General features: G+C 40.5%; 1 protein-coding gene across 1 annotated transcript; it reads left to right on the forward strand.

Annotated features, from left to right (window-relative positions):
- The first annotated feature begins 13,682 nt into the window (after positions 1-13,682).
- RYK (receptor like tyrosine kinase) lies at positions 13,683-114,656 on the forward strand. The gene is made up of 15 exons (XM_036267417.1): positions 13,683-14,120; positions 43,973-44,094; positions 53,919-54,018; positions 56,037-56,171; positions 58,122-58,175; positions 61,856-62,000; positions 66,864-66,964; positions 70,620-70,745; positions 71,964-72,050; positions 77,267-77,336; positions 78,893-79,025; positions 80,695-80,804; positions 80,970-81,129; positions 112,478-112,614; positions 113,532-114,656. The coding sequence occupies exons 1-15, from the start codon at positions 13,889-13,891 to the stop codon at positions 113,641-113,643; spliced, it is 1,824 nt and encodes a 607-aa protein (XP_036123310.1). The 5' UTR covers positions 13,683-13,888; the 3' UTR covers positions 113,644-114,656.
- The last annotated feature ends 29,523 nt before the right edge of the window (positions 114,657-144,179 follow it).

Genomic DNA, 144,179 nt, shown 5'->3' on the forward strand with positions numbered 1-144,179 from the left:
CAGCCAATCGATGTTCTCGCTCATCGATGTTTCCATCTCTCTCTCCCTCTCCCTCTGGGATCAATGAAGAAAATAATAATAATAATAAAGACTAAATGCCATAGAATTTTGGAGGAAGAAGAAATCACTTCTGGAGGTAAAGGATGGCTTTCCTGGAGAAAGTGAGTCTTGAAAGGTAGGTAGGCTTTCTGAAAGACGTCACATAGACAACAGTAGCAAATCCAAAGAATGAAGGGTAGATAAGAACTGTGGGTGGAATCTGTTGAAAACACTCATTTTTCAAGATTCAGTGCAAGGGTGCCCTCTCCCAGGCACAGATAGCCACTGCCTGCCCCTTTCTTCCGTTTGCCTGTTTTCCGCCCTATCTAAACCGATTTTTCCACTTTTGTCATAGCACAGGAATACTTTGGCTACTCTTTTTTTTTTAAAAAAAAAGTTCCTGTTATGGTTAGAGTAGACATAAGTGTCTATAACAAAGAGTTCCCAAAATACAGTGGCTTAAATTATGTAGACATTTATTTTTCTCTCTCATATAACAGTTATGAGATGAGACCTGCCCCTCATGGTCATTCAAAAACCCAGGTCCTTCCTTCTAAGTCATTGCTCTGCCATCCCCTTGGGCAATGTCATTAACTGCATGATAGAGACTTGGTTCCCATTAGATCCAGCCTCTAGCCAATCTGGAAGATGGAAGAGAAGTGGAGGAGGCAGGCCTCATATCCTGGACCTAGAAGTGACACACATCGCTTTCGCACATGCCTTTGTCAAGAACTTGATCACATGGCCTCACCTAAGCCCAAGAGAGGTAAGGAGAGGTAGTCCAGCTGGGTAGTTATAGAGAACAGTAATTCTTTTGCTAGGGAAGAACGGCATTAGGGGCGGCCAGTGGTACTCATCTTCTCCTGACTCTGGGAGCTCCTTGGTGCAGGAACCACATTTTCTTCATCTCTGGTCCCAGTACTGAGTTTGCTTCCTGACACAGAACAGTGTTCAATCCACACCTGCTGAACGGATGAAGCTGTTGCAGTGGCCTAGACTGGGTGTGATAAAGGTATAAGCCAGCGCTGGGACCTGAGAAAGGAGAGAGAGGACAGATGTGGAAGAATTTAATAGGCAAATGCACAGGGCTTGATGAATCTTGCCAGAAGAGAGAGCTTTTAATGTTATGATCTTTTGTGATCTAAGTTGACAGCTCTTTGGCACAAGTTTAAAGAACTTGAACTGAATACCTCACTTAACAGAAATTTATTGAACACATTCCAAAGTTAAGAAATTCCTCAACTGTTTCAAAATCACTTTAGGAAAAAAGCATTCCTCAAGCTGGAAGACTTGCAGGGTTCTTGTTCAATACTTGCCTCTGCTACTGTTAACAGGTTAGAGCACCTCACCGCACATCTGGGCTTTCACCTGGCGGCCATTCCACACCATGGGCCACACCCTCCTGCTCTGATACCTTTCTGGAGTGCTAGACGCCCCCCCCCCCCCGCCCCGAGAAAGAGAAAGTGTGTGCTCAGTCACTGATGTTCAGACACTATCTACTTTCTAGAAGTTTGGCTCTGTGGCTAAGCACAGTTTGGACACGTCATCCTTCAATGTCAACCCAGGTTTCAGTACAGACTGAGTCTGAATTCTGGCTCTGCCACTTACTACCTATTTTGGTCAAGTTACTTAATTTGTTTAAATCCCAATTCTTTCACTTGTGAAGTGGGGGTTGTAATGGGGCTCTATCACTTGGTATGTGAGGGTTTAATGAGGTTTTGGGTGTAAAGCCCTCGGCCCTTAGTAGGTACCCAATAACAATAGCTCTTAAACTATTATGACAACTAGGTTTTCAGACCTCCGTGGCCTCTTGAGCCAAAAGATATTAGCAAGTACAACAGAAATAATAGCCAGTAATGGCCATTCACAAAACTCAAGTGTGCAAATTGGAACGTTAGCCATCTCTTGAGTTGGCCTTCGTTTCTGACCCTGTGGTTCTGGCCTGGCTTCTGGAGGACATCTGATCCTGGTGTGTGCAGTCCCACCCCATGACGTCTTGGCCAAATTTGGGATGAGACTCAAACTGGAGCTCAGAGTTTTGTTTCTTCTTCCTCTGCTCCTCCCTGGTCTGGCATAATCTAACTTTGATCATCAGCATAGTCACCATGTAGAGGGAGAAGTGGGTCCCTTTTTGGTCTCCTATGCTTCTGGGCCCCATGCTCTTGTCAGCCACTGATGTCCTACAGTCTGTGGTGCTCTCTCAGAGATGACAGTGTGGCAGCTCTGGTTAGTGGCACATTCTGTTCCGTTTCAAGGAGCCCACCCTCGTCCTTCCCTCACTCTAAGGAACAGGCCTGTCCCTCCCTTACATCCTGGAATAGGCCAAGCTCATTCCCCAACCAGACCAGCTAAGCCGTGGCTCTCTGTGAGCTCACAGAAGCCTTCCGAGTCACGCTTGGGCCTGTGAAAAACTGGAGCCCACTCATGCCTACATGAACCATGCCACCATCCTTCTTGCTTCCTTTGTCAGAAGATGCAAGACCCATATGAGAAACTGCAGCTGGGAAACTGAGCCCAGAACCCACCTGTCTTCCGGTCTCTTAGATCCCCCTGTCCTTCCCAGCAATGCTTTTCCCCTCCCCTTTCTCTTCACATCACAACTAATGTTGAGGGGGAGGAGTTATTCTTCCTCTAGAGTTCTGTCTCCTCTTTCTCCCTCCTCCCCCTGCACAAAGCTCTTTTTATGTAGGTGGAGGGGACACACACACACACACACACACACACACTTATACACGGTGGAAACCAGTTCTCCGAGTTTGTGCATGCTTTCCAGACTGTTTTGTCTCCCCTCCACCAGAGAACAGAACGTCTTTGAAATGATAAGCTCACCAGTCTGCCATTCTTGTTGTTGGCAGCCTTTGTGTGGTGGTTGAGGAGAGCGAACATGCTATTTGATGTCTCAGCTATTATTCTGCTGCAAACTAATACTTCATGTTCAATCCTGTCTCTGGAGGTACATGGCTTTTACTAAGTCAGTGTAGCTGGAAAGAGGTCTACCAGGCTGCTCAATTCCTGCAGTGGGCAGAACCCCTTTTATTGTGCTCCAGCTGACCCCTCCATATCCCATTCCAATCTTTTAATTTAATTTTTATGAAAGTTGTAGATACATATAGTGTTAAAAGCCAAACAATTCTTTAATATGCTAGAAAACAGTGGTCTTCTGGTTCCCTCCCCTTTCCTCCACTCCCGGTCTCACTTTAGCTGATTATTTTGATATTTCTATATTGCTAGAGAGCGGAGTTATATGCTACTTCTTGATTTTTTAGGCACTATTTACTGATTTCCAAGTAGGGGAGATAAAGATTTAGCTCTTTTTAAAGACGCCCACACATGCTAACCTTCCCTTCGTCCATCAATATTGAGGGTTTACATTGGTTTGGCAAGGTAAACGCGAGTCACAGGTGAGCCCGAGAGTATACTTTAATTTTAATTGCCTGTCATTTCTCTTGAATAACTTTTTGTTTTCCTCAGAGTTAATAATTGTCCCTTTCTCCCTCTGCTTAATTTTCTTTGTATTTATTTCTAAACATTGCCCCTCCTTGGGAGCTGCTCCTAGATTCGTCCATCTAATGTCAGACTATTGCTTTCTTGGTCTTCAGTACGGCTACCATTTCATATCAGTTCTCTCCTCTCTCCTATTTTCTTTTTCTTTTCTTTTTTTTTTTATCCTCACCCGAAGACACTTTTTCCCATTTTTTGTTTAGATAGAGTGGGAGGGAGAGAGAGGGAGAGAAACATCGACGTGAAAGGGACACATCGAGTGCTTGCCACCCTCACGACCCAACCAGGACTGGGGACAAACTGCAACCGAGGTACGTGCCCTTAGCGGGAACCGAACCCGGGTGTCTCTGGACTGCAGGCCAACGCTCTAACCGCTGAGCCAAACCGGCCAGGGCTCTCTTTCCTATTTTCTAGCTCTATATTTTTGTTTTACTTTCTGGGATATTTCTTTAACTTGTTATTTCAACTTTTATATTGGCTTTTAAATTTTTATTGTCACAGTTTATTTTCTAAATGTGGTCCTTGTTATTTTATCTTTTTTTTTTTAAGCAATCCTTTTTATTTTACGAATACTATATTATCTCCAATTTCTCTAGGAATATTATTATCATCAAATTTTAAATATTTTCATCTATTCCCAATTTGTCTATTTACACAGATTTCTTTTTCTTTGCCTTTTTTTTTTTTGAAAGAGAGAGAGAGGAAGGAAGAGCGGAACATCGGTTTGTTGTTTCACTTATTTATGCATTCATTCATTCGACCAGGGATGGAACTAGCAACGTTGGCATATGAGGACAAAGCTTTAACCAAATGAGCTACCCAGCCAGGGCAGTCCTTGGCTTTTATGTTTAAGAATGACCTCAAATGCCTAGTGACCTTTGATGTCTGTTGCCTTTCCTTTCATATTTAGGAGTGAAGCTTAAAATCTGATTCTTCACTAGTAACCTTTACCTAGAGTAATAAAGGTGGAAGGGATACCAAGTGTTAGTATCTTTAGTGTTTTTTTTTTTTTTGGACTGATCAGATTCCCTGGAGAAATCTTCCAATCTCCCACCTGGCTGCCAGCCTCCTGGGCGGTAAGTGTAGGAAGAGGGCTGAAGATAACGGGGTGGAGGGCTCTTCTCTATTCAGTGTGCAGACTTTCACTCTGTCCTCTATTTTTAGTTCGGTACCTTGGCTCCCATCAGTGCCTGACATCCTCTAGTCCACAGACCTCTGTTGTATCCTCTCCAGATAATAAACGTTTAGCTTTGTGTTGAGTTTGGGGAGAAGACCTAGGGATCTATACACCTCTCCAAGAGACACTCAGTCAACCCTCTTATTCCCAGCCCTTCCTGCCTTCCCCTTTCGGAGATGCTGGTGCCTCAGTTCCTGACTTACGTTTTAGCTAAGTCAGTGACCACTGTTCATCTGCTTTCAGCTCCCCAAATATAGTTACTGTTGTCTTTATTCCTATTTCCCTTTGTCATTTGGGGTTATGTCCTTAAAAAAAAAAAAAAACCACAATCCCTTTCCTGCCATTTTCGTAGGGTTCAGGGAAATCACAAGTTGTGTTCAACCTGCCATCTTTAAGCAGAATTGTCTCATTCAATTTTAACCCCCTTTCCTGGTTTCACTTGGGAACTATCTAAACTAGATGCCATGCTATATCCTCTACAACCTTGCTCCTTTTTCTTTTCACTGCTCTGGAAAATTAGCATTAATATTGCCATTATTCTTTACCCTTCATAAAGGCACCACCATGTGCTGGTCCTACTTCAAACACTTGGGATTCATCCTTGACCTCTGCTTCCTCCGCCCCAATCTTACTTAATCTATCATCAACCCTACCGATCCTACCCCATACATACCCCTCCGGTCAGGTTCCCCATTCCCATCCCACTGCCCTGTCCTGTGTAGTCCCAATCCTCTCTCACCTGGTTTATTGGGGAAATCATGCTGTCTGGTTTCCCAGCCTCTGGTCTTACCATTTCACTTCTAGTCCATCCTCTAAATCTTCACCGAAATTATCCATCTAACATGCTTGTCTGTCCGTCATGCCTCTCCTAGGCATATTTAAGCAATAATTCTAATTGCAGCAGAGAGGGAGGAAAGCTAATATTTAAAATCATAACAGACTGCAGCTGCGTCTTTCCCTCAGGCACGCATTCCTCCTGAGCATAAGGCTCTTTGTTCGACAGAACACCTGGGTGGATGTGGAAGGTGAACAGTTGAGAATATAAAACAAAGAGATAGTTAAACTCCTCTGCAGAGGACATAAACCAGAATTGGGGAATTTAAAGGCATCCTGAAAGGGTAGAGAACAGAGTAAGACCTTGGGAGGTAGGGGGAGAGATACCGTCTCACCATCTCGGTTACTGCAGAGAAGTGGGCGACTGTCATGTGGAGATTAGAGGTGTCTAGTTTGTCCTCTCAAGATTTGGACCCATCTGTGCTGGTCTAGAACCCCTCCCACTCTGCCCTCCCCCTTACTTCCCTTTGCCCTACATCTTTATTAGGTTTACTACGTAAACACTGCCCCACATGATCATGCAAATGGAGGAAAGGAGTTGTGTTCTGTCTGAATCTGCTCTGCACAGAGAACTAAGAACAGAGGTGGAGGGTATCCCTAGTGTTGCTGGAAATTCTGTGTAGGGTGAAATTGGAGCTTGCAGATCCTAGGAACAAAAGGGCTGTGTGTGTGTGTGTCTGTGTGTGTCTGTGCATGTATGGTAAACCTATTGAAAGCAAAGGTGGGGTTTCAAATCAATTATGTTTACATTTCTAAGAGTGTTGCCATTTCTCCTCTGTGCTGTATCATCACTATGGTAGTAATTTCACAGCTACATTTCCTGTGGGCCAGGCAACCGATTGGGTGCTTTGTATGCACAATCTCTTGACCTCTTCCCTGAATCCCAGCTGCAGAGTTGGTGTTAACTCCATTTACAACCAAGGACCTATAAGTTGCCTGGGGTCACAGAGCTGGAGGGGGTTAGGGAATTGGGGTCTTAGCCTTGATCTGTCTCACTGCCATTCACTGCTCTCTCCTTGCTCCCGGATAAACTTTCAGCTACTCATATAGGCCCCGATTTTCTAATTGTGGTCAGGTTCGCTCTCAAGTCTGAATAAAAATATCAAGTCTATCCACCTATTTTGCAAACTGGATGAGTTTACTCCAAAGAAGCACAGTGTTCCTGTCAAGGGGCCCAGTAGACTAGGCTAACATCCCCTTCACTGTAAGCCCAGTGCTCCTTCCATGGCATCAAACTTGTAGAACTGGTGATGCCAATAAGTGTGACATGAGAAAAGTGTACTGTGATTAAATAAATATGGAAATTACTGAGTTAGGTAAAGTTCAACAGGATTTCTCACAATCTTCAATATGCCCATGTGCATTTGATTCTCCCAAACCAGGCACTGGAATGCCATGTTTCCCAAACTTACTGGTTAGACAGTTTGGTGGAACAATTCTCAACCTCTTACCAACCTGGTGTGTCATGGAATGGAGTCTGGGGACTCTGGCTTCCTTTACAGAAAAGCACTTTGAGAAAATGCAGGCATTGCACTTAGCAGGGGGTTTTGTTAATGCAAACTAACCACGTTGGAAGGGTGGGAAGGACAGTATTGACGGTATTTTCTACAGGAAGAATGAGGACACCTAGAGTTCTGCAGGATCTCATATCTTCCCACTGACAGTGTTGGGTGGAGACATATGCTGAAGAGCAGGGATATTGCGAGTCAAGGGACAGACTCCACAGACCTTGAGAGAAAGGACAGAATCTAGCAGAAGGAATCTGAGGAGAATGAAGCCAGATATAAAAGAACACGTACCTAACAGGTAAGGACAACTCCAGAGTATCTCTTAAAAAAGATTTTTTTCCTTTATTGATTTTTAGAAAGAGAGGAAGAGCAAGAGAGAGAGAGAGATGGAAACATCGATGAAACAGAACATCCACTGGCCGCCTCCTGCATGCCCCCCACAGGGGATTGGGCCCACAACCTGGGCATGTGCCCTGACTGCAAATCAAACCACTGACCTCTTGGTGCATGGGTCAATGCTCAACCACTGAGCCACACCGGACGGGCAGTCCAGAGTATTTAAATTACATGTATGACATATACCTTTATTTTTCTCAGTCAAACAAAACCTGGCTCTGAGGCTCACCCATACTGGTCAGCAAGAAATCTTGTACCAGTTGTTTTCTGTTCCCTTGAGTAATGGCAGAATCCCAGGCTTGTCTAGCCCAGAACAATGGTTAAAGATAAGCTTTTGGTCATAGTTGACCACTAGGAGGATCGCCAGTGTTACTCCCGCTATGCAGATTTGGACTTCAGCTTGGACCAGCACTGTCATTCTAGGCAGAACTCTGAAATGGCCCTCCCAGGCCCTTCATCACAGACAGGGCTTAGTTACAGGGGCCCCCATGGAAATCAGGCCACCACTCAGTGTCCACAGACATTCAGCCTCCTCACAGAACCTGAAACACTTCCCTTTTGCAGCCTCCACAAACTTTTATTGGCAGCTATATACACCCCTCCTTCTCTGGAAGCCCTAACCTAGTCCCCAGCCCCACTCCCAATTCATCCAATTTAGCTTCTTAACTAAGCTCCTGAGAGCACAGGTCTGGTAACTCTCTCCTGGGGGGGAGGAGAGCCAGGCGAACCTTAAGCATTTAAGGATACCATGAGCTAAAGATCCTCTTGAGCAGGGAGAAAACAATGCTTTTTCTTTCTTCAGCTGATGAATTCATAGCAGACACCCCGAACAGCACCATTAAAAAAAGATGTTTTTCAAGAATGCATTGTGTCCCAACTATACCCTTTATTTGTTAGGATTATATTTGTAGTAAAAGAAAGGAAAAGGTTAGAGACAGCGTCAGTAAAACAACGAAGCCCAGGAAGGGAAATTCAGCCCAGTGAAATCCTAGTCCCAGCAGAACTTCCCCCATGTGGGGCTGGGAAAACCGCTGAGTGATCCTGACCACTTGAGTGGAAAGAACACTCTACGATCTCTACTCTCTGCGTTGGCACCAAAGCCTGGAGTGCTGTGTGCCTGAGCACACGAGTCAACTTGTCATGAACACATGCTGCGCAACATCAACAGCAATAAATGACACTAAACGGCCATGCGCAGTGAAAAGCAAAAGAATAGGAAGGCTGGCAGCAACAGTTCGTGTATGTATTAACTTGTGCCCAGTTGTTTGGTCAAACACCGGCCTAGATGCTGCCGTGGAAGTGCTTTTTAGATGTGATTAACATTTAAATCAGTAGATTGGAAATACCTTCTGTAATGTGGGTGGACCCCAATCTAATCTGTTGAAGGCTTTGAGAGCAAAGACTGAGGTTCCCTGAAGAAGGAATTTGGCCTCCAGACTGCAACCTGGAAATCCTGCCTCAGTTTCTAGCCTGCAGATTTTGGACTCAAGACCACAACATCAACTCTTCCCTGAATTTCCAGCCTGCCAGCCTGTTGTACAAATTTCAGACTTGCCAGCCCCCACAATTACATAAGTCCATTCCTTAAAATCAATCTACCTCTACCTCTCTCTCTTATCGGTTCTGTTTCTCTGGAGATCCCCAACTAAGTAGGTTACAATTACTAAGAGTGGACTATTCAATAAACACAATAAATAGAGTTTGAAAAAAATGTCTCCCCATATGGATAAATAAAATCATGCCATATACCACATACAGACATAAATTCCACATGGACTGAGGAGCTCATTTTTAAGAAGAGAAAAGTACAAAAGCATTAGAAAAATATAAAAATTATTCATTGTGGAATCTTTCTTAAGAAAGACACAAAATCCAGAAAACATAAAGAAAAAGATTGTAAGATTTATCTAAAATAAAAACCCCAAATTTAAATTGAGCAACAGACATCAGGACATCATAACCAAAGTTAAACGAGAAGAGATATAGTAAAAGAAATTATCTACAAATCGATAAGCCAGAAACAAGCAACGAGAAAAGAGTTAAAAGATGTGGACAGGTACTTCACAAAGTAAATCGAACGGGCAATAAATCTAAATATGAGAAGATGCTCAACTTCACTAGTGAGGGAAATGCAGATTGAACAACAAGTTATTTTTTCCCCCAGACTGTCAAAAGCAAAATGAAAAACAATGATGTACTGTATTACCATGGCTCTCTCATTTATGCCATTGATGGTAGTAAATATTGGTGAAGTCTTTCGAAGCACAATTAAGCGGAATCTATCAACAGGAAAAGGTAACTCCCTTTGACTCAGCAATTCCACTTCTGAGAATCTACCCTTCTGAATATCTACATATGTGCACAAAGAAGCATGTGCAAGGATGTGCAGTCTATCACCAGAACTGTGAAGTCTATCATGGTACATCCCAACCAAGTCTATCACTGTACCACTGTATGCTCTGTCATGCAAGCATCCTCAAGACCTTAACTTATTTTGATCAGTGAAAAAAGCAAATTGTGCAGACCATTACCTTTTGTCTGATTCCATTTATGTAAAACTGAAAAAAAAAAAAAAAAGCAACTATACACACACATGTATAGTTGCATGTCTAAACACCTTTTTTTTTTTTTTTTTGGAGGTAAATGTTTGGAGAAAGGGCTAAAGAACATATACCAAACTGGGAGGTGGGGGAGAGCAAGGATGGTTTGTATCAAGGAGGTTGTTCATATTTCACTCCGTGTACTCCTGCTGCTTGACTCCTTTACAACACAATGGGTTAATATATTCCTTGTGGAGGGAGAAGCTTTAAAAAGTAAACTGCCCTATAGCACACAGGGTAGCATCCCCAACTGCTCCTAGAGAAGAAAGGGACTGTTTCTGGAACTTAGAGCCACCCCTTTCTAAATCCCTTCCCCAGCTAAATAAGCACAGTCCAGGTTGGGGGTTTGTTCCCAGGGCTCTGAGCTGGGTGTCTATCCATGTGGACATGAGCTGAGACTCGTAAGTGGGGCATCAGACCCAAAGCATTGAACACCTCAGTCATTTCTATTATCACAAAGGCCTCCCCCTGCAACCCCTGTTCCCAAACACTCCAACCCACACATCCTGCTGTACCTCAGGCCCAAGTCAGTCCTTTTTAAAAGAGTAGTGAAAATCCCGATGATAGTATTTTCCAGTTTTCTGAAATTCGACTCCTGGAGATGCAGAATAAGGTCAACCACAGTGAAAAGCAAAACCAAGAGCAGGGGCAGTGCGTAGAGTATGGTGGTGAGTGCAGCCTTCATTTCCTCTCGGCAAAGAAACCTCAGGAGGCTGAGGTCAGGGCTTCCCAGCATTTTCACGCTGAGGCTTATTGGGAAATGTCAAAAGTTGCCACCCACACTTTGGCTGGGGAGTGAGAGGAGACTCCTTCTCCAGGGATGGGTTAGGGGTTGTGGGAAGACCTTTGTGTGAAACCAAGTACCCTGCAGAGTCAGGAAAGACTGGGAACTGGCTCCTTCTCCGGGGAGTTAAAGTGTTGGGGAGTTCACAATTTTAATCTGATTCAGAAGTTAACATTTAAGTATAGATTTGAAGAGGTGAGAGATGAAGCCATGTGGATGTCAGAAGGACGAGCATTCCAGGGTCAGGGAACAGCAGTGCAAAGGATTATGTCTGGTGTGTTGGAAGTACAGCAAGGAAGCCATTGTGGCTGGAGCTAAGTGAGTAGGGGGAGATCAGGGGAGATAAGATCAGAAGGGAAGAGAAAAAGGTGGAGCATGAGCATTGCCTTGATATTTTTTAAAAAAATAATTGGTGACTTATTAAATGCATTGATATCTTATGAGGACTTTGCCTTTTATTCTAGATGAGTTAGGGAGCCATTGGCAATCTAAGAGCCAGGAGCAACATGATCTGGCTGACGGTTGACAGGATGACTGGCTGCTGTGTTGAGAACAGACTAAAGGAGTAAGGGGAAAGCAGGGAGGCCAGTGAGGTGACAACTGCAATAGACCAAAGGACAGCAGAGCTGAGTTTTCCTTGACAGAGTGGTCAGTATCACCTGGAGGACCCATGATGCTCTTTGGGGGACAACGACTCCTTAGAACAAATGATAAAATGTGTATGCCAGTTCTCCGTGCGTTGCTAACAGAAGCTGTTACTTCTATTAGTCTAGGAGGGGGCCTAGGAGTTTGCATTTCTACAAGGTTCCAGGTGAGAATTCTGCTTGCCTGGCAACCACGATTTGAGAACCACTTTTTCTTCATAGCACCGATGATAACGTGCCACAAATATTTGTTTATGGTACATCCTTAAGGAAGTACCTTGCTCACCTCTGTGTCCCAGTGCCAAGCACAATGCTTGGCACAAATGTATTGAGCTTGGCTCTGGGCCAGGTATGGTGCTATCTCGAATGAAGTTCTTGAGGACCCCTGGTTTGAACCGTTTGGCGGTCATTGGTGATGAAACTGTCCAGAAAGCGGTCATTAGAGGGAAGGGATTAATTATAATAGCAATAACAATGGGTGTGACTGACATGTAGCCCTGAGTCTGCCTAGGTATTTTACTCACATCTTCTCCAATTAAATCTTGTAAAAACCCTGTGAATCTGGCATCATCATCCCAATTATATGAATGAGAAAACCAAGGCTTAGAGAGTTTAAGTAATTTTTCCCAAGGATACACCATTAACAAGTACTAGACAGACCCCAGCCAGGCCCTACTGACAGCTCTGCCCTGTTGATATCACAGACTACCTCAAGGAGTCACTGATAAGAAGAGATTGTTTCGGAGACAGGAGGTTCCTTACTTGGGCACTGTGAGCCATTTAAAAAAATTCAGGGAATATGCCATCCTTTATAAAAACTCCTCCTGTCTGAATGAGCCCTGTTCACACAGCACATTCCCAGCCATTCCTGATAGGCAGCAGTGCCTGCTCCAACAGCATTTTTGCTAACCTGTGTGGTTTTAATCAGTCTCTGGTGGAGCACTTTTCTCAGCCCTCACGCTCTACCCAACCTCCTTCTGCAGGATGATGGGTGCAGTATTATGCTGGGGGGCTGAGGCTTGACATGTCTAGGCCAGCTTATCTCTAAATGGAACCCATCCCTCTCACTCCAGAAGGAGAAAATCAAGTTCCAGGACTTCCGGCCTGATCAGCTCTCTCTTCCCCCAGCCTTCCCAGAGGATAAAAATAGCCGCCTCTCTGGGCCTCACTGCGGTGGAGCAACTGCTCCTGGAAGCTGCTTGGCCCAGGAGCAGCTGCTCCCTCAGCCGCAGGCCTGCTGGAGGCTTGGGGGTCAGGCCCCGGACCTGCCCATAGAGGCGAGGTGACCCTGGCAGGGCAAGGACACTTGTAAGTCTCACGGAGAGAGGGGGCACCTGGAGCAAATTTGACCGCGATGGTGGGTGGCTCGCATAAACACATCAGGAGGCCTAGAGATCCTCGCATGGCTTCGCTGGGCTGCCTCTAAAAAAGACCACATACCCGTGATTCTTAACCTCCTTGGGGGATAAGGACTCCTTACAACAAATGATGAGATGCACATACCCCTTCTCTGTGTGTGCTCAAGCATACACACAGCTCACAGACACAAGCACACACTCAAGACGCACACACTTTTGCACACAATGTTACATTCTTGGGAGAGGGGGCTGTCAAAGCCTGGAGTGAACCATAGGTTAACAACCTAGATGCGGGTTGATAATAGGGACGAAGAACAACTATGAAAAATAAAAATTTGCTACATTTAACAGTAGGTTACTAAAGTTTGCCAAGCTCTTTTTGGAGAATAAATATATAGAGTATATATGCATCAGAACAAACACAGAAATGTTAATGTTGACCTCCGATGGTGGGATACAAGGTGATTTCTATTTTGCTCTATTTTCTCACTAAACAAAAAAAGCAAGTTTCTCTTTGCAACCAGAGTGGCCACATCCAGGCATTTCCCTGGATCTGGGGAGCCCACTCGGTTGCAGGCGCGGCTCCGGCCGGCCTGCCCGCACTCCCCGCTGCGGTGAGGGTGTTGCAGACAATAGACAAGCAAACATCAGGCTGGTGACAACGTGGGGCAGGGGCAGGGGCGGGCTCCCTGAGAGTGACCAGAGAGCCCTTCGCGGGCGATTGCACTTTAAAATCAAAGCGGTCCGCGCCGAGCCCGGGCCCGCACGGAGCGGACGATGCATGCGCGCGCGCTCTCGGGGCGGCGGCGACGCGCACGGGCGCGCCCCCGCGGCCAGCCCCTCGCCGTGGACGATGCCGCCGAGGAGGCGGCGGCGGCGGCGGCGCGCTCCGGCGGTCTAAAGCGGCGGCCGGCTGCCACGGGCCGGCGGCGCGATGAGCTGGGCGGCCGCCCCCGGCTCGGGGCTGTGAGGGGCTCGGGGCCGGGGGTGGGCGGCGGCGGCTCGGCGGGCGGCCAACACTCTTTCCTGGCGGCGGCGGCGGTGGCCATGTGCGGGACGGAGCGGCCGGGGCCGCCGCGCCGGGGACGCCTCCCGGGGGCCCGCGGCCTGAGGGCCCCGCCGCCGCCGCTGCTGCTCCTGCTCGCGCTGCTGCTGCCGCTGCTGCCTGCGCCCGGCGCCGCCGCCGCCCCGGCCCCGCGACCCCCGGCGCTGCTGCCCGCGGCCGCGGGGCCCAGCGTGAGCCTCTACCTGAGCGAGGACGAGGTGCGCCGGCTCATCGGTGAGTGGGGCCGCCTGCGCGGGGAGGGCGGGTCGGGCCGGGGCCGGGCCCGGGCTGCTTCCGGCCGTCGGCGGCCCAGTCCGCGCGCCGTGGACCGCGGCCGGTCCCCTCCTTGTACCCCGGGGCTCCCCATCCCGTCCCAGCGCCCGGGGTCGCCTCCGGGCCCTGGCCTCTGCCTGCCGTGCTGGCTGGGAGGTGTGGTGCCCGCCTGGCCCCCGCCCCAGGTCAGCCTCGGCTTCCCCCTCCGCCCCCGCTGCTCCGCCACGAAAAGACGGGGGGATACCTTGGCCGCCGCGGAAGAGCCGGGATGCACCCCAGTCGGTCCTGCACACAGCCTCTTCAGCCCTCACCCGAGTCCCTCGAGGAAAGCGCCCTTACAACTGTTCTTTCCTGCCGCACCAGGCTTCGTGTCACTTTAGGGCCCTGGGTTTTGGATACCTCGAAATCCCCGTTTTATATGTAGAGACTAGATTTGTAAACGCTTGGCGGTGGTTTTGATGCCCCAGTGGAGGCCACACTACTGAGCTCATACTTTCTGGTTATAGTGCTTTAAAAAAATAATGAGAAAGAGAGAGAGGTTATAAGCATTACCCGTTCGTGGCAGTCTCCAAATCTTGCAACGCATAAGCATACTTTTAAATAGTGAATGAATCTCCAGGTAGCCTGCCCCTTTTAGCTTCTTGTCTGGAATGTGTTGGAATTTGGACTGATCCTGTATTTCTGGGCCACTTTCCTACTTTGAATACTTAATAGGGAAAGGAGAACTTGGCTTTGGGTCAGTTGGTTCTATTCTGCATAGTTAGCTTTGTCGTTTGGGAATTAATTAAAAAAAAAAAATAATGGTGTTCTCGTGTTGGGACTTTGTGGATTCTGGAAATGACCCTTTAGAGGAAGGTTTGATAGAAATGGCCCCAAAAGGGAAGTCTTTGGTAGTTGCAGACACCTAGATACTTACTTTCTTTTGTGTATTATGTCAGTCCCTTTATTTCATCTCAGGTTTGTGGTGCATCTGAGCGAAGGGGGAAAGTTATTTCTCTTAAGCATTGATCGGTCAGTTTTATTTTTTGTAAATTAAAAGACTTCCTTGAGGTCTTTTGAGGAATTTCTATTAGCAGACTGTTTAGATATTGTTACATATATGAGTTTGCAGTCTTTAACCAAAAAAGAATGCTGTGTTTTTATAATGTCTTGCATTCTTAATCCTTTTTACTCCAGCTGAATCAGCTGAAGTTAGTTTAACTGAATTAAAACTGCAAATTGGGTTAGTACTGTACTTGGAACCTAAAACTAAGGTTTAGAAAAAATAATGAATGCTTATAAATTGACTCATCTCACATTAATTTTTTAAAAAATTTAATATATTCATGGTTTTGTAAAATTTTTTCTGTTGTTAAAAGCTTATATATAATTTGTGACTTTGTTTACATGTAAGAAACCACTCTGGAGGGGGTAGGGGACAGGGGACAACCAGAGGCTGACATTGATTGAGTGCCTGCCATATACCTGCCCCTACTTGTTTTATACACATCATTCCTTGTGACCCAGAGAGGTAGGTATCATTATTCCCATTTTAAAGATGAGTAAAGTAAGGCTTAAGTAATTTGCTCAAGGTCACACAATTTAGAAATATTTCGAAAATATCGAACATAGTGTTGACAAAGGCTGCAAAGTTTTATTGAATGAAATGAAGATATTGCTTTTTCTGTAGAAGTTTGATTTATGGCATGGTGGAAAATAATGATTGCAAGTTAATACTTGAAATGATTATTTGTTACCTGATTGATGAGCAGGCTATTGGGAACAGAGAGGGAGGATTACCTTACTGATCAACCTCGGCCACCTCTGGAGTGAGAGGGACCTTTAGCAGTATTTTCTCTAATGCAAATAGAGTTGATCTGTTACAGTGGGTCTCTTGACTGTCTGCCCTGCCAGATCCAGGGCTTCTCCTTCCATCCCCTTCCCATGTCCCTTAAACATTCTACCTTTAAAGTGTTCCTTGACTGCATCTGGGTGCAGAAGAGCAAGTGGGTAGGACTCAGGTGTATACTAGGCATCCTGAGTTCTCAGAATGCAGTTTCCCACAGAAGATCTAATAGTATTTATGACTACATGAAATACTACTTTGTACCATATTTTTGTATCCTTATGGATTAAGTGTCTTCTGAAAGCTGACTTGGGAAACTAACAATTATTTTATAATATTTCTAAGACAATGAGTTTGGAATTCCAAGTAAGAAACTTATAAATGAAGTTGATAGTGACAGCTTTATAGATTGAGTCAATTGCTTTTGATATGAGAATAAGTTGTTGTTTTAATCAATTAATACATGCACATAATTTATAAAAAATCAAATAGTGTTAAAAGGCTCAAAGTGTAAAACAACAGTCTCCTGCTTTAGGCCTTTTAATCCTCCAGGCTCTATTTTCCATTGGAAGCTAGTCTTAAACTAGTTCTGCTTATTTTTCTCCTGGTTTTTATTTTCATGTTTCTAAATCATTGTATAATAAGCATTTGACTTTGTAGTATCATAACTGAGTACTTTCTCTCTTCTCTCCCCCAACTCCCTCAATATAGTTACATAACAGTTTTTGGTAAAATCAGCAGTCAGTATTTACATTATTGTGTACATATTTATTGCTCACTTAATGAGTTAAATAGTGACTCATGAATATGTTTTCCTTCCCTATATGTTTTTGTTTTTTTCTGGAGCAAGTAATTAATTGCCTTTTAAACTCTTTGATTTTTTTTTTTGTAATGTATCTATGGCTACATTCTCTCAAATACTCCAAAAAATATGTTAAATGCGTTTTGATTTTTTTTTCCCTCCAGGTAAGCACATCAGATCTTCTATCAGTTCCACTTGGTTTCCCCCTAGAGACTTGCACCTCCAAAACTTCCCAACATCTTATTCCAGTCTGGACAGTAGGATGGTTTTTTCTGCGCTTCTGTTTCCGTCTTTTTTGTCTTGGAGCCTGTGTTTCCTAGAGCTCCTGTCTTTCTTTTTCTTGGTTTGCTTTGTGTTGTTAAAGTGTATCCTCTTTAGAAGGGGTGTGGGAGGTAAATTATTTGAGGCCTTCATGTCTGATCTTTATGCTTTATAGATAATTTGACTGAATTTAGTATATTAGGTTGAAAATAACTTTTTTCTCAAGTTTTGATGTCATTTTGGTCTCTGATGAAAATCCAAAGCTGCTCTGATTTCCTTTTTTTCTTTTTTAAGTCTTTTTCTTTGGTGTTCTGAAATTTTATAAGCTTTTGTGTGGGTCCTTCCTTCTGTTTGTCCATCCATCATCCATTCTGGGCCCTTTGAATTTAGAGATTCATATCCTTCAGTTTTCAAAAATATCCGTTACTTTGTTAATAATTTTCTTAAATATATTTTTATTGATTTTTTTTTTAGAGAGAGAGGAAGGGAGAGGGAGAGAGAGAAACATTGATGAGAGAGAGACATCAACATCCATCGGCTGCCTCCTGCATGCCCCCTGCTGGGGATTGAGCCTATAACCTGGGCATGTGCCCTCACCGGAAATCGAACCCAGACCTCTCAATCCATAGGATTACGCTCAATTTGCTGAGCCACACTGGCTGGGCTCTGATAATTTTCTACCCTCCATTTTTTGTTCTTTCTTTCTGAGATGTCTATTTGTTTGGTTATTGAATTTCTTGGAATTGATCTTCAGATATTCTTAACTTACATGGCCTCTTATTTATCTTTTTTTTTAATCCTCACCCGAGGACATTTTTGCATTTATCTTCAGATAGAGCAGGAGGGAGAGGGGGGGGAAGCAAGAGAGAGAGAGAGAGAGAAACACTGATGTGAGAGAGACACATCCACTGGTTGCCACCCACACGACCCCAACCAGGACCAGAGACAAACTGCAACCAAGGTACGTGCCCTTGGTGGGAACCAAACCCGGGACTTTCTGGTCTGTGCTCTAACCACTGAGAAAACTGGCCAGGGCTCTTATTTATATCTTGTATTAGAGGTAGGAAGAGGGGAAGAATTTCTTTTTTTCTTAAAATAAATTCCTATGTTTTAAAAAAAATTTTTTTTTTATTGATTTTAGAGAGAGAGGAAGGGAAAGAGAGCGATACAAACAGCGATGAGAGAGAATGATTGGCTGCCTCCTGCATGCCCACCAGTGGGGGGATCAGGCCCACAACCTGGGCATGTGTCCTGACTGGGAATCAAACCAGCAACCTCTTGGTGCATGGATCGACACTCAACCACTGAGCCACACGGGCCGGGCAAGGGAAAGAATTTCTTTCTTTCTTTATTTTATTTATTTATTGTTTTTTATCCTCACCCAAGGACATTTTTCCATTTTTTGTTCAGATAGAGCGGGAGGGAGAGAGAGGAAGAGAGAGAGAGAGAAACATCGATGTGAAGGGACACATCGAGTGGCTGCCACCCACACGACCGACCAGGGCCGGGGACAAACTGCAACCGAGGTACGTGCCCTTAGCGGAAACCGAACCCGGGTCTCTCTGTACCGCAGGCCAACGCTCCAACCGCTGAGCCAAACCGGCCAGGGCAGAATTTCTTAATTTTGTCTTCCAAATTTTTATTTTGAACATTTTAATGATGATGTTTTTAAATTTTAGAAGCTTTTTGTTGTGTATTCATTTCCATTTTATTTCATTTTGTGTTTTCATCTTATTCTTATAAATGTATTATCCTCCCTTGAGATGTGTGTGCATGTTGTTTTTAATTTTTCTATATATTTAATATGTTTTTAATATTCTGCTTCTTCCAGTGTGCCTGTTAATTTCAGGGTTCTTTTTATGTTTGTTTATATCACAAATGTCTGGTGATCCTTGGCTGTCTGTAATTAAGAGTGAGATGCTGAAAAGTTGATTATGGGAGAGAAAACCTGTGTGTGTGTGTGTGTGTGTGTGTGTGTGTGTGTGCACACACGCGTGTGTGCACTCTTGCATTCATGCTGCTGGTGTAATGTGACTACTCCTGGGGTGCAAGTGGAGTCTACCCCACATATCAGCACTTTCACATCTTCTTTGGGACTAGTCAGTGTCTACAGAGAAGACACCTCCAATTTCCTGCCTCTAGTATGTTTGGTGATACACCAGTGGCCTGGGTTTGGGTTCGATTTTTACTTTTTTTTTGTTACAGATGTTTCTCCTTTTCCTCCCACTAATTCCCCTCTTCCCCTCCCTCCCCGCCCTGTCCCCAGCTTTGTTGTCCATGTCCATTGTTCATGCATACATGCATATAAAGTTCTGTGGTTTATCTCCCCCAACCCCCTCTTTTGGGGATTGTCAGTCTGTACCCCACTTTCACATCTCTGGGACTACCCCATTCCTCAGACTGTTATGTTCATTATATTCCACAAATAAGTGAGATCATATGATACTTGTCTTTCTCTGTTTGGCTTGTTTTGCTTAGGATAATACTTTCCAGGTTCTTCCATGTCGTCTCAAAGGATAAGAGGTCTTTCTTTTTTACAGCTGTATAGTACTCCATTGTGTATACGTACCACGGCTTTTTTATCCATTCGTCTACTGATGGACATTTTGGCTGTTTCCAGATCTTAGCTATTGTAAATAGTGCTGCTACAAACATGGGGGTACATATATTCTTTCTGATTGGTGTTTCAGGCTTCTTAGGGTATATTCCTAGAAGTGTGATCACTGGGTCAAATGAAAGTTCAATTTTTAATTTTTTGAGGTAACACCATATTGTTTTCCATAGTGGCTGCACCAGTCTGCATTCCAGCAGTGCACTGGAGTCCCCTTTTCTCCACACCCTCGCCAACACTTGTTGTTTGATGATTTGTTGATGGTGGCCATTCTGACAGGTGTGAGGTGATACCTCATTGTTGTTTTAATTTGCATCTCTCTGATGATTAGTGATGATGAGCATTTCTTCATATGTTTCTTAGCCATTTGTATGTCCTGTTTGGAGAGGTGTCTGTTTAGTTCCTCTGCCCATTTTTTAATTGGGTTCTTTGTCTTCCTTTTGTTGAGTTGTATGAGCACTCTATATGTATTGGAAATTAACCCCTTATCTGATGTATCATTGGCAAAGATGCCCTCCCATAGAGTGGGTTGCCTTTCCATTTTGGTGGTTGGTTATTTTGCTGTGCAGAAGCTTTTGAGTGATGTAGTCCCATGTGTTCATTTTCTCCTTTGTTTCTGTTGCCTTAGGTGATGTATCAGTGAAAATTCTGCTGCGTATGATGTCTGAAATTTTGTTGCCTACATTATCTTCTAGAATTTTGTTTTTGTTTTTTGTTTTTTACCCTTACCCGAGGACATTTTTCCATTTTTTGTTCAGGTAGAGTGGGAGGGAGAGAGAGGAACAGAGAGAGAGAGAGAAACATCGATGTGAAAGGAACACATCGAGTGGCTGCCACCCGCACGACCGACCAGGGCCGGGGACAAACTGCAACCGAGGTACGCGCCGTTAGTGGGAACCGAACCCGGGTCTCTCAGGACCGCAGGCCGACGCTCTAACCGCTGAACCAAACCGGCCAGGGCTCTTCTAGAATTTTTATGGATTCATGAGTCACATTTAAGTCCTTTATCCATTTTGTGTTTATTCTTGTGTATGGTGTAAGTTGGTGGTCTAGTTTCATTTTTTTGCATGTAACTGTCCAATTTTCCCAGCACCATTTATTAAAGAGGCTATCTTACTCCACTGTATGCTCTTGCCACCTTTGTCAAATATTAATTGAACATGTTGCCTTGGGTCCATTTCTGGGTTCTCTATTCTGTTCCATTGATCTATCTGCCTGTTCTTGTGCCAGTACTAGGCTGTTTTGATTACAGTGGCTTTGTTGTATAATCTGAAATCTGGTAATGTGATCCCTCCAACTTTGTTCTTTTTCAAGATTGCTGTGGCTGATTTTTACTTTTTTTTTTACAGTGATCCTGACAGTGTGGTTCAGTTTCTTCAGAAACGACTTTGGTTTCCTGCTGAACCTGGGGGGCCCAACTGCTTTGAATACCTTCTTCAGAAGCTCCCCCTTTGTCAGGCCTGAACGTAAGCCTGAGCCCAGGCTGGTTTTGGTGGCTTCTGAGGGGCAGTGACCACTCCACTTCTTCAGCTGCTTCCCATCTTGCAAAAGTTGAAATGTATGATGTGTTGTTGTCTTCTTTTCCTGTTTGTCTTTGTGGTTTGGTGTCTTTATGATTTCATTGCTATCATTTTAGGGGAGTTTTGGAAGGAAATGGAGATAAAGGCTAGTGGTCATTCTGCAATGTGTAAATGGCATTTAGGGTTGGGCTTTGACTATTGAAGAGCTGGTACCATGTAGCAGTTTTTTTTATAATGACAATATTAAGAAGACTAGTACATAGTGGTAGTTGCAGGTAGCAGTCAACACCTTTTAGAAGGTGCTGACATGTGGAATCTTTTGCCTGTGTCAGGTCCAGAGGTAGTCCCCGTGTTAGGTATATACTGTTATTTCCATTTTACAGATGAGGAAACAGACTTGGAAGTTTGAAACCAGTCCAGTTCCTAGGTAGTGGGCATGCAGTCCTGATGGAAGTCCATTGGTACGGAGACTTTCATCAGATGTGGCATCCCTGTGTCCCTGGGCCCTGCTTCATTGTTCTCATTGCCTCTTCTTCTCAAGCTGCATTATAGGCATCCATTTCCTTATTTTACTGATGAGGACTCTGATTCTAGGCCCTTGGGTAGTGAAGAGAGTGTCAGGTGTTGACTCAGTCCTGCCTGAGTTCGGAATCCACACTGGTTCTTTGTCAGCTCTGGAGGAGCGATTAACCAAAATACTCAAGGAGTAGAACCTGTAAGCCTGCTGCCACATGCATATGCTGTGGTCTGTATCCTTATCTGCATCCTCCCATGTTCTCTAATTGACGTTCCTGAAGTCCAGAGCTTGTGGTATATGGCTGGGCAGTGCTAGGGGTTTGGGAAAACAGTGCTGGTGAGTGGGAGCTGGGGGGATATAAACTGGTCATGGCAGCAGTGTTGGTGGTGATAGGGAATCTGTAGGGGTCAGAGAGACTTCTGAGAATAAACTATGTCTCCCACTAATTCAAAATTTGCTTTGGACAACTTGCTTCTCTGTTATAATAAATACCCCCTGGGAGAATTAAGCCTTCATTGTTCACATCTTATTTAAAATCAGGTCAATTCTAGATGAGATCATTTCCCCCCAAATCAACCCAGTCAGCATTTTGAAGCCCATATTGTGTTAGAAAATGGTGATTCAAAATTATTAAACTTTTCTTGAGGAACTTAGAATTTTGTAGGGAAGACTGTCATATCTATGACTATAACACTGAGATAAGAGTTATGTTGCCGATTGATATAAGCTATTATAGGAGTGATGACTTTTGACTATAGAAGAGGGAAGGGAAGAGAGACTGAGAGAGTTTTAGGAAAGGTGTTCCAGAAAAGGAGACATTTGAGTTTGATAGGCAGAAAAGAGAAACAGTTCTTGCTAGACAGAGAAAATACTATGACCAAAGCCATAGTTTTGTGGAAACAGATGAATGTGAAATCAAGGAGTAGGAAACATCTAATGTGACGAAGATGAGAAAAATTGGCTAAGTTAGGGAGTGGTAAAATATAAAACTGGGAGGTAAGTTGAGATTGGATTAGGAATTTGAATTTTATCTTATAGATAATGAGAAGCTGTTGAAGAATTTAAGAAAAGAGAGGTACAGTCAGGACTGAGTTATAGAAAAGATAGGTTTGGCCCCAGTGAGAATGGTGGCTTGTAGACTGTTAAAAGCTGCATCTGGGAACTGGGACAAAACCAGCCTTGTGATAAGAGGGATCAACTAGGGCAGTTGAAGGGGTGGGATGGATTTGTGGGGAATTTACAGGGAGTTTGCAGGAGACTTGGTGGAGACCTGAGGGTTAAAGAAAAGGGAGGAGTCCAGGGTTTCAGATTTGGACAGCTGAATCCAAGGGCTCTTTCCTTTTGGGAAGTGGTTGAGGGAAAGAAAAATGAGATGAGCCATGTGTTCCTCTTCTCCCTGCATCTTTCTTTCCTCTTCAACCTCAGGCCAAGTGCTTGGTGGGGGAGGGTGGGAGGGTGGGATGTGTTTGGCATAACCTACCACTGCTGAAACCCTGAGGAAGTGGGGTGCTGGTGGAGGAGGTGGGTTAGCACCCTGCAGCCAACTCTTAACCCTGGGCGTTCTGGGTGGGGTTGGTGGCATTGATGCAGCATCAATTTGAATCCATGTGTTCTTCATTGGGAGAGCAAGGCTGAGTGAGACATTGTGCAATTGTGGGTTTTGAGTTATTTTTTCCTTTTTCATGGTACACATGTGGGAGAACTCTATCCAATTATAGCTAAACCTGTCCCCTGTGAGTCACATCCTGAGTTGACTAGTCAGTTCTGAAGGTGCTGCCTAAAATACTGTTTGGATTTTAGAAACAAATGAAAGCATGGAGGTATTTTTTGAGCACTGTAAACTGAGAAGTTCCACAGCATTACTTTTGGGGTTTTAAGCAGTTATGCTACTATTCTGAAAAAACTTGCCAGTTATACAAATTAAAACTAAACAAAACAAACACTTGGGCATGAAACAGAGCTATTAGGTATTCTGAAATTATATCACACTTAAAAGTATGCTTTTTTGTGTTATCCTTGTTGATGTAAATTAGGTATAATATTTCTAGTCAAAATGTTATTAAGCAGCTTTCATTTATGTAGGGCCTCTTAAAATGTGATGTGCACCCCCCTCAAGATGCATGTGTATTGCTGAGTTCCGAAATACTTAACGGAAGATTCTTTTTACTGTGCCTAGCAAGTGACAGTGTTCAGTGGTAGAATATTTCTGAAAAGTAATTTTCTAGGTTTCATTCTTACTCATAAGATAAATATGTCTTCATAACTAATATGTTCCTATATAAATATGTGTTTTAGTACACCTCTGCTAGGTGGCGAGTACTTCACGTGTCCTCTTTTATTTTATCAACCAGAGGAAGTAGGTGACATTGACATTTTTTTACAGATAAAGCTGAGGCTCTGGGAAATTACAGAATTTGCTGGAGGTCACAGAGATGTCTGGGACTGTGTGACTCCAAAGTACATGCTTCCTCTACTTTGCTGCCTCTGAAGGTTAGCAGTTTGGTCTTTATCTAACCAGAATCATCTGAGGGATGTAAACAAAACAGATTCCTAGACCTGCTCTGAGCAGTTTATTTAGGAGATCTGAGGTGGGCCACAGATAATGAACCGTTTGAATGCCGTGTTTCGTTGATTATGAGATGTATAGCTTTTCTACATTTGAACATCTCTGAAATTGGAACCATTTTACAGTCAGTGGAGAGTCATCCTTTAATTGACAGTTTGTTATTCATTCTTAGTGGCACAAAAAATAATGGTGCACTTTAGATTAAAGGAAATTTACACATAATTTTCCACCTTTTTCTTTTCTTTTTTTTTTGGTGCCTGTCACAACTTTCAGAGCTGTAAAATGCACTGGTGGTATTTATTATTGCTTGTGGTAATGCCTGTATAGCAGTGTCCTTGCCTGGAACCCAAATGATTGCAGTGAGAGATTAGGTTACGAGCAAAAGTAGTTCAGTTTTTAGCTAGGAAGTTGCTGGCAAGAGAAATGTCAGTGGTTCTCAGCCTTTTTTGGTGAAGGCCTTAGGGCCTTTCACTAGACAGAGGGATGGATACCCACACATACTAAGTTTTGCATACAGTACCAGGGATTTTTGGACTTTGGGGGCCTTGCAGGGACCCCTGATGAAAGCTTATGGGTGCATCTGAGTCCCACAAAAGGTGGTGCTGGAAGGGGGCATCTATTACATTCTGTATTTCATCCTGGGATTCCCTGACCTCCTACAGAACTTTAAAAAATCTGTATACATCAAGGTGCATTCTGTTTTATGGATTTTGACAAATGCGGTGTCATGTATCCACCAGAATATCATACAGAATAGTTTTACCACCCTAAAAAAATTCCCTGAGGATGGGGCATTTATATTTATAAATACCCCCCCTTATATTTTAAATTTGTTTGCTTTTTAAAAAATACATTCATTGTGGAAAATTTCAGACATTCAAAAGTACACAGAATAATATAATGAACCTCTGTATCCATTGTCCAGCTCCACAATTAATAACTCATGGCCAGTTTTGTTTCATCTGTACCACTCCACTCCCCAATCCACTCCCTTGGCCTCACTTCCCCCATCCTTCATTTCATTGATTTTGAAGCAAACCCAGACATAAACTTTTGTGAAACTTTTTATTATGTATCTAAAAGATAGGGACTCCTTAAAAATTTATAGCTATTATTATACCTAAGAAATTAACAGTAATTAGTAAATACCAAATATCTTGGCTGTTCAGATCTTCCTGATTTATAAATGGATGTTTATATTGAGGCTCTTGCCTGCCACCGGTTTCCTCTCTTAACCCTGCCCCCACTATACCATGCATTGAGTTCTCTGGTGCCAAGCTCTTTCTCACCCTGGGGTCTGCATTAGATAATGCTCTGCCTCACATACTTCCCCAGATCTTTACTTGGCTGGACGCTTCTAGATCTCAACTTAAAATGCCACTTTCTCAGAGTCTTGCTATTCTGGGGTTGTGCCACTCTGTTCTGTCACCCTGTTTTATTTTAAGCATATGATACTTTTGTTGTTTCTATACCCCAGCCCTCCCTTAGGAAAGTTTCTTCTGGGTAGAGACCTTTTTGGTCGTTCCACTCTATATCCCTAGCACCTAGAACAATATTTAGTGTGTAGTAGATGGTCAGTAGAAGTTCAGTGAAGGCCCTGGCTGGTGTGACTCAATTGATTGAGCATGGTACCATGCATTGAGGGGTTGTGGTTCGATTCCCCATCAGGGCACATGCCTGGGTTACAGGTTCCATCTCCCATCAGGGTGTGTGTGGGAGGCAGCTAACCGATGTTTCTCTCACATCGATGTTTCTCTCTCTCTCCTTCTTCCTTCCTCTCTCTCTGAAGTAAAACAAAAATAAAAACTCATTAAAAATAAGTTCAGTGAATGAATCAGACTTTTTCTTGAATTCACTATCTTACACCTTACTGGGGTCATCATTCTCTTTATCATTTCTCATTATCTGCTAAGTTATTATCCAAAAGGGGAATTGGACTGAACTTATGCTTATGAATGGAAGTTTAAATAAATTCTATTTTTAATAGCTTATCTTCTTTGAAGTTGCCTAATTTCCCTGAGTCTCTGTCCCTTGTACCCCTCTCTCTGGGTAAGGTCCCCCCCATCTTGGCTTCTATTACTCTCTATACCCACTACAAGCAAATTTGTGTTTCTGTGTCCATCACATTCTGTCTTTCCTCTACTGCCCTAAGGCCCCCTCCTTCTTGGCACACAGCAGTCTCTCAGGAGACTCTTGGTGCACACTACAGTTAAATGGTGTGAAGTATTCAAGAGAGATTTTGGCCTTTCCCAATATTTAAATGCTGAGAAATAGAATTTCTAATCTTTTCATCTGAAATGCCTAACCTGCTATTAATTCTATCCAGTGTAATTTTTCATCTCATACATCTCATAAGTTTGATTTAGGTCTTTTTACATCTTCTGTGTCTCTACTTAACTTTGATCATGTGGATTATGATTATAATAGTTGTTTCCAGTTGTTTAAAAGTCCTTGTCTGCTAATACTAACATCTGTGCCAGTTTTGGGTTGGTTTCAATTGATCTGTCATCTATCTGTCTCACATGCCTGCTAGTTTTTGACTAGATGAGAGGCATTGTGAATTTTCCCCAGTGGGTGCTGGATATTTTTGTATTTGTATAAATATTCTTGACTTTTGTTCTAGGACTCAGTTAAGTTACTTGTAAACAGTTTGTTCCTTTCAGGTCTTACTTTTAAGATTTTTTTAGATAGGACAGGAGCAATGGTCAGTGTAGGCTAACTATTCCCCACTACTGGTTCATGACTATTCTGTGTCCTTTCTCCAGCAACCTGTGAATCATGAGTCCAGCTGGTGGGACTAGGCAATATTCCAGATCCTGTGCAGATGCTAGACTTTCTCTGTGCTTGCTCTGATCAGCACTCAGCTGGAGACGAGAGGATAAACCTCTGCAGATCTTGCAAGTTCTCTCTGTACAGCTGTCTCCTCTCTGGTTCTTTGCCCTGCTTACTCTAGCTGTCCTTGTCTTTCTGAACTCTCACATATTGTGTTTGTTCTTCAGTTATTTCAGATGAGAGGGTTAATCTGGTCCTGTTACTCTATCACATCCAGAAGCGGAAATGGCCAAGGACTATCTTTTTGATTGTTTGCATCTTTTCTACTCCTTAAATTAACTCCTTAAATTGTTTAACTCCTTAAATTATTTGTTCAAGGAGAGAATTTAGTACAATTTAAAGAAAAAAATTATTAGGTTTGTGTATGTGTGCATGCACAGGTACACAAATAGAGAGAGGTGTATAGTAGATAACATGGTGTGGGACAGGACTGGATTTGAAATCTGCTTATTGAGTTTTAATTCCATCTTCTCCTGCTATATGTGATTAGGCAAGTAATTAATGTTTCTGAGTATGGGTTTCTTCATATATAAGATAAGATGCTTTTCAGCCAACAATAGGATGTCTGTTACCGCAGTTGCTATAATGTATATGAAAATGCTACATAATTCTCAAAATAATTTATTTGAGTTATTGGTGGGGGATTTGCATGTTTTTGGATGAAAATTAAAACCATAGACTGTTACAAAGAGAAGTCATTTAGATATCACATGGTTGGTTGATTGATTGCCTTCATTTGCAACATTTATCATTCAGTCACTGAACGATTATTTGAGTGTATACTAGGCCGTATTATAGGAGTTTGGGATATATCCATGTGAATAAAACAAATAGAGACTGTTGCCTTCATGGAACTGACTTCCAACAGAGTGCTAAATGACTTGCCTGAGAAAAGAATTCAGGTAGCTTTGGAACTGGACTCCAGGTTAACCCTTTGCAATGCTTCCTGTTGCTGGCAGGGAGAAGTGATTGTGAGTTTTCCATTGTGCTTTGAGATCATGGACACAACAGCCAGTTCTCTGTTACCAGTGGCCTCCGCAGCTGACTGGGGAGCATGCTCCTGTTAGGAGTTGCCTATGAAAGAAGTTGAATGGTGATTATGTCAGCCTACGAGTAAATTACTCCATCTCTGACATAGGGCAGGAACCAGTGACAAATTATTTCCCAGAGTCTTTTTTATCAGATTCTGGAACATACTGGCACTCTGGCAGGGCATGCTTTATATTTTATGTTACAGTGCTGGAGATCATAGATTCTGGGGTTTTTTTTCCTTATTATCCTTGGATCGGGAATCACCTCTAACATCTCTGCAGTTTTGGTACAGATCACATCTTTGGGGGCATTCTTTTATGGATTTAAAAAAATGGCAAATATATTAATTGGAGGTGAAGTCTTGTTCCCTGATCCTGTATTTTAGTGTCTGGCTCTCTCTCCCTCATTCCTTCTTCGTTCCCTGATCCTGTATTTTAGTGTCTGGCTCTCTCTCTCTCATTCCTTCTTCATCTGCTGTAGTATTTTCATTTTTAATTTTTTTTTTCTTTATTAATTTTAGAGAAAGAGGAAGGGAGAGGGAGAGAGAGATAGAAACATTGCTTGATGAGAGAGAATATCATGCATGCCCCCCACTGGGGATTTGGCCCACAACCTGGGCATGTGCCCTGACTAGGAATCAAACTGGCAACCTCTTGGTGCATGGGTTGATGCTCAACCACTGAGCCACACCAGTGGGGCTGCTGTAGTATTTCTTTTTTTAAAAATCCTCACCTGAGGACATTTTTGCATTCATCTTCAGATAGAATGGGAGGGAGAGAGGGAGGAAGAGAGAGAGAGAAACATCAATGTGAGAGAGACACATCGAGTGGTTGCCACTCACACGACCCCAACTGGGGATGGGGACAAGCTGCACCTGAGGTACATGTCCTTAGTGGGAACCGAACCTGGATCTCTCTGGTCTGTGGGCCAATGCTCTGACTGCTGAGCAAAACCAGCCAGAGCTGCTATAGTATTTTCAGATGGGGAAGGTGACAGTGCATCATCTGAGTCATCCATTTGAAATCAAAAGTGACCATACTTTCCCTCTGATTTCATAACTTTTCCCAAAGGTGATGTCATCACAGGTATTAGAGAGGCAAACCTGAGCACAGCATTGGTGGTGGACAGCTTTGGGCTTCCATTTTCAGGGATCTGAAATGTAATCTCTGGAGAATAAGAGGAGATGCTAAGTGGATCATTGCACCCTGGAGCTTGATTTGTTAATGCAGTGGTAACTAAGAGCCACTCCAGTGGATTGTTTTTAAGTGAACTATTGATTTTAACCTCATATCATGTTTTCTTCCTGAAGTGGCAAGTGAGGAAAGGGGATCAGTGGCTACAGATGCCTGGCTTTTGAGAGGCTCAGGAGATTCCTTTCCTTGAAGTTGACTCCCTCTGTTACCTCTCCAGGACTAAAAGGGGATGGATACTCTTGCCTTTCCTTTGAGGAGGCCATTCTTAGGTAGATGTTGGAGGCATCCTGGAGGAAGGGCGTGGAGGGTGGTGGTATATTCACCTGATCTTCTGTTGTCACTCATGCATATCACCTTTCTCTTAGAAACTCCCTTTACTTCTTTTTATGCTCTCTGTGTGTACACCTTAGCCCAGCTCTCTCAAGACACTTTAGGTTGCATGAGAAGGATAGGAGGCATAAGCTGAATGGACAGGGGATTACAGGAAAAATCTTATTTAATCTATTATTGTTTAAACAGCAATGGGGATTGAAGTTTTGTGTTTTTTTTTTATCCTCACCCGAGGACATTTTTCCATTTTTTGTTCAGGTAGAGTGGGAGGGAGAGAGAGGAACAGAGAGAGAGAGAGAAACATCGATGTGAAAGGAACACATCGAGTGGCTGCCACCCGCACGACCGACCAGGGCCGGGGACAAACTGCAACCGAGGTACGCACCCTTAGCGGGAACCGAACCCGGGTCTCTCAGGACCGCAGGCCGACACTCTAACCGTTGAGCCAAACCGGCCAGGGGGGGATTGAAGATTTATGTGCCTTTTCTTTACGAAGAAATGCCCTTTCCTATAGTTGACATTTCTAAATTCCCTGTCTTAAGATGTAGTTAAATATTAGGTCTCAGCTAATTTTCTTGGTGTAAGTTGACTATAGATTTATTAGATTCTGATGGACAAATTATTTTATTATATCTATTTTAGCTTGTTAGTTTCCATAATCTAGGAAAATTTGAAATAAGAGCTCCCTATTTATTATCTTTTAGTGTTGGTTAAAATAGAGAGTATATAATGATTTCTTTTCATACATGGTAAGTGATTTTGGCTTTTTTCCCTCTGGCTCATATACCACACTGTCCTCAGAACCTCAGAAGATTATCTTCACTAAATACATTTTTTTACTCAAGTTTGACTAGCATTTGTAAACTGTGGATGATATCACAGAATAATAGAGTTTTGGCTGACATTTGGAAACCATGGATGATATCATAGAATAATAGGATTTTGTGGTTGAGGAGGGACATTAACATCATCTGGTTTGCCTCCCTTGTTTTATAGTTGAGAAAATTGATGCCTGGAGAAGGTGGTTGAATAATGGATTGCCAAAGGTCACTCAGCTACTCATTAGCAAAAACTGCTTTAGTTCTCTTTTTATGACATCACTTTTATTTTCTTGCCTTAACTGATTTCTGACTTAAAGAAAAAAAAAAAGTCATTTCATTCCAGTTCGTCAAAATCCATCTTTGATGTAGTTGATTTTTATCAACAGCTAGCCATTCGTGCATCTAACATTTGAGTAGCTACCAATTCTAAGACTGAACCCTGTTTGTGAGGTATTGGGGAAGACAGACTTGTGAACAATTCCCTGGAATGTATTTCGTCAAGTGCTGTAAGGTGGCTCTTTTGATAAAGGGAAGTTAGTTGTTTGCTCATTGACACTAATCAACCATTGTAGCTTTGAGAAACCAGTAGTTTTAAAATCATTTGGAAAATTTTATGAACTATTAAATTAGTTCATCTAGACAAGCCAAATCATGTAGAATGCAGGCCTGTATTAAGTTTGAACTTAAGATTGTCAAGGGAAAAAATATTTTTCTTAATGGGTGTTGAGTTTTGCAAGCATAACTTTGGTTTTTCAGCTTGGATTTTGGGTGTTTGAAATTATGCACAAATGTCATATTTTCTAACAAGAGAACAACATTCCTACTTTGCTGGAATTGGCAGTCTGGTAATGGTAATTGAACAAGTAGGTTAGAAGAGAAAGGTTCTGTGCTTCCTAATAACAAAATGCTACCTCTTCAGGCCACAGCTGTCCACTCTTGTTCCTGTCTGCCTTCTAGCAGGGCCCCTTTCCACCTTCTATTCGCTCTGCTTCACTGGTTCTGTCCTCTTTTCTGCAGGCCTCTCACCTTTATCTGTGGAGCTCCAGTTCTGTTTTGAGGTCTCTGACTCTTCTTAGTGCTTCTTTATCTCTTCAGCTTAACTGAAACCTGATTTTCTTTTGTAAGTGATAGTTTCCTCATAATCCTTTTACGTCACTGGAAGCTGGTTTTTTTACACTCCCTCCCCGTTTATGGGTCAGAGGCCAGCTCTTTTCTTTTTAAAAAATAATTTGTTGCCCTGGCTGGTGTGGCACAGTGGTGAGAGTGTCGGCCCCTGCACCAAAGGATGGTGGGTTCGATTCCGGGTCAAGGGCACATACTTTGGTTGCAGGTTCTATCCTTAGCCCTAGTTGGAGCGTGTGCAGGAGGCAAACAATGAATGTGTCTCTCACATTGATGTCTCTTTCTCTCTCTCTCTCTTCCTCCCTCCCTCTTCCCCTTTACCCCTTCCAATCTCTCTGAAAATCAATGGAAAAATATCCTTGGGAGAGGGTTAACAACAACAGCAAAAAATAATAAAATAAGAAATAATTTGTTGAAGTGAAATTCACATAATATAAAATTAATCATTTTAAAGAAAATAATTCAGTAACATTTAGTATGTATGTGTGTAGTTGTACAACCACCATCTCTGTCTAGTTCCAAAACATTTCCATTGCTCAAAGTAAAACCCATTTAGTGGTTTCTTTTCATCCCCTTTTCCCTCAGCCCCTGGCAATGACCAGTTTGCATTCTATCTCTGTGGACTTATCTATTCTGGATATTTCATATAAATTGAATCATACAGGATGAGACCTTTTGTGTCTGGCTTTTATTTAGCGTAATGTTTTGGAGGTTCATCCATACTGTAGCATGTATCAGTACTTCATTCCTTTCTATGGCTGAATAATATTTCATTCTATGTATATGCCACAGTTTATTTATTTATCTATTGATGGACATTAGGGCTAGTTCCACATTTTCACTATTATGAATAATGCTGCCATGAACATGTGTATAGATGTACTTGATTGAGTACCTGTTTTCAATTTTGGATAGATACCTAGGAGTAGAACTGTGGGTCATATGGTAGTTCCTTGTTTAACTTGAGGAACCATCAAACTTTTTCACAGTGGCTGAATCATTTTGCATTTCATCAGCAGTGTACAAAAGCATTTCATCCACATCCTCACTTACACTTGCTATTTTCTGTTGTTTTTTAAAATTAATGCGATCCTCATGGGTGTGAAGTTATACCTCATTATGATTTTGATATGCATTTTCCTAATGACTAATGATGTTGAGCATCTTTTCCTGTGTTTGTTGGCCATTTCTGTATCTTCATTGGAGAAATGTCTATTCAAGTTCCTTGCCCATAATCAAGTTGTCTTTTTGTTGTTGAGTTGTAAGAGTTCTTTATATATTATAGATACTGGGCCTTTATCAAATACATAATTTGCAAACACTTTCCTCCATTCAATAGGTTTTCTTCACCTTCTTCTTTTTTTTTAATCCTCACCTGAGGATATTTTTTCATTTACCTTCAGATAGAGTGGAAGAGAGGGAGGGGAAGAAAGAAACATTGATGCAAGAGAAACACAGATTGGTTGCCTCCTGTATGACCCCAACCAGGGTCAGGGACTGAACCACAACCAAGGTACGTGCCCTTGACCGGAATTGAACCCTAAATTCTTTGTTCTGCGGGTCGACACCCCACCATTGAGCCAAACTGGCCAGAGCTGTCCTCACTTTCTTGATAATGTCTTTTGATGCACAGAAGCTTCTAATTTTTATGAAGTCCAATTTATCTACTTCTGTTGCTCATGCTTTTAATGCCATATCTGAGAATCCATTGCTAAATCTAAAGTCATGAAGCCCTATGTTCTCTTCTAAGAGTTTTATTGTTTAATATCTTATATTTAGATTGTTGATTTTGATTAGCTTTTATTTATGGTGTGAGGTAACGGTCTAATTTTATTATTTTGCCTATGGATATCTGCTTCTCCCAGCACCATTTGTTGAAGAGGTTTTTCTTTCCCCGTTACATGGTCATGGCATCCTTGCCAAAAATCAATTGGCTAGATATATATCCGTTTATTTCTGGGCTTGGCCTACATGTCTGTAGTTATGTCAGCACCACACTCTTGGTTTCTGTGGCTTTGTGGTGAGTCTTGAAATGGGGAAGTTGAATCCTTCAACTGTGTTCTTTTTCATGATTGTTTGGCTCTTGGTGGCCACTTGCAACACCAGATTAATTTGAGAATCTGCTTTTCCATTTCTTCAGAAAAGGATGATTAGTATTCTGATAGGTCCCTTTGGGTAGTATTGTCACCTTAACAGTAACAAGTCTTCCAATCCACAAAGATGGGATGTTTTTCCATTTATTTAGGTCTTCTTTCCCATGTTACTTTCATTTGGATTGTGAGTGTGGGTAGTGGGTAGTCCAAGAATTTTCGTCTCATTTCAGTCCTACTGTCAATGTTGCATATGGAAATTCTTTCTGAGGTTTGATCTTTTCTTGCTTTGCCAGATTTTACCTTTCAGTATATTTGGGTATTTTAAGGGAAAGTTGGAGGAAAGTGTTTCGTCATTAGTAATTTATCATTACTAGTGTTAATAACCTTGATATATCAGAGATACAATTGTGATTTTTTTTATTGAGTTTTGTTGTTTGAGGGCTTTCTCTGTAGTTCTCACTGGCCTTATGTATTATTTTAGGCAGTAATTGGATTTTTGTTCAGTGAATTTCTGCAGCTGTGTACTTCTTTAAACATTTTTGAAAATTAAATTTTTCAGTTCATTTAACTTTCATAGAAAATTTAAGAGGAGATAGAAAACAAAAACATGCAATAAAAAATAACCCATAATTCACCATTCGTAATCAACTACTGTTAATTTTTTTTTTTTTGGTGTTTCTTTTCTGTGAAATGGAGCACACACATTGTACATATACATATACTTTTAACTTCAGTTCACTGGACATTTATTATTACTTACTATATGCAAGAACTATTCTAGGTGCCGGACATTATTAAAAATTAACTGTATATAGTTTGTATCCTACCTGTTTTTATTTAATGTTACATCTTAAACAAAACCCGGTTCATTAAAATTTATTTGTGACAGTCCTATTCATGGCTTCTTACTCTTTTTCAGTGTGTTTTGGTCCTTAATACCTGTCTTCATAGGGGAAGCTCATATGTCACACAGATGAACAGGGAGCAGTTTGATCGAAGGGGTATAGTGGCTTGGGGTACCACCTCATCTCCTCCAAAGAAAGAGAAACTGTGAAAACTATGGTTCTCTGTTATGGATTTGTTATAGTTAATCAAAGCTCGTCAGTCATGTATGTTCTTTCTTTTCTTCAATTTTAAATATTACTTTGATTAATACCTTTTCCATAAAAATTTGTATCTATATTTCATTTCCTTAGGATGGATTTTTAGAAGTGGAATTACTAGATCAAAAAAGTATAAATATTTATAAAGCTTTAATATATATTCACAAATTGCTTGCTTGCCATACCCTGCCTAACACTTAGTATTATATTTAAAGAATATAAGTGTTTCTGTTACTACATCAAATATATTCCTTAAAAAACAAAAAACCTTTAAGATCACCTATTCACTAAAAATAATAGGCTTTATGGGAAAAATAAGGTTAAAGGCAAACTACTCAAGACCTCTGCAATTTTCAAACCAAGTACTAACAAAAGCTTAATTGGTACCTTATGAGATAACTTGGACAGCCCAGTCAAACCACTTATAATGGCTGAGACTACCTCATAGGAGAGTTAAAGATATTAAAACATAATACGATGGAAATTACTGGCTTGCACGGTCTTGAGATAGTGTAGCTGAAAGTAGCTTTCAAAGCCATAGAGATAGCATACGAGGAAGTACAGCTTGCTGAGATCCAGGACTGTCCCATGCAGAGGCTGGCAATGCTTCTCTGAGGAGGGAGCTCTGGGTTCAGGTGCTCATATTTAGTTTTCTTAAGAGGGCCGAGAGGGCTCCTGCCTGGTAGTTACTGAGCTGACTGAGGGTCTTTTCCTTTTCCACTAAAAGTTATAATTTTTTAATATTTTTTTAAAATTGATTTTTGGCTCAGCAGTTGGAGCATCGGCCTGCAGTCCAGAGAGACCCAGGTTCGGTTCCTGCTAAGGGCGCGTACCTCAGTTGCAGTTTGTCCCCGGCCCTGGTAGGTCGTGCAGGTGGCAGCCACTCGATGTGTCCCTTTCCTCTCTCTCCCTCCCACTCTGTCTGAACAAAAAATGGAAAAATGTCCTCGGGTGAGGATTAAAAAAAAAATTTTGATTTTTAGAGAGGAAGAGGGAAGGAGGGAGAGAAACATCAATCAGCTACACGCCCCCAACTGGGGATTGAGCCTGCAACCTAGAGATTGAGCCTGCAATGTGCCCTGATTGGGAATTGAACAAGCAACCTCTTGGCACATAGGTCAGCGCTCAACTACTGAGCCATACCAGCCAGGCAAAAGTTGTAGTGCTTTACCTGCTTTTCTAGTTCCCCTTGCCTGGGAAAATTCAAAGGGTAACCAACACAATTGCTATGTTATATGGGTATTTTTATATTATTTACTAACCACTTACTTATAAGTTAATCGATGTTGCAGGAACCTGTCTTATGACAGAACAGACTGTATTTGCTAATTTGATGGGCAAAACTTTGAACCTGATTTTAATGGTTTCTTTGAAAAAATTAAAACCCTTTCTAACTAGGAATTAACTTATTTTCGTTAATAAAGAGTATCTGTTTCAAGACAAATGTTTTCAAAATCTGTAGTCATAAAACAGCAACTCTGTTTACTGATTGTATTACAATGTCAACACCTCAATCTAGAGTAGTGAATTCAAATTTTCAGTTTATTGTGGTGGATCACAGGGCTCCAAACTGTCAGCAGCTTATGAATATTAATTTATTTATTGAGGACAGTAGTTATGGTTTGTAATGACTCTCATTTATGGGAATGGCTTCATCCAGGATTATGCAGGATTCATTTGTAACCAGAGAAGACAGGGAGTAGGGGAGTCAAGTCAGTTCAAGATTGGGTGTTTTCATAGTGGTATATACATATCTGGCATAGGCTGGTGGGAAAAAGTTGAGGGTACTGATAAGTAACTAATTGAAGTAATTGGTATTGAGACCCGTAAGAAGAAAATGAGAAATAACTGGTATAATAGAATGGGAGAACTAGAGGATATTATGGATACTGGAGATAGGAGCCTAGAGAATAGCTATTGTAACAACAAAGGGAAGAAGCTAAAGCTACTAGCTATTGAGTTAAACAGTTCAAAATTTTGGAGATAGAGCAATTTACGTATTGCTACTGTCCATAGAAATGGATTGCTTTGGTTTGGATGTAAGTTTTTGGAGTTGAATAAAAGGACCATTTAAGGACAGGTTCCGAATGGGTCGGTCTCAAGGACATTTGAGTCTGCCATAATAAGTCACAGGAGAAGGATGTGTAGAAACCTTATAAACTGGTTCCAGAATCCTCAGTGACTGAGGTAGCTAAGATATTGGGGAGGAAAGGAGGTGGCATAGTTTGATGACATGCCTAAATGTAAACAGGACTTTTAATAAGGATACTCAAGTAATCATCTGAAGTGGTCATAGGATCCATGGCAGTGCCCTGAGGGTGGGGAGATGGGTCCTTTGGGCTCTACAGGGCCAGCTATGCTTCAAGAATGTGAGGAGCTTATAGAAGTCACAGTGGCCTTAGGGGATGACAGTATACAAAAGGGTCATTGACAAGAAGGGGTCATGGATGGATGACCAGGTAGTAAGCACGGCAACAAAAATTGAAGTCCAGCCCTGCCAGTGTGGCTCAGTGGACTGAGCGTTATCCTCTGGACCGAGAGGTCCCAGTTTGATTCTCAGTCAGGGCACATGCCTGGGTTGCGGGCTTGATCCCCAGTAGAGGGGGCGTGCCAGGAAGTAGCTGATCCATGTTTCTCTCATATCGATGTTTCTATCTCTCTTTCCCTTCCTCTCTCTTTAAGAAATCAATAAAAACACATTTAAAAAAACCACCTAAGATCTCTAAAAAACGTTGAAGTCTAAATAGGTTTTAGAAGGTTGAGAAAGTTACAGACTCCAATCTTTGCCTAGCCATCAATAGAATGTTGTGAAGTTGCTCATGTGTGTTCCAACATATTTACTAGTTAGGAGCTATGGTTACTATCTAGAGTTTGAGTTGGTAGAGCAGGAGAGACCTTGAGCAGTTTAGGGAGAACAGATGTCCCAAGAGTGTTAGAAAGGAAATTGGCTGTATCCTTCAGTTTTATGAGAGGTAAGAATTTAGAGAATTTCAAGTAGGACTTAAACTACAAATTATTAAAATGACTGTGTGAATGGCTTGAGGATGTGCTTGCCTTTTGTTCTTTATTTCTTTTCTACTTACAGCTCTTTTTTAGTCTAGCTATTTAAGGGAGTTAAATTTATAGAATCCCTAGATGTTCTTGATATTTTGAACCGTATCTGGAAAACTTAAATATTTACACATTGTTGTTATTACCAGTAATAATATTATAACTGTTATTTATTAGGACCAGAGTTCTTTATTTCCCTGTGAGAAAATGTTTGAAGTTTAAATTTGGAAGTTGTTGATTACTTAAGGTAAATTAGTTTTTTTCTAAAACTTTTTATGTTAATCCAGTAAACATTCTATGGTATGCAAGCTTTTTTTTTTTTTTAATCCTCACCCAAGGATATTTTTCCGTTGATTTTTCAGATAGAGTGAGAGGGAGGGAGAGAGAGAGAAACATTAATATGAGAGAGACACGTCGATTGGTTGCCTCCCACACTACCCCAACCAGGGCCGAGGATTAAACTGCAACTAAGGTACATGCCCTTGACCAGAATCAAACCTGTGACTCTTTGGTCCTCAGGCAGACGCTCTAATCACTGAGCAAAACCGGCCAGGGCGAGTTTTTTAAGATTAGAACAAAGAGGTAAGAACTGTTATTGACTCTATTTTTTCCCCCTCTTTAAAAAATTTTAGCCCTACTCCGTGTGGCTACGTTGGTTGGGTATCATCTGGTGCACCAGGAAGTTGCTGGTTTGATTTCCTGTAGGGGGCCTGCCCGAGGCAGCCAGTCAGTGTTGTGTTTTCACGGCAGTGTTTCTCTTTCTCTGCCTCCCCCTCTCTCTAAAATTCAATAAACTATTAAAAACTTCTTTTTCTATAAACTTTACATATAATGAAATATACAGATTTAAAATGTATCGTAGTTTGTGTTTTGGAAAATGTATACACTACCCTAACTAGAAATGGAGCATTTCTGTCACTCCAGAAAGTTTCCTGGTGCCCCTTTGCAATTAGTTCACCAGTCTTCCTCCCATCCCCCTTCCCGGGCAACCACACTGATCTGATTTCTATCAGCATAAATTAGTTTTGCCAGTTCTAGAACTTTATCCTCACCTGAGGACATTTTTTTCCATTTTTTGTTCAGATAGAGTGGGGGGGGGGGGGAGAGAGAGAGAGAGAGAGAGAAACATCGACGTGAAAGGGACACGTTGAGTGGTTGTCACCCACAGGACCCAACCAGGGCCGGGGACACACTGCAGCCGAGGTACATGCCCTTAGCGGGAACCGAACCCGGGTCTCTCAGGACCGCAGGCCAACGCTCTAACCACTGAGCAAAACCGGCCAGGGCTCTAGAACTTTATATAAATTCAATTATATAGTATGTACTCTTGTGTATAGCTTCTTTCACTCACACAGCCTTTGAGGTTCATCCCTTTTGTTACCAAGTCTCACCAATTCATTTTCATTGCTGAATAGTATTCCATTGTGCACATATACCATGATTGATTATCCATTTGTTGATGGACATTTGTATTGTTTTCAGTTTGGACTATTGTGAATAAAAGTATGGTCAACATTCATGTACAAGTATTTTTTTTGGTGGACATATGTTTTCATTTCTTTTGGATAACTACGTAGGAGTGAAATTACTGGGTCATAGAATAGTTGTATGTTTAACTTTTTTTTTTTTTTTATCCTCATCCGAGGACATTTTTCCATTTTTTGTACAGACAGAGTGGGAGGGAGAGAGAGGAAGAGAGAGAGAGGGAAACATCGATGTGAAAGGGACACATCGAGTGGCTGCCACCCGCACGACCAACCAGGGCCGGGGACAAACTGCAACCGAGGTACATGCCCTTAGCGGGAACCGAACCCGGGTCTCTCTGGACCGCAGGCAGACGCTCTAACCGCTGAGCCAAACCGGCCAGGGCTATTTTTTAAAATGCCAGTAGTTGAACATTTTTTCCACTCCCAGCAATGTATGAGAATTGCTGTTGCTCCACATGCTTGCCAACATTTAGTCGTTCTTGTGAGTGGTAATTGTATATCATTGTGGTTTTAATTAGTATTGCTCTGATGACTGGTGATGTTTAGTACCTTTTCATATACTTATTGTTCATTTACATATCTTTCTTTATAAAATGTATGTTCACATCTTTTGCCCATTTTATTTAATTGATTTGACTTATTTTGTAGTAGATCTTTATATATATTCTAGAAACAAATCTTTTTAAAAAAAAGAAGTATTGTGAATATTTTCTCATGGTTTGTTACTTGAATTTGAATTTTCTTTTTTTTTTAAATTTTTTTCTTTATTGATTTTAGAGAGCGAGGAAGGAAGAGAGCGAGAGAGAGAGATATCGATGAGAGAGAACATCAATTGGCTGCCTCCTGCGTGCCCCCCACTGGGGATTTGGCCCACAACCTGGGCATGTGCCCTGACTGGGAATCAAACTGGTGACCTCCTGGTGCATGGGTTGATGCTCAACCACTGAGCCACACTGGCTGGGCAGAATTTTATTTGTTAAGATGCCTTTTGAGGAGCAGACATTTTTAATTTTGATGACAATCAGTTCATCAGTCTTTTATCTTTTGGTTCATATTGTGTAACCAATCCAAGAAATCTTTGCTTACCCCAGGTCATGAAGATAGTCACCTACATTTTTTTCCAGAAGCTTTATAGCTTTAGCTTTTACATTTAGATTTATAAATCTATTTCTAATTAGTTTTTGTGTGATATGCAACCCCCGTCCACCCATATACTTTTATCTAGTTGCTTTAGCATCACTATAATTGAACTACCTTGGTGTCTTTGTTGAAATTTGTTTGCTCTTGTATTTGCTGGTTTATTTTTGGATTCTGTTCATTGATGTGTCTATCCTTACACCAATACCACCTCTTTTGATGACTGTAGTTCTTCATTATGTTGTGAAATCAGGTAATGTGAGTCTTCCAGCATTGTCGTTTTTTTTCTTCTTCTTCAAGATTGTTTTGGCAGTCTGGCTGGTGTGGCTCAGTGGTTGAGCATCGACCCATGCACCAAGAGGTTGCCGGTTCGATTCCCAGTCTCGGGACACATGCCCGGGTTGTGGGACAGATCCCCATAGGGGGGCATGCAAGAGGCAGCCAGTCAATGTTCTCTCTCATCGATGTTTCTATCTCTCTCTCTCTCTCACTTCCTTTCTCTCTAAAATCAATAAAGAAAAACATTTAAAAAAAAACAAACACGATTGTTTTGACCTTTAAATTTCATTTTAGAAATAATTTGTTTATTCGAAAAAATCTGTTGGGATTTTGATTAGGATTACTTTAAATCTATAGATCAATTTAAGAGACTCGACATCTTAATATCAAGGCTTATCTAAGAGAATGGAATCTTTCCACTTACTAATAATTTTTTTAGCCCCATTTTGTAATTTTCACTATAGAGGCCTTTCATATTTTCAATTAGATTTATTTCTAGGTATGGGTATTTTTTAATGTTATGGTATTGATTTGTAAATGTTACTTTGCAATTGTTGAGAATATGGAAATACAGTTGTTTTTTATTAAAAAATTTTTTTTCTTTATTGATTTTAGAGAGGAAGGGAGAGAGAGATAGAAACATCAATGAGCCGCCTCCTGAATGCAATCCCACTGGGGATTGGGCCCTCAGCCTGGGCATGTGCCCTGACTAGGAATCGAACTGGTGACCTCTTGGTGCATGGATTGATGCTCAACCACTGAGCCACACTGGCTGGGCCACACTAAGTTTTTATCCGTTGATATTTTGTATTCTGAGAACATGTTAGTTTCCAACTATTATAGATTTATTTGTTTCTTTTTGATTTTTTTTTTCTATCGGTTTTTGCTCTCTATATTTGAAATTCTTGTTAGTTGCACTACTATTTCTTCTTGTTTTTTTATTAATAAAAATTTCCTTATTAATAATTGTGATATTAATGGATTATTAATGTAAAATCTTTTGCCTTGAGTTCTAGTTTGTCTCATGTTAATTAATAGTCCCTCATCTACTGTTTTGTTTTTCTTCTTTTGTTTTGCCTGGCAAATTTATGCTATTTGCAATTATTGTGATTGCTGATGTTTTCTTTGTTCCTAGCTTTCTTGTTGCTTTTCCTCCTTTCTCCTATCTTATTACCTTCTTTCTCCTCCTTTTCCCCATTTCTCCAGCACCACCACTCCTCCCTCCAGATGTTTGCTTGCACTTCCTGTCCTGCCATCTGGGAGAGCCTTTTGCAGAAGACCTCTAACCTCCCATTTCATTTGATACCCTCTATAGGATAAATAAAACTGCCCAGCCAGTGCAGCAACTTTTCCCTCCAGAACCCTCTAATCTTATATCTGAATTGATGATTGTATTAGATTTAGTTCAGAAATGAGATGACTAATTTTACAAGAGAAGTGCCTATAGCAGTTATTTGTTTTTATATTTGCATTGTTAGGAGGCGTGAGATCCCCATCTTGACTCCTCTGCATATCTGGAAGTATGAGACCCATGTATAGGCCCAGTAAATATGAAATTTACATTTCAATTGGGCTCCCCTGTGCCTTTTTCCCTCCAACATGTGGAATACTTATGTCATACATTACTAGAGGGACACCTGAACACAACTTTAAACAACAGTAAATTAGCTAAGAGAAAGTTGCTCCCTGCTTTTATTCTTTCAGTTCTTTTGGGTTATGGAGAAAGTCTCTGTTTGATTCTTTACTCTCTCAAACACTTGCTAATACCTACCCCACCCCGCCAACCTCCCTTTTTGTAAGGGCTCAAGCTCACTTCCTTGATGGATACATTAGTATTTACCTAGAATTTAATAATATTGTTTTATTTTTCTTTTAATTGATTTTTTGAGGTTACCTTTTTTTTTCACAGTAATTACTGGTTTTCTACTCACGATAGTGACAAAATTTTGCCTTTAAGATTTTTGTTTTAAAAATTGAATCAGGCCCTGGCCAGTTTTCACGGTGGTTAGAGCATCAGCCCATGGACCAATGAGTCACGGGTTTGATTCCAGTCAAGGGCACCTTGGTTGTGGTTGGGGTTGTGTGGGAGGCGACCAGTCAATGTATCCCTGTCATATTGATGTTTCTCTCTCTCTCTCTCTTTCCCCCTCCTGCTCTATCTGAAGATAAATGGAAAAATATCCTCAGTTAAGGATTAAAAAAAAATTTGAATCAGAAAAATACATGTAGGATGAAGGGTATGACAAAATTGGAGAACCTGGGCTGGCTTCCTTCCTTCCTTCCTCCCTCCCTCCCTCTATCCATCCATCCATCTATCCATCCATCCATCCATCCATCCAATGAGGCATCCATGCCTCATTGACACACAGATTTTTAATAGCATTTTACTATTTCTATCTTTCCATCCTTCCTTCCTCCTTTCCTTTCTATGCATTTTAAAACATCGAAAAAAAAATTGGAGAACATGGTATGTGTTGGAAGTTGGATGTGGCCCTGGTCAAGAAGGTGGTGTGGGAACGAGTGAAATTTGAGTTTCTTCTCCAACATTTCTCAGGCATCCCGATTATTTCTCCTTTGTCTGCAGTACTAACTTGTTTAACAAGTATTTATTGAGCATCTGCTTTGTGCAGAAAACTGTGAGAAGACAAGGAGAAACATGGTTTACTCCACCTTGTAGTCCAGGTAGGAGAGAGGACATGTGTTGTGCAATGGCTGTTGCGTGGTCAGTGCTGTTAGGGCGACCAGGCATCATGCAAACAGCAGGCAGAGGTATCTCTGGCTGGGGGCTTGAGGCCTTGGCTCACACCAGTGTTTTTACCCAGGTGCCTTTCTTCCTTCCATTTGACTCTCTCTTCCTAAATCTCCATCAGTTTTGCAGGGAGAAGGGTCTTTTGTTTGTAGGCGTTACTCTGAGAAGCTCTTTATCCAAAGGGAAGAGTGTCACATTGGCCCTCAGAAGACAAGGTGGCCACCAGAGTTCTGTTCCAGTATCCTGTGTTTAGCTGGATAACTACTTAATTGTTTTGAACCCCAGTTTCTTCTTCTTTGTTGGTGTTGATGAAACCCGGTGTCTTTCCTGCCCAATAAGGCAGCACAGTGGGAGACATTTGTGATGTATGTTTGTACATCAATTTTATTTTAACTCTATTATTTGTACTTGAAATACTGATGGTTAATTATTTTGAGAGTATTTTAGGAGTTTAATTCTTTTTTCTCAATTTTTTTTTCTAGGTCTCGATGCAGAACTTTATTATGTGAGAAATGACCTTATTAGTCACTACGCTCTATCCTTTAACCTGTTAGTACCCAGTGAGACAAATTTTCTGCACTTCACTTGGCATGCAAAGTCCAAGGTAAGAGAGTGATGCCAAGCCAGGACCACCCAGGCCCAGAGGCTGAGGCACAGGCTATAACTGAGGGGGGTTGCCACCTCCTGCACGAAGGTTCAGTGGTTGGAGGGCTGTAGCAGTACTGGGTCTTTTCAGATTTTTATTTTAAATCTTTAAGCCCATTCCTCTAGACTTTCTCAAATCTCTTGAAATGAAGGTAGCCATCTTGTATGTGCCTAGCTTATGACAGAACACTTACATCCTTCAGACTTTTCAAACAGGGATGGAAGTCTAACTTGAAGAGGGGACTTTCGGACCTGCTCTAATGACTGTGCCATTATGGTGAAGTGATATGAGGGGTAGGTGGGGGAATTGGTGAGATAGGCGTTTTAGACATGTTTGATATAATGGATATAGTTCTCCCACCTATGGAGAGATGGTGAGAGTGAGGTGCAGCTGACTCAGACACCCATGTGTGCTGTGGCTGAGCTCCTTTAACCATAAGGAACCTCTTGCCTGGTTTTCTTGTCTCTGAATTCTTCACATTTCCTGACTGTGTGGGCTCCTTGGACATACGTTTCTCTTGGTCAGAGAATGAGAGGCTGAGTGTAGAGCCCACCTCCTCCAATCAGCTTTATATATCGGCTTCTGAGTAGGATTTTATTTGGGAAATAAAAATAATTTTGCTACTAAAAACAAATAAGAATACCGATTGTAGAGTGTTTTTTTAATAAAGTGGTGTCTGTCCTGTATTTTTGCAAAGTTGTTTAAATTTGACCACTTTAATATAGATTTTTATTTCTACTTGTAAAGCAATAATGGTTATTGGGAAAATTCGAATATTATAGAATTGTTTTAAGAACTTTTAAGACTTTGTAGATCTATACCCAGAAGTAATCATTGTTTATAGTTTGGTATACTTCTAGGCTCTTTTTTTTTTTCTTTTTAAACAAAAAGGGGATTTTATGACACATGTGTTGTACAGTATTCCCCCCCTACCTAATACTGTATCTTGGCATCTTTCCATTTCTCTACTTGTGGATTTACTTCATTCTCTTGAGTGGCTTTGTAATAGGATATTATGTGGAAGTATGATGGTTATTTAAGTGCCTCATTGACACACAGATTTTTAATAGCATTTTACTATTTCTAGCAGTGCTTCCTTTCACTCCTACACATAGTTTCTTTCACTTCATTTGGCAGGCAGAATCCATGGTAACGGGATGATGAAAACAATTGGTAGTTCATTTTTTGTTGCTATTTCTACCTTTGTTACTGATGAATATAGAAACACAGGAATATGTGTGTGTGAATGTGTACGTGTGTGTGTGTGTGTGTGTGTGTGTGTGTGTGTATTATGATCATCTTTGTTTAGAAACTTGTGCATTTGTGGCATTATTTCTGAATAGTAAATTATCACTAAGAAGTGAAATGATTGGGTCAAAGAATGTATATGTTTGTTGCTCAGTGGTTAGAGTGTCAGCCCTCGTACTGAAGCGTTGCGAGTTCTGTCCCTGGTTAAGGGCACGTAACTGGGCTGCAGGTTTGATCCCTGCCCCAGTTGGGATGCGTGCAGGAGACAACCAATCAATGTTTCTCTCTCATGTTGATGTTTCTCCTCCCCACCCCCCTTCCCTTCTACTCTCTTTAATGTGTATGTTTAAAAAATTTTGATTGAGTGCCAAATTGTTTTTCCTTTCCCTCTCCCAAGATGGTACCAATGAACCAACATTCCTTACTACGTGAGTAAGGGTGCTTATTTCTTTTATTCACTCCCTAACATGAAATCTTTAAAGTATAAGTAAAAATGATTTTAAAAATATGCATATATTCATATTATTATTATATATACTCATGCATACTTTATAGAAATAGTATACACACACATACAGACAGATACATGCATTAAAACATAGCTACAGGGATGTTGTGGTTCAAGTTGAATTAGGTTGGGTCCTGGGTAAAGCATGTGTGCCTTGCCATCTGGAGCACCCCAGCTGTCCGACATTGTTGCCGTGGGGTATTCTAATATGGAGGTGCTCTTTTAGGAGTGGCTAAATCTCTTTAGGGTAAAAATATTCAAAAATAAAGGTGAAAAGAGAAAACTTCAGGTGAAATAATTAAGGACATTTAGTGCATGGTAACCTGGATATGCTGAAGTGGCAAAATTGGTGGTATGGATAATTCAGGAAAAGATTCACCTAAGACATTTTAATCTGAAATATGTCAGTTTCAGTGAGTGCGCACCTGAACTCTTCAAGGAAATTGGGATAACACATTTTTCAGTAATTCTTGCATAAGCATTGTGTGACATTATTTGGAGAGGGCTGGTAAACTTAATTTTGATATAATTTCAAACATGAAGAAAAATTATAAGAATAGTACAAAGAATTCTCATATATTCAGCCAGATTCACCAGTTGTTATCAGTTGCTCCATTTGCTTTCTTCACCATTCATTCTTTCTCCCCACCCTCCTGTGCACACACTTTTTTTCCCCTTGAGCTATGTGAACGTGAATTGCGAGTATCGCATCCCTTCATCCCTAAATACATCAGTGTATATTTTCTGAGAACAAGGGCATTCTTTACACAACAAAGCACAGTGTCAAAGTCAGGAAACTTAACACTGATACAATATTATTGCACCATAGTACTCACATTTTGTCAATTATCCCAATCTTAAAACTCTTTTTTCCTCCTGATTTAGGATTATGCATGCAGTTGGTTGATGTCCTTTTAGTCCCCTCTTAATCTGGAACATATCTGTGGCCTTTGTTTTGTTTCTTGACCTTGACATTTTGGAAACATATGGGCCAGTTATTTTGTAAAAGTCCCACAATTTGAATTGTCTGATGTTTCCTCTTGATTGGACTCAGGGATGTCTTTGGCTGTAAACACCACGGACGTGCTGCCCTTCACAGTGCACATGGCACAGCTTGTCCCATTGGTGATGTTGACTCTCATCACCCAGTTCACCAGGTTTTTCCACTGCACAGTTTTCTTCTTTGTGATGGATAAGTAATTGTGGAGAGATCATTTGAAATTGTATTAAAAAATCCCATTCCTCCTCAAACTTTCAGTCACTGGTTTCTGCATCTGTGTTAAGAATAGGTTTCACTGTCCAGCCAGTGCTGTAGTGGAGAGTAGCATGTTCCCTCTCATGGGAAGAGGTCAGATCTGCACTGGGCAGCTGTGTGGTGGACGTGTTGTAGAAGGAATTCAAGCCATGTGGAGTGGCGGGTCTTGAATTTTAAGTTCTCCTGCAATCTGAGATCCATTCTGTGCACAGCTTTCTAGCAAAGAAACTTCTTATGTTCTCCAAGAAACTGATAGGCAATCAATCCTTTGTTTCATTTCCTACCTTTAATGTTAATGAATATAAAAACAAATAATAGATGTATTTTAAAATAGACAAAAATCTAATGAGATATTCTATTCCAGGTATTCTACTGACCTTGAACACGATGTGATTATTCCTGGGCCCACTTAGGAGAAAAGAATGCTGATAATAGTATGAGAGTGTTTCCTGGGCAGGTGTATGGGTAGGGAGGGACCTGTGACTAAAAAGACAATGTGGGTTGCGGCAGTTAAAATCGAATCAAACTGAACCTATTTATTTCTTTTAAAAAATACACATGTGCCGATGACTTTATTTGGAATGAGTTTCAGGGATCTGACATCACTGTTAGAGGGTGCTTGAGGAGGTTTAGAAACCTGTCACAGGAGGAAGTTGGAGTGGAGGAGAGTAGAAAGGGCTCAGGTGAACACACACATTTGAATAGGAAGCAGTGTTGGCCTGGGTACATGTTGTGTAGCTCTATTGTACATTCGTTTTCTTCACATTACCTTGTGCAGCATAATTTCCAAACTACTGTGGCAGGTATTAAATACTGTCATTAGTGCACGTCTGGGCTGCTGTTGCTGATACAACAGTCCTGGTAAGGCAGAAGTTCCCTGGCTTGTTGGAAGGTGTCACCATCTAGTTACATGGCTAGGCCAGAGGCCTAGATGGGATCCTAGACTCTCTCTTACACTTTGCAAGTCTAGTTGCTTCTCATAATTACACTCTAAATTCATCTCTGACCTCTCTCAGGACCTAATAATGCCTCATCCTTAGTTTGAACCTTCATTGTTCTTACCTAGATATGAAAATGATTTTATAAATGGTCTCCTTGCCTCTGGGCTGGCCTCTTGGTGCACCCAGCACAAAGCTGCTCTAGGGCGCTCAGTTGCCACCAGAATAAAGTTAGGGTTCTTTAGAAAGCCTTCATGGTCTCGTCCCTGCCTTTTTCTTCTATGTCCTCTCCAGCTGACAGTTTAGTGGCATTTTGTCTGTCTGGCAATCTCTTGAATACCCTGTGCTCTATTACATTGCTGCTGTTTGCTCGGCCAGAGATGTACTTTTCTCCTTCTTTATCCCATTAACTCCTCTTCATCTCATAAAATCAGACCCAGTGTCAACTCTCCTCGGCTGTGTCAGTGCCCTTTTCTGTACCCACAATGCCTTGCTCTTTCCTCCCTCAGAGCCCTCTTCATGCTCTAAGAATATTGCAGTGGTGGTTTTCTTTTCTTCATCCCTCCTAGATGCTCAGCACCTCCAAAGTGGGAACCCCTTTCATCTTTCTCTGTGTCCCCTGTGCCTGGTGTAGCAACTGGTACTTAGTTCCGGCGCTCCTTCACTGGCTGCAGAAGAGCTGCAGGTAGAAGCCACAGGCACAGCTTATCACAGAGAGCTGAACAGCAGAGCTTTGCAGAGTTGTGTGTGCTGCTTTAGGAGCTGTGAATTTCCTGGTTCTAGGAGCATGAAAACAAGCTGGTACATTTGACACAAGTTGTACACATGGGTTCTTTCAGGTATTTTATTCTAATATATAGTTGTAAATGTGGAAAAAAATGAATGGAATCATAGATTGACTATGTAAACTAATTTCACAAATTCATCTGTAAACAGGTATAAAAATGACTGTAGAAGGAAGGAATCATCTTGTATCTTAAAACATTTTATAGTAAAAAACCAAGGAATATGTGCATGTTAATCTAGTTTCAGGCTTCGGCCACCATTAGCAGCTCATCATTTCAGTGTTAGGTCATAATCTCTGGTAATTTTTGCACAGTTGACTTATTGAAGTTTTTTATTTTAAAAATCAATCATTTGACTAGTCAATATATGCACATGGTACAAAATTCAAAAGGCAAAGGGGGTTACAGTGAAAAACAAGTCTCTTACACCTTCCTAGGACCAGCCCCAAGCAATGCAACGACCTAGTTCCCTTCCCTGAGGCAACCACTGTTACCTGATTCTAGCCTCGCCTTTAGTGATGGTCTGTGCATGGATAAGCATCTGTGTGTGTATGTGTGTTTGGACAAGTAATCACTGCATATCTTTCACTGTATCCTGGTAAAATTTCTCATTGATTATAAAGTGGATTTTTTTTCCTTCAAATGACTGAATCAGGTATTATTATATGGTTGTACTTTGGTTTATTGGTCAGTTATTATAAGAGAAAACTAAGGCCCATATTTGGGGAGAAGCACGAAGTAGAGTTGACTAGAAATGGGAAAGTCATGGAAGGGGGCAGGAGGGATGTGGAGAAGGGTCCTTCACCTGATCACATTGTCTCTGGGATGCAGCCATGAGCTTTCAGAAGGAGGGTCATGGTTCCCAAGCTCTAACACTTTATTAGAAACTCTTGGTTCTTGCTTTTAAAGATTGTGCCAGAAGATGGAATATTTGCTTCCAAAGATCTTGGGGCTCCTTGGTATGTCAGCTCACGTAGACATTTTAACATTCATTTTCACACATCAAAGCTTTTGCTCATAGTGCTGTTCCTCAGTGTTTACACAGCTCTGTTTTGTCTTGCCTAACAGACTGTGGTCTCTTCGGAAGCTGGAGCTGCGTCTTATTTTCTATATGTGTGTTACAGTGCCATAGTGAGTGGTGGATAAATACCATTGGCTAATTGCATTTCCAGATGGGATGAGAACTCTGACATTGCTTCTCTTTCACAGGGCCATACACTTTTAAAAAAGCAAAAGCTACTGGGTTGTCTTTAACAAATATTTAGTTTCTTCTGTATTCCAGAACATTCTGCAATATTCAGGAGAAAAGACCTGCATTTGTTAAGTGTCGGTATCTATTTTAGGTAGCTGAAAGGCAAAAATATATCAGAGGGAAGGAGAATACTTGCCCTACACATCCCCACCCCATAGCTGTTCTCTGGTTTCAGGAATTTTCATCATTGCCAGAAGGATCCGCAGGGAACTTGTCCAGAGCTGCAGCAGCCGCCCCGGAAGCGGCCTGCTGTACCCTCTCAGAGTGGGCTCTGTGACAAAGGCCGCACGTCTGGTCATTTCAGAGAAACTGAAAGGCTGTTTGACTGTAGGCCAGTGTGTTCACTTTAAATCTGTGCTGTGTTTCAGAAGGAAATGGCTTTGCTCATCAATTGCCTATTTGCAATTGCCATTTGTTTCCAAGTAAGGGAAGATTACCAGAAATGTTTATTTTTTAGCTTCTTCAAATATTTATATTTTTTCTAGTTTCTTTTCTGAAGTATTTTGGCTCATTCTTTTTTTCTGACAAACAACTGCTGTTCAGAGTTCCTTTGTTCCAGTAGATTATACATGTTAGCTATAGGAAGATCTGTTTCTTCAAAGGATAATTGGCAAGTGAGATTCCATATACATCGATACATGCCAAAGTACAGAAAATGGGACTTTAATAATGGGCCATTTTCTTCTCTGACCCCAGAAACTGCAGTTTAAAATTTTTTATATCTTAAAGATCCCAGAGAGAAAAGAGAATTGCCCTGTGAATGCCTCACATGTTTTGACAGTCCCTCAGAAAGGAGCCAGCAAAAGGCAGGCTTCCACACTTTCAGACTTACTCCTCCAGGCTGCTGTTCTGGCTACAGGGTTGTCCTTCTTAAACCTCTTAGTGAGCCCCTTCGCCGCCTCTCCTCATGCCCCTCACTCTACCCAGTTCCACTCAAAAGCCCACTTCCCTCCGTCTTGCCCTTCTCCCCACTTGCCATGCTGGGATGCTCTGCTGCTAGTCTTTTTCCCTGTCCTCAGCACTGCAGTTAGGGCCCTTGACCCTGTGTGCTGTTCTCTGCTTCTCTGGGGGCTCTGGTTCCTGCTGAGCTGTGTCTCTGTTTATAATAACTGAGACTACAATAAAGGAGAAAGTAAGTGTGAGCAAACATAATGAGTTTGGCTTTGAATCTGTTTAATTTGAGGGCTGCAAGATTATTAAGTAGATGTGTCTAGTAGGTCATTGGGCATATGGGAGAGATTGAAGATTTAGGAGAGTAAGAAAGACCAGTTAATAATATGAGATCCTAATGGGCTAGAACCTAGTGTACTAGAGAGAAGGATGTATCATTTGGAAAGGAGAATAGATCTTTGCTTGGGACTGGGTGCAAAGGATGCGTGTTCTAACAGATTTTCCTCGTACTGAAAAGAAAGACAGAAAGAGGGGGTCCCTGTGTGCTCACCGAAGGGGACAAGAGTGTTGTTGTTGAGTGAGGAAGTGGGCAGAGCTGCAGGTGGTGAAGCAGTGAGGTGCTGTGAGGTTTGGAATGAGAAAATTAGGGAGAGAGAGTTGATGAGGAAAGATAGCTGAGCAGAATTAAGGGCCTACCCTGAGCCTGGGGTCAACATTGTGTCTTGGAATGTGATCTCTTCTGGTGATGCTGGGCAGCAGGAGCAGAGTGATGGGCGTCTGGAACTGGGGCTGTCCTCTAAGGGAGAAGGAAGTGAACCAGTTAAGGGTGTTGATATGACAGTGTCAATAACATTGTCTTCTTTGGTGCACAGACTGTGGGGAAAGTGAAAACAGGCTTCTGGCTGGGCTGGAGAGGAGGGAAATAGCTTAATTGGCCATTGCATCTCAGCTGTGAGCATAGCCCTTGCTTATTAATGTGCTTCATAAACGTTAGCTGAAGTAGTGGAAACAGAACTGGATTTGTAGGAATCAGAGGTAGTGATGGGATCTTTACTAGACTGGGATTTTTGTGTTGGTTTTGGTTATGGACAGGTTCTTCGGTGTGCAGGAATACTGGATATTGAAGCCACCAGGAAGATGGCAGGAGACAAAGTGAGCCAGCGGCCAAGGCCTCTGCAAAGACCTGTGTCTGTCATATACGATGGCATGAGAAATAGCTGTTATGAGTAGCTTGTGAGCTTCAGAATGTAGGTGAGTTTGCATGAGGAAGGGATGTCTAGAAAGGACCTAATGATCCAAAAAGAATGCTGCCTCTACTGTCTAGTCCCTGAGGGTCAGGTGTTGTAGGAACTGAATGATAAGCAAGGGAGGACATGACTTCTGAGGAAAGACAGGTTGGGGAACAAGGTGGGGAAGGCACTTGTAAAGAGGTCAAGAGTGTGGGAGACTGTTCTATTAGAATAGTGGGGTTCTGAGGGTGGGGAGCAAAACAGAAGGGCTGAGGCAGTGTTCTTGGCAGGCACAGTCAGTCTGTGTCAGGATCTCTAGGGTTAGGAGTAGGCTGGTGCTGTGGGAAGTGTTGCAGGACGATAGGGTAGCTACTCAGGAATGACTGCTGATGCAGCTGGAATCTGCATTCATCAGAGGGTACCTGTGCCAGACTGAGAGATGTGTTGCATTAATTATCCTATTTGATTTTCATAACAGGTTCCATTATCTTCATTTTACAACTGAAACTTGGGAAAGTTAATAATTTACCTAAGGATCACATAGTCTAATAGTTCCAAACCCAGTTCTTGCTGACGGCCAATTTTTTTTTGTGCACTTGCTCTCCATGTATGGTCCTATTCAGAGATAACATGGATACGGGGATAACAGGCAATGCATTCTCTTACCATTCGTTAGTCAATGAGAATTGCTGAGAAGCCTGCTAGTTCTTGGTCCAGACTTGCTGCTGTAGCTCTCTCGCACCCCCTGGTGGCAATGACAGTATTTTGGCATGCTAAGGTGAGAGAGAACACTTGCTTAGCCAAGGTACCACTAAGTCACTGATGTGCAGCAGCAAGAACATTTCCTTTGTTGAGAACATTGCAGTTACCAAATACAGCCATTAACAGTTGTTTGTATACTCATCATAACTGCAAAGCAAATTTAACATTGGCATATCCCTACAGCGTTCAGGGCCTTGCAGGTAGAATGTAAAAGGAAAAACACAGAGGGAGTTAAATTCACTGGATTGAACCCTTCTTATCCATGGGTAGACACCCCCTTCCCCAGCCATGCCCAAGGCCAATCCTTTCTCTTACAGTCTGGGATGATGCTCTTTCCCAGTTTCCTTTCATCTTTATGAAGTCCCATTTCATTGGTTTGTTTCATTAGCAAGCATATAAACACATTTGAGTGTCTCCCATTGATAAAAGAGAAAGCTTTGGAATCAACTCTTAATGGTGAAAGTTGAACTAGAGAACGTGCTTTAGATAATCTGTGAGAAATCTGTGCCTTGGAATCTGCTAGGGGGAATGGGGAACCTGGCTTGGGAGCAGCCAGAGAAAGCATTGATGGCTAGTCTCCGTCTGTGAATTCCATAGCTCAACAGCTCTCCAGCCATTCTTTGTCAGTGGCCATATAGTTCTCAGCAGGATTTCTGAAATCTAGGTGGCAGATTTTACAGAAAAGTGGTGGTACTATTCTGGACATGAAGTAGAGGGTAGCTTACTGGGTTAATTTTTATCCAATTGAAAAGTCCTAAAACAGTTTCTGACTATTTGGATTTTTTAATAGTTAGATTATTTGTACATATGAAAGGCTCATGTGTTCATTAGTTAATGAGCTAATCAGTAAAGTCAGGTTATTAATGTCCTTTCTGTTATCACAGTTCCAGTTTGTTTACTTCTCCATTTTACAGGTAGAATATAAGCTGGGATTCCAAGTAGACAACTTTGTGGCAATGGACATGCCCCAGGTCAACATTTCTGCTCAGGGGGAAGTTCCACGCACTTTATCAGGTGAGTCTCAAAGACAGTTTTCAACTGTGTCCCCTGTATCCCAAAAAGAATAGTTTATATACTATACTAATGTGTATGTACTACATATTACTTGATAGGCATAAGAGATATAAGTACTTTGAAAAGTAGTTTTTATAAATATTGATTATTTGCACTGTGTTTTAAACCATTCCCTCTTTTCCATCGCCCCTAGAACTGTCTGTACCCAGCTCTTATCTCCTTTTCTGCATTGTTGGCATTGGCCTCCGTATGGGTCCCTATGTCTGGTCTTGTTCCTCTTGGAGTAATTCCCACACTGTGCCCCCCACCTACATCAACTGAATACATTCCAGACTCTCCAGCCAGTGTGCTGTTTGTTGACCGTCTGCCCCTGCCTGCCTGTCTGGCCTCGTTGTTGCACTTGCCCCAGCGTTCCAGCAGCTCCACGCTTAAGTGCAGTTCTGATATCCATGCGTTTGATGCACTGGTCTTTGTATGTGGAACCCTCCCTTTCTGCTTGTGAACTCTTATTCACACGGAATATTCTGCAGGTCTCAAAATCTGCACTGTCCTTTTCCCGCCTCCATCTCTTCCTCCAATTGTTAATTCTCTTCTGTTCTTCCTTTCTCTAGAATCTTTATGTAACTATTTTTTTTAACAGATCACATTATCTTGTAATTCTTTGTCTTTGTCTCTCCCTGCTAGCCTATGGCCACCTGAAGAGCAGGAGCTGCCTTTTTCAGCTCTCTACCCTTGGCTGCTAGCATAGCATCTGGCCTGGACAGGCACTCAGGGCTTGTCTGAGTAAATGATTGAAGTGTCCTATTTACATATTTACATCAGTTTTACTATTTGAACCAGCCTTTTTTAAAAAAAATCTGTATTGTTGAAACTATTACAGATGTTCCTTCTTTATTTCCCTGTGAACCGGCCATTTGAGAAAGGCTCCTGAAGATGTGAAATTTTAAGAAAATGGAAAATTTTTAAACTTGGAAGTATAAGCCACAGCAGTGCTGTGGAAGTCTTTCTGGCAGTTTTAGTTACTGTTATTGGTGACTTACATTAATCTAAGCTTTGAGAAAGCATGGGATAGCTGATTAGTTTTTGTGGGTCAGTAAAGATATTCACAAATGCCCATGTCTGTCATGTGCTCATACAGATGGTAGAAGGACATAGTCTAAATTTGTAGAAAAAGAATCTTAAACTGAAAGGTTGAAAAAAAATGGTGTGCACCAAACTCTCTTATCCCATTGCTATAATAGTTGATTAAAGCCACCTTCTATTTAGAAGGTAATTTTTTCATTCTGAATTGATACTTTATCAGATTCATTTGCAGCTTTGTATTTAATCCCTTTATTACAAACAATGCATATTGCATTTGGTGGTAAATTATCTTCCCTTTTTATCAGGCAATTGTTGTTGTTGATGTGACTGGTAAGGTAACAGGGTTTGCCTTATTATATTATAGTAAAGGAACTTAGGAGACATAGTGATATTAAAAACCATGAGCAAGCCCTGGCTGGTTTGGCTCAGCAGTTAGAGCATCGGCCCATGGACCAATGAGTCGCAGGTTTGATTCCAGTCAAGGGCATTTACCTTGGTTGCTGTTTGTCCCTGGCCCTGGTTGGGGTCATGCAGGAGGCAGGCACCCAATGTGTCCTTTTCACGTCTATGTTTTTCTCTCTCTCTCTTTTCGTCTCTCTCCCTCCCACTCTATCTGAACAAAAATGGAAAAAAGTCCTCGGGTGAGGATATAAACACAAACAAAAAACCATGAGCAAAAGCTGAAAATAATTATCTCTTCATTTATTTCTTGGTTTGTTTTTTAACACTAACTTTTCCATCTATAATGAATGAAATACTTAATGTCTCAAACTGTGTAGTCTGAAGATAAGTACTCTGGAAGTTTCTGCTTAGTATTTTATGTAAATGTATTTTTAATTTTATTGCAACAAAAATCAAATCATTTAAAAATATTTCATGGGCATTAATGTTGATTTTTTGAAAATTGAAATAATTTTTCTTATTTTTTCAAACAGTGTTCCGGGTCGAGCTTTCCTGTACTGGCAAAGTAGATTCTGAGGTTATGATACTGATGCAGCTCAACTTGACAGTCAACTCTTCAAAAAACTTTACAGTCTTAAATTTTAAACGAAGGAAAATGTGCTACAAAAGTAAGGCCTTTGTTTACAAACCTATGTGTTCTATATAGATTGTAAGAAGGTCAAAAATAGGGTTTGTAGTCTTTTTTACAGATTTATAACCAAATCTTGATTATAATTGCAAATGAGGAAAGAAAGAGAACCAACAGATGAAATTCCAAGATAATCGCCAGATAATCTCATAGCCAGAAATCCCATCCAGGCCCTGCTCAGTCCCTGCTTTCTCAAAATCTTTTGTCTGAAGTGCTAGGGAATTTTATGTTAAGAGTGTGAAATAGTACCGCAGTAGCTGAAGAAATCAGGTAATTCTGATAGGGGCCCCTGAGTGTTACTGTTATGCAGAAGCATTGCCCTGAGGCCAGATAGACCTGGGTTAGAATTATGGCTCTGCTCTTAGCAGGAGATTGGAACAAATTACAACCTAAGTCTCAAGAGTTTTTTAAATCTGCAAAATGAGTATACTAATAACATGTTTCACAGGTTTTTTTGAAGATTAAATCTAGCCTAAAACTTAGAATATCATTTGTGGATATTTAATAAATGTTAGTAGTTTTGCTTTTGAATAATTTCTTACTCCTGAAATTACAGTGGATATGAAAAAGGAAAAAACCCTCTAAATTTCTCTAGTGCTTACTGTGTTCCAAGTGCTTTACATGCAATAAACTCATTTAATCCTTACAACAACTCTAGGCAGTAGGTTCTCTCATTTTCCCCATTTTCTGAAGAGGAAGCTATGGCTCAGAGAATCTGACCAACTTCCAGGTCACACAGCTAAGTGGTACAGCTGGGATTCAAACCCATGCTCTTAGTCTCGTTGTTAAACTGTCCCTTAACACATTTCCTAATGGAAGTGAGTACCAAGTGTTATGAAAACACTCCAACCAGCATGTGAGTTATAATGGCTGATGGTCAGGTACATGTCAATAAAAAGGCTGTAGTGCAGTAGAAGGGACATTTTTTAAATGAAGAGTTAGATTTGGTGTTTCCTTACATTTTTCTGTTATAGTGTATTCACTGTGTTATCTACTTTCATGTAATTTTAAAGCCAAAGTGGACTTCAGAGACTGTCTAGTTCAGCCAGTCATTATTTAATTAATATGAGGGGACTGGGCCTGGAGAGGCCACCTAAGCTTGCACACCAGTCAGGGAGGGGTGTGAAACACTGGTTCCTGACTCCTAGGGGAGGTGGGTGGTGACTGACCACAGCGCGTCATCTTTTAATGCTTAAAGAATGATGGCCAAATGTGGAGCCAACCAATTCACTAAGGTTAATGATTACCTGATATTTAGGCCTTCTCCATTTTCTTTAATGTGCACATGAAAATTAACATCAAAATTAGCAGTTGGTGTAATTTTCTATTCTTTTTTAGACGTAAGCTAATATAGTACCACTGCTTTTATTTGGTGATCATACTAACGCCCACTCCAATCATAAGTCTTAGTTTAATATATGATGCTAATATGCTTATTTACCTGGTTTTCCATTCTATAACATTTTAAAAACTGTCTACAACAGAAAACATATCTATACTATATCAAATGTTAATGGATGTTACTGGCCAGAAATGCTTCCTTTATCCCATGAGGGTGGAAATTACTGGGTCAGACCAATTGGTTACTGAATTCCTTAGAGCCTTCACACCTTTGCACTCTGCTAACGTGCACTGTGAGCATCCACGCCGCTTGTCATATGTGCTTTCCTTAAATTCTTTACCACAGAAACCCTTTTCCTTGAGCATCTATAAGGAACACCCTTTGGTTAATGATAATTACAGGGATGATTATCAGAATAATAACCTATCATTTATTATCTTGCAACAAACACCTTGTTACTTAGTTCAGGCAGTATTCTGATATAACATATAACTATGTTAGAGAATATTTAGAAAATGTAATTATAATATTTAAGGATTTACGTGGAGAATAATTTCTAAATCATCTTCTATCTCCTTTTTAATTCAGAACTTGAAGAAGTAAAAACTTCAGCCTTGGACAAAAACACTAGCAGAACTATTTGTAAGTGTGTCTGCGTTACCCTCCGTCATCAGGGCTGAAAATGGTTGATTGCACATGAACATGACTGCATGAAGCTTGGAAACCTTGTGGTTCCCAGGGTGTCAAGAGACAAATGACGCCATGCCATTTAATTTGCTGATATTTTGTGTGTGTGTGTGTGTGCGTGTGTGTGTGAAAAATCAGATAAAACTATTAGAATATTAAACATTTTCTGATGTACAATTGATACATATTTCATAACAAGTGATATAAAAATCTTTTATAAGCAAACAGTCATATCACAACCTTTCAAACGGTCATAATTGAAGTGTGAACTTGAAATATGTGTAAAAGCGTCATCTATTTAGAATAAGGTTAGAAAATCTGATTAAGACCTGGACCTCATGAGATTTCATCCTGGTGAAAATGTAAGCTTAAAAATAGATACCAAGTTATTTAAACCTGCAGAGCGGAAACCCAAAGTAGGTTGTTTTTGTTTTTATGGTAATGGTTGTGTTTAGATACTAACTTAGATTTTTGTTTTCCTTTTCTGGCATGGATATATCATTGAGATTCACTGTAGTTTACAGCAGTATCTTTAAACTCTTACTAGATTTTCCTTGTGAAGTAAACGTAAAAAAAAGGGGAGGTGAATTTCAAGTATGCAAAAGTTGAGAGAATGCTCTGATGGAACCCCCATGTGCCCACCACCCCACTTGAGTAAATCCGCGTTTTGCCAGTGTTGTTCTGTTGATTGTCTCCTCCTCTTTCAGACTTGTAGGTGGTTGGGGATGGGCAGAATATATGTTAAAGTACATTCTGTCATTTTACCCATAGATATTTCAACATGGATCTCTTTTTTTAAAAGCCATTAAAAAACCCACAATCATCTAACACCTATTCAGTTGTATTTGATGTATTACATATGACAGGATTAACAAAAATTCCTTAATACCTTCTAATATCTAGTCCATGTTCAAATTAACCTGTCTCAAAATTGTCTTTTTTAGTTTCTCCCCTGTGTTAGGATCCAAATGAAGTCTGTACACACTGTATTTGGTTGACATGTATTTTATATTCTTCATAAATCACCTCCCCATATCACTTATTTGTTGAAGAAAGTGATTTGTTTGTCCTATAGAGTTTTTCACATATGCATACTTGTGGTATCAGTTAACATGTTTTTCCTCTCTCTTATAAACTGGTTAGATTTAGTACTTGATTAGATTTAGGACCAACTCTTTTGGCAAGGATAGTTTGGAGGTGGTAGTATGTGCTTCCTGTTCTATCTTCATCACTCAGAAGGCAAAAAGGATCTGATTTCCCAAAGCAGACTCTTTTTGAAAGTAAAATAATGTGAGATGTCTGCTTTTTAAGAATATTTTATTTGGATTTATCTCTGAGGGAAAAAAGAAAAACTATTTTAAAAAATATCACTGCCTCTCCAGGTTTACTTTTAAAATTCTGGTGATTTTACCTATTTCTTGTGTGCTAGTAAGATGTTATTCCTCACAAAGAGAAAGAATATTGCATATTCTTGGTCTCTCTATTTTCCCCTTCCCTTTCTATCTGTCTGTCCATCCAGCATTTGAGAGTCTGTGATACCAGATGGTATGCTTGAGGCAGAGGATTCAACTCTGAGCAAAGCAGATCCTGCCCTCAAGGGCCTAAACATAGTGGAGGAGATGGACAAGGTCATAGGCAATGGTGACAGTGTCCTGTGGCAAGCTGTGATAACGCCAGGTACTCGGGGGCCCTGAGGAAGGCGTGCATTCTCCTCCGAAGTGAGGGACAGCTTTCTGAGGAAAGGGACATCTCATCTGAGACCTGAAGGGTGGCAGGTGAAATGTCAAAGTAAGGAATGAGAACAGTGCATATGTAGGCCTGGGATTTGAAAGCAGTCAAGCAGGGTTCATTTGGGGGATTTGCCCCGCAGAGCAGTGTCCTCTTCTGTGCCCTGGAGTGTAATTGGATAGGTGCCGCCATTATCAACCTTTGGGATCTTCCTTCCCACCCCTCCCAAGATTGAACAGCCTGTGGTGGGCTTATGAAAGTCATGCCTTCGTTCGGGCTGCAGTCAAGTCTAGGTGCCCTAGAAGCCATTCGGCCTCTTCGTGTGCATCTGTTCTGATTTATCGTTTGTTGACTCAAAGTTTACATTTTAGAAGCAATGTTATTTCCAAGCTTTTGAAAGCTGTGACTTTTACCTTTTGTTCTAACTTATCCCCAGAACTCCAAGCTTGTACTTCTGTCAGCTTGGTACCTTCACATAGATGGGCACAAAGTATTCTTGGACAGAACAAAACTCCTGAGTCTCCTTTCCTAAAGTGTTCCCTTCTTGTCTTTGTAAAGGTGACATTCTGCACTTCTTTTTTTTTTTTTTAAACTGATTTGAGAGGGAGAAACATCGATTTGTTGCTCCACCCATTTTATGCATTCATTGGTTGCTTCCTGAGCGTGCCCTGACCAGAGATCAAACCCACAACCTTGGCATACTGGGACTACGCTCTGACCAACTGAACTGCCCAGCCAGGGCTTTATCACCCAGTTATTTAAACCAAACCTTTGATTCCTCATTTTCTTTCTGTTTCAGTACAGTCCATTAGCAGGGTCTGTGGTTCTGCTTCCTAGTCCGTGGTTCTCCCTCCGCTCTAGCACCCTTGCGGAAGCCACTGCGCTCTCGTACCTCGCGCTGGTTTCCTGCGCCGCTGGCGCTGCCCTCCAGCGTTCTCTACCCCGCGTGCAGTTGGTCCCTTTGTTTTCTCTTCAACTACAATAATGTGTGTCATTCCTTTACTTGAAACCTTGCAATGATTTCCCACGTCTTTCAGGATAAAACCCAAATTCCTTGGGTTTTATTCAGTAAAATTATGATGTATGTACTCGTCAAAACTTACTTAAATCTCCAACCACACCAGTTCTCTGTCTTCCACTCTGCTCACTCATTTTTCTCTGTACCTTTGTCTCTGTGTGTCTTCTTTCTCAGTTTACGTCTGTGTGTGTCTGTCTTCTGAGTTTTCTCTGTTGCTGAGGCTTTCTTTCTCTTTTTTGAATAATATAAATCCAAATATTATTTAATGAATAGCTTGTTTTTCTGCTTTTATTTTAAAAAACAGATAAGCAAAATAACTTCTGTTACTCTAACAGAAAACAAGGTCACATGTTGTTATTGTTTTTAAACTTTTGGGTTGCTGTGCTGTCTATTCCTTCGCCTGGGAGTCAGTGGTGGTTGGCAGCAAAGGCATCTGATCTTTCTACTTCAGCATCATGCTGTGCAGCATGGCAGCTACTAGTCACATGTGTCTGGTTAACTTTAATTATGATGAAATAAAAGTAAATCTTCAGTTGCTCAGTTGTACTAGCTACATTTCAAGTGGCCAGTGGCTGCTGTATTGGCCAGCACACTCTAGAAAATTCCATCACCACAGAACATCTGTGGACGGCACTGCTTGTGACTTCCTTACTTATTAACCAAAAGTTCTATGTAAAACTCTTTCTAAAACACTACAATAAAACATTGAAAAAATTGTGTGAGCTTACATGTACACACTACTGGTACCTGGTCTTAACAAAGAATGGATACTTGAAATGAAAATCTTTTTTCTACAAAGAGCAAGATGATACGCATTGTGTATATTGGGTCACAAAGCAATAAAATAATTTGTTTAAAAAGCTGAATGTGCTTTTCATTTTTATTTCAGATGATCCTGTACATGCAGCTCCAACCACGTCTACGCGTGTGTTTTATATCAGCGTAGGGGTTTGCTGTGCAGTGATATTTCTCGTAGCAATAATATTAGCTGTTTTGCACCTTCATAGTATGAAAAGGATTGAACTGGATGACAGGTATCGTACATAATTTGGAAAACGAACATAAAAGCAGTGATCTGCATTTGCCTGGGAGCCCACAGACACCCACACACGCTGGTGCACAGTGGTGCAGGGGAAGGAGGGAGGAGGATCAAGCCCTAGCCAAAGGGAAAAACTACTGCTTTTGTGATGGCCATTATTGTGTTTCTTGAATTTTATTTTTCAAAGTTTGTGAAGTCAGAAATTACAGTTTATTAGTTGGTGGAGAAGTAGAGATCAAAAATTTTTTCCCATCCCCTTTGATATGACCCTATTTCAGACTCCTAGTACCTTTTAAAAACAGCGCTGTTTCTTCCTCCTACTTTGGTCCTCCACCATTATCCATCCGTCCGTCCGTCCATCCATCCATCCAGTAAACATTTATTGAGAACCTGCAATGATTTAAACCATTAGTTCTCAACCTGGTTGCAAGTTAGAATCATGGGTAAGCTTTTGAAACCTATTCATACTTGGTCGCACCTTCCAGAGATTCTGATATAATTGGTCTGGGGTAGTGCTTGGGCATCATTATTTTTCTTAAAACTTCCTGGATGATTCTAATGTGTAGCCTTTGAGATACAGCAGGTTAGATATGCTAAGTGCTGGGAATAATAAAATTAATGATATACCTCATGGCTTCAGGTATTTAATCTTAACATTAACCCATAATTATAAAAGTTTGTAAAGTTACTGATTATGGTATGTGCATATAGTGTGGGATACAAAAGGTGCAAGTCCCAGCCTGGGTGAGGCAGAGATAACAAGGAGGAATTGCAGCCAGGATGGGGTGAGAGGTAAAGATGGAATGATAGACAGGTTTATTTCCCCAATACACGATTCTCGTTTCCCTTCTCAGTGATTCCAAGCTGCTGGCTGAAGACATTCCAGCTGCTTGCTTGGCTTGGCTTTCGAAGCCCTCCTTTCTGTGGAGATGTATTCCCATGTTCTTTGAACCTGTCTCCCTTTCTTACCATATCCTTTCTTAATGCTCCATTCAGGTGACTACCTGTCCTTTACTTTTGCCCTACACTTTGCCCTTCAGGACTTCTGTTCATGCTTTCTTTTTGTCCACAAGACCCCCTACATTTTCCACCCGTCCAAACTGTTCATTCTTCACATTTCAGCTCTATTGCCATCTCTTTCATGAAGTCTTTTCAAGCCTCCCAACTACTCATTTCTCTCTCCTCTCTTTGTCTCTCTCACCCTTCCTCTCAGTCTCTCTCTTTTGAATAGCAATTATTATACCTATTCCTCCTGAAATCATTTTTCTGTGTCCTTGTGTCTCCTACTAGAATGTAAGCTTTTGTCAATTAGAGAGCAGTGTGTGTTACTTCTGAACCCCCAGTCCTAACACAGTGTCATTCATACTGTGGGTAAGCACATTTGTAGTATAAACAAAAACCCAAGGAGACAGAGAGTCTGGTTGAATTAAATATCTGCCCTTAAGTTCTATCTGTTCCCACCTTTTTACTTTCCTTACCTGTATAGAGAAAAGAGAAAGGAGATAAGAATGAAAAAAATACGTGGGTAACATGTTTCAGAATATGTTTGGTGTATATGGTGGTGTTGAAGTTAGATTTGGGTTTTGTAGAGGAAGAAATGGTCTTTGGAAACACTGAGGGAGAAATGAGGTAACAGGAACTTTTTGATAGGACTCAGGGGGATGCAGGTAGAGTTAGAGGGGTCATTGAAGAGCGTGGCATTTAGAAATCAGTCTTGATGCACACGTTTTCCTTGAATGCTTTCATGTGTGCAGGGCTGGGAACCCATGTAGGCCAGAGTTGTGTAAGAACTTTGATTCCTTGGGGCCTATACCTCTTCCTGCGGAGATCATCTGTTACCACCCATGAGTCGGTTCTAATTCTCTCTAGTTTTCAGGCGAAGATTTCCAGACATTGTCAGAATAAAATCATCGTACACTATAACTTGTCTTCAGAGCATAGCTCAGTGGTTAGACGTATGGACTCTGGAACCAGAGCATCTCAGAATTCTGCTTGTTCCACTTACTAGCTTTCTGGCCCCAAGCACATATGTAGCCTCTTTGACTCAGTTGTCCTCATCTGTAAAGCAGAGATGATAATGGCACATACTTATGATGCACCTGTAAGCTCTGAGGACACAGCCCTGCATATTGTAAGTGCCATTATGATTTTTTTTGTTTTCAGGAAGTACAATGTGCTAGTAGTGATGGATTAATTTCTCCTTCAGTTCTTTTCTCTTCTACTAGCTACTATTTATTATGTGCCAACCAAGCTAACCGTGGTGACCAGAAAGTTCTCATCCAGTCATCTAATAGCATTTAAGGAACACTTGCTCCTTCTCTCTGCACAGGGGCCACTGAGATAACAATGGCTGCCATTTTAGTGAGCGTTTTGTGTTTACCAGCACGGTACCAAGCACCTGACATGTATTATCTGCTTTGACACTCACATCACCTATGGGTAGGATACTGTCCTTATTTTAGAGATGAAGAAACAGGCTTAAAGAGATGAACTGTTCCAGGATTGCACTGCTAGGACCAGGGCAGAGTAGCAGAAAGACTCATTATCGAACAGTTCAGTACTGTACAAAGCACTTGCTGTGTGCCAGGCACTGTTACACATGCTTTACGCCCCTTAAATTCCCTAATCCTCACAGCAGCCTGTGAGGTTTGATGGCACACAAGGCTCCATGGAATTCCTTGGACAGGGATGGTAGAGAGTTCTTCCATTCCACGCACTCAGGAACCAGAGTCCTGTTATGCACAGAGTGTCTTTAGAGGCAGAGAATAAAACTTCTGAGCTGTGCTCCTGCCAGGGACACCTGGGTCCCATGTGTGTGTGGCTGTCCCTCTCCTGACACCATAAGGTGGTCTTTTCAGTCTCAATGTTATGCCAGGTGAGTCTGTCCTAGAGAGGCTGCGCTTCTCTCCACATTCACTCTGCAGTCCTCCCTCAGGGGGACTGATCCGCACCCTGTACACACTGTACTCTCTCCCTATTAGTTCATGACTGTAGGGAAATTCATTTCTCTTTTGTGGGATACTTGAACTTGTTATTTTGCAACATCTTATGATCTTCACTACCCCACTACCCTCACCATTACTAGTGACAAGGTCCCCTTATTTTTTGTTTCTATATCCAGTGCCTAACAGGTATTAGTTGATTGAATGTTGAATGAAGAATTTGTTGCTTGAAGAATGAGTAGAGAGAGGCAAAAACCATTGTATTATACCAATAATCCTTTGCCTCTTTCAGTATATATCACCAGCTTGTGTCAGAAGCAGTTATCCTGCCTGGTTTATGCCTTTTTGTCCCAATGAAGTATCGTTTTCTCTGCTCAGTGGCTGATTCAGTAATTGTTAACTGAGCTCTCACTGAGGCCCAGTTGGGCCCACTGGGGCCTGTTATGCCAGGTGCCGGCTTCAGTGCTGGGGAGGAGGGAGTGAACAAGCAGGCACTTTCCCAGCCCGCATGGACATCCCTGCTGGACTGTGGGCTTCACGGCGGTGGGGATCTTTGGGTATTGTGTTCACTGCTGGATCCCAGCACCCAGCACAGTATCTGGTATGCAGTAGACACTTAATAAATATTTGTTGAATGAATAAATAAAGCCACACAGCAAATAGAATAACACAAATTGTAATAAGTGCTCTGAAAAAAAAGGATGCTCTTTGCCCTAACTTCTGACTTTCAACTCTAAAGCAGAGTTAATTATCCCCATAACTAATCTTGCATGTGAAAATCAAATCAGATAATTTATTTACACTGGTTTTAAACTACTAAGTGCTAGAAAATGTACATTTTTATTTCATTTTCTACCTCATGTTATTTAGCTCTATAGATAGTGATTTTAATAGTTATCAGGGGTGGATCCCTAGTGTATGCCCACTTCTCTTTTAATAGTAAGTCTGGGGTCCAAAGAAAGTTTGTTCTGACCACTTAACATAGTGCTTTGCTTTGCTCATTGTAGGGACCCACTAAATGTCTTTTAAAAAAGACAAAAAGAAATGACATGGACATACTCTTTGTATGCCCAGTCTTTTTCAAGAATTCTGAGTTGGTGCAATAGTGCCACCTGCTGGAGAGAAACAATAGTACATAATCTGGGGGCAGCATTCTACCATCTATGTTGGTTACAGGGAATATGTAAGTAGTATTTTCACATATATTATACAATTTGAGCCTTACAAAAGTCCTGAGAGGTAGGTTTTTCTTAATTCCATCTTATGGGAAGTACATTGAAGTTCTTTTATTCCCCACTCTTTAGGTATGGTAATGCTTCTTTTCCCTCCCCATTATTGAATCCTGAGCTTTTAACATTTTTGTTTTCCATTGTGATCTTTGAGTAACACTCAGAACTCGAAAAAAGGGAGCCTTGTGCTTTCTTGTCATTCTAAGGATTGGGGATGCATAGTATTAGTAATAACATAAATGATTAGTAATAACTTATAAATGCTTTGTTATTCCCTCGTCTGTATGCCATTTGATTAAAAGAGACCTGTCTTTCTATTTCTTTCTTAAAAGCAAAATTGAATGGCATGGGCATAAGAGGTGATTCATAGTCCATAACACATCATTGTGTGAGGTCCAGAATTGCTACTGTCTGTAGTGTCTGAGGACTAGTACCTATATTTCTGAATGACTTTGACAGGTGAACCTGCTTGATGATTGTGGAGGTAGAAAAGAAAGAAAAAATGTGCCTTTGCATTATGGGGCAGTTAAAATTTTTAATATGGAACATTTGTGATGGGGATACATGCATTATTGTGATCTCCATCAGGACTTTAAGCTAGTTATAATGTCTGCATGCATTTCGTAGGTATGAAGAAAGGAAATTCCTCATTGAAGTTGACTTGCCAAATATTTCTGTTGTTTGCAGCATCAGTGCCAGCAGCAGTTCCCAAGGACTGTCTCAGCCATCTACCCAAACGACTCAGTATCTGAGAGCTGACACACCCAACAATGCAACTCCTATTACCAGTAAGAGTTAATTTAATTCTAAAGATGATTTGCTAAAGTCATCTGTGTGTCTGTCAGTGGTCCTGTGTGGTTAGTTACTTATGGGACATGTGTACTATACTCTGTACATAGTATCTAACAAGTGCAGAATTGGGCTTGATCTTCAACTTTTGTTTTCTGGATCATTGAATGAAACATTCTAAACTTGGAGTATGAAAAATAAAATGGCCCTGGCCAGTTGGCTCAGCAGTTAGAATGTGGGCCCTCGGACTGAAGGGTTGAGGGTTTGATTCCAGTCAAGGGCTCATTCCTGGATTGCAGGTTGGATTCTCCGGCCCTGGTCAGGATGGTATAGGAGGCAACCAATTAGTCTTTCTGTCTTTCCTCCCACCCTTTTTCCCTCCCACTCTCTAGAAATCAGTGGAAGAATATCCTCAGGTGAGGATATAATGAATAAAATGTAAGTTTAAGTGCTATATGTAATTTTGTCAAGATTTCCATAGATTAAGTATATTAAAGGGGCTACAGATTCACTCCTATAGAAATTCAGAAGGAAGGTTTTCAGGCATTTAGGTAGAATAAGCCATTAAGCTACATGAAGACAGAGACTTGGATTTTAGGAAATTGCTTGATGGTCTTATGAGCTGTGGTAAGGACTTCACAATGTTTTCCTAGTCGAGATAGGACACAAGCTGCTGTTGGAATTGAGGGCACAAGATCTGATTTCCTTTTTTTGAGTAGGATTTTGATGAAAGTTTTTATACTGTAACATGTAGATGTTAAGGGAAAAATTTCTTACAGTATAATTTAGACATAAAGAGGAATCAGTCAGCATACAAATAAGGAACAATATTAATCATCAGGATAGACAGTGGGTAACAAGTCAGGTGCTATAGATGAGTAGGCAGTTAACTGTTGTCTTCCTTGGACTAGCATTTTTCTTTAGTAAACTAATACTAAGAGTATCTGTTCTTCACCCAGTGCCCTGTTGTAGTCTTTCATTACTGTTTCCCAAAAAAAGAACCAGAATTCCTTGGTGAAGTGAATGATTCCAGGACTGGGTCAGGAATGTACAAGATAAACCTGGGACATGTTGAGTGAAAATCAAGGGAGCTGCAAATAACTTGACGAGCTCCCAAAAATGGGTCCATTTGAGCATCTAAAAGAATGGTGACTGCAATGGATTGTAACATAAACTGTGTATAAAATTGATCATTCGGAGGTAAATAAGGACTAATAGTACCTTACTCTGACAACTGGCTACATGAACTGTATTTCAGAGTAACCAGATAGTGCTGGTTTGGGGCAAAATGTTTCTTTACAGAAGACCCTCAGCTAATAAATATGGAAGGAATGGTAGAATTAGAAATAATATTTGTAATCCCAATAAGGTATTTAATTCAGGAAAATATCATCAATGTTTAAAACTCTATGAACAAAGGGAAATGGGAACCTTACCATTTGAGGGATCAGACTGGTTGTTATCACCTGAATCCGCTAATGAGATTTAGCATCACGAAAAGTAGGACAAATAGATATTTTGCATTCACAGATGTGATGCACCAGCCCTGGACTTTTCTTGTTTTCCCTCTCACCCTCAAGAGTTAATCTTTACCTAATTAGATCTAATCACAGTTTTAGAACTGATTTACAAGACATACAGAGATTAGATAGTATTCGAAAAAGCAGATGCCAGATATCCTCTGGGACAACTGACTGGGTTTCTTTAATAAGACAGTGGCAAGAAAAAGAAAAGAGGAAGAGCGGGCACTCTAGATTAAAAGAAATGTTTTAGCCCAGCCAGTGTGGCTCAGTGGTTGAGCATCAGCACATGCACCAAGAGGTCAGTCAGGGCACACATGTCCAGGTTGTGGGCCTGATCCCCAGTGGGGTGTGTGCAGGAGGCAGCCAGTCGATGTTCTCTCTCATCGATGTTTCTCTCTCTCTCCCTCTCCTGTCCTCTGTCTCTAAAAATCAATAAAGAAAAAAATTTTTTTTAAATAAAGAAATGTTTTAAAAATCTTTTTTTTTTTTAATCCTCACCTGAGGACATTTTTCCATTTTTTGTTCAGATAGAGCGGGAGGGAGAGAGAGAAACATCGATGTGAAAGGTACACATTGAGTGGCTGCCACCTGCATGACCAACAGGGCCGGGAACAAACTGCAACCGAGGTACGCGCCCTTAGCGGTAACCGAACCCGGATCTCTCTGTACCGCAGGCCGACGCTCCATCCGCTGAGCCAAACCGGGCAGGGCTGTTTTAAAAATCTTAACAGCAGTTGCCATCACCACCAATAAAAGAAAGAAATAGTTGCTCTTCAGGAAATATGATGCTCGATGTGAAAATAGTCCAGACTATTCAGCATAAACACATCATTGCTTTCAGACGAGATTGGGCACGTTCAGGGTGGTATGGCCATAGACCACATCATTGCTTTCAGTGTTCAGATGTCAAGCTTTGCTCTTTGGAGTCAATTTGTGATTGTGAATATAACCTTAAGGAGGCAGATAATTCAATTATTATATTTACTAAAAGCAAAATACTTTTTTAAAAAGCCAGTGGGAATACATTTATGTATTAAGATATTTTTCTAGTTACCATCAGTAAAAAATTTCCTTGTTTTTGTGGACATAACCTTAAGTAGATAGATAATTTATTATATATGATAAAACAAATACTTTTTAAAAACTCAATGGAAATATATTTGTACATTTAAGAAAGAAGAAGGAGCAGAAAAATATTTAAAGACAATAGCCAAAAATTTTCCAAAATAACAAAACACAACACCACAGAGCCAGGAAACTCAGAGAACTCCATGCAGGAATAAACAGACACAAACAGTACATTATACTCACATAACTAGACATATCATGGTTTGACTGATGATCAGTACAGTCAGGTTGTCAGGCGAATCCACCCATCATGAAGTTCCCCAAAGCCTTTCATGTCCTAGCAGCTGCTGATGGTCATTGTCTAGGTCCACTGAGTCTTCTGGGATTTTTCTTCCCAATATCTCCCAAAGCAAATAAGTCATTAGAGATACCATTCCAATTTCCCCTTGCTAACACTGGATCTTCCTTTTATTCTAACTTTTTTGGGGGTATTAAAATTTTAATTTATGGCTAGAAATTTTGTTTTTGCTGTTATATTAATAAATGAATGGGAGTTAAGGGAATTGAAAAATAAGTGTGAATCTCACAGTGGTATGACAAAGCTGTATGAATATCAGAATGACTAAATTGGTGGTATATTTTGTTAGAAAAGATATTTTTACAAACATCTCTTTATTTGAAAAATTGTTTTGTTAGGAGACTGTATTAGAAAATCTTTTGGAAGGTAAACAGTCCATAGACGGATTAAATTGAATTCCATGAATCAAAGCTTGTTTCAGTTGGCTGAAAGGCAATTGAAGTGGCGGTAATGGTAATTATTTTTAATGTTTCTTATTTTAATTCTACATTTTAAGACTTGGAGGTAGGTGGAAAAATGTTTCTTTAAAACTTAGTAAGGCCTTCTTAAGTAATTCCCCCTGTTCATGAGTGTGTCTTTTTATTTTGATGTTGTTACATTCATTCATTCCTGTGACTTGAGTCCAAGGTCCTAACTGAGCTAGTTGACCCTGATGCCATAATAAGGGTATTTATATTTCTTGGTTTGGCTTTGTTGGCTCCTCAGGTTATCCTACCTTGCGGATAGAGAAGAACGACCTAAGAAGTGTCACTCTTTTGGAGGCCAAAGCTAAGGTGAAGGATATAGCAATATCCAGGGAGAGAATAACTCTAAAAGATGTACTCCAAGAAGGTATGTATTATCTCAGAATCGGGTTTTCAAGGAGGATGTAATGTTAGCACTAAACATTTCTCTGTTTCAAATTTTAAGAATTTCTTTTTGTGTCTAAAGATAGAAAGCAGTGCACAATTTATTTCCTTTATAGAACTGACTTTTATTTTCACCTTCTTTAGATCTTTAATTTGCCTTAATACAGCTTCGGTGTAATTCTTGATTTTCAAGTGTTAGTGTTTGTTAACCTTTAAAGTATATTACCGTTTAGTTCTTGTTTAAAGATGATCACAACCTAACAGGCCCCTCAAAATACTCTTAAAGCAGTTTTTTCTGTGACAGTGTTGGGGCTCTAGAAGGAGGAGCGTGCATGGGCTTTGGAATTACACCCAGCTTCCAGTCGCATTCCCACCGTGTCACCTTGGAGAACTCAGTTAATGTCTTCAATGTCCAGTTTTCTCTTCTGTAAATTTGGACTACATGGTCTACTCTTAGGCTTGTTATGAAGATTGAATGAAATGACGCACATTACATGAACTAACACGTGATAGGCATTTGATAGATATCAGTACCCTTTCCCTCCCCACTTGTTTATCCTTGCTTTCTGTTTTGAGTTTTAGGGAATTGATTGGAGAGATGCTGAAAGAAGAGGACAGACAATAATAAAATACTTCATTGAGCTCTTCAAGTTGTTAAATGCAGTTACTCTCCACCTATAATTCAGTGTGGAATGTTTTGAGTGCACATAAGTCATTTGAATTTATCTTTTGGTTGGGATGCTTGTAGGTCAGTCACAGCTAAGTGAGGGTCTTGAACTGCCTTCAGCAGCAAATAGTAATTAACAGAAGCAGATTTTTTGTTGCCTGATTTAGAATGTGTGAGAATGACTCTTTCTTTTCTTTGTCATTGTTCTGAGGCTAAACCTAGAAACTCATAAATGCTTCTGTGAATACCCCACTACTGGGCTTCAGTGCTTCTGGCTATAATAGTCATTAGTTTATTTAGGATAATTCAGAAACAATTTTCATATACTTGTGAGATCTGGTATTTCTAAGAGCAAATTATTTCATAGTAACAAAGAACTTATAACAGTCATTAAAAAACAAAGATTTGAGTCTTTTTACTCTAGGGCTAGAGTGATGTTGTTGGTCATATATGCCCTTGTTATGTTTAAGTTATATTGTGCCAGAAAGTTTTGTACTTATAATTTTATGAACTCATTTTTTTTTTTCCTTTTAGGTACTTTTGGGCGTATTTTCCATGGGATTTTAATAGATGAAAAAGATCCAAATAAAGAAAAACAAGTATTTGTAAAAACAGTTAAAGGTATGAATTTTTTCCATACTATTTCCAGACTTTCCTGTGTAAGGTGGTTCATGCCAGCTAAATGCTGCCTCAAATTCTCAGTGTGTGCCAGACCTTTATAAATCAGTTCATGTTAATTTAGCTCATATGAGACTATTATGGAGATATGGGTTGTTCTCATTAAGGTACAGAAAACAAAAGTCTAATAATTATTAAAGACTTTAAACATCAGGTATTACTCAGGCTTCTGGTTAAACTGCATCCACTTGACTTCATTGTGGCTATATCCAATATATAGCAACAAATATTTTGATTTTTCTCTCTTAAAAAACCATTGTTAAGGGGGGAAGTGGAATAGTGTAAAGGGGGATGAATGGTGATGGAAGATTTGACTTTGGGTGGTAAACACACAATACAATATACAGATGATATATTAATAGAGTCGTACACCTGAAAACTACATAATTTTATTAACCAATGTCATCCCAATAAATTCAATTTAAAAAATTATTAACAGTTTCCCCTCCTTTCTCTCCTCCTGCCCAATACTGAACATTATAAAGAAAAAAAGATGAGCCTGGCTGGATGCCTCAGTTGGTTGGAGCGTCATCCCATGCACCAAGGGGTTGTGGGTTCGATTTCTGGCGGTCTGAGCACATATGGGAGTTGATGTTTCTCTCTCACATTGACATCACTCTCTCTCTCTCTCTCTCTCTCTCTCTCTCACCCTCCCTCCCTCTCTCCTTTCCTCTCTTTATAGAATCAGTAGAAACATATTCTCGGGTGAGGATTAAAAAACAAAAAGATGACCCACTGTATCTTATGTGCATTTCCTTCCTCTCCCTTCCCCTGCTGTTATTCATAATACTGCAAGAAATACGCATGTTTGTGTGTCCATATGTGGGTATTTCCTGGTATAGTTTTGCATGTATAGCCATAGTTTGAAAGATAGTGCCAGATTATTTTCTAAAAGGTAGCACTAGTTTATATTTTCATGAACATATTAAGCATTTGGAGAAATGTGAGGCCTACTTTTTCTGTTACTGATTTATATACAATTTTGAATTAGAGATCTATCAAAATATACTGGAATATTATTTATATATGGCTTATTCCTACAAGTTAATTTATAAGAACTTGTTTCTAAATTTACTTAAAGGAATTCATTGGGAAAGCATGAAGATTTATGTTTATTTCTAAAAAGTTGGGTTGTACTAATCTAACAACTTCTTTGAGATTTAATTTCTTTGAATTTAACAAAATTGCTTGTTTAAGTATGGTGTACACACACACACACACACCTTTTATCTTTTCTAAGTAAATGGTTTAACTTACTATATTGTTCACTATTTTATTCATCTACTTTTTCTAGCCCAAAGATAGTTTTAAAAGTTAATATTTAAATTACGTTCCATTAGATTTTCTGACTAGTTTCAAAGAATGGTATACATATTACCCTTTGTAAATGTAAACTTTTAAACCCTAAGTTTAACAATCACTGACTTTGGTTACATTCCCCCACTCTTTTTTTTTTTTTTTTTTTGGTGTGTGTTAATCCTCACCTGAGGATATTCCATTGGTTTTTAGATAGAGTGGAAGAGGGAGGGAGAGAGAGAGAGAAACATTGATGTGAGAGAGACACACATTGATCTGAGAGAGACACACATTGATCTGAGAGAAACACATCGGTTGGCTGCCTCCTGCATGACCTGGACCAGGGCCGGGGATTGAACCTGCAACCCAGGTACTTGCCCTTGACCAGGAATCAAACTTGAGACCCTTTGGTCCAAGGTCTGACACTCTAACCACTGAGCCAATCCAGCCAGCGCTCACTCTCCCCTTTTCTTTAAGGAAGCATTTCCCCTTAATTCTAATATTTCTTCTGGGGTTTGTAAATATTCTATGGACAGTTCAGAACTGGGCTATCGTTAATTTGTCCTGGATGACTCTTGAATTAACAAAAGAGATTTCTGTACAGAATTGGGTTGATATAGGGTTGGAAGGGGGAAAAGAAGGAAATAATAGTGATAAGAAAACACAATGTGAATACTGGGACTGTTTCACAAGATAAGATTTCTTTTTCCGTATACACTTGAATTATAGTCACTTGCTTGTTTCAACGCCTTACCACTGTAATTACAATGTTCTCTTTGAGCCAGACGGAAACAAGAGAAAGCACATTGAGTTCTTAGCCACTATATGGTCATGGTTTGCTTGGGAAACAGAGAGGAAGTGCATTCACCACAGTCTTTACCTCCAAACTATTACATAACTCCACATGATTATCCCTGAGATTTATTCTTTTACAGTGTTTTATTTTATGTTGTAATTAAACCTACATAGAACACAGTTCTTCCACACATTTGTATGCTTTGTTACATGCCACACAACTAGAAGTGCAGCTTAAAAGGCAAAAAATATGTTTTCAAATGATTATTGACCTTTACTTTTAGGCATAAGCAGGAAATTAGAATTTGGTTTCTTAAAAAATGTATAGTTTTTCACAGACATTTAATAGATAATTCCAGTATAAATATCTAGAGATTAAAATTAGGAATCTGAATTGCACACAAGATTGTCAAATTTAATTTCATAAAATAAAAAAAATTAATTTGAGGTTATTGGTGTTAAGTTCTTTTTTTTTTTAATCCTCATCCAAGGACATTTTCCCATTTTTTGTTCAGATAGAGTGGGAGGGAGAGAGAGGAAGAGAGAGAGAGAGAGAAACATTGATGTGAAAGTGCGAGTGGCTGCCTCCCGCACAACCCAACCAGGGCCGAGGACAAACTGCAACCGAGGTACGTGCCCTTAGCGGGAACCGAACCCAGGTCTCTCTGGACCGCAGGCCGATGCTCTAACCGCTGAGCCAAACTGGCCAGGGCGGTGTTAAGTTCTTAATAGCTTATTTTTTGTAACTTATGAATGTGCATTTTTTAAATCATTTTGTTTTTTTCTTGTAGCTTTTAGAATATACATTATTTTATAGTATTCTTTTCAAATGTATATATCTTGAAGATAGACCTTTGGGTATTTAAAATGTCAATGGGGCCCTGGCCGGTTTGGCTCAGCGGTTAGAGCGTCCGCCTGCGGTCCGGAGAGACCCGGGTTCGGTTCCCGCTAAGGGCACGTACCTCGGTTGCAGTTTGTCCCCGGCCCTGGTTGGTCGTGCGGGTGGCAGCCACTCGATGTGTCCCTTTCACGTCGATGTTCACTCTCTCTCTCTTCCTCTCTCTCCCTCCCACTCTGTCTACAAAAAATGGAAAAATGTCCTCGGATGAGGATAAAATAAAAGAAAATAAAATGTCAATGGGGCAAAAAGGAGGGACATCTATAATATTTTCAACAATAAAGATAAATTAAAAAAAAAAAAAAAAAAAAAGACTAGACCTAGACTAGGAATGGAATCCAGGAAAATGATTTTTTTCTTACTAAGCGGATAAAATATTTTCTCCATTTCAAAGTTTTCTTAGATCATCATCTAGTTCATTTATCTCTTGCTGAATAGAACATGTTTATCAAAGTTAAGAACTTGAAAAATATTATGCATAAAATGACACTACATGAAGTTATCTTTTGTTCTACTTGGGTCTCTGTACTAGTTAATGGGAAGGTGGTAAACTCTTACCAACTAGTGTGGACCTCCAACTATTACTAGTTTTCAGTCCTATAAAGATCCTGCCAGCCCTCAAATAGTCTTGGCTATAATTTCATTAAAGATTATTTCGATTACAGAAAGAGTAATAAGGCACATCCTGCCATTTACTAAGTGATCTTAAACATTCAGTAGCTCTTAGAGTTTATTTCACTGGACATTGGTGTGGATCACCTTTTTCAAAGAAGTACCAGGTGTTCCACTCACTTGGTTTTTTCTCCACGTATTTGACATTCCTACAAAAGTCTTAGCTAAATGACGCTAAGTGAAAAGGGGACACTAATGACAAATAGTGAGGGAGGGAGTGATTTCATCGTTAGAGTTGAAAGTACATGAAATCTGCAGTTTCTCAGCTTTAAGGAGTGAATGTGACATAATCCTAGTGCGTGAGTTCAGTGGTCCAGATTTTACTGGTGGTTCAGCATTTCACTAGGTAGGGCTGGGATTGTGGGCCTTGGCTTTGCTAATCTTTATTTTAATCTTCACCTGAGGATATTTTTTCCATTTATCTTCAGATAGACTGGGAGGGAGAGAGAGAGAAAAACATCGATGTGAGAGAGACACATCAATTGGCTGCCTCCCGCACGACCCTGAACAGGGCCAGGGACTGAACCAGAACCGAGGTTCGTGCTCTTGATCAGAATTGAACCCATGACTCTTTGGTCTGGGGGCCAACGCTCCAACCGCTGAGCCAGACCGGGTAGGGCAGCTTTGCCAATCATCTTCTCCCTCTTACTGCATTGATCAGGAGCTTTATGAATTATTATTTTTACTGTTGACATACAAATTAGTTATTGGTTTTCTTGAAAGTGTTTTAAAGGATACACTATACTCTTAATTTTGTTATTGGTATCTGAAATACTTTTTTTTAAAAATGACACTTATTTTTAATTTTTTTTTTTTTTTTTAATCCTCACCCGAGGATATTTTTCCATTTTTTGTACAGATAGAGTGGGAGGGAGAGAGAGGAAGGGAGAGAGAGAGAAACATCGACGTGAAAGGGACACATCGAGTGGCTGCCACCCGCACGACCAACCAGGGCCGGGGACAAACTGCAACCGAAGTACGTGCCCTTAGTGGGAACCGAACCCGGGTCTCTCCGGACCGCAGGCCGACGCTCTAACCGCTGAGCCAAACTGGCCAGGGCTATTTTTAATTTTATAATGAAAATACACTGTTTACTTAATGGAAATGTTCTTTTCAAAGAGTGGAGAAATGCTTCCTCTTTAATTTTTTTTTTTTATTGATTTGTATGAGCTCTTTAAAGAAGAAGGACAGAAAAAATATTAGCCATTTATATGCCTTATGTGTTACAGATATTCTTTCAGTCTGTTTAGTAACTTTCTCTACTTTGTTTATGGACCTTTATTTCTAATTTCTATGTAGTCAAATTTATCTTTAATGGCTTCTGTTAATGTTGACTATTCAGTGAGATAATACCTACTGCAACAGAACTTTAAGCTAGATCTATTTAAATGTATTTGTAACTTATAGTGAAACTACCTTATAGTCTGAGATAATTATTTACTAATATGAAATATTAGTGTTATATTTCATTCAAGACAATGTCTTCTTCTTTATGTAGATCAAGCTTCTGAAATTCAGGTGACAATGATGCTCACTGAAAGTTGTAAGCTTCGAGGTCTTCATCACAGGTGAGAGGAAAAACCACCAGCATCTGTTAAGTATGGTGACATTGTATTTTACATTTTTATTTTAAGAACATTGTGATGTGTTCTGAATTGAAAGCTTTTTGGCATAGTTTAATTTTTTTCTGAATATAAAAGTGAAATGTATGCTCATAGCACAAAATTTAAAAACATAGTCAACTATAAAGGAGTGTGTACGCCCACATCTGGATAATCATAGCTAAGCATTTGAGAGTTTATACATATTTGTATGCATATTTCCCTTTAAAAATAGAATAATGATATACATGTGCTAAAAAACTTTGTTATGAAATTTTTGAACATAGAGAATGCTAAAGAGAATAATAAACATGAAAAGACTACCTCCTACATTCATTGGCTAACCTGTTGCCATTTTGCTTTGTGTATGTACACATATGTGTACGTGTAACATCTGTCTAGAGCAGTGGTTCTCAACCTTCCTGATGCCACGACCCTTCAATACAGTTCCTCACATTGTGGTGACCCCCAACCATAAAATTATTTTTGTTGCTACTTCATACCTAATTTTGCTACTGTTATGTCTTAGACAACCCCTGTGAAAGGGTTGTTCAACCTCCAAAGGGGTCGCGACCCATAGGTTGAGAACCACTGGTCTAGATAAATGATAGATATTTGTGAGTGGGAGTATTTTAAAGTAAATTGGACATCTCAACACTTTCGGTGCACTTTCAGCATGCATTTAAAATAATTGTTTTCTCTATAATCATATAGAAGGTTAACGTGCTTCTTGGTATAACAAAACAATATATCTGACTTTTCATGTCAGTCACTAAATTCATGTCCACATTTATAAAGGCTACATAGTTGTTCATTAAATGGATGTACCAACACATTTTTTTGTTGTTAATCCTCACCCGAGGATATTTTTCCATTAATTTTTAGGTAGAGTGGGAGGGATGAAGGGTGAGGGAGAGAGAGGGAGAGACGTGAGAGAGACACATCAATTGGCTGCCTCCTATACAACTCCAACCAGGGCTGGGAATCCAACCTGCAACCCAGGTATGTACTACAGATGTTTCTCCTTTTTACCCCCAGACACCTTCCTCCCTATCCTGCCCCCCACCAAGCGTTGTTGTCTATGTCCATTGGTTACACATACATGCATATGAGTTCTTTGGTTATTCTTGTCCATAGTCTGTATTGGGGCTCTTTAAAAAAAGTGTGATGATAGATGAAATGGCATATTATCATAATATGCTCATAGTCAAACATTTGTCTCTAGTTATATTTAGAGTAAAGATTTAGTGTGGCCAGAGGTGTCTCTAGAGAATCCAGTCCACAGGAAACAACTGAGTTTATAACTTTTCCCTATCAAGAAAGTGCATATGTGGGAAATGATAAAGTCTAGTTTAAAAGAGCATTTATAATTTTACATTTTAATGGTAATCATGTTTTTAAGTATGTTAGAGATACTCATGCTTTATTTTAGGTTCTCTTTATTTTATTGCTTTGTATTACAAATAAGCCCCTGAGGTTTTAAATCTCACTTGTCTTTCTCCTGATTTCTGATTATTTTATAGAAATCTTCTTCCTATTACCCATGTGTGTATAGAAGAAGGAGAAAAGCCCATGGTGATACTGCCTTACATGAATTGGGGGAATCTAAAATTGTTTTTACGGCAGTGCAAATTAGTAGAGGCCAATAATCCTCAGGTGAGAAAAATTTGCCAAATACCAGTTATTTACCTGTAGCTTCTGATACTATCTTTGAAAGCAGATATTTACTTTCTTAAAGATAAAGTATGTGAAGGCATGCAAAAAGAAACTCAAAGTGAATCAGAAAATGTTTATAACCTGTCGGTTTGGAGGTAGATTGGTTTATGATTCCTGCCTAAAGGCATACATGTTGGTGATGCTAACATTTTTCCTTATGTACCCATTGCTTGTTCATTCAGAATCACCTCACACCCTCTGTAACACCCTCAGTCATTTTTCTGATAACTCTTGAAGATACTTGTACTAGATCTCCCTCCTAGGAGTGGAAACAGGCCTATTTGGTCCATATTCAGAGCCATTCGGTCCATATTGTACCAAGAAGCTGGTGATGACTGGAGGCAATATATAATTAATACATATATTGGTTAATCCTCACCTGAGGACATTCTTCCTTTGACTTTTTGATAGAGTGGGAGGGAGGGAGAGAGAGAAGAACATTGATGTGAGAGAGACACATCCATTGGCTGCCTCCCTCATGACTCCATCCGGAGCCGGGGATTGAACCTGCAACCCATGCATGTGCCTTTAATCTGGAATTGAACCCGCAACCATTTGCTGCACAGGCTCACGCTCTTACCGCTGAGCCAAACCAGAGGGTGTATTTTTAATATGCTTGACTATAAGATGTTAATCATCTAACAGTTTCTTTTTTTTTTTTTTGTCCTCACCCGAGGACATTTTTCCATTTTTTGTTCAGGTAGAGTGGGAGGGAGAGAGAGGAACAGAGAGAGAGAGAGAGAGAAACATCGATGTGAAAGGAACACATCGAGTGGCTGCCACCCACACAACCGACCAGGGCTGGGGACAAACCAACCGAGGTACGTGCCCTTAGCGGGAACCAAACCCGGGTCTCTCAGGACCGCAGGCCGACGCTCTAACTGCTGAGCCAAACTGGCCAGAGCTCATCTAACAGTTTCTTTACTGCTTGTGCACATAGCTGTGAAGCACTTTGCAAACACATTATGATGGTAGTGGTGGTAAAGCTTAGTAGGTGTTTTTCTGCCGCTATATCTTGTCTCAAGATTTATAATAATGTAGTTATTAGTGTTACTGGGAGAAAATAAATTCAGAGGCTGCATTGAGTATTTGGCTTAATATATTTAATATGCTTTGTAAATGGACAGGATTAAAGCCAGATCTCTAACAAGTGGTTGGAGGCTGAAGCCCCAAAGCATCACCTGGGAGCTGTCGGTGGAGGGAGTGGCAGGCTTTGTATTACTTTGAAAATGGTCCCTAGGGGATGATCTTCTACTAAAACCTGTATTAAAACAAAAGAACTAGTTATTGAGTAATAAGCATTTGAAATATTACCTTGTGAATTCAGCCTTGAACAGATACTTAAGAGTAGCTGCTATATGTGCTGGATGTTGGGAAATACCTAACAAATGAGAGGGGAAATAAATGGTAAATTACTTTACAGAATGGTAAGGACTATAGTAGATATACGTACAGGGAACATATTCTAAGTCAAAAAGTAGCTTTTTTTTTAAACAGCGAGTAGGTATTAAAAGTATTTGGGGAAGAAGTGGGATTGTGGAATAAAATAAGCAGCTGCCATCATAATTAGTGTGCTGACTGCAAACATTGTTATTTTCTGTTCCCACAGGCAATTTCTCAACAAGATTTGGTACACATGGCTATTCAGATTGCCTGTGGAATGAGCTATCTGGCCAGAAGGGAAGTCATCCACAAAGACCTGGCTGCTAGGAACTGTGTGTAGGTGCCATGAGCTCATCACTGTCATTTGATGTTTAGTGTTCCTTGGATTTGAGGTTCTTTCCAGAAATCATAGTGGGAATTATGTTGTATTTAAGAGTAATCATGATACATATTTTTTTAAATACTCTGATTGCATTTGATATTTGTATCTTTACTTTTCAGCATTGATGACACACTTCAAGTTAAGATCACAGACAATGCCCTTTCCAGAGACTTGTTCCCCATGGACTATCACTGTCTGGGGGACAATGAGAATAGACCAGTTCGATGGATGGCTCTGGAAAGTCTGGTTAATAATGAGTTCTCCAGCGCTAGTGATGTGGTAAGTGCTGGGACCCCTGGATTTCAACAAAATAGAAATGAGGTTTTCTGTTTTAAAATACTTTTCTTTTTTTTTATCTAGAAAACTCTGGCTGGGAAAGGCTATGATAATTAGTAAAATTTCCCTGAAATTTTTTGTTGAGAAAGCAAGTGTAGTTAGCTCCCAGCCAGCCAGTGTATGGAAAGAAACTGTAACCCAAACATTGGCCCATCATTGTGTGTAATCTCACTTCATCTTCACAACAACCCTGTGAGGGGTCACTGTCAACACTATGGGATAGGTGGACACTATTACCCCAATTTTAAAGGTGATGACATTGAAGTTTAGAGAGGTTACAGTGTTCGATTATCTTCCTTTTCTTTTCTAAGTCTCAGAATGACCCAGTGGTTCCCAGATCATAAAGATTTATTGTTTTATTTTTTTTTTAATGACCTCCTCTAAGTATTATGGCCTGTGCAATTTATAATTCCTCAGATGTCACTCTCTTCCCCTTTGTCAGTTCATACAGTGGAATTCTCTATGCTTAGTGATGTTGAGTTTCAGAAGTCACATATACTTGTGGGTATTTTGCAGACATTTTTCATTGTTTTTAAGTTCTGTCACTTTCTGGTCTGATTTGAAAGATTAATTTATTTTCCTGTCTCTTGCTTGCTATACTTTGTTGTAATGAACATTCAGCAATTAGGCTAAACTGCTGATAAGGTAGATATAAGTATAGGGAGCTATGGATACATATTCTTGGTCACAAACTAGCTTTTTATTTATTTATTTATTTATTTATTTATTTATTTTATTTTTGTTACAGATGTTTCTCCATTTTTACCCCATTGACACCCTCCTCCCCATCGCCCCCGCCCCGTCCCCAGCTTTGTTGTCCATGTCCATTGGTTACACATACATGCATATAAGTTCTGTGGTTTATCTCTTCCCACCCCCCACCATGCCCTCTTCTGAGGGTTGTCAGTCTGTGCCCTACTTCCGTGTTTCTGGGTCTACCCTATTCCTCAGACTGTTATATTCATTATATTCCATATATAAGTGAGATCATGTGGTATTTGTCTTTTTCTGCTTGGCTTTTTCACTTAGGATAATACTTTCCAGGTCCCTCCATGTCATCTCAAAGGATAAGAGATCTTTCTTACAGCTGCAGAGTACTCCATTGTGTATATGTACCACAGCTTTTTTATCCATTCATCTACTGATGGACATTTTGGCTGTTTCTAGATCTTAGCTATTGTAAATAATGCTGCTATGAACATGGGTGTACATATATTCTTTCTGATTGGTGTTTCAGGCTCCTTAGGGTATATTCCTAGAAGCGGAATCACTGGATCAAATGGAAGTTCAATTTTTAATTTTTTGAGGTAACACCATATTGTTTTCCATAGTGGCTGCACCAGTCTGCATTCCCACCAGCAGTGCACTAGAGTCCTCTTTTCTCCATACCCTCGCCAACACTTGTTGTTTGATGATTTGTTGATGGCCATTCTGACAGGTGTGAGGTGATACCTCATTGTGTTTTAATTTGCATCTCTCTGATGATTAGTGATGATGAGCATTTCTTCATATGTCTCTTAGCCATTTGTATGTCCTTTTTGGAGAGGTATCTATTCAGCTCCTCTGCCCATTTTTTAATTGGGTTCTTTGTCTTCCTTTTGTTGAGTTGTACGAGTACTCTATATATTTTGGAAATTAACCCCTTATCTGATGTATCATTGGCAATGATGTTCTCCCATAGAGTGGGTTGCCTTTCCATTTTGATGGTTGTTTCTTTTTCAGTGCAGAAGCTTTTTAGTTTGATGTAGTCCCATGTGTTCATTTTTTTTCTTTGTTTCTGTTGCCTTAGGTGATGTATCAGTGAAAAGTCTGCTGCGAATGATGTCTGAAATTTTGTTGCCTACATTTTCTTCTAGGATTTTTATGGATTCACGGGTCACATTTAAGTCTTTTATCCATTTTGAGTTTATTTTTGTGTATGGTGTAAGTTGATGGTCTAGTTTCATTTTTTTGCATGTAGCTGTCCAATTTTCCCAACACCATTTATTAAAGGCTGTCTTTACTCCATTCTATGCTCTTGCCACCTTTGTCAAATATTAATTGAGCATATTGCCTTGGGTCCATTTTTGGGTTCTCTATTCTGTTCCACTGGTTTATATGCCTGTTCTTGTGCCAGTAGCAGGCTGTTTTGATTACAGTCGCTTTGCAGTATAAACTGATACCTAATATTGTAATCCCACCTACTTTGTCCTTCTTTTTCAAAATAGCTGTGGCTATTCAGAGTCTTTTTTGGTTCCATATGAACTTTTGAAGTATTTGTTCTAGTTCTGTGAAATATGTCATTGGTATTTTGATGGGATTGCATTGAATCTATAGATTGCTTTGGATAATATGGACATTTTAATGATGTTAATTCTTCAATCCATGAAGAAGGTATGTGCTTTCACTTTTTTATATCTTCCTCTATTTCTTTTTTCAATGTCCTGTAGTTTTCTGCAAATAGGTCCTTTACTTCTTTGGTTAAGTGTATTCCTAGGTATCTTAATTTTTTTGCTGTGATGGTAAATGGGATTGTTTTTTCAGTTTCTCTTTCTATGAGTTCATCATTGGTGTATAAGAATGCCATCGATTTCTTGACATTAATTTTGTATCCTGCTACTTTGCCAAATTCATTTATTAGGTCTAGTAGATTTTTGATGGAGTCTTTAGGGTTTTCTATGTATAATATCATCTGCAAATAATGACAGTTTCACTTCCTCCTTTCTAATTTGGATCCCTTTTATTTTTTCTTCATGTCTGATTGCTGTGGCTAAGACTTCCAGTACAATGTTAAATAAGAGTGGCGAAAGGGGACATCCCTGTCTTGTTCCTGTTCTTAAGGGAAATGTTTTTAGTTTCTGCCCATTGAGTATGATGTTGGCTGTAGGTCTTTCATATATGGCCTTTATTATGTAGAGATATGATCCCTCTATTCCCACATCGCTGAGCGTTTTTATCAGAAATGGATGCTGGATTTTGTCGAATGCTTTTTCAGCATCTATTGATACGATCATGTGGTTTTTATTCTTCATTTTGTTTATGTGGTGTATCACATTTATTGACTTGCGAATATTGTACCAGCCTTGCATCCCTAGGATGAATCCCACTTGGTCATGGTGAATAATTTTTTTGATGTATTGCTGGATCCGATTTGCTAGTATTTTGTTCAGGATTTTGGCATCTATATTCATCAGGGATATTGGCCTGTAGTTTTCTTTTTTTGTAGTGTCTTTTTCTGGTTTTGGAATTAGAATTCTGCTGGCCTCAATAAACGAGTTTGGAAGTCTTCCTTCTTCTTGAATTTTTTAAAATAGTTTGAGGAGAATGGGTGTTAGTTCTTCTTTGAATGTTCGGTAAAACTTCCCTGTGAAGCCATCGGGGCCTGGGCTTTTGTTTGCTGGGAGAGTCTTGATTACATCTTCAATTTCCTTAGTTGTTATTGGTCTGTTCAAGTTTTCTATCTCTTCCCGGTTCAGTTTTGGGAGACTGTGTTTCTAGAAATTTGTCCATTTCACTTAGATTGTCGAATTTGCTGTCATATAATTGTTCATAGTAACTGTTAACGATCTTTTGTATATCTGTGGTGTTGGTTGTTACTTCTCCTCTTTCATTTCTGATTTTGTGTATTTGGGTTCTCTCTCTTTGTTTCTTGGTGAGTCTAGCTAAGGGTCCATCGGTCTTGTTTATCTTTTCGAAAAACCAGCTCTTTGTTTCATTGATCCTTTGAATTGTTTTTTTGGTCTCTATGTCATTTATTTCTGCTCTGATCTTTACTATTTCCTTCCTTCTACTTGCTCTGGGGTTTTCTTTTTGTTTGCTTTCTAATTGTTAGGTTAGACTGTCAATTAGAGATTTTTCTTGTTTTTTGAGGTAGGCCTGTAGTGCTATGAACTTCCCTCTCAACTGCTTTTGCTGCATCCCATAGATTTTGTGTTGTTGTGTCTTCATTTTCATTGGTTTCCAGGAAGTTTTTAATTTCTTCCTTGATCTCCTCGGTGACCCATTCATTGTTTAATAACATGCTATTTAGCCTCCATGTGTTGAAATGTCTTTGCATGTTTTTGTTGCAATTGATTTCTAGTTTCATGCCATTGTGATCTGAGAAGATGCTTGATATGATTTCAGTCTTCTTGAACTTGTAGAGATTTAGTTTGTGCCCTGACATGTGGTCTATCTTTGAGAATGTCCCATGTGCACTTGAGAAGAATGTGAATTCTGCCGTTTTGAGGTGTAATTCTCTGTAGATATCTATTAAATCCATTTGGTCTAGTGCTTCATTTAGAGTCTCTGTTTCCTTGCTAATTTTTTGTCTAGAGGATCTATCCAGTGGTGTCAAGGGGGTGTTGAAGTCCCCTGCTATGATTGTATTGCTGTTGATTTCTCCTTTGACGTCCTCCAGAAGATTTTTAATATATTTTGGTGCTCCTATATTGGGTGCATATATGTTTATCAAGGTTATATCTTCCTGTTGGATAGATCCTTTCAATATTATGTAGTGGGCTTCTTTGTCTCTAGTTATGGTCTTCATTTTGAAATCTATTTTATCAGATATGAGTATTGCTACCCCAGCTTTTTTTCCTTTCCGTTTGCTTGGAAAATTTTTTTTCTATCCTTTCACTTTCAACCTATGTGAGTCTTTTTTGTGAGGTGGGTCTCTTGTAAACAACATATAGATGATTATGCTTTCTTATCCATTCAGCTACTCTGTGTCTTTTTATCGGAGCATTCAGTCCATTTACATTTAAGGTGATTATTGATAAGTATTTATTTATTGCCATTTTTATTTAGTTTGGTTATATTTTTCTTCCTATTTCTCCTGCTAATTACAACAGTTCTTTTAACATTTCTTGCAGTGCTGGTTTGGTGCTAATGTATTCCCTTCGCCTTTTTTTTTTTTGTCTGGGAAGCTTTTTATTTGACCTTCTATTTTGAATGACAGCCTTGCTGGGTAGAGTAGTCTTGGATTCAGATCCTTGTTTTTCATGACCTTGATTACCTCATGCCATTCCCTTCTGGCCTGTAGTGTTTCTGTTGAGAAGTCAGCCAAGAGCCTTATGGGGTTTCTTTTGTAGGTAACCTGTTGCTTATCTCTTGCTGCATTTAGGTTTCTCTTTGTCTTTAATTTTTGGCATTTTAATTACTATGTGTCTTGGTGTTTGAGTTTGAGTTCTTACTTGGGGCTCTCTGTGCTTCTTGAACTTGAATGCCTTCTTCCTTCACCAAATTAGGGAAGTTTTCTTTCACTATTTCTTTGAATATATTCTCTAACCCTTGCTCGTTTTCTTCTTTGGGACTCCTATGATGTGAATATTATTACGTTTCCAGGTGTCCCACAGTTCTCTTAAGCTGTCTTCCTGTTTTTTAATTATTTTTCCCTTTTTGTTTTGTGATAGGTTGATTTTTTCTACCCTGTCTTCTAATTCACTGATCTGGTCCTCAGCTTCCTCTACTCTGCTCTTTATACCTTCCAATGTGTTCTTTATTTCTGATATGTCACTCTTGATCTCTTCTTGGTGGTTTTTAATTTCCAATTGGTTTATTTTAGCATCTCAATGTCCTTACTCATGCTGTTGAGCTTCCTCGATATCATGGCTCTGAATTCTAGCTCTGTTAACTTGCCTAACTGCTCCACATTGATCTCATCTTCGGTGGAGGTCTCTTGTTCTTTCATTTGGCTTTTGTTTCTGTGTTTCACCATTTTGCCGATCACAGCGGGCTTTGGAGCCTGCCAAGTTTTTCTTGTGGGTCTTGGTGTTCTGCTGTTTGTGGCTCCCTCTCCTGGGTTTAGATGAGCGAGGGAGGACCCACATTAAACACCACTGTCAAGTCTTACTTTCCTGGTTAGAGTTGCTAGCCCAGGAATGGTACTATTATCCTCTAGCTTTTTGCCTGGAGGCTAGCAGTCTAGGTCACTTGAAGAGTTTTGGGTTGTTACAAACTAGCTTTTTAAAACATTCAGTGTGTAGGTATAAAGAAGTACTTGGGATGGAGTGGGATTGTGGAATAAAATAAGTAGCTAACATCATAATTTCAGTGCTAACTGCAAACACTGAATGATCACTCAAGGATATCTGTTAGTGTTATGTGTAAAATCTTAATAGAATAATTTGTTTCAAAGTTACAGTGGTAAAAAGTGGGCTTACCATAACATTCTGTATTGTGTTGTAATATTTTATTTATAGTATCATGTTATTCTTTAACTTCTAAGTGTGTATGTTTTAAGGATTACTCTTTTAATACATTCTCTCTCTCTCAGTGTATTAGTGTCCTGTGGCTACTTGTAACAAATTACAGCAACCTTGGTGGTTTACAACAGAGATTTATTTTCTCAGAATTGAGTTCTGGAAGCCAAATGTTTGAAATCAAGATGCAGACAGGGCTATGCTTCCTCCAGAGTCTCTAAGAGGCAAACAGCCTTCCTTACCTCTTCCAGCTTCTGGAGGCTGTTGACATTTTCTGGCTGTGGCTGCCTCTCTCCATATTCATATCGCCTTCTTCTCCCTGTGTGTTTGTCTCTCAAAACTCCCTCTGCCTCTCTTCTAATGATACATATGATTGTATTTAGGACCCACCTACATAAGCCCCAGGATAAGTAAGCTACTATTCTCAAGGTCCTTAACCACTTCTTTCCCATATAAAATAATATTTACAAATTCCAGGGATTCTAATGCAGACATATCATTGGGGCCACCGTTCAACATACTACACTCAGTAATTGAAATTATTTAAAATTACCATATTGAAAAGCTGATATTTTAATGTAAAATTCTTGAAATGAGAATGATTTGATAAGGGTTGAAAAACCCTCTATTGTTAATTAAAATCTAATTACATTTTTTTTCTTTTTCAGAAGCTAGGTTAGCTATTTGATATAGTGTGCCTTTTTTATATACAGGTGTCTTGATAACATATGTTCTCTTGATGGGGGTGAACAATTTACTCACATTATCTTTTGCCTTTTTTTTTCTATTAATTAAGGTCTTTTATTGTGCATTTCATCAAAATATTTTGTTTAAACTTAATTTAAAATCAACCACTCAATACTCTGGTTTCTCTTCAGATAGCATAAATCTTTCGCCTTTTACTAAAATCACCCACTCTTGGGGATAAAACACACACACGTATCTGACCATTGTCAGATGGGCAGAGTAGGTATGAGTGGTGATGAGAAAGGGAACCTTTCCTTCAGAAGCAGCTGAGTGAACAGTGGAGAAAAACTTGTCCCTGTTGCCATAGCCTTTCCCAGCCAGAGGCATGGGGTATGTTGGAGGACAGGTCGGGAAATACACTCAGACTCTTAGATCATGAACCCTAAGGGCTCAGCTTGTATAGCAGTGGGGAGCTAGGCCTATTCTGTTTTTTTCAGAGCTTTCATAATAGAATAAAATATCTCTAACGATAAAGCCAAGAAGTTAAAATTTCAAGTAAAACAGTACAAATATGCAAAGCATCTAAAGAAAACCTGGAATTTTTCTTTGGGGGGTGAAGGGTTGCTTTTATGGTTTTGATTTTTCTCAAATAATATAAAAAGGGAAAGCAGAGCTTGCGTTTAGGCCAGCACACAGCTGCTGTATTGAATGACAGTAAGGACCCATTGTACTGTTTGATAAGGTGTTTGTTTTTAAGGTGGCCAAGTCTTTATTTAGGAGTTCTGAATTGTAGCTGGAATTCTTTATCAGTTTCTACATTAAGCAAAGCTGTTTTCATTGGGGTGGGGGAGGGATAGGTTTAACTTGGGTTTTAGAGCATAGTTTTTAAAAACAGTATCAGTTGAATTAGAGCTTATATGGTTTTCAGATTTACCCCTTTAGTAGAAAAGCCTACTTTGGAACATTTTTTAATACAGAAAAGTAAAAGAAATTTTCCTTTGTGTTTTTTTACAATCATTCCATAGTTGATTTAAAAGAGTAATTCACTCATCTCTTTAGGATATTAGTATTTTTTTCATTGGTTGATTTAAAATATTTATGATGGTGTTACTCATTGAAATATAACAGTAGTTGCTGACTTAGTAGAAATTAGTTGGCAGTTGAGGTAAACCCAAACTAGTCTATTGGGCAGGAAATGGAAGATATTTCTTAGATGACAGTCTACAAGTATTCCGTGTAACCTCAAGAGATGGGATTATTTGATTATTCTCTTACAAAAAGGAGTTTTGCTATTTGCTTACACAGTGAAGCCCTCCCAACATACATTGCTTCATTTAAAGTGCTTCAAAACATTTAATGTTTTTCTGTATATAGGTATTTCAATTTATACTCAAGCACTAGTGTGTATTATTTTTATGACATTTATAATCAGATATTTCAAAGGAACTCCAGAGTGAAAATTAAATTAGATAATACACTTTTAATCAGTGAGACTAGTTAATAATACATCTCTAAGCAATGTGATCTATCTTTCTTCAGCTCCGTACACTGCCCTGTAATAGCTGGTACAAGTCCATGTTGAGGATAAACAGAATAGGCCAAGCTCCCCATTGGTTTAGTTAAGCAAATATTTTTAAATTATATTTAAAATTAGTTATTTTTATGGTTATGATATTTTATACATTTGCAACAGTTCACAAATTTTATATAAGAATCTGCCTTCTGTCAGAATGTAGTCATACCTTGGTTGCTGCTTGATCATTGGGCAGCTTTATTTTTAAAAATTATGAACTTAATGGTAAGCAAATTAACAGGAGAATTACTTTAAAATTATACTTACAGCATGTTTTGGCATAAACTTGAAATGTCTGTGTGACCCAAATTCTTCTGAGTTGTACTTAGAATGTGATGGTGAGAATGCACACTTAATCATGTTTTAACTCCTAGTCCAGATTTTTCTACTGTAGAGTCTTGTAAATTCATTTCCTTTAAAATTGCATATATATTTCCCCACACCACCCCCCAAATATCTTCTGCCTTGAATAATTGAGATTTAAAGGACTAGGAACACCCTTGTGTTTCCCATGACTGTGATGTGCCCATTAGTGTAAAAATCCTGCTTTTCAATTTTATGGGATTGGATAATTTTTTAATTCTTATATTAAAAAACACATGTTGCCCTGGCCAGTTTGGCTCACCGGTTAGAGCGTCAGCCTGCAGTCCAGAGAGACCCAGGTTCGGTTCCTGCTAAGGGCACGTACCTTAGTTGCAGTTTGTCCCTGGCTTTGGTTGGGTTGTGAGGGTGGCAACCACTCGATGTGTCCCTTTCACATTGATGTTCCTCTCTCTTTCTCTCTTTCTTCCTCTCTCTCCCTTCCACTCTATCTGAACAAAATATGGAAAAATGTCCTCGGACGAGGATTAAAAAAAAACAACCAGATGTTAAAGATTGCTTTTAAACATTTGTATTGAAAAAGTGAAACAAATGAAACAGAAACAAACTCATAGATACAGAACAAACTGATGATTCCCAGAGCCGAGGGGAGGTGGGGGATGGGCAGAAAAGGAAAAGGGAATTAGGAAGTACAAATTTCCAGTTGCAAATGTTTGGGGGGTGTAATGTACAACATTGGGAATATAATCAATAATATTGTAATAATTGCGTGGTGACAGGTGGTTAACTAGACTTACTGTGGTGTTCACTTCATAAGGTATATAAAGGTTGCATCACTATTGTACAGTACCTGAAACTAATATAATATTGTATGCCAACTATAATTCAAAATATATTTCAAAAACAATTAATTTAAAAAAAAGTATATACCTAATCATGCTCTGTTTCACTTTTTCTTTATGGATGAAGTTGGGAGTTTAAAAGCTATATTTAATGTTCTATTTTTGGGCTGAAAAACTTCACACAGGATCACATTGCAAAACAAGTAATACAGCCTCACTTTCACCAGCCTCTCTACATGTAAAGTACATATGTTAGGTATAAATGTCACACCTAACTAATGATTTCACTGCCTTGGAGGGGACATTTTATTTGTCCTTTAAAAGACCCTTAACATTTGTGCATTTCTTTATAGTTAAAAACTCTATATGGTTTGTTTAGAAATATATTAATGTTTTCTATCTTAAGATAATACATTTTGTCTCTGGGTTGTGTTTTCACAATTTTTAGTGGAAGAGTCTATATTTTAATATATCAAGATTCTTACAATGTTAATATCAGCTTTTAACTGTTGAACCTAGGAAATACACACAACTAGATTTGACTAGTTATAAATCTCGAATATTATTTTAAGATATGACATCATCATGGGCATTCTTAAGAATTTCTGGATATTGTTTTTATCAGATGTGAACACTACCATAGATTCTTTTTGTGACTTTCTTTTCCTTTATTTGAAAATAATTTTTTGATTTATAGTTTCTTTGAATTATTCAGCTAATTATAGTAGCTAACATAATTCCGCTGTTAAGAGACTGCCTTGTATTAAGATACTAAATACAATCAAGAATGCACAACTAGGAGTTTCTTTCTTAATGGTTTTCTTGTCTTTATAGTATAACATTGTGTTTAAAAAACATCTTCTTGGGAAAAACAAGTCAAGAAAATTATTATTTTTATTTATTTATTTATTTTTAACCCTCACCCAAGGATATTTTTACATTTATCTTCAGACAGAGTGGGAGGGAGGGAGAGAGAGAGAAAAAGAGACATCAGTGTGAGAGGAACACATCGATTGGTTGCCACCTGCACGACCCAAACTGGGACCAGGGACTAACCACAACCTAGGTATGTGCCCTTGGATGGAATCAAACCTGGGACTCCTCGGTCTGCAGGCCGATGCTTTTTTTTTTTTGCTCGAGGTGAGAGAGTCCAGATTTTATTTTATTTTATTTATTTATTTATTTTTTATTTATTTATTTTTTACAGATATTTTACCTTTTTACCCCATTGGCACCCCCCACCCCACCCCACCTCCGCCCCATCCCCGGCTTAGTTGTCCATGTCCATTGGTCATGCATACATGCATATAAATTCTATGGTTTATCTCTTCCCACCCCCCCACCCCCTCTTCTGAGGGATGTCAGTCTGTGCCCTACTTCCATGTTTCTGGGTCTACTGTATTCCTCAGACTGTTATGTTCATTATATTCCGTATATAAGTGAGATCATGTGATATTTGTCTTTTTCTGCTTGGCTTCTTTCACTTAGGATAATACTTTCCAGGTCCCTCCATGTCGTCTCAAAGGATAAGAGATCTTTCTTTCTTACCGTTGCATAGTACTCCATTGTGTATATGTACCACAGCTTTTTTATCCATTCGTCTACTGGTGGACACTTGGGCTGTTTCCAGATCTTAGCTATTGTAAATAGTGCTGCTATGAACATGGGGGTACATATATTCTTCCTGATTGGTGTTTCAGGCTTCTTAGGGTATATTCCCAGCAGTGGGATCACTGGGTCAAATGGAAGTTCAATTTTTAATTTTTTGAGGTAACACCATATTGTTTCCCATAGTGGCTGCACCAGTCTGCATTCCCACCAGCAGTGTATTAGAGTCCCCTTTTCTCCACACCCTCGCCAACACTTGTTGTTTGATGATTTGTTGATGGCGGCCATTCTGACAGGTGTGAGGTGATACCTCATTGTTGTTTTAATTTGCATCTCTCTGATGATTAGTGATGTTGAGCATTTCTTCATATGTCTTTTGGCCATTTGTATGTCCTGTTTGGAGAGGTGTCTATTCAGCTCCTCTGCCCATTTTTTAATTGGGTTCTTTGTCTTCCTTTTGTTGAGTTGTAGGAGCACTCTCTATATATTGGAAATTAACCCCTTATCTGATACATCATTGGCAATGATGTTCTCCCATACAGTGGGTTGCTTTTCCATTTTGATGATTGTTTCTTTTGCTGTGCAGAAGCTTTTTAGTTTAATGTAGTCCCATGTGTTCATTTTCTCCTTTATTTCTGTTGCCTTAGGTGATGTATCAGTGAAAATTCTGCTCTGTATGATGTCCGAAATTTTGTTGCCTATGTTTTCTTCTAGAATTTTTATGGATTCACGGGTCACATTTAAGTCTTTTATCCATTTTGAGTTTATTTTTGTGTATGGTGTAAGTTGATGGTCTTGTTTCATTTTTTTGCATGTAGCTGTCCAATTTTCCCAACACCATTTATTAAAGAGGCTGTCTTTACTCCACTGTATGCTCTTGCCACCTTTGTCAAATATTAATTGAGCGTATTGCCTTGGGTCCATTTCTGGGTTTTCAGTTCTGTTCCACTGGTCTATATGCCTGTTCTTGTGCCAGTACCGGGCTGTTTTGGTTACAGTCACTTTGTAGTATAACCTGATATCTGGTATTGTGATCCCACCTACTTTGTTCTTTTTTTTCAAGATTGCTGTGGCTATTCGGGGTCTTTTTTGGTTCCATAGGAACTTTTGAAGTATTTGTTCTAGTTCTATGAAATATGTCGTTGGTATTTTGATGGAGATTGCATTGAATCTATAGATTGCTTTGGGTAGTATGGACATTTTAATGATGTTAATTCTTCCAATCCATGAACAGGGTATGTGCTTCCACTTTTTTATATCATCCTCTATTTCTTTTTTCAATGACCTGTAGTTTTCTGCAAATAGGTCCTTTACTTCTTTGGTTAAGTTTATTCCTAGGTATCTTAATTTTTTTGGCGCAATGGTAAATGGGATTGTTTTTTCAGTTTCTCTTTCTGTGAGTTCATCATTGGTGTACAAGAATGCCGTCGATTTCTTGACGTTAATTTTGTATCCTGCTACTTTGCCAGATTCATTTATTAAGTCTAGTAGATTTTTGGTGGAGTCTTTAGGGTTTTCTATGTATAATATCATGTCATCTGCAAATAATGACAGTTTCACTTCCTCCTTTCTAATTTGGATCCCTTTTATTTTTTCTTCATGTCTGATTGCTGTGGCTAAGACTTCCAGTACAATGTTAAATAAGAGTGGCGAAAGTGGACATCCCTGTCTTCTTCCTGTACTTAATGGAAATGTTTTTAGTTTCTGTCCATTGAGTATGATGTTGGCTGTAGGTCTTTCATATATGGCCTTTATTATGTCGAGATATGATCCCTCTATTCCTACATTGCTGAGCGTTTTTATCAGAAATGGATGCTGGATTTTGTCGAATGCTTTTTCAGCATCTATTGATATGATCATGTGGTTTTTATTCATTTTGTTTATGTGGTGTATCACGTTTATTGATTTGCGAATATTGTACCAGCCTTGCATCCCTGGGATGGATCCCACTTGGTCATGGTGAATAATTTTTTTGATATATTTCTGGATCCGATTTGCTAATATTTTGTTCAGGATTTTGGCGTCTGTGTTCATCAGGGATATTGGCCTGTAGTTTTCTTTCTTTGTAGTGTCTTTTTCTGGTTTTGGAATTAGAATTATGCTGGCCCCATAGAACGTGTTTGGAAGTCCTTCTTCTTGAATTTTTTGAAATAGTTTGAGGAGAATGGGTGTTAGTTCTTTTTTGAATGTTCGGTAAAACTCCCCCGTGAAGCCATCGGGGCCTGGGCTTTTGTTTCCTGGGAGAGTCTTGATTACATCTTCAATTTCTTCTGTTGTTATTGGTCTGTTCAAGTTTTCTATCTCTTCCGGGAATAGTTTTGGGAGACTGTGTGTTTCTAGAAATTTGTCCATTTCGCTTAGATTGTCGAATTTGTTGCCATATAGTTGTTCATAGTAGTTGTTAATGATCTTTTGTATTTCCGTGGTGTTGGTTGTTACTTCTCCTCTCTCATTTCTGATTTTGTGTATTTGGGTTCTCTCTCTTTGTTTCTTGGTGAGTCTAGCTAAGGGTCCATCAATCTTGTTTATCTTTTCGAAAAACCAGCTCTTTGTTTCATTGATCCTTTGAATTGTTTTTTTGGTCTCTATGTCATTTATTTCTGCTCTGATCTTTACTATTTCCTTCCTTCTACTTGCTCTGGGGTTTTCTTTTTGTTTGCTTTCTAATTCTTTAAGTTGTGAGGTTAGACAGTCAATTAGAAATTTTTCTTGTTTTTTGAGGTAGGCCTGTAGTGCTATGAACTTCCCCTCAGAACTGCTTTCGCTGCATCACATAGATTTTGTGTTGTTGTGTGTTCATTTTCATTGGTTTCCAGGAAGTTTTTAATTTCTTCCTTGATCTCCTCGGTGACCCATTCATTGTTTAATAACATGCTATTTAGCCTCCATGTGTTGAAATGTCTTTGCATGTTTTTGTTGCAATTGATTTCTAGTTTCATGCCATTGTGATCTGAGAAGATGCTTGATATGATTTCAATCTTCTTGAACTTGTAGAGATTTAGTTTGTGTCCTATCATGTGGTCTATCTTTGAGAATGTCCCATGTGCACTTGAGAAGAATGTGTATTCTGTAGTTTTGGGGTGTAGTTCTCTGTAGATATCTATTAAATCCATTTGGTCTAGTGCTTCATTTAGAGTGTCTGTTTCCTTGCTAATTTTTTGTCTAGAGGATCGATCCAGTGGTGTCAAAGGGGTGTTGAAGTCCCCTGCTATGATTGTATTGTTGTCAATTTCTCCTTGGAAGTCCTCCAGAAGATTTTTAATATATTTTGGTGCTCCTATATTAGGTGCATATATGTTTATCAAGGTTATATCTTCCTGTTGGATAGATCCTTTCAATATTATGTAGTGGCCTTCTTTGTCTCTAGTTATGGTCTTCATTTTGAAATCTATTTTATCAGATATGAGAATTGCTACCCCAGCTTTGTTTTGCTTTCCATTTGCTTGGAAAATTTTTTTCCATCCTTTCACTTTCAACCTATGTGAGTCTTTTGTTGAGAGGTGGGTCTCTTGTAAACAACATATAGATGAGTCATGGTTTCTTATCCAATCAGCTACTCTGTGTCTTTTTATGGGAGCATTCAATCCATTTACGTTTAAGGTGATTATTGATATGTACCTATTTATTGCCATTTTTGTTTCGTGTGGTTCTATTTTTCTTCCCATTTCTACTGCTAATTACAGCGGTCCTTTTAACATTTATTGCAGTGCTGGTTTGGTGCTAATGTATTCCCTTAGCCTTTTTTTGTCTGGGAAGCTCTTTATTTGATCTTCTATTTTGAATGATAGCCTTGCTGGGTAGAGTAGTCTTGGATTCAGATTCTTGTTTTTCATGACTTTGATTACTTCATGCCATTCTCTTCTGGCCTGTAGTGTTTCTTGTGAGAAGTCAGCTGAGAGCCTTATGGGGTTCCCTTCGTAGGTAACCTGTTGCTTATTTCTTGCTGCTTTTAAGATTCTCTCTTTTTCTTTAATTTGTGGCATTTTAATTACTATGTGTCTTGGTGTGGGCCTGTTTGGGTTCTTCTTACATGGGGCTCTCTGTGCTTCTTGTACTTGAATGCCTTCTTCCTTCACCAAATTAGGGAAGTTTTCTCTCACTATTTTTTTTAATATATTCTCTATCCCTTGCTCATTTTCTTCTTCTTCGGGGACTCCTATGATGCGAATATTACGTTTCCAGTTGTCCCATAGTTCTCTTAAGCTGTCTTCCTGTTTTTTAATCATTTTTTCCTTTTGTTTTTCTGATTGGTTGATTTTTTCTACCCTGTCTTCTAATTCACTGATCCGGTCCTCACCTTCCTCTACTCTGCTTTTTAAACCTTCCAATGTGTTTTTCATTTCTGATATATCATTTTTTATCTTTTCTTGTTGGTTTTTAATTTCCAATTGGCTTATTTTCAGTGTCTCTATGTCCTTATGCTTTTCAGCTTCCTCAAGATCATGGCTCTGCATTCTAGCTCTGTTAACATGCCTAATTGCTCCACATTGATCTCATTTTCGGTGGAGGTCTCTTGCTCTTTCATTTGGCTTCTGTTTCTGTGTTTCACCATTTTGGCTATCACTGTGGGCTTTGGAGCCTTCAAGTTTTCCCTAGGGTGTTGGTGTTCTGCTGTTTGTGGCTCCCTCTCCTGTGTTTAGATGAGCGAGGGTGGACCGACGAAAGTACCAGGAAAAGTACCAGGAAAGGTACTGTTATCCTCTAGCTTTTTGCCTGGAGGCTAGCAGTCTAGGTTACTTGATGAGTTTTGGGTTGTCAGTTGATCGAAAAGCTCCCTCAGGTGCTTAGCACAAGGGGATTTCCTGAGGGTGGGGCAGATGCTGGTGGTTAGTGAGCCTCAGTTAGCACTTCAATGTCCCACGGGGTGGGGTTGGATCTCCGAGGGAGGGGCTGCTGCCTCTCTCAGAGCCCTGGGAAGGAGCAATGTGGCCACCGTCCTGAGTGGCTGCACTCAGCCAAAGCTCTGAGCGCCCTCCAGATCCCGAGTGTCCCCACATAGCTCCAGTCCAGCTTGCCCTCCCTCTGCCGGAGCCCAAGGTGAGTGGCTGTGGCTGTTTCAGCCTCTGTCCCGGCTCTGTGCTGTGGAGCCGCCTGGGAGTGTAACCCGAGGGCACTGCTCCCAGCTAAGGCCGCTGCCGAGCTGCAGACCGTGGGCTCCCAGGCCCTGTCTCGCACCTTCGCCAGCCTACCGGTTTGGAGTCAGTGTCCTTCGTTATATGGTCCACCAGGCTGCTTATCTGTTGCTTTTTTCCCGTCGATTTGTCTGTGTTATAGTTGTAATTCCAGTTTGGTTCTGGGAGAAGGTCTGTGTAGCTTCCGTTCACTCCGCCGCCATTTTTTTTCTCCTGCAGGCCGATGCTTTAACTGCTGAGCCAAACTGGCCAGGGCAAGGAAATTGTTATTTAAAAAAATTTTTTTTTCTTCGTTGATTTTCAGAGAGAGAGGAAAGAAGAGGGAGAGAGAGATAGAAACATCGATGAGAGAGAATATTGATTGGCCACCTTCTGCATGCCCCCCACTGGGGATCAGGCCCACAACCTGTGCGCTGACTGGGAACTTAACCGGCGACCTCTTGGTGCATAGGTCAATCAGTGTTCAACCCCTGAGCCACAATGGCTGAGCACAAGCAAATTATTCTAATGTTAATATATCAATGTGGTTTACGGCCACGAGGAGATCCTTTAAGGTATTTGAACAGTTTTTAGGGTGCGGGGAAAATTTAAATGTGTTCCTGTGCCTTTATGCTGTTTATTTTGTAAGCATGAAACACTACCTAGAAGGAGGGAAATCTGTCAAGTTATCCAGGTAGTGTATTTACAGCAGAGTGCTTATTGTTCCTGTTTGCTCAGTCCCATGGAAAGTCATTGCCACTCCCTGAGCAGACTTGAGCAGAAGATACTCACATTCAAAACAATACCCATGCACTGGCCGATTTGACTCAGCAGTTAGAGCATCGAGTTCGATTCTGGTCAAGGGCATGTACCTTGGTTGCGGTTCAGTCCCTGCTCAGGGTCATGCAGGAGGCAGCCAATCAGTGTCTCTCTCTCACATCGATGTTTCTCTCTCTCCCCCCTCCTCCTCTCTCCCTCTCTCCCTCGCATTTTGTCTGAAAATAGATGAAAAATATCCTCAGGTGAAGATTAAAAAAAAAAAATACCCATGAGGTGTGGTCCTCTGAACTATTCTAGTATCAAAACCAAAATATCTATACTTTTCAGAGAATGCTTTTTTTTTTATTTATTGTATTTTTTCCCATCACCATTTATCTCTCCTATGCCCTCCTCCACTTCCACACCTGTAATCACCACACTATTGTCTGTGTCCATGAGTTTTTCCTCTTATATTTTTCTTATCATTCAGACGTTAGGAAATAAAGATGTAAAGTTTAATATTAAGAAGATATTATTTAGTTTCATTTAATAGTATTATTTTATTAGTCCTAATATTTCCTGGGAATGAGGAATAAATGGATGTACTTCAGGAACACTTAATATATTTTCAGAGGTGACAGTTGCTATCATTATTATTATTATTTAAAAATATTTTTTCTTTATTGATGTTAGAGAAGAAGGGAGAGGGAGAGAGATAGAAACATTGATGAGAGAGAACATCTATTGGCCACCTCTGCATGCCCCCCCAACTGGGGATTTGGCCCACAACCTGGGCATGTGCCCTGACTGGGAATTCGAACTGGTGACCTTTTGGTGTATGGGCCGACACTACCACTGAGCCACACTGGCTGGATTAGTTGCTATTTTTTGATCAAGTAATTGCCCTCAATGTATTTCCTGTGTTTGACTCTCCCTAAGAATAGATAATTTCCTTAAGAGATCGTGTTAACCTTCCAGCCCTGCCCATTGTATTTAACATTCCCTTCAGATAGACCCAGTGTTCTGGTGGAGCAATGTCTGAGCATCTGGGGCAGGAGAGGAACGTGCCATGAAGAGCAGAAATGTATGATGGCCTGGTAGGCATCCAGTATTGGCTCTTCCGTCTTTCCTAATCACAGGTCCTAGAGCAGATTTATAGCATAAGTAGTCCCTTTTTAGTCACATATGACACTCTATGCCTAAAGATAGCTGATTTTTGAAGTTGAATTAGCAACACGTACTACATTTCATACGTGATGCAATCAGTGCATTTTATATAGTTGTACATCTCTGGGTACATTTGTTTAGCTGGAATAAAAAAATATTTGCCACTGTGATAAATTTGGAGACATATTAATATTTTTAGTTAATAGTTAACATTGAAGAATTATTAAAAGGACCTGACGCCTTCAAGGGTTACTTGTATAAATTTATTGGATCTTAAAATTTAAATAGTAAAACTTTTTTTTAAGTAACATAATCCTGTAGATGTATTTCAGTTACAGTTAATGAAAAGGCCTAGAAAATATGTCTGAAAAATTAAAATTCACAGAATAGAAAATCTTCAAAAATTGGATATTTAAGAAGGGGTATATAAAAGCTTGTACCTTGTGGACAGTAGAGTGTCAGTTTTGAAAACTTGTGAAAATTGGTTAATGTTAGTAAATTGAGTAAACTCAATTTTCCACTGCTAGGAATATTTCTCCATGATATAATTTTTTTATCTTCAAAGTGAAGTTGGTAAAGAAAGATCCAAACTCCTTCCCCTGTTTTTCAGAGCCTCTGTTTCTTACCTTATTGTCTGTCCATTTTAGCTTCCTATTTTCCACTGTATATCTTCTTATATTCTACATTCCATCCGATCTGGAATTCCCACTAGGTCCAAACATACCAGGTACCTTTATGAACTTTTATCTTTTTATTCTCACCCCAGGATATTTTTCATTGATTTGAGAGAGAGAAACATTGATTGGTTGCCTCCCGCATGCGAATTGAACCCTCAACCCTTTGGTGCACGGGACCACACTCCAACCAACTGAGCCATCTGGCCAGGGCCCTGTACGATCTTTGATTTTGTCTTTCTTCCCCACAGAATTTTGTACCTACCTAAAACCACCTATCACGTGCTGCCATATACATTAAGTCTTTCTTCCCAGAATGAGCAATGGGGGACACTGCCTTACTTATTTTACTTTAGCAGATGTTCCGTAGTTACAGAATTGAAGTTGACATACATATATATGCCTTTTAGGTCATTTATTTTAAGAACAGCCACAGCCAGCAGTGCTGATCTTATCCTTGGAGAGCTGTGTACTGGACTGTGTAAAAGAATCTTGAATGGTCTCACACTGGCCTCTTCTCTGTTTCCATGCTGAATCCTTACATTTCTCCTTGTCTCAGTCCCACAGACTTGACATCAGAGATCCCTCTTGTTCTCTTGACCACAGTTGTTATCTGAGTAAATGATTTATTAATTCATCTTTGGGGCCAGATGGCCCCCCACCCTTTTAGATATATTGCATAGATGTCTACTCTGCCTTTTTACCCAGGGCCCATGTTTCTGAAAACTTTAGTGCAATTTGTGATTTGTACTTTTATTTAGTTCTGCTGTTGTAATAAATCCTAAGTCACTCTGAAGATGCAACATGATTGAGGACAGCAGGTAGAATATCTAGTTTGGGGAAAACATGATTAATTTGATGTGGGGCATATTGAGCTTAAGATACTGATGGGTAGACTGTGGGTCTGGAATTCTGGAAAGGCATAAAAGTTGGATATCAACTTCCTACAAGTGCTGATTGAATGAACAAGAACATTTGATCCCAGAGATGGTGAATATTATACAGAGAACAAAGCCAAGGGGGTAGAGAATGTTTATTTTATTCATTTATTTTTTAATTATATTTTTCCATTGATTGATTTTTAGATAGAGTGGAAGGGAAGGAGTGGAGGAGAGAGAGAAGCATCAATGTGAGGGATACACATCGATTGGTTGCCTCCTACATGACCCCGACCCAGAACCAGGGATCAAACCTGCAACCCAGGCTCCTGACTGGGAATCAAACCCAAGACCCTTCCGTCAACAAGCTGATGCTCCTAACAGCTGAGCCAAACCACTTAGGGTGAGAGTGTTTATTTTTAATTAGTGAGGAAAGAGAAAAAGAAAACAGGAAGATACGAAGAGAATCCAGAGAATGCTGTCATAGAAGAAAACAGTTTCAAGGAGAATCTAGTCTGTAAACATATCTGCCGTGGTCAGAAAGAATGAGGAAATCATTGCAGGGAAGGGGGGGGGGGGCTTTTGAATAAGCAGGTTTAGTCAATCATTAAAGACTGATGTGATTGTTGAGGGCACTGTGGAAGGTGAGAAAGTGGTGGCAATAAATAGATTATACTTTGAAGTTCAGCTCTGAAGAGAAATGAAAGGATCATCATCACTTAATGGGATAGCAGGATCAAGAGCGGCTCTATTTTGTTATTTTTGTGTTGTGTTTTGTTTTGTTTTATTTTATTAGGTTGTTTGGTTTGTTTTAGGCCAGGGAAGCAATGGGGAGAAAGAGATTGGACATGTGGTTTTTGGAGGGGAGACCCGAGAGATGATGGGTGAATATGCCCAGGACTCCAGGTAAAGGTACAGTATTGCCACAGAGGAGGTCCACTTCTCTTCTGGGATGGGAGTAAAGCAAGAGATAGAAGAAGAGAGAAGATACAGACATTTTTTGAAGAAGGGTCTCTCAGCGAGCTGTTATACAGCTTCAGTTTGCTGACTATATGAATAATTGGAGTCCCCAAAGACATGGAGTGGAGAGTGGGGGTGGACAGAAAAAATAATGAAGAAATAATGACTGTGAAATGTTTCCAAATTTGATGAAAACTATAAACCCACAGATGTAACAATTTAACAAACTCCAAACACATGAAGCCTGAAAGAAACCAAAACCACAGAACATTAATCAGATTGCCCAAATGTAGTGGTAAAGAGAAAATTTTAAAGCAGCCAGAAAAACAACATGTTAATGTATTTACACAGGAACCAAGGAAAGGATGGCAGCAAATATCTCATTGGAAGCAATGCAAGGGAGAAGACAGTGAAGAAACATTTTAAAAATACTGTAAGAAAAAACTATGAACATAGAATTCTATACCCAGGAAAAATATCTTTCAAAAATGAAGGAGAAATAAAGACTTTTTCAGAAACTTAATAGCTAAAAAAAATTCCTCACCAGCTAACCCACACTGTAGGAACCAATGATACCACATAGAAATATGGATCTATACAAAGGAACAAAGGGCATCAGAAATGCTAACTACATGGGTAATACATAAAATATTTTAAAAACTTAAATCTCAATGCCCATCTCTTAGTAATTGGTCAAATAGGAAATCAGTAAGTTGAATAACAGTGTCAACCAACTTGACCTAATTAACAATTACAGAACACACCATTTGAAAAACATCAGAATGCATATTCATTTCAAGTGCACATGGACTATTTACCAAGCTAGACTGTATTCTGGGCCATAAAATAAGGCAATAAATTTAAGAGGATTTAATTCATACATAGTAGGGTTTTGTGAACACAGTATAATTAATTTAAAAATTAAAAAAAGGAATCTAGAAAATCCCCAAATATTCAGAAACTAAATACACTTCCAGATAACTCATGTCAAAGAAGAAAGCAAAAGGGGGGGTTATAAAGAAGTAAACATTACAAAAATTTTGGGATGATGATCAAGTGGGACATATATACTTATTAAACATCAATATTAGAAAAGAAGAAATGTCTCAAATTAGTGACCTTAGTTTTTACCTTAAGAAACTAGGAAAAGAACAGATTAAACCCCAAGTAGGTGAAAGGAAACAATAAAGATTAGACAGAAGTCAATGAAATGTGAAAAGAAAACAACAGAGAAAAATCAGTAAAACCAATGCTTAACTCTTTGAGTATACCATTAAAGATAAATCTCTTGCCAGACTAAGAAAAAAAAAAGTTGCATATTAACAATATAATGAATGAAAAGTAATACTATTACAGATTCTCACAGGTATTAAGTAGTAAAATGTTATGAACAACTGTTTCCTAATAAATGTATACACTTAGGTGAAATGAACAGATTCTTTTGGAAGATAAGAACTTTAAAAGCTCACTGAAGGAGTAGATAATCAGAATAGCTCTCTATTGATTAAAGAAATTGAATTTTTAGTTAAAAGCCTGTCCTAAAAGAAAACTCTAGGTCCTTAGTGAATTCTAGTGCACCATTGAGTACCTCCAAACATTTTAGGAAGAAATAATATAAACTCTACACAATTTTCAGAAAATTGAAAGAATACTTTTTAATTCATCGTATAAGGTCCGTATTACCTGAAACAACACTAGACCAAGGTCAGAAGAAAACTACAGCTCTATTCCTCATGATCATAGATTCAAAAATTGTAACAAAGTTTAGCAAATAGAATCCAAAACTATATTTAAAAAATAATATGACCACATGGGCTTTATCCCTAGAATACAAGCTTGTTTTACCATTTGAAAATCAAACAAGGCAATTTACTGTATTAACATACTAAAAAAGAAAAACTATATGATCATCTCAATAGGTAACAGAAAAGTATTAAAAGAAAATTCAAAATTTATTACTAATAAAAATTGCTAGCAGTCTAGGAATAGAAGACAATTTCCTCAGTCTGATCAAGGGCATCTACAAAAACCAAAACCTACAGCTAACATCATACTTAATCCTGAAAGACTGAATTTTCTTTACCTAATAACAGAAACAAGGACTCTCATCACTTCTCTTTAGTTTTGTACTTGAGGTTTCAGCCATTGCACTAAGGCAAGAAAAGGAAATAAAAGATTGGCTAGGAAAAAGTAACTATAGTCGTCCCTAGCCACTTCGCACTTCGACTTTTGCAGCTTCAATGTTCATGGCTTCACTCTATTGTGGTTTTTTCAAATATATTCATTAAAAAGTTGATTAAGACAGTAAAAATGGCCCTGGCCGGTTTGGCTCAGCGGTTAGAGCGTCGGACTGCGGTCCGGAGAGACCCGGGTTCGGTTCCCGCTAAGGGCATGTACCTTGGTTGCAGTTTGTCCCCAGCCCTGGTTGGGTCGTGTGGGTGGCAACCACTCGATGTGTCGCTTTCACGTCGATGTTTCTCTCTCTCTCTCTCCCTCTCACTCTATCTATCCGGACCGCAGGCCGCTGCTCTAACCGCTGAGCCAAACCGGCCAGGGCCCTCTCACTCTATCTGAACGAAATATCGAAAAATGTCCTCGGATGAGGATAAAAAAAAAAAAAAAAAAAAAAAAAAAAAGACAGTAAAAATGATACAGTGCACGCTTGGTTGTCTGAGTCAATTATACACCCCTGTATTACAATTAAAATTACTGTACATATGCACTATAGGCCTATGTATTTGAGCACCCCAGGAATCCTTCAATGCCAGGTGCAACCGCTAGAGTCTGGAACGGATTAACCACGATAAACGAGGGACAACTGTATTTGTGGATATGATCATCTATGAAGAAAATCCAATGTGATGTACAAAATAGCTACGAGAACTGACAAATGACTTTAGTTGTATTTCTGTACACTAATAATGAACAATCAGAAATCATCATTTTTTAAACATAAAAAAGCATCAAAAATATGAAATTCTTAGGAATATACCTGACAAAACATATGAAAACCTATACAATGAAAACTATAAAACATTCTTGAGAGAAATTAAAGACCTACATAAATGAAGAAGTATACCATGTTTACTGGTTAGAAAACTCAATGGTTAAGATGTTTGTTCTCTCCAGGTTGATATATAGATTCAACATAGTCCCAAAGAAAATCTTTGCAGGCTTTTTTTTTTTTTTTTTTTGGAAATTGACAGATTGATTCTAAAATTCATGTAAACACGGGCAAAAAACGTATAATAGCCAACAGCTTTGAAAAGAGAACAGAATTGGAAGTCTGATTTCAAATTACAGGAATCAAGACAGTGTAGTGTGGCATTAAGGTAGTCGATCAATGGAACAGAATAAATATCTAAAAATTGACCCACACAGTGTTATGGACAACTGATTTGCAACAAAAGTGCAAAGGCAATTTCAGTGGAGAAAGAATTATCTTTTAAACACAGTCATGGAGCAGTTGGATATCCAGCTACAGAAAAATGAACTTCGATTCATGCCTTTGCTCCATACACAAAAATTAACTCACAATAAACTACAGACCAAATGTAAAATCCAAACTCTAAAACCTCTAGAAGAGTACATAGAAGAAAAGTTGGGGACTTTGCGTTAAAGATTTCATAGATAAGTCACCAGGATCTGTAAAAGAGCAAGTTAGACTTTTACCAAAATTTTAAAATTGTGCTTTTTGTAATACAGTGTTAAGACAATGGAAGGAAGTCACACTTGGAGAAAATATTTGCAAATCATATCTGATAAAAGACATATATGCATAATATATAAAAACTCTCAAAACTCTAATTAAGAAGCAACCCAGTATAAAAATGGGCAAAATATCTGAATAGACACTTCACCAGCAAAGATATATGAATGGCAAATACACACATGAACTTATGGTCAACATCATTAATCATGAGGAAAATACAAACTGAAACAACAATGAAATACCATTAGTATGACAAACTTGAGAAGACTGAGTGTTTGAAAGGATATCAAGGAACTATACACAGCTCTCTTACACTGCTGGTGGAAATCCAATATGGTATATTCACTTTGAAAAACTGGCAGTTTCGCCCTGGCCGGTTTGGCTCAGCGGTTAGAGCGTTGGCCTGTGGTCCTGAGAGACCCGGGTTCAGTTCCCGCTAAGGGCGCGTACCTCGGTTGCAGTTTGTCCCCGGCCCTGGTTGGTCGTGCGGGTGGCAGCCATTCGATGTGTCCCTTTCACATCGATGTTTCTCTCTCTCTCTCTTCCTCTCTCTCCCTCCCGCTCTACCTGAACAAAAAATGGAAAAATGTCCTCAGGTGAGGATAAAAAAAAAAAAACAAAAAACTGGCAGTTTCTTGAAAAGTTAAACATATATGTACCATATCCAGTCATTTTGCTGGTAGGATAAATGAAAGCATATGTCCTTATCAATACTTGTACACAAATATTCATAGCAGCTTTATTTTTAGTAGCTGGACCTGAAAATAATGCAGATGTCCGTCAAGAGGTAAATGGATAAACAAATCACTACATTCATATAATGAACTACTTATTCAACAATGAAAAGGGATGAACTGTTGAAACATGTACCATGGATGAATCTCAGAATCATTATTCTGAGTGAAAGAAGCTAGGCAAAAAAAAAAAAAAAAAGTGTACAGTTTAAATTATTTCGTTTATATATAATTTTAGAAAATACAAACTTATCTATAATGACAGAAAGCAGATATTCACTTGAGGATGGTAGGGGTGGGAGAAAAAGATTAGAGCAGGTGGATGTGTTTATTGTCTGGATTGTGGCAGTGGTTTCTGCAGTGTATACATATGTCAGAACTTCTCAAATCAAACATTTTATGTGCAGTTCATTGTATGTCAGCCACGCTACAATAAAAATGCTCTGTGTTTGCTACCTGACTACCTCTGATAACATATATCTAAGATTGGTTCCTAAACTTGCTGGATCTTATGACACAGCTAAGACTCTTGTTAAAAAATATTGTGTTCTAGGCTTCAGAGCTTTTAGGATAGGACTGGGGAATCTGTACTTTAAACACCCCAGGTGATTCTTCTTGTTTCAAGCTTGGGAAGCACTTGGCCCAGATTCAGTTAATTGCACATTGGTGATCGGAACCCCATTTCCACGAGAAAGGCATGTTAGATATCTAGTATTAATAGAAAGGCCTAGCCGTAGAACACTTAATTATGCTTTTATTGTGGTCAGATCAGATCATTGAGAATTGAACAGAAGTGTTTTTCACATCATATATAGTATACTGAGGTCTACCTTGCATTTTAAGTCCCTGAAGTAATATAATGGACTTGTAGTAGCCCCAACATTAGTTAACATTACATTATAGGGTAAAAAAAAGAATTTATACAGTTTTTGACAAGTCACATCAGAATACGTTGTTAGTGGGGAAAATGCTTTGAATTTCTAAAATAACAAGTTGGGAAAAGAAGAGTAAAATGAATCGAGTTTGTTATTCGCTAAACAGTCTTTAAATGGACATAGTGTTAGCGAACTCAAGGGGGTCCTGAGTTCCCGGTTGTTGCAAGGTAGTTAGTTTTATTAACTTTAAGCAAGTCAAGAAAATGGGGCTCATATCCAAAGCTCACTTTCTCTGCAGAGAGACTTAGCCATTGCTTATATATACTATTTGGTCAATTACATGTTGATTTCTTCTTTGTAGTTGGCTACACTTATCTGGGTGAGTTCCTGTCAGCTCATCCTGTTTACAGCTGCATCTGCAAAATACTGCGCCACTTCTTAACATTTAGTAAGAATAGCATTGAGTAAGAATGGCCCAGACCTTGAGACCCTTCTAACAGTAGCAGCAGCCTTTTATAAAACTCTGGAAAAAACAACTTGACCTTCTTATCACTCCCTTTCCAGTGACGTCAAACAAAAGGAAATTATAGAATAAGTCTGTCTGAGTTTTAAATGGTTCAGTTATCAGAAGACTTTAGAGAACAAGTTTTCCACAAATCATCCTTGTGCTATTGGTTTTGATTTTTTTTTTTAAGGGTTGGTGAGCCAACATGTAATTAATCACTTGTTGGTTTTAAGGAAATGAAACTGCAGTGCACCCTTTGGCTTTATTGTCTTTTTTGGAGGTGTTTATTAGCATTGCAGTTTTTAATATGAGAACCATAGGTGATGCTCAGCGATAAGAATGTGGACAAAACAATGTGAAAGTACTTCTTTTAAGTTAGCTTGTACTCACAGTACTGTTACAGTACCTGTGTATACTCCAGTCTCGGATACCACCAGCATTACTGTGAAAGTCCCTTACAGTCCAGAGTTGTTAGTGTTCCTCCCTTGTCAAAATGGAGTTATTCCTGTGTACATAGTGGCAATATCCATTTGTTACTTCCCATGGTTTCTTCCTCTAAAATCTGGTTCTGATTGATTATTCCTTCCCCACAGCTGCTCCAGTGGTGGGAAGTCCCTTCTAACCAGTTTCACTTCTTTGGACACTGTTCTGTGTATTGAACTAACTTTCCTATGGAAATTAGACACTTAAAAAAAAAAGCATTGTATGTACTAATCACTGTCAGTAGTAAGTTTATAGAAAGTAAGTTGTTAAGGTAGATAAATACCTGTATGTAAGCAAGCAGCTTCCTTTAACTTTTATTTATTTGACATCATTTGTTCATTTTTGTTTTTTTTTAATCCTCACCCAAGGATATTTTTCCATTTATCTTCAGACAGAGCAAAAAGAAGGAGGGGAGAAAAGAGAGAGAGAAACAACGATGTGAGAGAGACACTTCGAGTTGTTGCCTCCTGCACGACCCCAACCAGCGGGGATAAACTGCAACCGAGGTACGTGGCCTTGGCTGGAATCGAACCTAGGACTCTTTGGTCTGCAGGCTGGTGCTCCAACAGCTAAGCCAGACAGGCCAGGACTCATTTGTTCATTTTTAAGTGGAATAGAACATTCTCCTTAAACCAGTAGACTCTGTCTATGGAAATTTAAAATCTATACATCCATCTCCATCAGTTTCTCTTTCCCACCCCCACCAAAAGAAGGATTGCTCCTCCCTAATGGTCACAGTTGATGAAAAAGATACTAAGTTCCAAAAGGCTGAACTCTTTCTTTGGTATTTATTGTAGGGTAATGCTGGCCTCAAAATAAGTTGAGAAGGGAGGGCTCCCTCCTTCCAGAAGAGTTCGTGTAGGGTTGAGTTGTGGATTGAATAGTGTGTCCCTTTCCTCCCCACACAAAATAGGTTGAAGTCCTAACCCCCAGTACCTCAGAGTGTAACTTTATTTGGAAATAGGGTCATTGCAGATAAAATGTTAAGGTGAAGTCATACTCATTTAGGCTGGACTTTAATCCAGTATGACTAGTGTCCTTGTAAGAAGAGACACTGACATGACATTCGAGGGGAGAGTGTCATGTGCGAACAGAGGCAGAGATTGAAATGTTGCAGCTGCAAAACAAGTAATGCCAAGGATTGCCAGCAAACCACCAGAATCTAGGAATAGGCAAGGAAAGATGCTCCCCACAGACTTCAGAGGGGGCATAGCCCTGTGACATCTTGGTTTGGACTTCCAGCCTGCAGAACTGGGAGAAAGTAATTTTGGTGTTTAAGTCACTGAAAGTTTGTGGTCCTTTGTTGTGGCAGCCCTAGGAAACGAATGCAGATTTGTATTATTTTTCTTTCAAATTTGATAGAATTCACCTAATGAGACTGTTTGGATACATAGTTTTTATTTGAAAGATTTTAAATTATGAACTCAGTTTCTTCAATAGATATAGAGCTATAAAGATCTTCTGTTTGCTGTTGTGTTTCTTTTGGTAATTTGTATATTTTAGGGAATTTGTTCATCTAAGTTATTACATTTATTGGAGTAAGGCTGAGCTGTTCATAATATTTTTTTATGTCTATAGAATCTGTAATGATGTTCCTTCTTTTATTCCTGATATTGGTAATTTGTGTATTTCTTCGATCAGTCTACCTTAGTGATTCTCAACTGGGAGCAAGCAATTTACACCCCACCACTACCCCATCACCCCCCTCCCCAACCACCATGGGGGTACATTTGGCAGTATCTGGACACATTTTCAGTTATCACAACTTGGACATCTAGTGGGTAGAGGCCAAGGGATGCAGCTCAGCATCCTACAAATGCACAAGACCTCTCACAGCAAAGAATTACCCATCCCACACTGTCAGGGATGAGGTTGGGAAACCTGTTCGAGGGTTTACAATATAGACCTTCTACTTTCAAATAATAGTGTACCACTTCGTGTTTAATATAAGCAGCTTACAATACAATGTGTCCACTTATTCCCTTCCATCCTTACTGCTATTATAGGCATGCGTTGTACTTCTCTCTATATTATAAACTCCATAATATGTGGTTGCTGTTTTTGCTTTAAACAATGTAAAAAGGAAATTTTTACATGAGGAGAAAATACTGAGTTGTTACTCGTGTTTTCAGCACTCTTCATTCTTTGTGTAGGTCCAGGTTTCTATCTGCTGTTTTTTCTTGCCACATGAAGAACCGCTTTTCATGTGTCTCATAATGTAGGCCCGCTGGTGGCATTCTTTCAGCTTTTGCTTGTCTGAAAAACTCTGTATTTTGCTTTCATTTTTTAAGTATATTTTAGTTTGGTACAGCATTCTCCATTAGCAGTTTTCACAGTATTCTATAAGATATTCCATTGTTTTCTTGTTTACAGATATTAAAGAAATAAAACTATTGGTCATTAATATAAGGCTTTTTAAAAAATCTTTATATTTGAGAGAGTATCTCTAGATTATGTTATTGAAAAATAGCAACATCAAATTTAATACACTATGCTTAGATTTTGTAAACAAACTTGTTTTCGTCTTGTGTTTTATTCCTTTATTTCCATTTTGTTTTCTCCTTCACTCAAAAAATTGGGGCAAATTACTTCTCTGCGCCTCAGTTTCTCGCCTGTAACATCAGGCTGCCAATGATGCTCACAGGTTTGTTGTGAAGGTTAAGTGAGGTAAAGGATACAAAATGTCTAGAACTTGAAAGGACTCATAACATGATACCATGGTACGCAGGTGTCCTCCTCTGTACCTCCTTTCTGATCCCAGGGTCCACACATGGCAGCCGATCAGTGGGAGTCCCTGTTGTGCGTCCTTCCTGGCCACGTGGCAGTAGCTCTGTGTAGACACCGTGCCGTGCTCAACGCACGCGGGAGCCTCAGTGTACCAGGTCGGGCCAGGAACGAGCGCTGCCGCTGCCGCTGCCGCTCCTACCAGTAGTTCACATGTTGCTTCTAATAAACCTGATCTTTTACTCCAGCAAGGTTGGAATGTATTTTCTCAGGATATTTTTACCTGTTAATTTAAATTATTTAAATATAGTAAAAACCCATAACATCTTATACTTTGCATATTTCACTGGTTCAGGGTGTTCTTCCCTCCAATTAGGCTAAAGTTAGATTCATTTTCCACTTCTCATTTGTGCATACGAACTGTAGTATTTAAAGTAACAAATTTTCATATTAGGAAAATCTATAATGAACAGTTTTGGGTGGTGGGACTTATAATCAACAGTAAAAACAATTCTTTCCATGGATCTGATTACCTTAAAATATTCATTAATGATATTCACATTAAAGACTACATCCATAAAACAACTATGAAGTATCACCTCACACCTATCAGAATGGCCACCATCAACAAATCATCAAACAAGTGTTGGCAAGGGTGTGGAGAAAAGGGGACTCTAGTACACTGCTCGTGGGAATGCAGACTGATGCAGCCACTGTGGAAAACACTATGGTGTTACCTCAAAAGTTAAAAATTGAACTGCCATTTGACCCAGTGATCTCACTTCTAGGAATATACCCTAAGAAACCTGAAACACCAATCAGAAAGAATATATGTACCCCTATATTATAGCAGTACTATTTACAATAGCTAAGATCTGGAAACAGCTCAAGTGTCCATCGGTAGATGAGTGGATAAAAAAGCTGTGGTACATTTACACAATGGAATACTATGCAGCTGTAAGAAAGAAAGCTCTCTTATCCTTTGAGATGGCATGGAAGGACCTGGAGAGTATTATGCTAAGCGAAACAAGCTAAGCAGAGAAAGACAAATACCACGTGATCTCACTTATTTGTGGAATATAATTAAACAAACTGATGAACAAAATTAACCCAGAGACATAGAGGTGGGGTAAAGATTGACAAGCCTCAGAGGAGGGCATGTTGGGAGGTGGAGAGATAAACCACAGAACTTACATGCATGTTTGCATGACCAATGAACATAGACAACAAAGCTGGGGATGAGGCGGGGGGAAGGGGAGGAGGGTGTCAATGGGGGAAAAAAAGAGAAACATCTGTATCAAACCTAATAAATTAAAAAAATGAAAAAAAAAGAATGCATCCATTAAAATGCTTTTTTTTTCTGTCCCAGCAAGGTAAACTAACTGGGGATGGTAGATAATATTTTGCTTTCCCTAAGAATTGGTTATTCTGTAATTTTTAGTCCATATCTGGCCACAGGCAGCAGCACTCTGCCAGCTGTTTTAAACCCCCTCCTGTGTTGCTGCTCTTCTCCTCAGTGGGCTTTCGGAGTGACGCTGTGGGAGCTCATGACTCTGGGCCAAACGCCCTATGTGGACATTGACCCCTTTGAGATGGCTGCATACCTGAAAGACGGTTACCGAATAGCCCAGCCTATCAACTGTCCAGATGAACTGTAAGTTTTTCTGAGCTTGAAGACATAGGTTTCATTCCTTTTATGTTGTTGGGATTAAAAGAAAGAGAGCAGGTGTCCAGAGACTTCTCTTTTGAGACTAATGACTCTTTGGCCTTGAATTAGACTCTTCTGGAGAACTACAGTCAACCAAACTTGTTCTCTCTTTAATGCATTGGACATTAGGACTTTTTGCATCTTGTATTTGCAGTGCTTAATCGCATCCAAGAGACTAATGTACATGGTGAAAAAATGTTGGACATGTGTAGAGTGAGGACTGACTTTTACTTATAGAGGCTGAAGGACATACTTCATTATAAAAAAAAAAAGCCTTTCTCATTGTCCTCTTGCTGTGCCAATTGATATACAACTGGTGGCAGTTGATATACAAGGAAGATGTTTTGAACTAGGAGGGGAGACGGTTCCTGTTTCCTGCTTTCATCACATAGCTAACCTTCCCATGCAGTGGGATCGAGGAGGGCAGCAGGCTAGTCAGGGGTCACTGAGTGCACAGATGAGTGTGGTCTCGTTCCAGAATCCCCTGGAGGTTTCTACACCATGACACAGTGATGGCGTTCGCACTGATTTTACCGTAGATCCAAAGTTCTAATTGCTTAGAACCAAGTTCTTGCTCTCAGAACTTAAATACAGGATAACAGATATTTACACAGAATCTCTGTATTTGCTGATATATTTTAATATGCTCTCATGAAGAATTGAAATCCATATGTACAATCCAGGTAACTCATTTTACTTTTCATTTTAGAACTGCCAACAGATAGTAATATTGATTGATTTTTTAAATGTCATCCTCTCCACGCCCCCAAGTAGACAGAAAACATAACTGGCATCAGGTTGACTAAAAAGTTCGGAGTACTGTATTGTCACCAGCCACATTTTCCATCTTTGTCACTCTGCAGATTTGCTGTGATGGCTTGTTGCTGGGCCCTAGATCCAGAGGAGAGGCCCAAGTTCCAGCAGCTGGTACAGTGTCTCACAGAGTTCCACGCAGCCCTGGGAGCCTATGTTTGACTCTCCTCTCAAATCCCACAGCATCCAGGTGGAAAGTGCCGTCGGGCTCATGTGGAGCCAGCCACAGACGCTGCATCCATCCCACAACCCAGCAGAAGCACATTGTCTTCCAGAACACCGTGCCTTAGGAATGCTTTAGAATCTGAACTGTTTAAGACAGACTTAATAATGTGGAATATTTTCTAGATATCACTTTTATTAGGTTGAACTGAAAAGGTTTTTGTAAATTTTTTGGCTAAAACATTTTTAAAACATAGTTACTTTGGACTAGGGGTACATTCTTACAAAATAAATAAACAGTTTTTGAAATTGTTTAAACACTTGGAATAGCTATCTTAGTGCCAATTGCTTTTTATTTTTTTACTTCATCAAGGTAATGTAGGTGATTCACCTTTAAAGTTTTTAAAATATTTATCACTAGTCTTGGGAATGGTTTGTCTTCGAGATGCGGTACTTTTTCTTAGGAAAAGAAAAGCAGCATAAAAAGATGTCTTGTTTGCCTTATACAAGAAAAGGCAGTGTTGGAGGAAGAAAACTTAAAAGCTAGAGAAAAAAAAAAGAATTTAAAAAATACTCATTAGATGCAGAAACTGCCCTTTTGTGGAAAATTGTTTTATTCTTTTTTTTTTTTTTTTTTTTTAATGAAAAGGAGTTCTACTTTTTTTATTTTTAAAGAAGTAAGAGTTGAGTTCATCGAAACATCTTAAATTTGGCAGAAATTAGCTTTTCCGTGAGCCAGAAGTAGGTTTGGGGTAGGTCAGTAGCAAAGAACAGTGGTTTTATTTATTTTTACTCTCTGGAAAAGGTGATAATTTCAGAAAGTGAAATCACATTTCTAAGGTTAACAGTCCCTCTTACTGCACCTAGAATAGTGCTATGCACAGAGTGGGTGCTCAAGCTGTTGTGGGTTAAAAAATGTAAACTGGTAAATTTTGTGCTTATGTTCAAGGCTGGCTTAAGTATAAAGTTGCTTTTTAAAACACTTGAAAAATTAAAGGATTTGTTTTATATTATGATGATATTGAAAATATCGTTCCTAATCAATGATACGTTGTGTCTGGTAAGTCTTTGAGCATGCAGCAGGTAGATACCATATTTTATTTCAAAGTGTTTCAACCAGGATCCCAACCCCTAATACAATTACAGCTAACTACTCAGCCTCCAGGTTCTAATAAAAAGTTGTAATTATGATTACAAAGAAGTACAGTGATACCTTGGTTCTCGAACGCCTTGACTTTCGACCAAATCGGTATTCGACCAGGAGATTCGAGAAACTTTTGTCTTGGAATCCGAACAAATATTTGGAACTCGAACTTCCGAGATGAGCCGAGTTGAGCCGAATGGCGTTCATTCGGCCCAGCGCGCCTTGCTTGCGTCATCAGTGTGAGTGCAGAGAGAGAGTCACGCTTTACACTGAATTTAACCCTTAGACATACTGTACACTTTTATTTCTTGTTGAGACTTATGTTTTTCTACATATTATATACAAATTAGGCCAGTAAATAGGCATTTTCTGGGGCTTGGAACGAATTAATCCAGTTTCCATTATTTCCTATTGGGTTTCATTGCTTCGGTTCTCGAACAATTTGGTTCTCGACCGTCCTCCTGGAACGAATTATGTTCGAGAACCGAGGTATCACTGTATTACAACACTGACAATTTTCTCCAGAACCATTAAATTAGGGGTGTGTGTATTGATGTTTGGTTATAGTTGGTCTAATGCAGAGTTGAATGAGCTGCCTAGATAGACCTGAAGGTGCCTCCTGGTACTTCCATCCTCATAGGTTATACAAGGGAGAATGCATAGCTGTTGGAGGCTTTTGCTTTTGTTAAAGAAGCTTTATGAATTAGGAACATATCTGGAAAAATAGCTCACACAATACATACTCTGCCCCAAGTAGGCCGAGAGCATGATTTTTCAATGTGCTGTTTATTAACACTGGTACTTTGGTTTTATGAAGTACTCAGCCCTCTGAATGACAAGTTATTTAAAAGCTCTTTGAACCGTTTGTAAGTTACAGATGTTTACATTCACAGCCTGCGATCTTAGAAGGCATCCAATCAACAGATACTGTTTAGCAGTAACTGGTATCATGCACAACTCAAGCATCCCTTCCAGCATTCAGTGCATTTTTTGTGTGTGTTCAGTTTAGTGCATTGTTTAGAAATCACAGTTCTATGTACAAGGTCAGTTCTAAAGAAAAAGTACTGACATCTGATTTTTATCCCAAACTAGCAAGTAGTAAGAGGTGCTCTCTGCTAGCTGGGCTGCGTGGTGCCTTTAACCTTATCATTTTATATTTGTAAGCTATTTTATGTATGTATATTTGTTTTATAGTAGGCGAGTTTAAATAGATATTTCTTGCTGAACTGCTTGGAGTCATTGACATGAAAAGAAAAGAGAAGTTATAAGATTTTCATGGCTGGTCTTCTTCCAGTTGTTTTGTCGTAGATTGTGAATGTTAATGAGCAGACTTTGCAGAAAATGATATTTTTATAAGAAAGAAGCAAATTGACAAAGCACTGATATGATATTATAAGCTGGCTCTAGTCACCTAAAGCTGTATTATATTTTGTCCTTTCTTCTAACACCCCTATCATAAGAATATTTTATGTAGAAACAGGGAGGATTGGACTATTTATTCAACATGTATATATTCAGTGTCCACTGTATATTTGACTCTAAGATATGCAGGGAACAAGACAGATGAAGTTCTTCCCTTTCTAGGTCTTATGTTCTGGTTAGGAGAAGCAAATAATGAACATAATACTTTGGTAAGTGCTATGGGAAAAAAATGTAGGGTGGTATCATAGAGAATAACTTTAAATGTAATATTTAGCCAGGCTTCTCTGAGCAGGTAGAATTTGATCTGAGATCTGGATGATGAGAAGGCAGCTTTGAGAAAGGACATAAATGTAAAGGTCTTAAAACAGGAACAAGCTGGCCTCCAGGCTCCACCCTTCTGTTTATCCTCCAGCTGCTGCTGCTGGAAGAGAGAACAGAGGTCAGTGTGGCTAGAATGTAGTTAGGGAAGGGAGGGTTCCAGATGAGGGCCTCATAAGCCAAGGGATTCATTTATATTTTATTCTATATACAATGGAATTTCAGGGATTTTTTTTTTTTTTTCAATAAAGGGATTGACATGATCTGATTTATGATTTCAAAAAGATTATGCCAATTCATTTGTGAAGATTGCATTACAGGGAGGAAAAGATGGAAGTGATGAGTCTTTTAAGAAACTGTTGCATAGTTTAAAAAAGAAAAGAGAGTGGTTTGGGAGATTGGAGATATGTTCTGAAGGTAACAGACAGGACCTGGATCCATGGGATGATGGAGGCTGGGGTGGAGAAGGAAAGTGAGTGATCAGGATGACTAGTTTGCTTGGGGCCTGAGCATCTGACATTATGGCCAAACTATATAGTGAGGTGGAAAACTCTAGGAGGAACAGGATTTTGCTGTGGCAGGAAGATGAGTAATATATAGGCTGTTTGAGTTGCCAACTGGTCATGTAAATGGAGTAGATAAATGCAAGTCTGAGCTCAGGGAAGAGGTCTTATTGAACATGTCAATGTAGGAATGTAACATATAGACTATATTTAAAGCCATGGTACTGGACGAAGTTCCTTCAGGAGATGGTGTAGATGGAGAGGAGGTCCTAGAACTGAGTTGTAAGCACGCCAACAGTTAATGGTCTGATGAAGGAAAAAAAGATTAAAAAAAAAAAAAAAAGACTAAGAAGCCACTGTAGTTGGAAAAAGCAACCAAAACAAGAAAAGAGGTGTTTGGAAGCCCAGGGAAGAAAATGTTTCCAAATGGAGAGAGAAGCCTCTGTGAACTTGGCGTTTGGAGGGCGCAGTGTTGGCAAAACCACTAGGGATCGGAGCCCGTCAAAGTGAACACAAGGTACAGAAGTGGGGATCCTACTGCAGTCAGTGCTGTGGGAAAGTTTCATTGTGACAGGAAATGGAGTGGTGACTGGAGAAGATCGAAGATATTTTGGGGTTTTTTGATCAGGGGTGGGGGACAGGGAGGAGAGTGTGTTTGTTTTCAAGATGAAGATACAGGTACCAGAAAATGTTTCACAGGCTAATGGGGATAATCCATTAGAAGAAGAAAAATCCCTTTGAAGTATGGGACACCTCTTACTTGCCATTCGGTCCATAAGCACGAAAGCCTCTCCACTCTACCCCCCCCCCCTGTCCTGTTGGTAGTGGTGAAGGTTATGTTTTTAATGAGGAAATAATGTGAGCACAAGGGGAAGCGGGATACAAAACTTTAAACATGCCCACTGAATGAAAATTTGTGGAGTTGCCTCACCCAGAACCTCAGACCCATCCGGGTCGTCTTGCTGGCCACCGTATTTTGCCCCGCTTCCTCCGTAACTTTACCTGGCCTCCAGCCTCTGCCAGAGTAATGCTTCCCAAAGGGAGCCGCTATCCCTGCTCGACGCTTCGGCAGCTGCCCGGAGGTGGAGATGAGAACTCCTAGGTGCATGGTCTCCACCGGTCTCTGCGGTTTCTCCTCCTGCTCCTCCACCGGCTCTCACCTCTGCCTGAGCGCATCATGCTGTCCAACATGTTCTTTCTTTTGCACGTGCCGCTCCCCTTAGAATGCCGCACTTCACCTCAGGTTGCCCGGGCGCCCAGGGGACTCTGACACCTTGCCCTGCTCCTGCAGGAGCTTTTCAGCCTTGCTCCCTGGGCTTGCACTCTGACAAAGGTAAGACGGGCACATACGTTTATTTATTTTAACCATGTGGCTGTGCATTCTTAGTGTTTACTCAGGTCTGAGTCTCCATTGCTTAGTTAGCACTTGATGTATGGTAGGGTTGAATATTTAATGAATTGATTAGTAAAGATACCTAAATTTACATAAGAACAATTAGGCTTAAAAAAGCCTACTAATCCCTTTAAAGCATTATCTCATATTTAAACTATAGTGTCCTATCACCAGTGTGATATTTGTATTCAAATTTGAAAAGTTTAAGTTTTGTGGAATATAAACCAGGAAGGCATGAACTAAAGAGACAGATCGGTAGGGAAGACCCTAGTCCACCCCACTGCTGACATAAGCACACCCTCGTACTCATTTTCCAACACCCTTTTGAGTTCATTTTTCTGCTTTTTGTTTGGTCACAGGAATAGTTAGTCTGATTGCAAAGTCCGCTTCGTACTTCTCTACAAGGTCAACTTTATTTGGAGTTATCCATGATGTAATCCATTGACTTTGGAAGATTTTTTTGGGGGGTGTTATTCTCCCATGCCCCTCACTTACCCCAACCCTGTACAATTAAAAGTAGGTGATATAATTTATGGGGCTGTAAAAGAAAATTTTAAACAGTTGGTTATTAACAATTTTTGTTTCTACATTTTTGCCTTTAATATTTTAGATAACATTGCACTTAGTTTTCTGGGACACATGAACATCTTGCATAAGTGTATTGAGTACAGTCATGTGTCACTTAACTGACGGAATACCTTCTGGAAAAAGTGTCGTTAGGTGATTCCATCGTTGTGCAAACATCATGGAGCATGTAAAATATTTTTGCTTTATTGATTTTAGAGAGGAAGGGAGAGCGAGAGAGAAATGGAAACATCAATGAGAGAGAACATCAGTTGGCTGCCTCCTGCACTCTCCCCACTGGGGATCGAGCCCACAACCCGGGCATGTGCCCTGACAGGGAATCGAACCAGTGACCTCTTGGTGCATGGGTCAGTGTTCAACCACACTGGCCAGGCTGTACATACATTTTATATATAAGTAAACTGAATCTGTAGACCTCTGTTTTCTTCCTGAGAGTGATATTCTCTAAGTAATTCAGGCTAACCAGGCCTGGAGGGCTTAATTGAGCAATGTCTCCTAACCCCTCAAAGAACAAATGTTAAAAACTTAATTTTTTAAAAGTTGAGAATTGATTATATTTGAAACTATTTCTCTTTGAGCAAATAGTATGCCATTTTCTCATACTTGGTTTATCAGTATTTCAAAACTAAAGCATTTTTTAGTAATTTGGTTTTAGAGAGGGGTAAGCACTCCCTGGTGACATATCAAAATTGGGGAAACCTATGTATAGTGTGAAAATAAAATAACTGTTTACCCTTTAAAAAGAAAGAAATTAAGGTTGACTCCTTGGTGCCTGAATGTTACATATAGAATCTTTTGTTTTGTTGGTTTTTTGTTTTTGTTTTTGTTTTTTTGCATTTTCCTGAGTCCTTTTGCCTTCTCGGCTCCGAGATTAAGCACAGGCTGATATTAGATAGGCATGCGTCATCGGGAGTAGCATTTGACTGCATGAGACAGAAATCCAGCTCTAATCACTTAACCAAGTGCAGGTGTATTTCTTACAACAAATCCAGAGAGGTTAACCAAGGCTGGTGTGATAATCCCAGGATATCGACCATCACCCCATCTCCTCCCATTTTTTGTTGCTCTGCCATCTTTAGTCTTTAACGTGTTTTTGCTCTTAGGGCCTAGACCTTTCCTAGGTAGGAAGATGGGAAAAGAATGAAAGGCAAAAGGTATGAGTTAGTGGATTCCTTTTATGAGGAGACTAACTTTGCTGCAGTATACTTCCGTCAGCACCTGCTGGCCAGAGCTGTGGCACTTGGGCGCCCCAGCTGTTAGGCATCTTGGGAAACTAGGTTTCATTGTTTTTTTCCACAACAGTTTTATTGAGATATAACTTATATATCAGTTATGTAGAGTGTACAATTCATTGATTTTCAGTATACTCAGAGTTACGCAACCGTCACTACAATCAAATTAATTTTTACTATCCCAAAAAGAAACCCCGTATCCGTTAGCAGTCACTCCTAATTCCAGTCCCTCCCCCAGCCCTAGGCAACTACTAATTTCCTTCTCTCTCTAGATTTACCTATTCTGGACCTTTCATAGGAATGGAATCACACGTATGTCGCCTTTTGTGTCTGGCTTCTTTCACTGAGCCTAATGTTTTTGGGGTTCATTCATACTGTAGCACATATCAGTGTTTTTTTATTGCCTACTGATATTTCATTGTGTGGATAAATGCTATACATTCGTCAGTCATTGCACATTTCAGGACACTGAGCTTTATTTGAGCACAGTTGTACCCAGGACGAAACTGGCTTCCATTGCTAAGGAAGTAGAGATGACTGGCGGTGGGCAGGTGCATGTCTGCTGCTGTGCAGAAATGGGGTAGTGGACTGGAGCCTGCCCCTCTTAGCTCTATGTCTGATGCTTCAAAAGTTCTGTGAGCCCTGGCCGGTTTGGCTCAGCGGTTGAGTGTTGGCCTGCGGACCCGAGAGTCCCAGGTTCGGTTTCCGCTAGGGGCACGTACCACAAAAACAAAAACAAAAAAAAGTTCTGTCAGATACGAGAGGAAGTGCAACGATTGCAAGGCTTGGTGAATGTGGGGAGTGCCCAGTCAGCTTGTGTTGGGGTGGTGTGTACTGCCTTTATTTGAGAAAGCCTGGTGAGGACTACTACCTAACCTTTTACCCTCCGTGTTCAGGAAATCTATTCCACTGTAGTTGCTGCTACTTTGGCTTGGGCCCTCCTGTTCTCAGTCCATAATTCCGCCACCACTTTACAGATTTGGGCTTCCCAGGATACTGATGTTCTCAGGGTTTGCCTACGGTATCTCCTTCCAGGTGGCTCTTGTAGCTTCATGGTCTGACTACATAGGGCCTTTGGAAGTAAGCCAGAGATTGCCTATATGTCTTCATAACAATTCTTATTAAAAGAGCTTAAGCAAACATTTATTCATTTATTGTTAGATCACGTGAATTTATTGGGCTACATTTTATACCTTTATCGAGACAAATTTGCATTCATGTAAGGTTTGTTAATTTTTGGATTGAAACTATTTGGCCACAGCATTACTTAACATACATCCAAAGAGTACCTTAGAGTTTGTCTACAAAACTTAGAACAGGGTGCTCCAGAGACGGGTAGACTTGAGGAGGAATTGGTCATGGGCCCTGGCTCCAGAAAAGCGCCAATGTTCTGACTCAAGTTCCTCTAACCCGGACTTCCCTCAATCCAAATCGGTTAGACATGACCTTAATCTCTTCATCAGGAAGTGCAGTGTCTTGATAATCCTGTAGTTTAAGTTTTGTGTTGGAATCTCTAGGCAGTGCCCCTCTGGCCTTTGCTCTTTTGTTTTTTTCTTTTTTCTTCCTGACAAAGACCCACGAATGACTTAGCAGAAAGAAGGGCAGCTTTATTTGACCTGATAGACATTCTTGGTCAGCTAAGCATGCGCTTGCTTTGTGTTAAGTATCCCCTCGGGTCCTTCTTGCCCCTTCTGGGAAGGCAGGAAAAGGAAGATCTGAGGCTGCAGCCTGCACTGCTGGGTGGGCCTCGTGGAAACCTGGTACTGGCTCCACCTGAGGGCCTTCCCGTCTCCGCCTTCCTCTGGCCACTTGAACTCCTTCCTGTTATTTAGCATCCCTTGTTGCCAGCCTCACCTTCTGGATCATGTATCTATGTCCCTTTTAAAGGAACCCCATTCCCTTTTCCCAGGATGTGATATGTCAAGTTCATTTAAACAGTATAATATGATTTAAAAGTAGCTATTAAATTGTTCTTTTTTTCCTCCTTCAGCCACCTTAGCATAGCATTGCATTTTAGAGTTAAAAGCAGGGTAGCCTAATACTTTTACTTTACAAATAAGGAAGCTGAATTCAGTATCACTTCCTAGACACAAGATGAAAAATAGGCTTTTTCTCTTGTTGGTAATTTTTAAGGAGGTAGGTGTTCTTTCCCAGGAAGGGAAATTAATTTTTTTTTTTTTAATCCTCACCTGAGGACATTTTTTGATATTTTATTCAGATAGAGTGGGGGGAGGGGGGGAGAGAAAAAAAAACATGGATGTGAAGGGACACATCGAGTGGCTGCCACCCACACAACCCAACCAGGGCCGGGGACAAACTGCAACCGAGGTACATGCCCTTAGCGGGAACCGAACCCGGGTCTCTCTGGACCGCAGGCTGATGCTCTAACCATTGAGCCAAACTGACCAGGGCGCAGGAAGGGAAATTGATTTATTGGAGTAGTCACAAATGCTCCCAAAGTGTGCATTTTATATATAGCTGTCGAATTAGTGAACAGTGATTTTATTATTTTAGATCTGTGGGCAGTTTATTGGAGCATAGTGTTCAAGGCAGAGAGGCAAGATTACGGGGTAAATGGCAGATGTGTCATGAAGGGCCTGACCTATTGAGAAGTTCAGACTTTGTTGTATAGGTGATGGAGATTCAGTGGAGGGCTTCCGGCAGGTAGTGGAGTGGTCACACTTGTTTCAGCAATGCTAGTGACAGGTGACCATTGCTTACTATATGCAAGGCATTGTGCTACTTACTTTACATGCGTTATCTCATTGAATCCTCGCAGACCTGGTCCGAAGTATTGTCATCAAGTTCATTTTAAAGCAGAGGAAGGGGAGGCTGGGATAGGTTGCACAGGTTGTACATAGTGGAGCTGTGATTTTATTCCAGGGAGTCTGACCAGAGTACAACAAGACACCTTTACCAAGAGGGCTGCAGGAGTGGGTGGGACGTGGCCAGAGACCTTACTTGGCAGTCTAACATTTGTAGAGATGTAGGAGATTGCATAGACCTGATAGACATCATGAGAGATTGAAGCCTTTACTGGGGGCAGTTTGCAAGGGAGCTGACCAAGATCAAACACAAGTGGAACTGAGCTGAGGTTGGAGATAAGACATTTATGGTAGTATTGTCCCAACTGATTATGGCATTTTTTAATTTTTTTTTTTCCTTTACTGATTTTAGAGAGGAAATGAGAGAGAGAGAGAGAGAGAGAAACATCGATGAGACAGAACATCGATTGGCCACCTCCTGCATGGCCCCCACTGGGGATTGGGCCCACAACCTGGGCATGTGTCTTGACCAGGAATCGAACCAGTGACTTCTTTTTTTTTTTTTTATCCTCACCCGAGGATATTTTTCCATTTTTTGTACAGATAGAGTGGGAGGGAGAGAGAGGAAGAAGTGGGAGGGAGAGAGAGGAAGGGAGAGAGAGAAACATCGACGTGAAGGGACACATCGAGTGGCTGCCACCCGCATGACCAACCAGGGCCAGGGACAAACTGCAACCGAAGTACGTGCCCTTAGCGGGAACCGAACCCGGGTCTCTCCGGACCGCAGGCCGACGCTCTAACCGCTGAGCCAAACTGGCCAGGGCGAACCAGTGACTTCTTGATGCGTGGGTCGATGCTCAACCACTGAGCCACACTGGCTGGACTGATTGTGGCATTTTTCTCCACGGGTTTGACTAGAGTAAAATCTGCTTTAACCACAAGTGCATTACATAAGATAAATGCTTATTTCTCTCTCACATTACAGTCTACAGGGAGCAGGCCAAGGCTGGTGGAGTGGCTCATCTTCCAGAACCACCCCGGGTCCTAGGCCCCTTCCATCTTGCTCTGCCATTCCCTAGACTGCAGAAACGGCTGCATGGCCAGAGCGAGGGCTTTGCCGTACACGTCACTTCTGCCCACGTTTCACTGGTGAGAACATAGGCACCTGGCTGTAAGGAAATCTGGAAAATGGGTCTAGTGGAGCAGACATGTTCCCAACTAAAACCCTAGTACAGTATGGAAGAAGAGAATAGGTTGGGAGGCCAGCTAGCAGTCTACCACAGAAGGTAAAAGGGACTGTGGGGCTGATGGAGGGTTGAATTTTTCTGGGCAGGTGTGAGGATAGCAGTGCAAGAGAGTTTAGGGATTTGAGGCATGGTTCAGCTGGTCAGCTAAGAGCTTCCGCTGGGCAAGGACGTGAGGCCAGGATAGTGAGGCCTGGAAGCCCTGCGCCGAGGAGGCTGCAGAGCGGATGGGAGACCAAAGGAGAAAGTGGTTGGGGTGGGAGCTAGTTGTTTATGGTCTGAGTAGGAGCTGGAGCTGGATGCAGGGGTGGCTTAGTTCTGGGAGACAACACTCAGTGATGGAGCCGTGGGTTTAAGAGGTTGACGCGTGAGGTGGGTGTCCGGACTTGAGGCAGTCGCAGAGCATGCCCGGCTCAGTGGTCAGACTTCTGCCGTCGTAGCAGCCCCTACCCTTCACCCCTGGCCCCTGGGGCTCTCACCTGCTCTCCTCCCTTCCTCTCTACTGAATACTACATTGGTGTTCATACCCCACTTCCCATCAATCTAGGTAACTCCCCCTCACCTCTAAAAACCACCTCACGTCCTGGCCAGTTTGGCTCAGTGGTTAGAGCATCAACCCGCGGACCAAAGAGTCGCGGGTTTGATTCTGGCCAAGAGCATGTACCTCGGCTGTGGTTCGATCCCTGGCCCTGGATGGGGTCGTGTGGGAGGCCACCAATCCATGTGTCCCTCTCACATGGACGTTTCTCTTTCTCTCTCTCCCTCCCTCGCTCCCTCCTACTCTTATCTGAAGATAAATGGAAAAATATCCTCGGGTGAGGATTTAAAATAAAAAACCCCACCTCACCTAACATCTCTCCCAAAAGGCCGTCCTTGATCCCTAGCCTCTTAAAGTCTATTTGTTTCTGTCTGGCTGCCAGCAGTCTTTTTCTTCTACTTATTTATAGTCTGCAACTTAATCCAACATATGGCCAGTTTGGCCTTTCTAACCTGCTCTGTACACCCTGCAGATCTGCTAACAGGCAGTTTCTTTGCTTATTTTCGTATCAAGTTTTTGAGACAGTCTGATGGGCCCAGACTGCCCATCCTACCTTGTCACACTGGACCATAGCCATCCGGTAGGTTAGCTCTGTCCACTGATCAGTCACGTGCATGGGAGCAGAGGGGCCTGCTTTCCATGCTGGGTTCGGTGCCAAGGCTGTGACCGTGGGTGCAGAACTGTGGGAAGGAACACAACCCCATCACTGTTATCTTCCTGCTGGGCCTTGCGTATGGAAGGGGTTTCCAAGGAGATCAAAGTTGGCTGTTTCTCCTTGTCACTCAGGAACAGTAAGTTTCTACTGTCCTGGAGGGATTTGGTCATTGGTCTGTTCATTCAACTAGAACAACTGAGAAGCTCTGCCAGGCCCTGGTAATGGTGACAAAGGAGACCACCCTGCCTGGTAGTGGGGGAGAGTGGGGGGGGGGGCTAGGGCCATAACCAGCCAGTTACAGTGAAACGTGTGTGGGAGGAAAGGCTCTGAAACTATGGACACCCCCAAGGTTCCAGCCCCAGAGAGCCTTCCTCAGGCCTAGTAAAACCTAAAAGCTCAGACATTTGGGGAAGACATCTCCAGAGATATGGGGTGATCCCTGGAGAGGCAGTGCCCCTGGCTATAAGGGGAAATGGCTCAAACCATTGCTGTTGAGTGGCCATCACTTCGGTCCTTGAGTTTGGTTTTCTACTTGGCCCCAATGGTGCGATGAGAGACTGCGTCTATGCACCTCAAGCCTCCCTCCCCCAACGCTAGCCCTTCTAAACCCAGGGGCTCAGACCACTGGGTCCCAGGGTGGGACTGCAGCTTTGCCCGCTCCCTGGAGTTGTCCCATCCTGACAGTGAAGAAACCACTTGCCGATCAGCTGGGATTGGTCAGGCTGCCTTCCTCTATCCCCCGCCCTATTTTTATTAAAACTGTTTTGTAAATCTAGCCTTTTCTATCCAAGAATCTGACTCTTGGAAAACAAAACTCCATTTCCCAGAGGTAAAAACCCAAAGTGCCCATCTTGTGGAAAGCTGCAGCACATTAGGTCAAGGGGCTTTCTCTTCTCAGGATGAAGAGAGGGGTCTGGCCAGGGCTCTGAGCCCCAGCGGCCATGGTTGCACCCACGCCAGGAGCTGGGAGAAGCTGAGGGGTCAGTCCTGAGGTGGTCTCAGCAGGCTGGACCTCCCACAGCCTGCCCAGAGCTGGCTCAGAGACTTTGGCCCCGAATCTTTGAGGGAAGTCCCTGCTGAGGCTGGACATGGGAAGTGGCCCCTCTCATGTTCCCATCCAGTTATCCAGAGGCCCTGCCCGCCTGCTTCCCCCTTCAGGAAAACAGACATCTGCTCTCTTCCCTGAGGTTTCCCAGGCAAGGAAAAGACTGGTGACTGTCACACTCACCTACTACACTTCTTACTTGGAAGTGTGTCTGTCGTTCAGATGACAACATTCCATGCCACTCAGTGTGAGACACCAGCCTTGGTTTCTCTTTCGCTCACCCCCATATTCAGTCTACTCTTTCTAAAATGTGTCTCTGCACCCCCCACTTCACTCCAGCACCACCTCTCTGGTCCAGTCCTCCATCATTCCTGCTTGGACAACTACAACCCCTTCATAACAGGGTTGCTCTCCAACTTCAGTCCATTCTCCTCACAGCTGCCTGAACCATCCTGTGACGAGATCTTCCCGTCCAAGGGCCTGTCTGGATCATCACAGTGCACAGTCTGGCACAGGTCGATTGTCCAGAATAGCTGGAGACCCCACAGTCTGGGCAGAAATTCCAGAAGGAATTGCACAGGAAGCATCACCTCCCTACCCTGGAAACTGGGTCGCGGAGGAAGCCCTAGGAAACAAACCAAGGCCAGGATGGATAGACAGAAGGACTTCCCAGACTTTCAGAAGAACTTCTCATCCCTCCCTCTTGCCAACACTACTGTTCTCTGCCACCTTGGATTCCCTGGGCTTTGTTCTATTTATGGTCTTCACCTGTATGATTTTCCTCTGATGGCTTCCTCCTCTGTCCGTGTGAACCGGACCATGACATCCCTCCATTCTTTGTTCATTGTCCCCCCTGCCTGGAAGAGTCAAGGGCTGACCACTCCTGGTCCATCTCGTGACTTGCTCGGGGTGTCAGTGCCCCCTGACCTGGGACCACTGTCCTTACTTGGGTGGGGGTGGGGGTGGGGGTGCTCTCTCTGCAGGTCCTTTGACTCCCGTGGCTGCCAGGTTCAGTGGCCTTTTCTAAGTTCTCACCTTCCTGACCCCGTACCAACCGCATCACACCGCTTGAAGTCTTCTCTTCCCTCAACTCTTCTCTCTTGCGCCTTTTCTTCCTCACCTTCTACACAGGCTTCTGTCTCTCCTATTCCCCTGGAATGTGGCAACTTCTTAAGGTTCCTATCCCAGTGTGCTCGCTCTATCTTGTCCCTCAGTGATTCCACCTGTGCTCAGATAACCTCTTTGCCCGCCTGGGTGTCTGGTCCCGGCCTTTGTGAATATCTCTTTGGGACATCCCCACCTGGATGTCACGCAGCTGTCTCAACCCCAACACAGACAACCAAAACATCCTTCCCTTCTGGGTCCTCCGGGAGCCACCTTCACTTCCTCTGTTGTTCTCACTGAGTCATCCAGAGGCAGAATTTGGGTCTCTGACAACCCTCTTCAGCCCTCTGCCCCCATCCGCCTTAGAGTGTCTCCACAGTCGAGGGGGTCAAACTGTTCTATCAGTGCTTCTTCCCAGTGCTACCCTGGATGCCAGAGTTATCTTTTTTTTACTGTTTTGTAAGTCACTGAAACATTTAAGCATTCTGAAAAAAAATGTTGTGAGAAATAATCTTTTTTCCTCAACTAGTATAGGGCCTTAGAATCATGTGAATATCAAAGACATGCATTTACTCATTTATTTCTCAGTTTTAAATAATTTTTATCTTTCAATTACAGTTGAATACATTATTATATTAGTTTCAGGTGTATACCCCCAGTGATAAGATATTACATAACTTAGTGATCATCCTGATAAATCTCACAGTCATCTGACAGCATACATAGTTATTGGAATATTACTGACTGTATTCCCTGTGCTGTACCTTACATCCCCATGACTGTTCTGTGACGGCCAATTTGTACTTCTTAATCCCTTCACCTTTCACCCAGCCCTCCAATCCCCTCCCCTCTGGCAACTGTCGAATGTTCTCTGTATTTATGAGTCTGTTTCTGTTCTGCTTGTTCATTTTTGTTTTTTTAGATTCCATTTTTGATAGATATGTATTTATTGCCATTTTATTCACAATTGTTATTTTTCTCCTCCTCCTCCTCTTCCTCCTCCTCCTCCTTCTTCTCCTCCTCCTCCTGTTCCCTTTAACATTTCATATAATACTGGTTTGGTGGTGATGAACTCCTTTTGCTTTTTCTTATCTGGGAAGCTCTTTATCTGTCCTGCAATTCTAAATGATAGCTTTTCTGGGTAGAGTAATCTTGGTTGTAGGCCCTTGCTTTTCATCACTTTGAATATTTCTTGCCAATCTCTTCTGGCCTGCAAAGTTTCTTTCGAGTCCTGTGGGAGCTCCTTTATAGGTAACTAACTACTGTTCTCTTGCCGTCTTTAAGATCTTGTCTTTAACCTTCAGCATTTCAATTATGATGTGTCTTGATGTGGGCCTCATCTTGTTTGGGACTCTGCATTTCCTGGACTTCTATGTCTATTTCCTTCACCAAGTTTGGGAAGTTTTCTGTCATTATTTTTTTCAAATAGGTTTTCAGTTTCTTGCTGCTCTCTCTTCTTCCAGCACCCCCATGATGTGAGTGTTGGTGTGCTTGAAGTTGTCCCAGAGGCTCCTTACACTGTTCTTACTGTTTTTCCCTTTGTGCTATTCTGATTGGGTATTTACATTCCAAATCGCTGATTTGATTCTCAGCTTCATCTACTCTATTGTTTATTCCCTGTAAGTTATTCTTCATTTCAGTTAGTGTATCCTTCATTTCTGACTGGTCCTTTTTTATGCTACTGAGGTTCTCACTAACCAGTGAGAGCATCCTTATAACTAGTGTGTTGAATCTAGTAGATTGTTTGTTTCCATTGTGTTCTTTTTCCATTGTGTTCCATTTAGTTCTTTTTCTGGAGTTTTGTTTTGTTCTTTCATTTTGGACATGTTTCTTCGTCTCCCTCATTTTGGCAGCCTCCTTGTGTTTGTTTCTATGTGCTAGGTTAGGGCTGCTACATCTCCCGGGCTTGGTAGAATAGCCTAATGTATTAGATGTTCTGTAGGGTCCAATGGCACAGTTTCCCTGATCACCCAAGCTGGGCACTCAATGTGTACCCCCCTGTGTGCGCTTGTGTACACCTTTCTGTTGTAGTTGAGCCTTGATTGCTGTTGGTATGTCAGTGGGAGAGGCTTAGCCTTAGACTGGCTGCTACTACTGACCACTGACCTTTGACCACTGTGGAGAAATCACTTAAGCAGCGGCCCACCACACAGGGCAGGACTTACTTCAATGGGGCTCTGGTGCCTGATGAGTCTCCCCCTTGAGTGTGTCGCTTGTGGAGGTGGTTGAGTGGTGATGCTTCAATGTGGTCTGAAGCTGTCCACTGGGTGTGCTGGCTCTGGGGCCTCCTGGGAGGTGCAGGCCAAAGTCAGCCATTGCCTGTGTTCTGCCCGGGGCCACCCAGCATAAGCTGCAAAGCTGTCTTCAAATAACTGCTACTTGTGCCAGGCTTTGAGGTGCTCAGGCAAGGACAAGCTGCAAACCAAGGCTGGCTGCTACTCGTGCTGGGGCTAGGGCTGGGGCCACTTAGCCAGAGGTATGGGCATGCTGAAGCCAGATATTGCTTGTTTGAGAGATTTTAGGAAAACCTGAAGCATTCATATGGAAAAGCCACTGGAAATAGCTTGGACGGGCCTGAATGTTGGGTGGGGTGGAGCCTCCGAACCACCAGAGCAGGGCCAACAGTGTGAGCTAGGTTGATGAAGTCTCAGATGTGGCACCCACCTGCCAGGGACAGCTCATCAAAGGAACAGTGGCCTCTGCCAGCACTTCTGTCTGGGAGAAAGCTGCTCCCGTCCACCAGCTCTCGCCCTGATGCCAGACAATTCATTCCATCCCTGTACGTCTCTGGTGCCTTTCAGTCTGCTGCCCCAGTTGCTGGAGCTCAGAGGGATCAAGTCAGAGTAAGTCTGTGCACAGGCCCTTTAAGAGGAACTACCTGAGACTTCTGCAGCTAAGATATCCCTCCCAATTTTTATCTGCCACATGTGGTTGTGGGATCAGCCAGTTCCCTGTCTCTGCCTGTCCTACCAGTCTCCATGTGGCTTCTTTAATTCCCTAGTTATAGGACTTCCATTCAGCCAGATTTCAGGCAGTTTTGAATGATGGTTGTTCTGTAGTTGTAATTTTGATGTGGTTATAGGAGTATGTGAGTACTGCATTTACCTACACCACCGTCTTGCCCAGAAGTCTGAGACATGTATTTTTTTGGTCTATTACATTATAAGCTCCTCAAGCAAAGAAGAACCATTCCACCCCTCCTCTGCAACTTCTTCTAGCACTTAAAGTTTATTAAATATATGATTTCTTGGAGCAAAAAGTAATTTTACTGACCAAATAAAAGTAATCTTTCCATTGCCAACTGAGAAATATACAGATATGAAATGTATTATTTCAAGAGTTCCTACTGGCAGAAAAAATCTAAATGTATTTATAAGTCTTAGAGAAAGGCATGCCAGAGATGGTTTCTAAGACACATTCCTGAAAGAAACAGGGAGGGAGAGAGAGAAAGACAGACAGACAATCATGGATGTTGATCTACAGGGTGAGATGGCCGTGTATAGGGAGTTTTTACATGAACCCCACTGATAGGGTGGGTACCTTTCCTTTCCCACAGCTGTGTCCCCATGACATTGAACAGTATGTGGCCCATCTGTTCATGCATTCACTCAGCTTACATTTATACACAAAATACAGCTAGAGACTCTGGTGATGCTTTTCTAGTAGTGGTAACAGCTGTGGCCCAATGGCCCTGACCTCTGGACCCAGCCCTGAGGCCACAGGTGCCTACTGGGGTTGGGCTCTTGCCTGTGACCGTGAGTCACTAGGAAATGACCCATGACCTGGACATCACCAACTCCCTGCTCTAATTCACCAGCACAAACACTGCCTAGAATGTCATTCTGAAGACTTGATACTGTTGGCTGATCTACCATGAAAGGGAGGCACTGGCAACTGCCATGGTGACTTCATGACAAATGGTCGCCCCTCCTTCCTGCCCCAAGAACTAGATTCCTTGATTTATTTTTTAAAAATTTTTATGCAGTGAAATTAGAAAGTAGTACTTTTGTTATAAATATATACTCTCATCTAGGCACAGATACCAGGAGTGGCTTTGAAATTGTTTTTGAAGATCTAAGGAAAATATATTTTTTGTAACACATGTATTTGCTATGTTAAGCATCTGATAAACTTCCTGTTATCTGGGAGAAAATGCCAAGCCGTGGGTATAGGACTAGAGTTTATTGTCAGGTTAATTAAACCCTAACAATAATAGGGAGAGAAGGGGAATGTTGCCTCTTCCTGTTCTGTCTTCTATGTCTCTTAACCTCTCTTCAATAATTTTCTCATTTTAACTTTGTACTGCATTCTGGGTAACATTTTGTAGCCTACCTTCTGACTTCATCAATTCTTTTCTTTAACTGTGGCTCTTCTACTTTTTAATGGATTTGGGTTTTAAAGTTTAATGGCTGTTTTTCATTCTGAAAAGCTTTCTTTTTTTTTCTTTCTTGTACAATATATATCTTTTTTCCTTAGTAGTTGCTTATATTTTTTACTGCATCTTTATTTTTTCTTTATCATTATAGGCATGCCTATAATCTAAATCTGTTAATTCCATTCCTTGAAGCTGCTTATGTTTTTGCTGATTCTAAATTAGAACTAATAAAACTATTAGACAAACTATTAGAACTAATTTTAAAAAGCAAAAACAAAGGAAAGAAGTCTAGTAAAGAATAAATTACCAGAATCACTAGCCTTCCAATAAGCCAATAATAACTATTTATAGCAATTCCTTATACCCAGTGCATTACTTCCAGTTATCAAAAAGAAAAAACATGAAAAAAAAACAAACAAGGTATACTGAAAGGCAAAAAACAAATTGAAGAGACAGAGCAAGCATCAGAACCAGACATGGCAGGGGTATTGGAATTATCAGACCAGAAATTTAAAGCAAAAATGATGAATGTACAGAGGCCTCTGGTGGATAAAGTAGCATGCTAGAGCCTCGGAAAGGGAAACTAACTTCCATTAACAGAAAGGAAGAATTCCTTTGATAGGTTTATTAGACTGACACAGCTATGGAAAGAATCTGAGCTTGAGAACATATCAATAGAAACCTCCAAGACTGAAAATCAAAGAGAACAAAGGCTGGAAAAAAAGAATGCCCAAGGACTTTGGGACAACTACAAAAGGCGTACATATGTGAAATAGGAATACCAGAAGGAGAAGAAAGAAAGGAACATAAATACTTCAAACAATGACCGAAAGTTTTCCCAAATTAATGTCAGACACCAAATCACAGATCTAGGTAGCTGAGAGAGCATCAAGAATGATAAATGTTTCCCCCCTCCAAAAAAAAACAAAAACTAGATATAAGCTTATCAATTTCAAACTAAAGCAAATCAAAAATAAATAAAGATTTCTGAAAGGAACCAGAGGAAAAACATCTTACCTTTAGGAACAAAGATAAGAATTATATTTGCCTTCTCAGAAAGCATGCAAACAAGAAGTGAGTGACATGAAACTAAAGTGTTGAGAGAGGAAAAAAAAGAAAAACCCACCAACCTAGAATCCTTTACCCTGCAAAACTATTCTTCAAAAGTGAAAGAGAAATACTTTCTCAGGCAAATAAAAATTGAGGGAATTTTTTGCCAGTAAACCTCTGTTGCAAGAAATGTTCAAAGAGATTCTTTAGAGATGAGGAAAATAACATAGATCAGGAACTCAGGTCTACATAAAGAAAAAGGAACCTGGCAAGCCTTTTCTAAAATTTAATTGGAAGAGAAAATGTGTAAGAATACTCGGAAAAAGACAGGGATGGTAATGGTAGTAGTGATGATGGTAGTGAGGACTTAGTAAGGACTTGCAAAATACATCATTGGAACAGAATAAAGAGAGCAGAAATGGGCACATTTACATGTGAAAATGGGGAAATGATGTAAATGAAATTTTCTGTTTTTTTTCTTTAAATTTTTATTGACTTTATTGGGGTGACACTGGTTAATAAAATTATATAGGTTTCAAATGTACAGTTGTATAATACATCATCTGTATTGTGTGTTCACCACCCCAAGTGAAGTCTCCTTCCATCACCATTTATCTCCTTTCACCCTCCCACTTCTGCCTGCCCCACCCACTTTCCCTCTGGCGATCACTACACTGTTGTTTGTGTGTCTAAGAGGTGTGTGTGTGTTTGCTTTTTCTGCTTCATCTGTTCACCTTTTTCACCCAGCCTCTCAGATGTCAGTCTGTTCTCTGCTTCTATGAGTCTGTTTCTGTTTTGTTTAGTTTGTTCATTATAGTCCACATATAAGTGAAATCATATGATATTTGTCTTTCTCTGACTGGCTTATTTCACTTAGCATAATGTCCTCCAGGTCCATCCTTGCTGTCTGTTACAAAAGGTAAACTTATCTTTTGTTTTACAGCCAAGTAGAATTTCACTGTGTAAATGTACCACAGCTTTTTTATTCACTCATCTAGTGATGGGCACTTGGGCTGTTTCCAAATCTTGGCTATTGTAAATAATGCTGCAGTGAACGTGGGGGTGGGGAGGGTGCATATATTCTTTCAAATTAGCGTTTCTAGATTCTTCGGATATATTCCCAGAAATGGAATTGCTAGCTCATAAGACAGTTCCCTTTTTAATTTTTTGAGGAAACTCCATACTGTTTTCTACGGTAGCTCCGCCAGTCTGCATTCCCACCAGCCATGCATGAGGGTTCCCTTTTCTCCACATCTTCACCAATGCTTGTTTGTTGATTTATCAACAGTAGCCATTCTGACAGATGTGAGGTAATATCTCATTGTGGTTTTAATTTGCATTTCTGTGATGATTAGTGATGCTGACCAACTTTTCAAAAGTCTGTTGGCCATCTGTATGTCCTTGGGGAAATAATCTATTCAGGTCTTCTGCCCATTTTTAAATTGAATTGTTTGTTTTTTTTTGGTGTTGAATTGTATAAGTTCTATATAAATTTTGGATGCCAGCCCCTTATCAGGTGTGTCATCGGTGAATATCTTCTCCCATCAATAGGCTGTCTTTTTGTTTTATTTATTTATTTTATCCTCACCCGAGGACATTTTTACATCCATCTTTTAGATATAGCAGGAGGGAGAGAGGGAGGAAGAGAAAGAAACATCGATGTTAGAGAGACACATGGAGTGGTTGCCACCCACACAACCCCAACTAGGGCTGGGGACAAACTGCAACCGAGGTACATGCCCTCAGCAGGAACCGAACCTGGGACGCTCTAGTCTGCAGGCTGATGCTCTGTTGAGCCAAACCGGCCAGGGCTCTTCTTTTCATTTTATTGATGGTTTCTTGTGCGATGCAGAAACTTTTTAGTTTGATGTAGCCCCATTTGTTTATTTTTTCTTTTATTCTTCTTGCTTGAGAAGATATATCAGGAAAAAATTACTAAGAGCAATGTCAGAGCCCTGGCCTGGTAACTCAGTTGGTTAGAGTATTGTCCTAGTACACCAAAGTTGTGGGTTGTTCCCCAGTCAGCACATGCAAGAATCAACCAATAAATACATAAATAAGTGGAACAACAAATCAATGTCTCTCTCTCTTTCTCTCAAAAATCAATAAAAGTTAAAAAAATTTTTTTTAAAGAACAGTGTTAGTTTATTGCCTGTTTTTTTCCCCTAGAAGTTCTATAGTTTTGGTCTTACATTTAAATCTTTAATCCATTTTGAGTTTATTTTTGTATATGGTGTAAGAAGGTGGCCAGTCCAGTTTCTCCCCCTCCTCCTCCTCCTCCTCCTCCTCCTCCTCCTCCTCCTCCTCCTCCTTCTTTTTTCTTCACCATATATTTGTAGGTTTGTTCTTGGTCCTCTATTTTGTTCCATTGGTCTGTGTGTCTATTTTTAAGCCAGTACCATACTTTTTTATTACTGTAGACTTGTAGTATAATTTGATGTCAGGGAGTGTAATACCTTCAACTTCATTCATCTTTTTCAAGATTGCTATGTCTATTTGAGGTCTTTTGTGATTCTGTGTAAATTTTGGGGTTATTCTAGTTCTGTGAAAAACGTCATTGGTATTTTAATAGGAATTGCGTTGAATATATAGATTGCTTTGGGTAGTATAGACATTTTAATAATGTTAATTCTTCCTGTTCACGAGCATGGTATATGCTTCCATTTAAAGTATATTCTTCAATATCTTTGAATTCAGTGTCTTATAATTTTCCGAGTAAAGTTCTTTTACTTCCTTGGTTAAATTTATCCCAGGTGTTTTGGTGTGTGTGTGTGTGTTTTAAATGCAATTGTAAATGGGATTCTTTTCTTAGTTTTCCTTTCTGATAGCTCATTATTGGTGTTTAAAAATGTAACTGATTGCCTGGCCAGTGTGGCTCACTGGTTGAGCATCAACCCACGCACCAAGAGGTCACTGGTTCGATTCCCAGTCAGGGCACATGCCCAGGTTGTGGGCCAAATCTCCAATGGGGGGCATGCAGGAGGCAGCCAGTCAATGTTCTCTCTCATCGATGTTTCTGTCTCTATCTCCCCCTTCCTTCCTCTCTCTCTCTCTCCCTTCCTCTCTCTCTAAAAATCAAGAAAAAAAGATAAATAAAAATGTAACTGATTTCTGAATATCTATTTTGTTTCCTGCTACTTTTTAAAACTCATTTATCAGTTCTAGTATTTTTTTGGTGGAATCTTTAGGGTTTTCTATACACAGTATCATGTCATCTGCAAATAATGACAGTTTTACTTCCTTTCCAACTTGGATGCCTTTTATTTCTTCTTCTCGTCTGAGTGCTGTGGCAGAGACTTCCGGTGCTATGTGAAGTGAGGGTGGTGAGAGTAGACATCACTGTCTTGTTCCTGATCTTAAGGGAAACACTTTTAGTTTTTCCCCACTGAGGTGACTTTTGGCCGTGAGTTTGTCATATATGACTTTTGTTATGTTGAGGTATGTTCTCTCTGCTCCCACTTTGCTGAGAGGTTTTAATATAAATGGATACTGGATTTTGTCAAATGCTTCTTCTGTATCTATTGATATAGCCATATGATTTTATTCTTCATTTTGTTTAGGTGGTGTATCGCATTAATTGATTTACAGATATTGAACCAAACTTGCATCCCAGAAAAAAATTCCTCTTGATCATGGTATATGACCTTTTTAATGTGTTGCTAAATTCAGTTTGCTAATATTTTGTTGAGAATTTTGGCATCTATGTTCATCAGGGATATTGGCCTATAATTTTCTTTCTTTGTAGTGTCTTTATCAGGTTTTTGGATTATGATAATGCTGGTGTCTTAAAATGAGTTTAGGGGGGTCTTTCCTTCTCCTGCATTTTTTAGAATAGTTTAAGAAGGTTAGGTGTTTAATTCTTTAAATGTTTAGTAAAATTTACCTGTGAAGCCATCTATCTGGCCCAGGGCTTTTGTTCGTTGGGAGGTTTTTATTGTTGTTTGTGTTGTTTTTTTACTGCTTCAATTTCATTCATTGTGATTGGTCTGCTCAGATTTTCTGTTTCTTCTTGATTCAATCTTGGAAGATTGTGTTTCTAGGAATTTCCCCATTTCTTCCAGATTGTCAATTTGTTGTCCTGTATTTGTTCATAGTATTTTCTTAGAATACTTCATATTTCTATGATGTGTCTGTTGTCACGTCTCTTTCATTTCTGGTTTTATTTGGGTGTCCTCTCTCTCTCTCTCTCTTTCCCTCTCTCTCTCTCTCCCCCCCCCCCCCTCTTTGATGAATCTGGTTAAGAGTTTATTGATTTTGTTTATCTTTTCAAAGAACCAGCTTTTGGGTTTATTGATCTTTTGTACTGGTTTTCTTTTCTTTTTTTTTTTAAGACTCATTTATTTAGCTCTGATTTATATTATTTCCCTCCTTCTACTCACTTTAGGTATTCTTTGTTGTTCTTTTTCTAGTTCCTTTAGGTGTAAGGTTAGATTGTTTATTTGAGATTTGAGATTTTTTTTGCTTCTTGAGGTAGACCTATATTGCCATGAATTTCCTCTTACAACTGCATTCTTTGTGTCCCATAGATTTTGGCTCATGTTTTTATTTTATTTTCTCTCAAGGTGTCTTTTTGATTTCTTCCTTGATCTTATTGTTAACCCATTCATTGTTTAGTAGCATATTATATAGTCTCCAGATGTTTGTGTGTTTTTTCAGTTTTCTTCTTGTAAATGATTTCTAGTTTCATACCACTGTGGTCAGAGAAGATGCTTGATATTATTTCAGTCTTTTTAAATTCACCGAGACTTGTTTTGTGGTTTAACATGTGGTCTAACCTTGGAAAATGTTTTATGTGTACTTGAAAAGAGTATATATTCTGCTGCTTTGGGGTGAAATACTTTAAGAATATCAATTAAATCCTTCTGGTCTAATGTGTCATTTAAGGCTGCTGTTTCCTTGTTGATTTTCTGTCTGAAAGATCTGTCCATTGATGTGAATGGGGTATTAAAGTCCCCTACTATGACTGTATTACTGTTGATCTCTCTCTGTATGTCCATCAGTATTTTCTTTATATATTTAGGTGTTCTTGTGTTGGGTACATAAGTGTTTAAAAGGTTATATCCTCTTATTGGATTGATCCCTTTATCACTATGTTATACCCTTTTTGTCTCTTACTATTGCTTTTGTTTTTAGGTCTATTTTGCCTGATACCAGTATTGCAACCCAGAGATAGATAGATAGATAGATAGATAGATAGATAGATAGATAGAGCTAGATATATAGATATATATTTAGAGGGAGACGGGGAAAGAGAGAGAAACATCAATGAGGATAAAAACATCAGTCATCTGCCTCTTGCATGCCCCCTACTGGGGGTTGAGCCTGCAACTCAGGCATGTGTCCTGACTGGGAATTGAACCAGTGACCTCTTGATGCATGGGACAATGCTCATCAAACTGAGCCACACCAGCCTAGCTACCCCAGCTTTTTGTTTCTTTGTTTTCATTTGCATGAAATATCTTTTTTCATCCCTTTATGTTCAGTCTGTGTCTACTGATCTAAAGTGAGTCTTTTGTAGACAGCATATGTATGGGTCTTTTGTTTTCTTATCCATTCAGCTACTCTGTGTCTTTTGATTGGAGTGTTTAATCCAGTTACATTTAAAGTGATTACTAATAGATACATAGTTATTGCCATTTTGTTATTCATATTTATGTTTCTTTTTTTTTCCCCCTTCTTCTTCTTTTTTTTTAATCCTCACCTGAGGACACTTCCATTTTTTGTTCAGATAGAATAGGAGGGAGAGAGAGGGAGAGAGAGAAAAACATCGACGTGAAAGGGATACATCGAGTGGCTGCCACCCACACGACCAACCAGGGCCGGGGACAAACTGCAACCGAAGTATGTGCCCTTAGTGAGAACTGAACCCGGATCTCTCTAGACCGCAGGCCGACGCTCTAACCGCTGAACCAAACCGGCCAGGGCTTTTCCCTTCTTCTTAAAGAACCCCTCTAACATTTCTTGTAATACTGGTTTGGTGGTGATGAACTCTTAGCTTTTTCTTGTCTAAGAAGTTCTTTATCTCTCCTTGGATTTTAAATGATAGCCTTGCTGGATAAAGTATCTTGGTTGCTTTTCATCACTTTGAATATTTCGTGTCAATCACTTCTGGCCTGCAAAGTTTCTGTTGAGAAATCAGCTGACAGTCTTATTGGAGCTCCCTTGTAGGTAACCAACTGCCTTTCTCTTCCTGCTTATAAGATTCTCTTATTGTCTTTAACCATTGCTGTTTTAATTATGATGTGTCTTGTATGGGGCTTCTTTGGGTTCATTGTGTTTGGGACTTTCTACACTTCCTGGACTTGTATGTTTATTTTCTCCACCAGGTTAATGAACTTTTCAGTCATTATTTCTTCAAGTAGATTCTCAGTTCCTTGCTTTTTCTCTTCACCTGCTGGTATCCTTATGATGTGAATGTTGTTATACTTGTTGTCCCAGAGGTTTCTTAAACTATCATCATTTTAAAAAATTATTTTTCTTTTTGCTGTTCTGAATATTTTCTGCTTCTAAATTGCTGATTCAGTCCTCTCCATCTAATCTGCTATCGACTCCTAGGGTATTCTTCATTTCAGTTAATTGTATTCTTAATTTTTGATTGGTTCTTTTTATGATTTCTGTGTCACTTTTTATACTTACTATCTCTTTGTTGAAGTTATCATTAAGTTCCATGAGCATCCTTATAAACCAGTGTTTTGAACTCTGCATCTGGTAGACTTCTTTTATCCATTTAATTAAATTCTTTTTCTGGAGATTTCTCCTGTTCTTTCATTTGGGACATATTTTTTTGTCTCCCCATTTTGGCTGCTTCTCTGTGTTTGTTTCTATTATTAGGTAGATCTGCTACCTTTCCCAGTCTTGGCAGGGTGGCTCTATGTAGTAGGTGTCCTGTGGGGCCCAGGGGAGCAGTCTCCATGATCACCTGGAGTGTCCCTTGTGTGGGCTGGATGTGCCCTGCTATTGTAGTTGAGCCTTGATTGTTGTTGACACATTAGGCATGGGATTGACCTTCAGGCTGATTGGCTGTGAGGATTGGCCATGATCACATGTACTAGGTGTTGTGTGGGGGCTGACTCTGCAGAGTGGGATTTACCCCAGAGGGAAGGCCCAAGACCCCTCTTTAGGTGTGCTGCTTGTGGAGCTGATTGGATGGTGTTTTTGTGTGGTCTGAAACCAGTCACTGGGTGTGTTGATTCTGGAGCATCTAGGGAGAGACTCCCATGTGGTTAGTGTCTGATGCTGCCTGTGACTGGCTCGGGGCTACCTTTTAGGAACTACAAAGTGATTCGCTGCCTTTGTTGGATCTGAATGGATGCTCCTCAGAGCCATGCTGCAGGAGAGGTGAGCTGCCACCAGTACCCAGCCTGGGGCAAGTCAGCAAAAGGCCCAAGGCACCCTGAGACCTGCCGCCACCTGCTGGCTGCCATAAGGCTCAGGTGTTTATAGTCTCCTGCAGAACACAAGCTGGATGAAGCAGGGTCTCAGGGGGTCCTCAGGGTGGAGATAATGGACTTCACCAGGCTAATGCAGAATCCAGTTTGGCTGCGTGGGGGCAGGGCTCAACACAGGGACCATGTCAGCCACCCTTCCATCCTCACCCAGAAGCCACACAGTTCAGATTCTCCCTATTTCTTTGGCATATGTTTCTTCTTTGCATTTTTTAGTTTGACCATTATATTTTTCGTTTCCAAGACCATTTTATTTTTTCTTACTTCCTCTTTTTCAATGACTTTTTTTTTTCTTTGTCTAAGGAAGAAAAATCTAGAATTTCAATCAAGATCTCAGTAGATGTTTTAAAAAGTTACTTTCTACTTTCCAAACTATCTCTGTTTATCCTAGGTTCATTGTTCTGTTTGTTTATCTTGGTGGTGGTGGTGGTGTGTGTGTGTGTGTGTGTGTGTGTACACTATTGGTTCTAAACAAAAGTCTGGGGATCCTTGGTTATCCACTTATATCAGTGAGTGAAGGATTTCTGCTTTAATATAGGTGGCTGGTGCTGGTCTTCTCTACCATCGTGTTGGTCTGTTTCTTCAGGAGCTCTGTCCTCCAAGTGGGCGGCGTGGGCAGGATTGACTGGACATTCTTGACTGGCAGGATTTCATGTAGGGGTCATGGTCAGAACACACACCTCACTTGACTAAATGGGGGAGCCTTTTCTTGGAGCCCCATCCTTCCCCAGAGATCCTATCCAGTTCCTTTGATAGGGCCCCATTTGGTTCAGCCTGGGGTGCGTACCGTGTTGGCCCGTTGTTCTGCCTACTCAAGACAGAAGGAAGCATAAGGTGGATGTGATCTTAGACACAAAACTTTCCAGGTAAACCTAGGACTCACCCTGATTTCTCCCCTCTATTGGCTCCTGCCCTCTGTGCTTATACCTTCTAACCACAGAGTTTTCCCACACCCCGGTGAGCAGTGGCTTTCACCTCCCCTGTGGCCGCCGCCTCTGTTCTGCTTTGTCCACAGGATGGTTCCATGTCATTTTTCAAACTCCAGCAGGGGCACCCTCTCCCATGCTCAGTGCTGTAATTTTTATTTCCTCTTGCCGTTTTTTGCTGATGTAATCAATGTTAAAATGGGACTCCGTCCATCCTATTCAGTTTGACTGAATCATCAGTGTGATAGACAATCAGATTCCAAGGAAGTTGGAGACAGACTACCACATGCATAATTTACAGCGAAAATGTCCAAGGACTGTTTCATTGTAAGAATGAGGGAAGAGTGGGGAAGAAAGCATTTTGGAGAGAACTTCTTTGGAAAAGTTCTGAATCCCTATCCGTCGATCTGCCTACAGGCCACCCCCAGAAGGGCCGAGGCCACAGTGAGAAAAAGGGAGAGTAAGGAACAGAGAAAAAGAAGCTGGCCAACCTCTAACCCGACTCTCCTCTTCCTGCTGGTCATCAGCGGATTGGGGGAGCTGCTGATCCCCACCCACTTCATCTCTGCTCTCACAGGGAGCCTGTGGATCCGAGGAGCTTGCTCTCACCTTCTCTCCCCAAAGGTGCTCTGTCTCTGTCCTCTATCCTCCCTTTCTCTCCCACCCCACCTCTTTCCTCTTCCTGCTTTCATTCTTTGCCTCTCCTCTCTCTCATTTATTGCTGATAATACCAACCATGTATAAAGGACTGTGACACCCCTGCCTTCCTCTCTTTTATTCAACAGACACCACAGCAGAATGTGATGGTGGATCTCAGAGGACATTAAGAACACGCAAGCACGGTGTGGTCAAGCTCCAAGAGAGGACAGCATGAGGGGTCCCAAATTCAGCACTGGGGTGTCAGGAAGGCTTCCCAGGAGCTACATTTTGAGGAAAAGTCAAGTTGGGTAGGGGCAGGAGATTTGGGCGGAGTGTCCTGGCCAGAGAGAGGACTGCATGCAGAGTTCTAGAGACCCAGCACAGGGTCACACATTCAGGAAGTTACGTGCTCTGCGGCCTCATCCCCCTTATTTAGATCTTAACCCTGTGAGATAAGCAGAGCAGTGTAAAATATGTCTATTTCACAGAATTCTTGAGATTCGATGCTTTTTATTCAAGAGTGATCAGAAAGCCATGGGGCCTACTAGAGATTTCATCTAGGGCAGGAATAAAGGTGTTCTCTGAATACCCTCTGTAGTCCCACTTGTTCAAAGCGAGGCGTAAGCTATGGGCAGTAAATACCACTGAAAAGGATGCACTGCTCTGAGAACAAACCAAGTGAAATGACCTCACCCATGTCAGAGCAGCATCCCGGGTGGAGGGGAATCGAGGGGACTTGTCTGGGGGCTGTGTACACATAGCAGGCCTTCTGTCTTCCTTTGGTCTCAGAGGTCCACAAAGATAGCCAGGTTTTCTGAAGGTGTTTTGAGTCATACATTACACAAGAGGAGAAAACCTCCATTGTCGCATGATCATTTTTATTTGGAGTGGATTCAGAGGGTTTATGGAGGTGATGAGCTTGAGGTCTTCTTGCCAAGAGGGGTCAGAGACTTCCATCACCATCGATGTTCAGTGTTACTACCACCACCGCCACCCACCCTCACTCACCTCCACACCTATAACATGCCCTCTCCCCCCACCACCTTTGTCATTATTCATTGAAACCAGAGGGCCTTATGAGTTTGATGAAATTTAGTTTTACATCCTCGTTTTAGAAATTCTCTCTCTCTCTCTCTCTCCACACACACACACACACACACACACACACACACACATACACACCCCTCAGAGAACTAGTCTTTATCCCCTGATAATTAGCACCCCTGAGGCAACAAAAGACAGTGGCCCTGACCTGACTGATGGTCACAGGATCTGAGTAATGGTCATATGGTCTGGACCTTTGACAGGCTAAAGGTAACATCCTGACCTGAATGGAATGACTCCCAGGCTACTTGGCCATGAGACCAGGACGCTGGAGCAGACCTCAGAACTGTCCTCAAGACATGAAGAAATGGTCTGTTTCTGTGGGGGCTAAAATACATGTATGTACTTTCCTTCTCACCTTCTAAGTTCTTCTAGCTGGGCTAATAATCAACAGAGGCAGATTAATAGAAGAAAATCAAATTTTTAATACATACGCATGGGAATCCACATAAGCATGAGAAGTCCAAAGACTGAGGCAACACTGGGTAGATGAGGCATTTTTGGACAAAAGAAAAAGGTGGGCAACAGGGTATTAGATTTCAGAAGTGATAACAGGCGATTTACAAGGCGTCGAGGAAGAGCTGAATGTACATGAAAGGAGATTTCTTGCTGGTGACTCAGAAACACTGGGACACAGGGTGTCTAGCTAACAGGCCCCTGCCTGAAACCCTCTGTTTACCACACTTAACTCAAACAAGGCTAAGGCAACATCCTAAGATCTTCCTGAAGTGGGTTGTTCTGCTGAATCTCATGAGCAGGAAAGGGGAGAGGGTCAGGGATTCTTTTTTTTTAATCCTCACCCAAGGACACTTTTGCATTTATCTTCAGATAGAGCAGGAGGGAGAGAGGGGGGAAGAGAGAGAAGCATAGACGTGAGAGAGACACATCAAGTGGTCACCACCCACACAACCCCAACTGGAGCCGGGGACAGACTGCAACTGAGTTATGTGCCCCTAGCCGGAACTGAACCCAGGACTCTCTGGTCCGCGGGCCGACGCTCTAACCGCTGAGCCAAACCGGCCAGGGCAGGTCAGAGGTTCTTTCTGAGT

The sequence above is a fragment of the Molossus molossus genome, unplaced genomic scaffold (assembly GCF_014108415.1).
Source record: "Molossus molossus isolate mMolMol1 unplaced genomic scaffold, mMolMol1.p scaffold_m16_p_18, whole genome shotgun sequence".
Lineage (NCBI taxonomy): Eukaryota > Metazoa > Chordata > Mammalia > Chiroptera > Molossidae > Molossus > Molossus molossus.

What these genes read in the sequence shown, in the direction of transcription:
- RYK (XM_036267417.1), top strand. Translation starts at nt 13,889, where the DNA reads ATGTGCGGGACGGAGCGGCCGGGGCCGCCGCGCCGGGGACGCCTCCCG. An exon ending in AGGATTGAACTGGATGACAG is followed by an intron (nt 62,001 to 66,863) that starts GTATCGTACATA and finishes TGTTGTTTGCAG; the next exon opens with CATCAGTGCCAGCAGCAGTT. An exon ending in TAGAGGCCAATAATCCTCAG is followed by an intron (nt 79,026 to 80,694) that starts GTGAGAAAAATT and finishes CTGTTCCCACAG; the next exon opens with GCAATTTCTCAACAAGATTT.